Source organism: Dendropsophus ebraccatus, chromosome 9 (genome assembly GCF_027789765.1).
Source record: "Dendropsophus ebraccatus isolate aDenEbr1 chromosome 9, aDenEbr1.pat, whole genome shotgun sequence".
Lineage (NCBI taxonomy): Eukaryota > Metazoa > Chordata > Amphibia > Anura > Hylidae > Dendropsophus > Dendropsophus ebraccatus.
This window is the reverse complement of record NC_091462.1, coordinates 104,617,017-104,761,195: the sequence shown is the minus strand read 5'-3', so window position 1 is coordinate 104,761,195 and position 144,179 is coordinate 104,617,017. Positions and strand designations below refer to the sequence as shown.

The 144,179-nt window shown below is 45.3% G+C and overlaps 5 protein-coding genes across 12 annotated transcripts; 3 read left to right on the top strand and 2 right to left on the bottom strand.

Annotated features, from left to right (window-relative positions):
- The first annotated feature begins 10,533 nt into the window (after positions 1–10,533).
- On the top strand, positions 10,534–39,420 carry LOC138801396 (uncharacterized). 3 transcript variants are annotated; one of them, XM_069984183.1, is made up of 15 exons: positions 10,534–10,621; positions 12,654–12,818; positions 14,422–15,402; positions 16,828–17,041; positions 17,522–17,664; positions 17,847–17,954; positions 18,370–18,561; positions 19,628–20,157; positions 22,527–22,833; positions 24,749–24,959; positions 25,325–25,473; positions 26,483–26,596; positions 26,682–26,864; positions 29,749–29,842; positions 38,789–39,420. In XM_069984183.1, exons 3-15 carry the CDS (start codon positions 14,556–14,558, stop codon positions 38,850–38,852), a joined length of 3,156 nt encoding a protein of 1,051 aa, XP_069840284.1. In that variant the 5' UTR covers positions 10,534–10,621; positions 12,654–12,818; positions 14,422–14,555; the 3' UTR covers positions 38,853–39,420. The 3 variants fall into 3 exon arrangements, with proteins under 3 accessions (XP_069840284.1, XP_069840286.1, XP_069840285.1); XM_069984184.1 differs by having other exon boundaries at positions 10,551–10,621; positions 12,753–12,818; XM_069984185.1 differs by lacking the exon at positions 38,789–39,420 and having other exon boundaries at positions 29,749–29,846.
- A 2,156-nt stretch (positions 39,421–41,576) lies between these two features.
- LOC138801394 (uncharacterized) lies at positions 41,577–49,490 on the bottom strand. Of its 3 annotated transcripts, none has more exons than XM_069984180.1 (5): positions 49,153–49,490; positions 45,835–46,342; positions 45,545–45,726; positions 45,360–45,467; positions 41,577–43,726 (listed from the first exon to the last, which is right to left on the bottom strand). In XM_069984180.1, the coding sequence occupies exons 2-5, from the start codon at positions 46,292–46,294 to the stop codon at positions 43,433–43,435; spliced, it is 1,044 nt and encodes a 347-aa protein (XP_069840281.1). In that variant the 5' UTR covers positions 46,295–46,342; positions 49,153–49,490; the 3' UTR covers positions 41,577–43,432. The 3 variants fall into 3 exon arrangements, with proteins under 3 accessions (XP_069840281.1, XP_069840280.1, XP_069840278.1); XM_069984179.1 differs by lacking the exon at positions 49,153–49,490 and adding an exon at positions 49,055–49,140; XM_069984177.1 differs by lacking the exon at positions 49,153–49,490 and adding an exon at positions 48,922–49,024.
- RNPS1 (RNA binding protein with serine rich domain 1) lies at positions 49,084–58,448 on the top strand. Of its 2 annotated transcripts, none has more exons than XM_069984181.1 (7): positions 49,084–49,275; positions 52,411–52,566; positions 52,647–52,841; positions 53,360–53,462; positions 54,613–54,766; positions 55,318–55,462; positions 56,842–58,448. In XM_069984181.1, exons 1-7 carry the CDS (start codon positions 49,199–49,201, stop codon positions 56,939–56,941), a joined length of 930 nt encoding a protein of 309 aa, XP_069840282.1. In that variant the 5' UTR covers positions 49,084–49,198; the 3' UTR covers positions 56,942–58,448. The 2 variants fall into 2 exon arrangements, with proteins under 2 accessions (XP_069840282.1, XP_069840283.1); XM_069984182.1 differs by lacking the exon at positions 49,084–49,275 and adding an exon at positions 49,445–49,610.
- Positions 58,449–69,650: 11,202 nt separating this feature from the next.
- Positions 69,651–140,641, bottom strand: IFT140 (intraflagellar transport 140). Of its 3 annotated transcripts, none has more exons than XM_069984175.1 (30): positions 140,197–140,641; positions 136,418–136,585; positions 133,913–134,134; positions 131,144–131,265; positions 128,277–128,398; positions 127,473–127,648; positions 124,981–125,072; positions 123,434–123,540; positions 122,722–122,867; positions 122,098–122,301; positions 121,374–121,446; positions 118,600–118,691; positions 118,250–118,377; positions 117,847–117,964; positions 115,817–115,935; positions 115,080–115,242; positions 114,037–114,168; positions 107,069–107,271; positions 81,528–81,705; positions 79,018–79,208; positions 78,725–78,820; positions 77,824–77,956; positions 77,549–77,692; positions 76,538–76,666; positions 76,063–76,245; positions 73,875–74,081; positions 73,058–73,270; positions 72,553–72,719; positions 71,324–71,465; positions 69,651–70,479 (listed from the first exon to the last, which is right to left on the bottom strand). In XM_069984175.1, exons 2-30 carry the CDS (start codon positions 136,562–136,564, stop codon positions 70,279–70,281), a joined length of 4,350 nt encoding a protein of 1,449 aa, XP_069840276.1. In that variant the 5' UTR covers positions 136,565–136,585; positions 140,197–140,641; the 3' UTR covers positions 69,651–70,278. The 3 variants fall into 3 exon arrangements, with proteins under 3 accessions (XP_069840276.1, XP_069840275.1, XP_069840277.1); XM_069984174.1 differs by having other exon boundaries at positions 140,231–140,641; XM_069984176.1 differs by having other exon boundaries at positions 140,265–140,641.
- On the top strand, positions 87,307–104,762 carry TMEM204 (transmembrane protein 204). The gene is made up of 3 exons (XM_069982126.1): positions 87,307–88,156; positions 100,357–100,512; positions 104,000–104,762. The coding sequence occupies exons 1-3, from the start codon at positions 87,895–87,897 to the stop codon at positions 104,242–104,244; spliced, it is 663 nt and encodes a 220-aa protein (XP_069838227.1). The 5' UTR covers positions 87,307–87,894; the 3' UTR covers positions 104,245–104,762.
- Positions 140,642–144,179: the final 3,538 nt, after the last annotated feature.

Here is a 144,179-nt window from a genome sequence, read left to right as displayed (position 1 = left end):
TTGGTTGTGAAAGTTCTCTGGTGATGTAGGGTGAGCTTTACCAGGGTAAAATGATGTTGCATGAGCATTTAACTGTGGTTTGGTCTCTAAGGCTTGTGCTGGCTGTGGCTTGAGTTGCAGCTTGTCACCAAAGGTCACATTATTGTTGGCAGGAGTTGATGTGGTTTGCTGCATATATGTAATTGTGTTGTAGCCTTGAAGAGGCTCAGGCATATGGAGTTGAGAGGTCTCTGTGTTGAGAGTCAGTACAGTGTCTTTAGTAGGAGGTACAGTTGATGATTCTGTATCTTTACAAATGTTATGCTTTAGTACATATTCACTGGTGCGTTCAACTGGATCTTCTGGTTCTGCTGAGATAAGACAGTCCAAATTAGTGCTCTGTTCCATTGCTTGTTCAAGAACTTTCAATCTTGCAGTAGAAGCTGCTTCCTCCCCTTCCATTTGAAGAATCTTTATTTGTGAATCTGCCTCTGCTTGCTGAGCTACCATCTTAGCATGGTAAGCTGCTTTGCGTGCTTCTACCTCTGCTTGCTTTCTGGTAAAAGCACTTTGCGCTTTTTTTGCTTCAGCATCAGCGCGGGCTTCTATTAGCTTGTCACTTAATGTCGAATTTCTAGAGCGAGAGGATCTAGAGGACAGTGAAGTGCGCTTTGTTGAGGTGGATCTGTGAGATCTGGTCTCCTGCAGTTGAGTAACGCGGAGTTCTGCCTTAAACTTAGCATTTTGTACTTCAAGATCCCTTTGTTGATTCAGTGCATTGGTCCTTGTCAGTTCTTCTGAAGAATCCTCTTTATTAGAGTCCTGCAGGAAAGCTGAGTACTTTACAGACAGTCGCTGGTAACGTTCATATGCGACACATAGGCGATTTACAGAGTCTATTAATTCGGCTGGTTGATCATTACAGTGTGACAAAACTGACATACAGTGTGAGGTTCTGTCCCAGAGGTCTGACAGGTTTCTGGAGAACTCATCTGTAGTGGCTTCATAGTTTTCCCTGAGTTTCTGTGTGGGTTTTATTGTACGTTTGGTTTTTACACTCTGTTCAGTAATGTCTGCCGGATCTGCTCCCTGTGGGCCTGCCGGTTCAGTAGCATGAAGTGTCTGCATTGGTTCGGCAATAAGAAAGTGTTTAGAGCCTTGTCTAGACATTTTTTACTGTTATGCAAAAAATGGTACTGTCTCTTTAAGAAGACCAACAGCAGCTTAGACAGGTGAGGTAACACAGTTCAATGTAGAGGAACAGTTTTTTATCATTCACATGGAGTGCAGTAAGCTTGTGCGACAATGTGATTCAAGATGGTGGATGGTGCACTGAGCTTGATTGCAGATTAGGCACACACATATACACAGCAGGCTGGAGGAATTCTATGCATCTTTTGACTATTCTGACTCAGATTATTGTTGTAGTGATTTATCCCTTGTAAGACCTCTATGCCTGGCCTGTATAAGCAGATGTAACCACTGAGGACAATCCTTATCAGATAGCTGAACTCACCAACACTGTTTTCATCCAAAAGCTGGTTTATTCTGTACATCAAACAACAGGAATACAGCAGAATGAATGGATTTAGTATTATGCGGTCAAAAGATGATGCTTTCCTTAGCTTAGCATGCAGGATACAGGAGCCCTGTTACATGTGGTAGATGCAGGCAGCCATGATGCAGGAAAATACACCAAGAAGAAGCAGGAAGTGGTAATACATACACAGGAAATGGGTGGTGTATCCATAAAGGAACATGGAAACAAAACATACCAAGAACGACCACTAGGTGGCAGCAAATAACTAGTCATAGAAAGATCCATATACAATAATAAGAATATTAACTGTGTAACAGCATAGTACTGCCTTCCTGTCTCTTTCATAAATGGTGTGGCTACAGATGGTACTGCCTGTCTCTGTTCATAAATAATTTAGCTGGAGACTGTACTGTCTTTTTGTCTCTTTCATAAATGATGTGGACACAGATAGTGCTGCCTCCTGTCTGTCTCTGTAAATTATGCAAATACACTTTGCTTCTCCCTGTAAATAATGCAGGAAGATAGTACAGATAGTACTACCTCCATGTTTTCCCTGTAAATGATGTAGGAACATATAATACTGCCTCCATGTTTTCCATGTAAATGATGTACAAAAAGATAGTACCACCTCCCTGTTTTCCCTGTAAAGTATGTAGGCACAGATAGTACTTTCTTTCCCTATTAAATGATGTAGGTTTAGATACCTATGTGTGTGTTCTGTTGTCTGATAAATGTGATTTTTTCTGTGTTATAGGAGAGATCCGCCCCTGCTGCTGTTGAAAATATTATGGATGAAATAGGTAAGTTGGTCTTGATTGTGTAGGGGGAGGGGTCACTGTGGTGTAAATGGAGCTTATTCATATTCATCGTCTGTGTAATATACTTTTTCTTTTAATGCCCAAACATTGCACAAACATAAGTTTTCTGTTTGCTTCCAGTGAATACAAACAGTATTTGTTTACCTGCTTTATTTGAAACAGCGCCACTCTTGCCTATAGGCAGTGCCTGGTATTGCAGCTCACCACCATTCACATTAGATCATTGCCGTATGCTGTATCATGATGGATTCTGCCAGGGAATCAATTTATTATGTGTTTTCACAGCTATACGGAAACCAATATCTGTAGAGGACTGACATGTTCTTCTGTTTTCCTAGAACAAGCTGTGCAGGAGACTGTGGAACCAGACTACTATGCCAGACGTAGGCAAGAACGGGCAGCAGCGCGGGCAAGGCAATGGCAAGTAAAAAAATAAGAACCTGGTTGTTATCTTCCCATTAACACATATATGCTCAGCCAAAGTGAGCGTGCATGTGTATATGTATGATAAGCTTAAAGGGGTACTCTGAGCCAGCTTACTTCCTGAGTCCAAGCTGTGTTACCCTCCTCTTCAGACACAGCGTAGCGCAAGCAAACTTGTCTCCTTCTCCTGATTTGCTGCTCTTTCCCTCCAATTGCTGACAGCTCATTGTCTAGGTTACCGACCACCACCTCTAAAAGCAGTGGTCTGGCTTATGTATATATAGATATAGTGTATATATATATATTTATACAGGTGCAATGTTCATAAATGTCTATCTCTATATCTACCTCTATACATTTATGTTATAGCTATATATACACCAGACAGACCACTGCTGTTAGAGCAAAGTAGTGGTCGGTAACCTAGACAATGAGCTGTCAGCACTAGGAGGTAAGAATCAGCATATATGGAGAAGGAGGCAAGTTTGGTAAATTAAAGTATTAGCAAAAGGATTTAGTATAACTATATTAGCTGTGATGGAATACCCCTTTAAGAGTGCGGCTGTAGTACATGGAGAGAATAGTTTTATTCCTCAGAACTGATTGTATTTTCTTCAACAGGACTGAGACAGAGGGCATGTGAGGAGATCCACCCCCTGGTAAGTAGACAGTAGATCATTTTTTCTTTCACATCTCATAGACATAATAGTATGTAATATTAATACATGTGAATACATATAGAATAATACTAATCCACCTGCAGTATTCCTGCAGGGTCATTTGTTTCATCCCAGCTCAGCTGTATCCTTGGATGCTGTCCAATAGTAACAATTGGAGGTTCCTACAGGGAATGAGTTGGGTTTGGTCCTTAACTGTTCCAGAATAAGGCTATGTTCACACTATGATTTGCAACAACTGCCGTGATTACTACAGAACTTACGTAGTGCTACAGGCTAAGGGAATCCCGGCCGGAGTGTATACTATGCGTCGGGATCCTCTGCAAAAAAATGACATGTAATTTTTCTGCGGCTGCTATTCATTGAATAGCGGCTGCAGAAAACCTCTCAGTGCACACAATGGAGCGTGGGGCGGGGAATTCGAATGCGGCCGGGTCACGGAACGGCCGGTGTCTTACTACGTGGGAACATGGCCTAACTGTGGAATTCTTTAAAATTTCCCATCACTGGAACGAAGGGACCTAGGCTGACCCCTCAAAAACAGTCCCATAGCATTGTCCTCCCTCCACCAGACTACAGCTGGCACAATGTAGTCAGGCAGATTCTCCTGGCATCACCAAACCCAAACTCAGATGCCAAATAGAGAAGTGTTATTGGTCACTCCAGACAACACGTCTCCTCTGCTTGGCTTTACACCTCTCCATCTGACACCTGTGATTGTGCTTGGTGTGTAAGGTTTGCATGCAGATGCTCAGCCATGGACACCCATGTCATAAAGACACTGGAAGGGCTCAGTTTTGTGCTGATTTTATGTGAGATGATGTTTGGTCTCTGCAGTTATGGAGTCAGCAGTGTTGGTGACTTTTTACATTATGTTCCTCGGCCCTCGGTGACTCCGCTTTGTAACTTTACATCGTCTCCACTTTGTGGCTGAGCTGCTGTAGTTCCTTAAAGCGGTACTCTGGCCATGTAAAACTTAACAATTCACATTATCATAATGAATAGATCTCCTATTGTCTTCCATCCACATGATTGGTGGAGGCTCCATGTTGGACCATCACCAGTCAGCTAGTTATTTCCTCTCCCTAATTTCGTTACAACCCCTTTTAACACTGGGCACCAAATGGATAATCTATTTTACAATGAATACATGACAGTCATTGCCATCTTAACTTGTTATACCCTATCTTATGTATAGGGAATAACAAACTGATCACTGGGGATCTGACAGCCTAGATCCCCATCATACTTGAGAACGGGGATTCCAATGGCCCAAAAATTAATGGGGTGCTCAGTCTGCTTGAGCGGCCACCATGGCCTGAGATCTTTTTATTCTCTATAGGGCCGCCAAACGCTTCGGAGTGCTGAACTTGGAATGCAGTTTGAAAAAAATAGTCAAGATGGTGAATAAGGAGGTCATGTGACCCAGATGCAGTAATGAAATATGTGGCTACAGCAGAGCTGCGATAAAACAGATGACACAGCAGGAACAGTTGTAGAGACTGTCTATGGTATGGCCCCCCAAAAATGTGCGAGTGCTAGTGCCTACTTTTGTCCATATAGTGTAACTGCTGTGTAGGACAGGTTGCAGGAAGCTGCACCTCATAGGACTTCACTGAGACTCCAGTGTGAGTTGTGGGACAACAGTTCTAGGTCACTGCACACTTACATAGGATGCCTCATAGTGCTGTATTATAAGAATCTGCCCTCTCTATCCCTGGAAAGCCTGAGGTATGTTGGGAAGAAGAAGACAAGATGGCAGCCGGCCAGTATATGGCAGATGAGCTTAAACCGGTATACATAAGGACAATACTATTCTATAATAATAGTCTATGCTGCATTATAAAAAATGCAAACTATATGCAAAAAATATTTCAGCAGTTTATAATTAGCTATTAATATCTCAATATCATGTCTGCTGTGTAGATCCTTTTTCTGTCAAGTTCCTCTTGGTATCTAGACATTGTTCCTGCTCTTCCCTTATCTCATACAGAGTCTGCTGAGGAGTTTCCAAGAAGGAGCACCACATCCTGCCCGCCCCTGATGAATGAATGCAGACATCACAATCCTCACCTCTAAAAACGCGTGGTCACTGAAGTGTGCATACATGGATTGTACCTATGTGTAATGTGGATTAAAGGTTTCCTGTTGCATTGACTGGATTCTTGCATGGTTTATATTTATTTGCACAGAAGTTATCAGAGGTTACAGGGTTTGTCTTTTTTTCCAGAAACAGCGCCACTCTTGCATAGGGGACGTGTTGGGTATTGCAAATCTGACAATTTGATGGATCAAGTCTGTGATGCAATACCAGACACAGCCTATGGATAAAAGCGGTGCTGTTTCAGACATATTTTTTTTTTTTAACTTCTTTAAGATTTAGTTTTTAGGGAAGATTTGCAGCTCTTGTCTGCAGCTCTGTAGGTACAATACAAATTTCCTTAAAAAATGGGTTAGTAATAACCCTAATACAGATTTTTGCACCCGGCCCAACTACAGGTCTAATGGCCCAAACTGACAGACGTCTTATAGTCGGGTCAGGACTTGTGGCCATAATATTGATGCAAAATCTGAATTTTACTACTGTGAACTCAGTCCAAAGCTACTAACCTGAATTACCAAGTATTTTAGACCTGTAGTTGTTCTATGGTTAAGCAGCTTACAACTATAATCCAACATGGACCCATGGACGTGAGCGCACCCCTGGATGTAACTACATAGGCTTGAGAAATTTACGGCTTAATGCGGTGACTATGGACCTGATCGGTGAGACTCAATAAGGAAGGGCAAATATAGGAATCCTGACTAAAATGTGTCTAGTGTGAGTCAGGTACTACTACAGTGTATGGCCCAACCAATATGGAAGGGTCATAGCAGTGAAGGACTCCAAGAGTTGCCATATGATGCCATGTATAGCTCCCATGTCAAAGAACTGTCCTTTAAGAAACAAAGGAAGGATTGAGGTGGTCTTTTGGATGGGGGGGGGGGATCCATTTTGAGTTTTTGTTATTGAGCTCACCCCCTTTTTTCTAAACACCCCTGGTCATGATGAAAAATTGGAAACCTCCAGTGACTCTCTCATCTTGTGATATGGAAATGCGTTACACAAGTTCATGTCTATTTTTGGTTCTTCACAATAAACGACCTTTTACTTTATTTGTGGTTTATTCTTGTGTTATTGTGTAACTTCACTATAGACCTCACAGCCCTGTCTACTTTAGCTCTAGTGCTGACTCTCCTACTAGTGCTAATATGGTGTGCCGCTATATGGTTACAGACAGTGGTGAGCAGATTGGCTAAACTGCTCAGGTTCGGCAATGTTCTGGGAACCCAAATATTCGGCATTTTACTCCCAGCGGCTGGAGAAGTTGAATGCCACCCTTAAGAGTCCTGGAACACATGGACACAGCTATAGGCTAGGGGCTGTGTGGTAGTGTACCCCCAGTGTGGTGTTATATCGGAGGATCGGCAGGTCACTTGCTAGGTGGTCAGGTGTGACTCCACGCCGGATGTGGTTGGCCTTAGATACAGCCAGACCATGGAGGGTTATTTCGTGATGCCAGTGCCTGGTGGGCACACAGGTGTAATGGCACGCCTGCTTTTAGTTGACAAGGCCGGTTGTACCCTTTCTCCCCGTGGCCAGTGTCCTGCCGGGCTGCTTCTTGGTCCCTTGGGTTACAGTGATCACAGATGGCCAGAGTGTTATAGTGACCCTCCCGGACTATAGGAACCACCACCCACAGAAAGGGGAAGTGTCCCAAGGTTGCGGTGTGTGCTGTGTCAGTGGATAGTGAGAATTCACAGAGTCTCTTGAGTGTGCATAAGTTTGGTTTACTTAAAGTTTCAAATGTGCAGCAGGACATACAGAACGGTATGAAGTTTCTCTGGATAAAGCACTTGGTAACACACTTGACAATAGTTCTGGACAAATACTTGTCAATACAGCAACCTGATCTGTAGTAGAAGTGCAGTGTAGGATATAGTCATGCCGACTATATAGTGTGCTGAGTGATACGAAGAAGCACAGTAGCAGAGAGGAGGATGCCACGAGAGTCTCAAACCAGGTAGTACTATGCTCTGCCGGGATGTTGGAGGATGAGGTAGAATACTTAGAAGAAGAAAAAGAACACCTGTGCCCGTGTATTGACCTTAAATAGTCTTCACACCACCTTATGCCCACTAGACTCGGCTGAACCTTCCTAGAGGGTGACACAAGCCCCAGACCTTGTTACCTGTGATGAGCGGAATGCTGAGGATTTCCTGCCGACACCCGAGCTGCGAGATAGAGTTCATAGGCTTATTGAGATCAGTTCCTAGCTCTTTGGCTTTTGTGGATACTGTCCTGCTCTATGACTCTCCTTGTCCTTGGCATTGGTTGAGGTTGTCTCTGGCTTGTCCTCTCCTGAGAGGGGTTTAACAGTGTATAGTGCTGTGTAGCGTTACTAGTAAGAAAGCTGTTAGAGGTGTACTGTCTTGCATCCTTCCCATGCGGGGTTCTAGACTGATCTTCCTGTCTCCCACGTGACTACCCTCCCAGCGTAACTAATGTGTGCTGAGAGTGGGTAAAGAGTGCAACAGAAGAAATAAGAAGAGAGGTAATAGGAGAGAAGAAAACAAGACTCCCACTGGTCTACAGATTCAGGTGACACATAGAGAAACAATAACCCTTCACATCCTTCAGCTGTGCAGCTTCCAGATACGCATATACAATACAGTGACATCTAGTGGCGAAACTTTAGTACTACCTTCATCACCACACAAGTACAATAAGTACAGACTTTTGTGAGGGGTATATATTACTGTAACACCCGTGGTAGGATACCACATGCTGTATCCATGTTTTCCTGGGAGCTCTAGAGAGGTATTTAACTTCTCCAGTTCTCTATGTTAAACATCATTTTTTTTTTTTTTTTTGTGTTTTTTTCTAATTTTCTATTTTACTATGTTTTAAGATTTTAATACTGACATCTTGCAGTTTTCATTCTGGTCACTAGGCCCAAAGCTGAGCTGAGACTTCCAGTTCTGTACAGATCACTTTCCAGCAATGCCGTCCTTACGCCAGAGGGCGTAGCCCCATCCATCACGTGGCAAAACCCCCCCAATGACCATCAATGGGGTTGGCTGGGGGCGCATTGCCACGTTCTTATGATCATCAATGGAGGGGGCTGGATAGGTGCCTGGAGGGGCGGTAGCCACATCCCCAGTGTTCCTGCAGGATACATACGCTCATCCTCAGTGCCCTGTGCCCACTAGGGAGCTATCAGAAGGTTAGATTTGTATAACATATGGAACATACATATGAAATTTAAAAAATTGCAATCACAAAATAGAAACTGATCAGTAAAAAAGAACATGTTTCAGTATCACTTCAAAATTTCAAAATTTGTTGCATCATAAAAAGTAATTTACATCTATTTACTGGTATCTGTGCCAGGTGATTTCCTGCTTCCTAGCCAAGGTCCATGTGCCAGATCTGGTCCAAGCGAATTTGTGCTGTTGAGATCCACAATTTTTCCTAATTGTTGGTTTGCAAGAATTGTTGTCATGGGGGCACTGAGGCTGAGCAGCTGCAGGATTGTGGTATTCACCAGTAATTGCAAGCATGTAGAACCTTCAATCAATTAGACATGTTGTGTGAACCCATATTAATAGCCAATACTGAGATAGATGATTGATTTTTTTTCAGGAACGCTTTAACATTAAAAGGGGTGTGGCTTATTGTGGGTGTGGTATTGGTGGGGTGTGGCTTATCATGGGTGTGGGTTCAAAATTTTCCAGTTAGAATTTACAGTCAGAACAACACAAAAGGAGCATTACACACCCCAGTATTAGGTCCCCAGTATATTACACACCCCAGTATTAGGTCCCCAGTATATGACACACCCCAGTATTAGGTCCTCAGTATATGACACACCTCTGTTTAGGTCCCCAGTATATTACACACCCCAGTATTAGGTCCCCAGTATATTGCACACCCCACTCAGAGCAGGCTGAGACTCAGAGATAACATTCTAATGACTGACTGTACATACTAGTAGTTTGTACCCATGTGATGCAGCTGCACCCCATATCATCATAATACTACCCCCTTCATCCTACTGCTCCTCCATCATCATACTACTACCCCCTTCATCCCCCTGCCCCTCCATCATCATATTACTACCCCTTCATCATCCTCCTGCCCCTCCATCATCATACTACTACCCCCTTCATCCTCCTGCCCCTCCATCATCATATTACTACCCCTCTCAATCTCCTGCCCCTCCATCATCATACTACTTCCCCTTCATCCTCATAGTACTACCCCTCTCATCCTTCTGCCCCTCCATCATCATACTACTTCCCCCTTCATCCTCCTGCCCTTTTATGATCATAGTACTACCCCTCTCATCCTCCTGCCCCTCCATCATCATACTACTTCCCCCTTCATCCTCCTCCTGTCTCTTCATCATCATACCAGTACCCCCTTTAGCATCCTCTTGTCCCTTCTTCTGTATTTAAAAAAAACAAACAAAAGCTATACTTACCTCACCAGTATGGTTCCTCTAGTTCCCCAGGGACTCCTCTCCCTGCTCTGCATGAGTTACATCACTAGCGCTGGAAGGGGACGGGGCTTCCGGCGGCAGGGGTGGAGCTTCCCGGGACATGGTTTTGCCGCGGCTGTCTCCTCAGAATCAGGACAGTCCCGGCAAAACCGGGACTGTTGGCAACTATGATAGATAGATAGGAGATAGATAGATTAGATAGATTAGACAGACATACAGACAGACAGACAGACAGACAGACAGATAGATAGATAGATAGATTAGATATGAGATAGATAGAATAATACTTTTGTTTGCAGGGGAAGAGTAACTTATTGTCAGGCTCCATAGTTCTCGGCTAGAGGTCAGTAAGTAATGAAACAAAGGGTTAACCAGTCTCCCGTCAGCAGTGACCAACATCTGGTAGTGATCAGGCCTCTCTCTACCCCCATCCCTAATCCCTTCAGTGGGGAAGGATCCTAAAACAGATCTTGGTGTTTTACAGCAACGTGTACATTAAAGGTTTCGGATTTCAGAGAGAAGTTACACACTTTTTTCTATCCTGGGTTTCTGGGAATGAGAGGGGAGGAGAAGAGGAAGCTGGGAAGTGGCCTTCAGAAAAATTAGGGCAGACATGCGGTGGAGGAGACAGGATGCTCAGTAAGTTTCAGGGGGCCTGTAATACTAAATTAGTGGTGGGATTATAGAGATGAATCCTTTATGAATGCTCTATTAACCGGGACAGGCCTCTGCGCCATAAAGCCCACACTCCTCTCAGCTCATAGCACTTTGTCCCTGAGATCATCCATGTTATGTTCCGTCTGCCGTAAAATGTGTTTCCTGTGGTTCAGTGTGTCCAGAAGGGCAGGATAATAGCTTGTATTGTAAATGTCCATGTTTCTATCTGTCTAGCTTTAGCAATTCATTAGTTACTGTATATTGGGTTAGGAGAATGATGGATGACAACCAGAATAGGGGCCGTCACAGCCTGGAAAGACTGACAGCAAAGAATTGTGGAGCTCTATTTGTGGAAAAGTCACCGTATAGTTGCAGAACCAAAGGTGATGATGAAAGAATGGAGTAAAGTGAGTGTCACGCTTATTACCCATGGAGAACGCTAGATCGGAGATGGGGGTGAACCTCCATGTGGAGATGGGGCCTCCATGTGGACACCATACCCTGGTTATGTGGCTATATGGATAGATATGTACATGTGGTGCCCATACATAGTGTCATATAGTGTACACATACCTAGGCCAAACAGCAATGCTGTACACTGCTGCTGCCCAAACATACGCAGCAAAAGTAAAGCTTCACTTTAAAGGGCTTGAAGGGGTTGACCACTATATTGCCAATGTAAAGCAATATTTGCTTATGATGAATAGAGGCAGATTCTCTATTAAGCCCCATTTTCAGGGATCGGGGATACATTTTTCAGTTGGGAATGACCTTTAAATAATATGAACATAAAGTGCTCAAATAATACCATCATATAGTGCTCAAATAATACCAATATACACTGATCTAATAATACAAACATACAGTGCTCAAATAATACCATCATACAGTGCTCATATAATACCAACATACAGTGATCTAATAATACCCTTACCATCATACAGTGCTCAAATAATACCATTATACATTGCTTAACTATAACGATTATACAGTGCTTAAATAATACCAACATACAGTAATCTAATAATACCCTTATATAGTGCTCAAATAATACCATCATACAGTGCTTAAATAATTCCAAAATACAGTGATCTAATAATACATGTATATAGTGCTCAAATAATACCATTATACAGTGCTCAAATAATACTCAGAGATAAGCCGAAAACCTACCCCACCTCTCAGGTGGCGTAGGTTTTCTGCCGTGCGCACCGACGCACACGGTATTTATGAAGAGGCAGTACCCCTCTACATGAATCTCCGTAGCGCCGGAGATGCGGGGACATTTTTAAGTCCGGCGTAATAACCGTCAGACTTAATAAATGTCCCCCACAGTGCTCAAATAATACGATTATACAGTGCTTAAATATAACCAATATACAGTGCTCAAATAATACCAACATACAGTGCTCAAATATAAACATTATACAGTACTCAAATAATACCATCATACAGTGCTCAAATATTACCATCATACAGTGCTTAAATATAACCATTATACAGTACTCAAATAATACCATCATACAGTGTTCAAATAATACCATCATACTGTGCTCAAATATTACCAACATACAGTGCTAAAAAAAATTCCATCATACTGTGCTCAAATAATGCCAACATACAGTCAGCAATCTGCAGTTTAGGCCTGTACCCAGATATGTGCGACTACCCATAGTAAACCTTAAGATTCCAGCTGATACGGGTAAAATCACCAATGCAGCTGTATTGTGCAATAGTCTGCAGAGAATGTCACAGGACCCCAGGCAGGGCGGACAGGATGGGAAGTCATTCAGTCCCCGACACCATTACTTTCTCCAGTATCAGTGACCCTCACCCAGCATAGTGATAAGAGTGCCATCTTGTTATGTGGCAGAGGATCCCTAGACACCAGGGCCCGGTCACAACCGCTATCTGGGCGTCTCTTATAGCTTATGGTACATTAGAAGTAAATATCTTTTGTTACATTTTTCATAATGACACGGTGACTATTCAGTATATCCAAAATCCCTCCTAGTTGCTGAATCTCCTGTGAGTCACGCCACCATTGAGTCATCAGAGTGACGGCAGCCACATATAAACACTCGCTGATCATCATGTGTCTTTGTGTCTGAAGGGAGAGAAAACAGGACACATGTAACCACTTTCCGGAGATGTCAGGATCCAGGAGCAGCTGCATGTGGTTAGTATCCGGAGACGACTTTCTCGCTTCTTATTTTGTATATGTTGTTGCTTTTCCCTTCCTGTCAGCCTACAACTGGCACCCAAACCTTAAAGGGGTTATCCAGCGCTACAAAAACATGGCCACTTTCCCCCTACTGTTGTCTCCAGTTTGGGTGGGGTTTTGAAACTCAATTCCATTGAAGTAAATGGAGCTTAATTGCAAACTGCACCTGAACTGGAGACAACAGTAGGGGGAAAAGTGGCCATGTTTTTGTAGCGCTGGATAACCCCTTTAAAGCAGGGATAGGGAACCTTCAGCCCTCCAGGTGTTGCAAAACTACAATTCCCAACATGCTTGGACAGCCAAAGCGGAGCTTTGGCTGTCCAGGCATGATGGGAATTGTAGTTTTGCAACAGCTGGAGGGCTGAAGGTTCCCCATCCTTGCCTTAAAGGGAATCTGTCACTAGGTATATGATGCCTTAAATGAGGGCAGCCTATCACTAGGTTATACTACCCTGAGATAGGACAACATAAACCTACTGACAGATCACTTTAAAGCAGGGATGGGGAACCTTCGGCCCTCCAGCTGTTGTCAAACTACAATTTCCATTGCTAAAGCTTTGGCTGTCCAGGCATGATGGGAATTGTAGTTTTGCAACAGCTGGAGGGCTGCAGGTTCCCCATTCCTGCCTTAAATATATCAATGACCAATTACCTTGCTACTGGTTACCATTAAAGTGTACCTGTCATGATGGGCCGAGATCCACTGCTAGGCCAGAAGTTCTGGTCTCCATGGATACGGAGACGCAATGAGACTGTAATGCACATGGCCTCCATTGGATCCAAGGAGGGTTGTGCACGTTACTGTCTGACTGTGTGTAATATGGAGGGTGCTATAATGTGTCTTAAAGGGAACCAGTCAGCACCATTGTCCTGATGTGGTTCCCAGCAGCACTGCAGCTCGCGGAGCACTAATGGCTCTCTCTGCCCAGATGACTAGTTGCCTCCCGTCTCTCGGCCTCATGTGGTGTAATAAAACATCTTTTTCACCTTTATAAAGCTAATGCTATAGCCATGGCTGGTATGCTCAGCGAGCTGCACAGTAGCTCTATACTTTAAAGGGGTACTCCAGAGAATAAAAAATCCAAATCAACTGGTGTCAGAAAGTTATACAGATCTGTACTTTACTTCTATTTAAAAATCTCAATTCTTCCTGTACTTATCCGCTGCTGTATGTCCTACAGGAAGTGGTGTATTCTGTCCAATCTGACACAGTGCTCTCTGCTGCCACCTCTGTCCATGTCAGGAACTGTCCAGAGCAGTAGCAAATCACCATAGAAAACCTCTCCTGCTCTGGACAGTTCCTGACATGGACAGAGGCGGCAGCAGAGAGCGCTGTGTCAGACTGGAAAGAATACACCACTTCCTGCAGGACATACAGCAGCTACTAAGTACTGGAAGACTGGAGATTTTCAAATAGAAGTACTTTACAAATCTATATAAGTTGATTTGAAGATAATCTTTTTCCTTGGAGTACCCCTTTAGAATGACATTTTAGCTGTTACTTTAGGATTACATTTAGCTGTGACTTTTATACTGACAGATGATTTCTCCTTTTTAGACTTTTGACATGTTGAAATACTATACGCAATTGATAAGAGAAGACGTACATCTCCGGGCCATTGCCTCCTTGAGATCCTCCACACCCTATGATACATTCTCATTGAGGACTTGGTAGAGAGGTTAGGGGGAGATATGGCCTCTTCACGACTCACTGTAGTGTTGTTTCTTGGGATTTTCTTGGTCATCAAGTGTCAGAACCTTATTAAAAACTCCAAGGAGATGATCGTGGAAGGACGTCTCATCATCAATGAGGTGAACCCCGATAGCCCGGGCCATGACACAGCGGAATTCATTGAGCTTCATCATACTAGTGGACAGAACGTCTCTCTGGACGGCTTCACCCTGGTTCTCTACAACGGCAAAACCAACACTGCCTATAAAGTCTTCAACCTGACTGGATACACCACCGATAAGAAAGGCTTCTTCCTCATTGGGTCTTCCGGGGTTAAACCAGTTCCCAACATTATCTTGCCAACCAACACCATCCAGAATGGACCAGATGCCATAGCTCTTTATTACGGGAAGGGCCCGTATGATATGACAATGTACGTAACCCACGATGGGCTGGTGGATGCCCTGGTGCACAAGACAAAGAGCACTGACCAGGCCGAGGTTCTTGTCAATGTCCTGACGCCAGGAATGGAGGCCTTCTTGGAGGATGTCCATTACCAGATCTCCGATGAGTCCATTGGCCGATGCTTGGATATCAATGGACAGCTGACCTTCCAGCTGACACATCTGTCACCGGGCGGGGAGAATTACTGCAGCATGTCTCTGGTCATGCTGAACGAAGTCTCCTCTCCTTATACCGATGATTTATATGTAGAAATCCATGGGCCGTCCTCCACATTTCTCAACGGCCTGACCCTGGCTTTCATCAGTGCTATGGATCAGCTGGTCTATTATGCTACAGAAATTAAAGGACAGACGGACACCAATGGCTTGTTCCTGCTTGTAAGTGAAAAGCACGATAATCGAGGTAAGTGTGTTTGTCTATAAATCTGTACGTGACTTACGACTGGGATTGACTTCATTTGGAATCTCCATAAACTCCTCATTCAGTTATTTGTCTACCTATAGGTGACCATACACATTACATTAAAGTTGGACAAACCCACCGATTTTGGTGGTATTGGTCAAGCTTGTGTATGGTGGCCCCCGCCTCTTTTCTGACATGTAGGGTTGGAGAGTAGGGTCAGGAATATTAGATTTAAAAATGCCCAATGCTTTAGTTCTTGGGGAGATAAGCTGCAGGGAGTCTGGCAGTGGCTTTCAACCATCCTCTCGTTCAGAATACATGCATCCTCTGCCAGGCATACAGGGGATAAAGAGAGTTCAGCTGAGATCTAAATGTATGGCCAGTGTAAAGGGGTACTCTAGATGAAAAAAAAATGGGTTAAAATTAACTTTTGCCAGATAGTTATACAGATGTGTAAATGACTTCTATGTACAAATACTATTAATTTCTTTTTTTTTTTTTTAAAGCATTTATCTGAAAGAAATTGAGATTATTAAAAGGGTACTCCAGTCTGACACGGTGCTCTCTGCTGCCACCTCTGTCCAAATCAGGAACTGTCCAGAGCAGTAGCAAATCCCCATAGAAAACCTCTCCTGCTCTTTACAAATCTATATAGCTTTCTGACACCAGTTGATTTAAAAACAATTGGTTCTCATTCCTTAAAGTGAACCTGTCATTATAACTTTCAAAATAAAAATCAACAGTAGATGTGATATAAAGCAAGTTTTCAATAAACATTCATTATTTTTGTTGTTGTTATCATGCTGTTAAACAAAGCTGAACTTACCTGAAATCCAGGTCCAGTCTCCTGAAGGTAGCTATATAACAGCTGTACTTACTGTAACCAGGACCAGTCTCCTGAAGGCAGCTATATAACAGACATACTTACCAGACATCCAGGTCCAGTCTCCTGAAGGCAGCTATATAACAGACATACTTACCAGACATTCAGGTCCAGTCTCCTGAAGGCAGCTATATAACAGCTATACTTACCAGAAATCCAGGTCCAGTCTCCTGAAGGCAGATATATAACAGCTATACTTTCCTGTATCCAGATCCAGTCTCCTGAAGGCAGCTATATAACAGCTATACTTACCAGAAATCCAGGTCCAGTCTCCTGAAGGCAGCTATATAACAGCTATACTTACCAGAAATCCAGGTCCAGTCTCCTGAAAGCAGTTATATAACAGCTATACTTACCTGTATCCACATCCATGTCCAGTCTCCTGAAGGCTGCAATATAACAGACATACTTACCAGAAATCCAGGTCCAGTCTCCTGAAGGCAGATTTTGCCTTAGCTTGCTATTGACCTGTACGGTACCCCCAGAGGATTTGTTTTCTGTCTTTCATATGAAGTATAAATTATTTCTTTTTGACCATCCAGCTCAGCAGACACTGCCCGACAACGCCCGCTTGTTCATGAAGGGCGGCGGCGCAGTAGCGTTGTACTTGGGGAAGAGCAGCGAGGTCCTGCAGAACAAGAGGTACACCACAAGTGGCCTGATCAACGCTCTGGTATATGGTGACTACGAAGACATGGCGGCTCATCCTCTTCAGGATCTGACCATAGGGAATAACATCATCTACTGGCATACGTGGTAAGTGGGAAGACCAGGTGCCAATCATATAGGTTTTATTTCTTCATTTTATAGTAAAGGTGTAAAAATAAAATATTAGCACCTCAAAATAGTGTCCTAACATCTGACCTGCAAAGGATTAAAGGATCAGGATAGGCTATCAATATCTGATCGGTGGGGGTCTGACACCGTGAACAGAAACGGAAGCAGACAGCGCCGTACATTATGTAGTGGCCGTTCTGGGTACTGCAGCTAAGCTTCTATTGAAGTGAATGGGAGGTGTGCTGCAGTAACTCAGAGCGGCCACTATACAATGTATGGCGCTGTCAGCTCCAGCTCTGTTCACTCTACATGCGGATGTCCCAGCTCTGTCGAATAACTGATCGTCGAGGTTTGACTCCATCCAGTAGATACTGATGGCTTAGATATTGACCCCTTTAATAATTCACACTGCCCTTATGTAATAGTGCTGAAAATATATATTGTTTTTCTCACATCTAGGGATGTTAACATTTCTGCCAGCCTGTGCAATGAGGGTGAGGACCCCCTTTTTATACTTGGGGGTAGCACTCCAGGACAGCCGAATAATTGCCCCTCAGGATCGGCCTACCAAAGCCTGAGACTATGCTTTGAGATAACTACAGGTAAGAAAACACTCCATTTCCAACAAAGTCCATTTACAGTACATAGGCCTGATATTATTACTGTGGCTGAGCGGCAGTACCAGATACAACCTGAAGACAAGGGTGGCGCTGTTTCTGAATTTATATTCTTAGATTGTGCTGTCTATATTAATAGACTGGGCTGTTTCTTTATCTCAATGCAGATTGTTCTGAATGGGAGGGAGACCAAGTCTCCTCTAAGGTTCTCAATGCGGTGGTCAGGTCCTGGCAGTCTCTCTGCAAATGTCACGTATCGTCAAGCTTATTTACAGGTAAGTGGACAGGTGAATTGTTACTATACAGTAATGCAGGGATTGGGAACCTTTGGCCCTCCAGCTGTTGTAAAACTACAAGTCCCATCATACCTTGACAGCCAAAGCTTTAGCTTTGGCTGTCCAGGCATGATGGGAATTGTAGTTTTGCAACAGCTGGAGGGTTGAAGGCTCCCTTATCCCTGCATTGGGACATAGTAGGATCAGGGTATGTATAGTACCCCTATACTACACCATGTACTATGTGTGGGGGAGGTGACGTCTTAAAGGGACAGTACTATTACAGCAAATACCTTTTATTCATTGCACTATGAAGTTATACGATCGCCCCAATATTCTTTCTTTATTAAGGGTAGTGTCCTTCATCTGTCTATGGATATTACTACCTCTAACTGGTTTCTTTATCTTTATATAGATGCCAACCTTACTTGCCAGTCACACCAGTTAACTCTTCATGTCAGACCGAATTCTACATTATCACCTCAAAACGCTGAGCTTGACGTGGTCCTGCCCTTTCTATTAATGGGGAGAGTTATAACCGTGCAGAACAAGAACGCCACCTTCACCGTCTGCCCACAGCCTAGTGAGATGCCCTCCCCACCTCCAGGTAATAGACATTGGGTGGTTATTCTATGGATAGACTGGCCCAGCAGAGCCAGGGGTTATATGAAATACACCAAGGGATGACTGGTACAGCAAAGTATCAGGGGATCCGCCATTGGACCCAGGCTCTGCTGTAAGAGTGACACCACTAAAAAGAGTATTCCACTCAAACATAACTTTTGATATGTCGCTGCCCATGGTGAGACTAACAATTCCTTCCATACTTGTTATTATATATTTAGTCTCCTACCCCCAGTTCTGAGCTGCTGCTTTCTGCTGAAGACACAAAAATGAGCTTTTCTCTCTGTCTCCCCCTCTTCCTCCCTCCCTTCTGAGACAGCTGATGTAAACAAGTCCCTGACTGGCTTTATCTGCAATAATGTAGCTTCTTTGTAATGCTGGGAAGGTTAACCATAGTGAGTTCATCAGCAACTTGACCTCAGAATAACCCTCCCAGCATTACAAAGAAGCTACAATGTTGCAGATAAAGCCTACCAGGGACTTGTTTACGTCAGCTGTCTCAGAAGGGAGGGGGAGGAGGGGAGACAGAGAAAAAAGCTCACACACAGATTTTTGTGTCTTCAGCAGAAAGCAGCAGCTCTGAACTGGGGGAATGAGACTGAATTTATAATAACAAGTATGAAAGGAATTGTTAGTCTCACCATGGGCATCAACAAAAGTTCAACAAACAAAAAGCATCAACAAACAAAAGCATCAAAAGGTTTTTCAGAATCCTCCCTACCCCATGAGGCGAAATCTTGCAGGAAGCCCCAGACCGAAGAAGATTGACAGTCATCTTGTGTTTCTTCCATTTTCCAATAATTGCACCAACAGTTGTTGCCTTCTAAATAAGCTGCTTGCCTATTGTTCTGTAGCCCATCCCAGCCTTGTGCAGGTCTGCAATTTTTTCCCCCTTGTGTCCTTTGACAGGTCTTGGCCATGGTGGAGAGGTTGGAGTGTGATTGAGTGTGTGGACAGGTGTTTATTATGGACTCTGTAGATGTGTGTCATTGCACAACTCCGTCATCTTTTTAACTCTGGTTGGAACCTTATTTTTTCCATTTCTACAGCACAACCGACCAAGGCGTCTACAGTTCTTCTCATCAATGAAGTGAACCCCAATACCCCAGGATCGGCTGAAGATACTGAATTTGTGGAGCTTCACCACACAAGCAATAGCGCGGTCAGCCTGGCTGGTTACTGGCTCGTACTCTTCAATGGAAAGAACAATTTGGCATACAGCGTCCTTAACCTCAAGGGCCACTACACAGACAAGAATGGCTTCTTCCTGGTGGGCAGTGCCAAGATGACGCCAAAGCCTCATATTCTGTTACGTCCGAACACCATACAGAATGGGGCCGATGCTGTTGCGTTGTATTATCGTCCGGGAAAGGAATATTCCAACAACTCGCCCGTGACCTCAGATGGTCTGGTGGATGCCGTGGTCTACGTCTCACAAGCAAGAGATGACGCGTCTGGCCTTCTCAATGTGTTAACTCCCGGACAGCAGGCTATACGGGAAGATGAACGGTTTCTGGTGGAGGATGAGTCTTTGAGTCGTTGCCATGGGTTTACACCGTTGGACCATTCAAAGTTTAAGGTACAATCAAATACAAGTAATATAACATAGGTCTTGGGGCACATTGTTTTTTTGCATGAAAACCAGCAAAGAAAGCTATAACTATAGGGGCTGCAGAGGTAGTAGCTGCACTCCTGGTCCTTGTGGCTGAGAGGGTCCCATTGACTCTCTACTACGTAAGACCACATTAGTAGTATAAATTTCACATTGTAGGTGGGGGGCCCTGTTACCGATTTTTTCTTAGGGTCCAGAATACAAGTTATACCCTAAACGTTCTATAGACAGTGTTGGAAAGTGTTGAGTGGACCTACCAACGTGTTTGGGTTTGGCAACGTTCTCCGAAACATGAATGTTCTGCATCTGATTTGAAACCCGTGGGCTGCCATGAAAATATGGATACAACCTATGGCCGACTTCCAAGGGCGGCATCCAACTTCTGTAGCCGCAGGAAATCAGATGCAGAGCATTCAGGTTCGGAGAACGGTGCGAAACCAAAAGAGTTTAACACTAGTGTTGGACTGTTCAGCTTCCAATCCCGACCAGTGTAATTTGTGACATACACTCAATATATCACATGGGGGCTTTCCTTACAATGTTTATTGATGGTCTAACCCAGGGATGGGAAACGATGTGGCCAAAAAAATAAATCTCTTGTGACCAGAGGCAGAATCCTGCGTGCAGCCACAACAGTGACTGGCAGAGCAGAAAACTATAAGGCTATGTTCACACTACGTAAAAGTACGGTCGTTATTGCCATCGGCAACAACGCCCGTACTTTATGTGAAGTGGAACATAGCCTATTCTTCTATGGGATCCCGGCCGGAGCTTATACATATCGTATATGCTCCGGCCAGGATCCCGTGGGGCGCCGCAAGAAACTGATATGTCAGTTTTCTGCGGCCTCCTTGGTTGAACTTGATGGACATGTGTCTTTTTTCAACCGTATTAACTATGTAACTATGTAATTCTGTGAATTGCAGTCGTAGAGAACCCTGTCAGTTCACACAATGAAGCGAGCGGCTCCGGGGAGTACTGATGCGGGCACACGCTGATGCACCCGTATCAGAACACTACGGCCATAAAGATCATCCGGCCGGTACTGCAGTACCGGCCGGGTTGATCTGTGCAGAGACCGGCCGTTCCGTGACCTGGCCGGGATCACGGAACGGCTGGTCGTTCAAGTTGTGTGAACATAGCCTAACAGCGTATTAGGAGCCAGGACACAGGAGGCTCTTATCTTCCCTGTGCACCCCCGGGCCCCCTTCCTCCACCGGCCCCATAGCAACCTCCTTCCCTGCCTCTATGGTAGCTTCGCCACTGATTCCCATGTCTGGACAGCCAAAGCTTTAGCTGGAAATTGTAGTTTTGCAACAGCTGGAGGGCCGAAGGTTCCCCCATCCCTGGTCTAACGAAAGGATCAGTAGCTCATTGATGGGGTGGCGACACTCAGCGTCCAGTTGATCAGTTGACAGGCCCTGGCATGGATCTGGGCTATAGACAGTATATGGAGCCAGTAGCAGTTGACTTTGTTCATTGTTTACTGCAGCCAAATGTTTGCCTGGAAAATCCCTTTAAATGTCCCAAAGCAAGATTTAAAGACTACCATAAGATAGTCAAGTGCACCAAAGACTGCTGGGAAAGAAGTTTACAGATAGATTTCTAGACCCAATTGAGCTAAAAAGCCTCCCTAGACCCGGGTTTGGGCCCATAACCAGTTTATGAGGATCTTGGATACTTGGGGTCCAGTACTATAAGATATGAGGATCCAGAGTGATAGGATGATACCACTTAAAGGGGTATTTCATTTAAACATAACTTTTGATATGTTGCTGCCCATGATGAGATGGACAAGTCATTCCATACTTGTTATATATCAGTCTCCTTCCCCCAATTCTAAACTGCTGAAGATACAAAAATCTGTGTGTGAGTCTTTCTGTTTGTCCCCCCTCCTCCCCCCTCCTTTCTGAGACAGCGGATGTAAACAAGTCCCTGGAAGGCTTTAATTGCAACTATGTAGCTTTGTAATGCCAGGAGGGTTAATCTGAGGTCAGGTTGCTAATGAACTCACTGTGATTATCCCTCCTAGCATTACTCAGCTGTCTCAGAAGGGGGGGGGAGACAAAGAGAAAAGCTCACACACAGATTTTTGTGTCTTCAGCAGAAAGCAGCAGCTCAAAACTTGGGGAAGGAGACTGAATAGATAATAACAAGTATGGAAGGAATTGTTAGTCTCACCATGGGCAGCAACATATCAAAAGTTATGTTTGAGCGGAATAACCCTTTAAGGTCTAAGCTTCCGTATAACTGATTGCGATTGCCTTACAATGATTAAGTAGCACATATAAGGTGAAACAGTTACACAATGGGTGACATTCTGCCTTATATTCCAGATCACTAGGATCACACCTCTTATGAAGAATGACTGTGAAAACCTATTAACATCCACAGCTCCATTGGTTACCTCAAGCCTGTCAACAGTCTCCACTTATACCAGGACACCTTCCACTCCCATGATGCTTTTCATCAGTGAGGTGGGGGTGTTGCGGGGACATATGCCATACAGCTTTATTGAACTTAAGGGACCACCTGGAGCCCCAGTTCAGGACTACACATTGGTCTTCTATTCCAGTGATGGGAAGGTCTATCACACAATTGGTTTACAAGACAAGATCCCGGCTAATGGGTTGTATGTGATAGGTAAGTAGCTTTACATCTCCGCATTAGAAGACTAGGAGTGAAGGTTGTTCTTCAAGATGTAGGTTCTCCTCTGATGACCTGTCCTTACAAGAGCGAGGGTGGACAGATACAGGTTGAGGGGCTCTACGGGTATATTGGGGGGGTTGATAGAGACTATAACAACCCGCATATACACAGTATGAGTGCAGTCCACCGATGATGAACATTATAGAGGTATACAGTGTTACAGTGTCAGGTATTATATATTCTTGCTCCGCTGCACAGGGTCCTATTCTTAGCCCAGTATTGGCTGGCGGTCAGGGGACGAATCCAGAGGTATTCCATGTTGGCCTGTACTGTGATATCTGCCAGGACTGAAATGCTAACAAGTCAATGCTCCAAGTATTGGATCCGCATGAAGTAATTTGTCTTTAGAGTGCTGAGTTAAAGGAGAAGTCCGGAGAAAAAGTTTTGTATTGCCCCCAAAAGTTATACAAATCATCAATATACACTTATTACAGGAAATACTTATAAAGTGCTTTTTTCCCTGCACTTATTACTGCATCAAGGCTTCACTTCCTGGATAACATGGTGATGTCACTTCCTGGATAACATGGTGATGTCACTTCCTAGATAACATGGTGATGTCATTTCCTAAATAACACGGTGATGTCACTTCCTAGATAACACGGTGATGTCACTTCCTAGATAACATGGTGATGTCACTTCCTGGATAACATGGTGATGTCACTTCCTGGATAAAATGGTGTTCCGACTCCCAGAGCTGTGCGGGCTGTGGCTGCTGGAGAGGATGATGGCAGGGGGACACTGAGGGACACTGGAGGGACACTGAGCATCCCCCTGCTATCATCCTCTCCAGCAGCCACAGCCCACACAGCTCTGGGAGTCGGGTCGTGACATCACCATGTTATCCAGGAAGAGACATCACCATGTTATCCAGGAAGTGACATCACCATGTTTATCCAGGAAGTGACATCACCATGTTTATCCAGGAAGTGACATCACCATTTTATCCAGGAAGTGACATCACCATGTTTATCCAGGAAGTGACATCACCATGTTATCCAGGAAGAGACATCACCATGTTATCCAGGAAGTGAAGCCTTGATGCAGTAGTAAGTGCAGGGAAAAAAAGTACTTAATAAGCATTTCCCGTAATAAGTGTATATTGGGTATTTGTATAACTTTAATAAACTTTAATACTTTAATAAAAATTTTCGCCGGACTTCTACTTTAAAGGGCTGTTCCTAGGTAACTTTGATACATAATTAGGCTCAGGCTGCTGTAAAATAGAACAAAAGCCTATACTCATTTTCCCCGCTCCCCCACTGAAGGCCTCAGGACCCCTGCTGGAAGGCATTTTCCCCCAAGTTGTGATGACATCATAACTTGGGGGTAAATGCCTGTCCCGGCTGATGGACTTGGCGCTCAGCCAATCAGTGACTGGACCGGTGTCCCACCTTAGTCACTGATTGGCCAGTCCATCAGCCGGGTCGTGGCGTGTCAGCCCCAGATCCTGGAGCTCAGCAGGGGTCCCACGGTCGGTTCCACCGCTCACCACTGGCACAGGGAAAGGTTAGTTCTGATTAAATTCACTCCTGCCCCTGCCGGCTGCCAGATTTTAAAAATGGCCGGACTTTTCCTTTAACTATGAAGTTGCAAATTATTATTGGAGTTGGTGGCGTGTTTTACTACTGGACTTAGGCTACCTCTTGACTTTACTGGAGCCTTCCATGAAGTTAGATGGACTTTGTGGCCAGATACCCCTATTGCCTCTGCAGAGCACTGGGATGGAGTAATGGCAGCGGTCAGAAGGCCCCCGGAGGGTATAGCGTAGCCATGAACTGTAATATGTGCCGTGATCATGTGATCTGCTTATATGTCAAGTTCACTATTATATATATATATATTATAGACCAGCAGCTTCCTCGTATCTACCCACCATACCTTCTTACCCCGGAGGCCATGGCTCTCTACAGGGGGCGCCCTGAGTCATTTCCTGTCGGATCCTTCCTGTCTAAAACAGATATTATCGACGCCTTTATTTTATCATGGAACAATAGCTCAGGAACAGAAGTCCTAAGAGAACTGACGCAGAACATCGTCACCTTCTATGAAACCGATCTGTGAGTATCACCGGGGACCATGCCTGTACTATAAGGCTATGTTCACACAACGTAAAATAAAAGAAAAATATGGCCGTAATATTGAGGTTTAAATACAGCCGTATTTCCAATGTAATAATTCATGTTATAAATGTTGTAGTGCAGAGTGTGGTAGATGTTTTGTTACAGACTCTTGAGGTGCATCCATTTCAGAGGCTGTGGGAAACGTTCTGGCAGGGGGTGTTCTAGATGTGTCCGTTTTCGCTGGACAACCCCTTTAAATACGCTTTTTTAGTCTTGTAGTTCTTAGTATCAGCACCCTGTAAGATGTTGACTTATGTTTAACGGCAGTTGTTATACTCTAGGCCTTTCATATTTCCCTCCAGATTGGAGTCTGTGAGTCTCTGTACTCAGCCTGGCGGATCCTCGTCCTCACTTCTGGCTGTTCGGCACCCAAGCCCTGGTTCCGAAAATATCTGTCCCTCCGCTGTCACCGGCATACAGCTTGACCTTTGTGCGCAGGACTCCAGCATCGGTAACTGAAGACTGTCCTATAACAGTAGCTGCTGGATTCCGTCTATACAGCCTTAGGAATATGCCATTTTTTGCCCTGCTAAAAATTTATAAAAAGAGCAATATATATATATATATTTTTACTAATAAAGGGGTACTCTGGGCAAAGATGAAGATCAAGGGTGGGCGCTAGGTGGTGGTAACATAATGAAGGAGCTATACTTACCTGTCCCCATGCCCTAGCAGCACAGTGTCACTGCTCATAGTCGCCTGCTAGGCTTTAAAAGCTCCTTGTCATGTCACAGCCCCACTCAGAAAAATGCCTGCTCAGCCAATCAGTGATGGAGTGACATCTCTGCAGTCACTGATTGGCTGAGTGGGTGGTGCCTTAACGAAACAGGGAAATTTAGGAAACTGGCAGGTGATGCTGTGTCTGGAATGGGTAAGTATAGCTTCTTTATTACATTCTCACCAACCTCTGCCCACATTGGACTTTTTACCTTTGCCCAGAGTACCCCTTTAAGATTTGTGGAATTTAGTAAAATGCACTTAATTTTACAACCAGAAAATTTAGTGTCAGGCCCATTTATGGCCGAAGTATGGCCAATCCCCCACCCCTTGTAGTTTGTTTGGAGAGTGGTAGTGCTGCACAGGTCCTCACCACTTAAAGGGATATTCCACTTAAACATAACATAACCCCTTAGCTGCTGCATGGTCTGCTACTGTAGTATACATTGGTACAGCTGGGATAGAGTTGGGAAATCAAGGCAAGTGCCTCAGGTGCTGACTGCCAGGGGGTGGCAGGGTATGTAGATGACATCTCTGCCTACAGTTATGCAATTGGAACATTTATTGCCCAGTAATGGGTATAGACATTGTCACCCTGTTCCGAATCTGAATTCCGTACCATTCATGATACAGTTCCGTAGACAACCTGTATGTTCTATAGCACTGTCAGCATTGTCTCCATGTTAGTCCGAGGTGCTGAGGTGTCTCTGTATTGTGACATGACTTCTATCCTCTTCTCTCAGATTGCTCTGAATGGCAGACGGTGACGCAGAATACACTGGATAACCTGAAGATGGCGCTCAGCCAGTCCCTGCAGCTTCACTGTTCATGCACAGCCCCTCCGTCCTATATACAAGGTCACCAGACTTCTCATACATTATCTGATATATACATGTTTAGGGGCCCCATAATGCTGATGTCCGGCTCTCCTTCCTCTTGTAGATGTGAATGTTATCTGTAGCCAGGAGAGGCTCTCCGTCTCCGGTAATGTACTGAGTCTGACCAGTGACCAGGAACTCGTTCAGAGATGGAACACAGAGGTAGTCAGATATGGAGGCCATTTCACCCTGCAAGGCACCTCCATGGGCGCTATGACCGGGTGCCTTATGCTCAACAAGATGTCAGGTACATGACTGGAAAGGCCGACGTTTTCTGCTGCAGCTTGTATTCCAATACATTGCAATGGATATGTGTGGAAAATACACCAAATGTAGTCACTGATCGATTCCGTCTGGTCAACCAACACCTTAAAAAGGCTCTGTCAGTAGGTGTATGCCGTCCTATCTCAGGGTAGTATAAACTAGTGACCGAGAAGCTGAACAGGATGATGTATCACTTACATTGTTCTGTGCAGCTGATCCAGAGATCTCCTCCTGAATAACATGGACAATAAGTAGTCCTCTCCATTATGTGCATGAGCTCAGTGGTCCTGGATATTCATGAGAAGCTGAAAACTCCGCCCACCAGCTGCTGATTGGCAGTTATCTATCCATGCTGTGTATAGGCAGTAAGCTGTCAATCAGCAGCTGGAGGGCGGGGGGTGGAGTGCGGCAAGACTTCTATTCTCCTGCATATTAGGAGAACGGCTGAACAGAATGATGTAAGTAATAAACCGATCTGTTCAGTATTTCTGTCACTAGTTTAGGCTGCCCTCATTTAAAGTGGCCACAGAAACCTAGTGACAGATTCCCTTTTAGGAGTATATTAACCCCTTAACAATGTCAGTGTCATCACCTGGTGCCAGTTCCTTCCTGATGTTAGTTTTATATTCAAGATTATGAACTGGTGCTGTTTATTGTACTCACGGAACGGTGTCAGGAGCTCAGCTGTCATACACAGGCAGGCTGCCACCTCAATCCCCATGATCACAGTCAATGTCAGTCCCATGGGGTACTTAAGCAAAAAAAAAATTCTTTTAAATCAACTGGTGCCAGAGATTTGTAATATACTTCTATTTACCAATCTCCAGTCTTCCTGCTTTATGTCCTGCAGGAAGTGGTGTATTCTTTCCAGTCTGACACAGTGCTCTCTGCTGCCACCTCTGTCCATGACAGGAACTGTCCAGAGCAGGAGAGGTTTTCTATGGGGATTTGCTAGTGCTCTGGACAGTTCTGGACAGAGGTGGCAGCAGAGAGCGCTGTGTCAGACTGGAGAGAATACACTACTTTCTGCAGGACATACAGCAGCTGATAAGTGCTGGAAGATTTTTTAAATAGGAGTAAATTACAAATCTCTGGCACTTTGTGACACCAGTTAATTTAAAAGATTTTTTTTCTTTTATTATAATATCCAGAGTAATAAAAATGCTTGATTAGCATCATCTTATGTACAACTTAAAGGGCTGCTCCGATCATAACTTATAGACTGTACAGGGTGGCAGATCATGACACAGGGATGTTTCATTATTTTGCTCCGTCCCCTCCGACTCAGTATAACTCAGATAGGTATGGAGTGTTCCTTTAAATCATGTGTTCAATACATTTGGAGGGTCACATCGTTCTTTTCCATCTTGACCTTTAACGTGCCATGTCATCTTTTACTTGGCATGAGCCTTCAGCTCCTCAGCCTGCCAGATGAAGACATCCAATCCTTAGTTATTTATAGGGCATGGCGTCTGCCAGTGATGGCTGATAGCACCAGTATAGCCTTCTATAGTGCGGATGCCAGTCCATCTCTGTCTCTTATATTGTCACCAAATATCTGTGAGTCAAGGAGATTCGCAGTTTCTGATATATTAAAAAATTGTGTTTGCTGTCAATGAATTTAAGTTTAAGAGGATTAGAACTGTATATGTGTAATACTTCTCACAGCTGAGAGTTTGTTACCTTGTATCCAGTCAAGACAATGGGCTGTGAGCGGAATATACCATCAGCATCACAAGTCTCTGTCCTGTGCTGCAGTGTATCAGTGAGTGGTAAAAAGTATCCAAATGTAGTGTCTAGTCTGGAAATAATTGTACACATGTAGTGTCTAGTCTGGAAATAATTGTACAAATGTAGTGTCTAGTCTGGAAATAATTGTACACATGTAGTGTCTAGTCTGGAAATAATTGTACAAATGTAGTGTCTAGTCTGGAAATAATTGTACACATGTAGTGTCTAGTCTGGAAATAATTGTACACATGTAGTGTCTAGTCTGGAAATAATTGTACAAATGTAGTGTCTAGTCTGGAAATAATTGTACAAATGTAGTGTCTAGTCTGGAAATAATTGTACAAATGTAGTGTCTAGTCTTGAAATAATGTATTGACTTGTTTGGAAACAATTGTACAAAGTAGTGTCTAGTCTGGAAATAATTGTACAAATGTAGTGTCTAGTCTGGAAACAATTGTGCAACTGTAGTGTCTAGTCTTGAAATAATTGTACAAATGTACTGTATTGTCTGGTATGGAAACAATTGTACAAATTTAGTGTCTAGTCTGGAAACAATGTATTGTCTTTTTTGGAAACAATTGTACAAATGTAGTGTCTAGTCTGGAAACAATTGTACAAATGTAGCGTCTAGTCTGAAAACAATTGTACAAATGTATTGTCTAGTCTGAAAACTGTACAAATGTAGTGTCCAGTCTGGAAACAATTGTGCAACTGTAGTGTCTAGTCTGAAAACAATTGTACAAATGTATTGTCTTGTTTGGAAACAATTGTACAAATGTAGTGTCTAGTCTGAAAACTGTACAAATGTAGTGTCTAGTCTGGAAATAATTTTACAGTAGAATTGTCTTAGTTGCCTCTAGCAACCAATCAGATTCCACCTTTCATTTTCCAAAGAATCTTTGAGAAATGAAAGGTGGAATCTGATTGGTTGCTAGGGGCAACTGAGCCAGTTCTACTTTATACCGCTTTGCTAAATCACCCCTGCAGTGTCTAGTCTGAAAGAAATGTAATGTCTAGTCTGGGAAAAAAATGTAATGGAGCCTCTGATATTACTGGATACTGAAGAACCTTGTGCTTTTCCAGCACAGTTATGTCTTGTGGTGACGTAAGAATAACCTTGGGATATGTGTTTCCAGGATCCTTTAAAGCCTGGCATGTCTCCATCCTGGTGCTGCTGCTACTGCTCATGGTATGTGGAGTCATCGGATTCATCCTCTATCTACGGAAAAGGTAAGAGGATCCGCCACCCAGATCCGAAAATAATTGGGGGCACTGTCTCTTTAAGAAATTTTTCACATGGCGTAGAGGTGTGAAAAGTTTGGATCAGTCAGGGTCTGGGTGTTCAGCCCTCCTCCGATCTCCAGATGGAGCTGGGAAGCGTGTTCTCTCTCCAGCCCTGTGCACCTGAGTGAGATAGACTCCTAATGTAAGTCTATGGGGCTGCCATCTTGTATAATGGAAGAGGGAAGCGCTCAGCAGAAAAATTCTCTCTGCTCATTCTAGTGAATAGTCTATGGGGGACTAAAAATGCCCCCGCATCTCCGGCGCTACGGAGATTTATGTAGAGGCGGACTGCCTCTACATAAATACCGTGCGAGCCGGTGCGCATGGCTAAAAACCTACTCCAGCTGAGGACTGGAGTAGGTTTTCGGCGTATTTTTTTTTAAAAAAGAGATAAATCGCGCGGACTGAGTCCGCGCCCCCGTTGTAAAGAGACGATTTGCGAATATCTTATTCGCAAATCGGCCGTTTTACGAATAAAATATTCGCAAATCGTCTCTTTATGCCGAGAAAAAAAAATTGCCGGATGATACATGTCCCCCTATATGTTTTTTAAACTTACAGGGACCCTTTAAGTATCCCACTCCTCCCCCTCAGGTTATAACTACAGGGGTCCTGGAAGGAGAGATCTGGGCTGCTGTATGCAGGGTCCTTAAAGTGAAGATTGGGTTTAGTTCTGCCTGTGACCTGACTCTTCCTTACCGCCTCTGTACATTCTGTAGTTGCTTATGGAGCCTGCCATAAAGTGCCCACCTCCTGCTGCACTGTCTATACCGGAAGGGTGTGCCTCAAGTATGGCCGCCCCCATTACTAGCAGATTGTGGGGGCTGTGACCGCTAGGGTCCTCTGATCTCAAGAACGGAACTCCAGTCTCACATTAAACATTTCAATATTGTTTATTGAAGTATTTTTCAATTTTTTTTTTTTAAAACAAACATAAGTAAACAGAAAACACAAGAAATAGTATACTACATGTACACTGGGCATATATAAGTCGTTGCATACATAGAAACAAATATCAGTCGTTCAAAAAGCTCAGTGCACAATGTGAGAGCTACTAAGATCCATAATGGAAAAGGAGGCTAATAAAGGACAATGTACAGACACAGAACGGACAGAATAAAGATGTCACACAAGAAAATGGTAAGTATAAACAGTGCTAACCTGCTAGGAGCTGGGGTTTAAGAGATGACTAAGGGCCCTTTTACACGGGACCATTATTGTGCAAAAAATCGTTATATCGTTCGAATTTAAACGATAATCGTTCTGCGTAATTGCAGGCAACAATCGAAAAATTGTTCGTATGTCGTTGATTGTTGACTTAGATCTGAACCTATAATTATCATTAATCGTTCGTATCGTAATTCCACATTCGTTCGCTCATGTTCCGCATTTGTTCACTAATCGTTCAGTGTAATTGCACATTGTCCATTGTTTTGCTGGGATCAGAAGGAATAAACGATCATAGTAACGATCGTAACTAACGACTATCGTTCTGTGTAATATGGTGAATATGGTGATTGTTTATCGGTAAAAATCGCTCCGTGTAATAGGACCCTCAGACCATCATCCAAAGACCGGATAACTCATGATAAGTCTCCTTAAATAAGGGTATAAACCCACACACCGTATACGCAGCAAATACGCAGAAGATGTGATGCTGTGTTCAGTTATTTAGATCTAATCTGCTGCGTATTTGCTGCGTATCGCAGTAGTAAATACGCTGCATATATGGTGTGTGGGTTTATACCCTTTGGGCGTATACCCTTATTTACTGCTGCGATACGCAACAAATACGCAGCAGATTAGATCTAAATAACTGAACAGAGCATCAAATCTGCACCATCAAATCTGCTGCGTTATTGCTGCGTATACGGTGTGTGGGTTTGTACCCTAAGGGTACGTTCACACTTATCGGATCCGCAGCAGATTTCATTTAAATAACTGAACACAGCATGAAATCTGCACCATCAAATCTGCTGCAGATCTGCTGTGGATCCTGTAGGTGTGAACGCACCCTAAAGAATGGACAGTCGCATAGAGGATTTCCAAGTATAAGGAATACGTCGCTCTCTCAGAACCGCAGTTATCGGAGACAATGATTTTCGCCAGCGCATCGTGGCAGCGGAGAGATCCAAGTGTACCGATATCGTTTTCTACTGGGCAGGCATAGGTTCTCTCTCTTTGAGGACAGCTAGTAAAGCAGACTTGACATGCAAATAACGGACGTGTACTATAGTGTCCCTGGGTCTGTCACTTGGTATGTTCTTGTGTCTGGGGAGCCTACGCGCCGAATCCACCACCAGTTCTCTCCTGGTGCAGTCTGGAAGCAGAATCTTTAGAAATCGTTGCACATACCCTGGTAGGTCAGAGTCAGAAATATCCTCCGGTATGCCCCTTACTTTAATATTATTTAGCCTGGGGCGGTCCTCTAGGATTGTCAGAGTGCTCGATAACTGCTTATGTTCTGCCTCCAGGGCAAGGCAAGAGTCAGACAGAGAGGTGTAAGCGTCAGCTATTTCAGTCACTTTAGATTCCACGCGCTGAACCCGGGAGTCCACTGCGTCCACAGCCATCGTAACGTCAGCAAAGGCCACGCGGATATCCTCTAACATGGATTCTCTAAAAGCGAGAAGGATTGGTTTTAAAGAATCGGAAGTGATCGGGGTATCCTCGGAGGGTAGAGCGTCTAAGAAGTCCGTGCCCCGTGAAGAAGCAGTGTCAGGCGCAGGAGTGACAGGGTTAACAGGGACACGAGTTGGCGGCTTAGATCCCTGAGCCGGCTGCGGCTGGGGCTCGCAAGTCTCTTTCACTCCCCTTTGTTCTCCAGTTTGTCTGATGAAAGGAAGCACATGCGGAATCCTGGGCCGAGGACCGTCCATAGGCCGATAGGGAGCCCGACCCGTCGTGTTTGCAGTCGCTGTACCGGAGTAGCCTGTGTCGTTTGTTGCTGCGTAGTCGCCGCCATCTTTGTTAGTAGCAGATGCAGGAGAGGCTCTGAGGGAAGTCAGATACTGTAATGTGGGCACTTGTCTGTTCATTTTCTTCTGGGGAAAAGAGTCCAGACAATGAATCCAGCAGAGTGAATCCAAAAAGAGCAGGTTCAGGTGCTGTAAGTGGCAGAAACAGTCGCTGAGGCAGGAGCTCACAACACACACGTCCGCTCACAAGGGCTGCCAGCCACGCCTCCCCCCTCCTGTCTCCCATTAAAAGCTGACGCTTCATTAACTCTTTATGGGAGCTGCCAGAAACAGGCAAACACTACTCATCCGCTTCCATAGAAAACAAATGGAATGGCGTCCTACATAAACCATCTGCCTCTCCATCCTAAAGGGATACCGGCAGGCTCGGACTGGCCCACGGGGGAGCGGGGACAGGGCAGGCGATGGCCTAGGGCGCCATCTAGTGGTAAGTTACTGGGGGCGCAATTTCAATTTCTTTAAAAAAATAAATAAAAATCATTGACCTGCCAGGACCTACAGAGGCTCCGCCCCCTTCTTACCATGTGACCTCTTCCCTGTCTGACTGCTGGAGGCTGTACCGACTGCTGGGCTGCTGTCTGGTGAGTTCACTGACTGACTCTCATCATTCTTTAGGTGTAGGAAGGCTGGGAGAGCTGGGAATGCTGGGAGAGGGAGGTCACCTAGGTCACAGGGCTGCCCCATATAACACTGCCCCATATCCCTGCACTGCTCCTCTATACACAGCACTTCCCATATTGTTCCCAACCTGAGGGTCACCAGCTGCTCCAAAACTACGTCACAGCATGATAGGAGTTGTAGTCCTGCCACAGCTCGGGAGCCACAGGATGGTGAACTCTTATATTCTGTTTATTGTGTACAGGCTAATCCCCCTGACACCAGTGATTTACAGTCAGCGGGTACAGTATACATGGTCCTGTTACAGTCAGGGGGTACAGTATACATGGTCCTGTTACAGTCAGGGGGGTACAGTATACACGGTCCTGTTACAGTCAGCGGGTACAGTATACATGGTCCTGTTAGGGGGTACAGTATACATGGTCCTGTTACAGTCAGGGGGTACAGTATACACGGTCCTGTTATATTCAGGGGGTACAGTATACACGGTCCTGTTATATTCAGGGGGTACAGTATACATGGTCCTGTTACAGTCGGGGTACAGTATACATGGTCCTGTTACAGTCAGGGGGTACAGTATACACGGTCCTGTTATATTCAGGGGGTACAGTATACACGGTCCTGTTACAGTCAGGGGGTACAGTATACATGGTCCTGTTACAGTCAGGGGTACAGTATACATGGTCCTGTTACAGTCAGGGGGTACAGTATACACGGTCCTGTTACATTCAGGGGGTACAGTATACACGGTCCTGTTACAGTCAGTGGGTACAGTATACATGGTCCTGTTACAGTCAGGTGGTACAGTATACATGGTCCTGTTACAGTCGGGGTACAGTATACATGGTCCTGTTACAGTCAGGGGGTACAGTATACACGGTCCTGTTACAGTCAGTGGGTACAGTATACATGTCCTGTTACAGTCAGGGGGTACAGTATACATGGTCCTGTTACATGCAGCGGGTACAGTATACACCGTCCTGTTACAGTCAGGGGGTACAGTATACATGGTCCTGTTACAGTCAGGTGGTACAGTATACATGGTCCTGTTACAGTCAGGGGGTACAGTATACATGGTCCTGTTACAGTCAGTGGGTACAGTATACACCGTCCTGTTACAGTCAGGGGGTACAGTATACATGGTCCTGTTACAGTCAGGGGGTACAGTATACACGGTCCTGTTACAGTCAGTGGGTACAGTATACACGGTCCTGTTACAGTCAGGGGGTACAGTATACACGGTCCTGTTACAGTCAGGGGGTACAGTTTACACGGTCCTGTTACATTCAGGAGGTACAGTATACACGGTCCTGTTACATTCAGGGGGTACAGTATACACGGTCCTGTTACAGTCAGGGGGTACAGTATACACGGTCCTGTTACAGTCAGGGGGTACAGTTTACACGGTCCTGTTACATTCAGGAGGTACAGTATACACGGTCCTGTTACATTCAGGGGGTACAGTATACACGGTCCTGTTACAGTCAGGAGGTACAGTATACACGGTCCTGTTACATTCAGGAGGTACAGTATACACGGCCCTGTTACAGTCAGGGGGTACAGTATACATGTCCTGTTACAGTCAGGGGGTACAGTATACATGGTCCTGTTACAGTCAGGGGGTAAAGTATACATGGCCCTGTTACAGTCAGGGGGTACAGTATACACGGTCCTGTTACAGTCAGGGGGTACAGTATACATGGTCCTGTTACAGTCAGGGGGTACAGTATACATGGTCCTGTTACAGTCAGGGGGTACAGTATACACGGTCCTGTTACAGTCAGGGGGTACAGTATACACGGTCCTGTTACAGTCAGGGGGTACAGTATACACGGTCCTGTTACATGCAGCGGGTACAGTATACACGGTCCTGTTACATTCAGGAGGTACAGTATACACGGTCCTGTTACAGTCAGGGGGTACAGTATACACGGTCCTGTTACAGTCAGGGGGTACAGTTTACACGGTCCTGTTACATTCAGGAGGTACAGTATACACGGTCCTGTTACAGTCAGGGGGTACAGTATACACGGTCCTGTTACAGTCTGGGGGTACAGTATACACGGTCCTGTTACAGTCAGGAGGTACAGTATACACGGTCCTGTTACATTCAGGAGGTACAGTATACACGGCCCTGTTACAGTCAGGGGGTACAGTATACACGGTCCTGTTACAGTCAGGGGGTACAGTATACATGGTCCTGTTACAGTCAGGGGGTACAGTATACATGGTCCTGTTACAGTCAGGGGGTACAGTATACACGGTCCTGTTACAGTCAGGGGGTACAGTATACACGGTCCTGTTACATGCAGCGGGTACAGTATACACGGTCCTGTTACATTCAGGAGGTACAGTATACACGGTCCTGTTACAGTCAGGGGGTACAGTATACACGGTCCTGTTACAGTCTGGGGGTACAGTATACACGGTCCTGTTACAGTCAGGGTGTACAGTATACACGGTCCTGTTACAGTCAGGGGGTACAGTATACATGTCCTGTTACAGTCAGGGGGTACAGTATACACAGTCCTGTTACAGTCAGGGGGTACAGTATACACGGTCCTGTTACAGTCAGGGGGTACAGTATACACGGTCCTGTTACAGTCGGGGTACAGTATACACGGTCCTGTTACAGTCAGGGGGTACAGTTTACACGGTCCTGTTACATTCAGGAGGTACAGTATACATGTCCTGTTACAGTCAGGGGGTACAGTATACATGTCCTGTTACAGTCAGGGGGTACAGTATACACGGTCCTGTTACAGTCAGGGGGTACAGTATACACGGTCCTGTTACATGCAGCGGGTACAGTATACACGGTCCTGTTACAGTCAGGGGGTACAGTATACATGGTCCTGTTACAGTCAGGGGGTACAGTATACATGGTCCTGTTACAGTCAGGGGGTACAGTATACACGGTCCTGTTACAGTCAGGAGGTACAGTATACATGGTCCTGTTACATTCAGGAGGTACAGTATACATGGTCCTGTTACATTCAGGGGGTACAGTATACACGGTCCTGTTACAGTCAGGGGGTACAATATACATGGTCCTGTTACAGTCAGGTGGTACAGTATACATGGTCCTGTTACAGTCAGGGGGTACAGTATACACGGTCCTGTTACAGTCAGGGGGTACAGTATACACGGTCCTGTTACAGTCAGGGGGTACAGTATACATGGTCCTGTTACAGTCAGGGGGTACAGTATACATGTCCTGTTACAGTCAGGGGGTACAGTATACACAGTCCTGTTACAGTCAGGGGGTACAGTATACACGGTCCTGTTACAGTCAGGGGGTACAGTATACACGGTCCTGTTACATGCAGCGGGTACAGTATACATGGTCCTGTTACAGTCAGGGGGTACAGTATACATGGTCCTGTTACAGTCAGGGGGTACAGTATACACGGTCCTGTTATATTCAGGGGGTACAGTATACACGGTCCTGTTACAGTCAGGGGGTACAGTATACATGATCCTGTTACAGTCAGGGGGTAAAGTATACATGGTCCTGTTATATTCAGGGGGTACAGTATACATGGTGCTGTTATATTTAGGGGGTACAGTATACATACTGGACTTTCCCTTATAGTCTGCAGTGTGGTAATATTCTGCAGAGCCTGTGATGACCAAGTATCAGCCCCCACATACAGTATAGCCTCCTGGCTGTCCCCGCATAGTGTACAGTCTACACTGGGGGGGGGGCGCCATTTGCCTACTCTGCCTATGGCACCAAAACTCCTTGTCCCGGCCCTGCCAGGGGAATCCCCCGGTGGGCCCCTGAGCAGGAGGTCTGCATCCCTGTTTAGCAGCTTCAGGATGACATATAATCCCCCAGTTAGTTTCATGGGACTTCACCTTGCAAGAAACTTAAGTGGACGGCTGTGCTGTTTGCATAGAGCAGGGATGGGAAACCTTTGACCCTCCAGCAGTTGCAAAACTACAAATCCCATCATGCCTGGACAGCTCCTATACACTAGAACAGGGATGGGGAACCTTCGGCCTTTCAGCTGTTGCAAAACTACAACTCCCATCAGGCCTGGACAGCCTTCGGCTGTCCAGGCATGATGGGAATTGTAGTTTTGCAACAGCTGAAAGGCCAAGGGTCCCCATCCCTGACATAGAGTGTCTGACCGGTTACTAACAGTAAGCTAGCATTAGCCGGTCACATACACAGCACTGTGCAAAGTCAGTATAGTAATGTGAAAGGTTTGGCGCTGAGTAAATCTGGTGTATGTAGGGTGGGCCCCTAGAATAAAATATTCCCTGGTGGGCCCAAGGTACCCCAGTCCGACACTGGATACTGGGATCTCTGTTCTCGATATAACGGGGGGCCACAGTCTACAGATTCCCCTGCTATCAGCTAGTTATTCTGCCTTTTAATGTACAGTTATGCACAGCTATTTATAAGCTGAAAATTAGAGTAGTTTATAAAAATGATTATTGTGCAATGTTGCGGTTCAGGGAAGAAACAGAGTGCTGCACCTCACACCTATGGCTGATACTAGTGCCGCTAGGCTAAATAAAAAACACATCAGAATTTTGTGTATGAATTGATCAAGCCATACTGCCCCATGTACCTCGTGCAGCACTCTTTTTCTTCCCTGAACCGCATTTTGTTTCTCTCTTTTCTCCGTGTTTTGCACTCCTCCTGGTGAGACCCACATGACCGCAATTAGCAGGAGACACCTGAGTGCACATGGTTTTTATCCCTCCTGTTTTTTCCCATTCTGTTTGCTGCAGCTATGGTGAGCGCAATACCTCATCCAGACTTGTGCTGTTTGGGGGCGACCTTCTCCGCCAGGGGTGCTGGCCGGTTTCTGGTGTGTTGTTTTTGGGTCTGGTCCTGTGGCATGGGGGTCGCAGGGCCGTCCCAAGGCCCCCGTTCCCTGACTGTGCACGCCTGCGGGGTTGGTGGCCACTGACTGGCACAGTGTGGACTTAGTGTAGGGACCCATGTGTATCAGATACCGGCACGAGGTACATGGGGCAGTATGGCTTGATCAATTCATACACAAAATTCTGATGTGTTTTTTATTTAGCCTAGGGGCACTAGTATCAGCCATAGGTGTGAGGTGCAGCACTCTGTTTCTTCCCTGAACCGCATTGTGCAGTGTTGCACTATAATCATTTTCTCATCTTAACATTACAGCTATGCTTGAAGTCAATGGCTTTTTCCTAGAAAAAAAAAATATTAGCAATGACATTGGACCAGCACTCATAGCATAAAGTCTATTATGAAATCAGTGTTATGGTATAATAAAGTTTTAATACCCTCACATTTGTTCTTCAGGTCTCCTCAGAACTACACAACCATTGAAATGAATCCACATACAGAATTAACATCCGACTACTGATGTAAAGAACCTGGTCTATGGACGTGCAACTCATCTCAAGTTCGGCCATGTTTAGGATCACAGACAGGACTAACGTGGCCGGAGAATTTCTGATGTTTTTGAAACTCTTCCATCTTCCCGGTATAATAACACATATGCAACAATACAAACCAAACCAAATCAATGGAGCAGAGACTGTGCCGCTCCTTGGTCTGGGATTTACCTAATCCAAGACGATTGAACGTTGGGTACTATGATAACCTCTATAAAGTGAAGACGTCTGGATTACCATCACAATCGAGACGACTCGCCAAGGACTCTCGGACCCTCGGTTATAACAATGGATAAAATATACTGTAGTCACTTTAGTTGGGACTTATATCTCAAGAGCAGCCACCACGGCCCAAAGAAGACTCCTGCCATTAGATGACTCCGTATGTTGGATAGGTCCCATCCAATGAACTTGGCGATGGAGATTTACTCACCATAACTAGGGTTTAGATTTATTCCATTTTTTAAAGCAAGAGGACGTTAATTTTTTTGTACAGTTTTTGTTTTCCAAGAAAGTTAGTTTTAATAAAAAAATTTAAAAAAAATTGTAGGCATTGAAGGCGGCAAGAACCATGAGGTCGGGCATCAGCGTCCGTCACTGGTATGTTATGTTCATGGGAGCAATAGGATCAGTGGACTAACACTAATCTTGAATGAGTTATGTATTTTCTTATATCAGGGGTGGACTGCCCATCTGGCAATTCTAGCAAATGCCAGATGGGCTGGTGTTCTTTGTGGCCTGCTCTTAGCAGTGCAGCAGGCATCCTGTGTGTTCCGATCTTTCCCTGAAGTCTGGTTAGTGGCCTGCTCACTCTGCATAATGCTCTCTGCTGAAGAAATGTGAGCAGAGCTGGTGTGTGGTCCCTGGGACTTGTAGGAAACACCTAGCCCTCTTCCTTCTCCGTGTTACAGAGCTATGTTCCTCTAGATGCAATGCTGGGAATATCTTGGTACATATGCCACAATACAGCTCAGGTGTATTACAGACACATCATTATGCCCTTATTACAGCTGCACGTTCTGACCTGACAGCGGTGGGCTTGTGTGATGTCAGATGCCAGGGATGAATGATATCAGTGGCTGTCTGGGTAAGTGTGAGGGTCATGGTGGGTTGGGTGCCATATGGAATTACTTGCACCTTTCCAGTCTACGCTCCCTGATATACCCTATATTACATAGTACATACCTGGGTACTGCTCATCAGTGTCTGGAACCCCCTCCCCCTACCTCATTGTCATGGCTTCACTGGCCTCTAAACAACCCTTTAATTCCTTCCCAACATTTCGTGTAAGTGTATGGTGGAGGTAGCGGTGCAGTGACTGGTATAGGGCGAAGGTATCGGTGCAGTGACTGGTATAGGGCAAAGGTATCGGTGCAGTGACTGGTATAGGGCGAAGGTATCGGTGCAGTGACTGGTATAGGGTGATGGTATCGGTGCAGTGACTGGTAAAGGGCGAAGGTATCGGTGCAGTGACTGGTATAGGGGGAAAGTATCGGTGCAGTGACTGGTATAGGGGGAAAGTATCGGTGCAGTGACTGGTATAGGGTGATGGTATCGGTGCAGTGACTGGTATAGGGTGATGGTATCGGTGCAGTGACTGGTAAAGGGCGAAGGTATCGGTGCAGTGACTGCTAAAGGGCGAAGGTATCGGTGCAGTGGCTGGTATAGGGGGAAAGTATCGGTGCAGTGACTGGTATAGGGCGAAGGTATCGGTGCAGTGACTGGTATAGGGGGAAAGTATCGGTGCAGTGACTGGTATAGGGCAAAGGTATCGGTGCAGTGACTGGTATAGGGCAAAGGTATCGGTGCAGTGACTGGTATAGGGCAAAGGTATCGGTGGAGTGACTGGTATAGGGCAAAGGTATCGGTGCAGTGACTGGCATGGGGAGAAGGTATCGGTGCAGTTACTGGCACGGGAAGTAGGTATCAGTGAAGTGAATGGGATGGGGAGAAGGTATCAGTATAGTGACTGGCATGGGGTGGAGGTATCTGTGCAGTGACTGGGATGGGGAAGACATCTTGGTGTAGTGAAACCAAGAGGTACACTGCACCAAAGTAGCCACTGAGAGAAGCAGTTATCTCCTATGTGAGATATGTTTTGATACTAAACCAGTGCTGGGTTATTGGACTTTCCAGAGTTCTAGGTCTTCTTATGTTTATAGACGGCAGATCAAACAATAAGACAAGGTCAAACAACGGTTTAATAACTCTTCCAATCCTTGTACAGCGCTGTGTATACTGTGAGTTGTGGAGGTAAAGAGACGGTTATCAGACCATCACACTCAGTCTTATCTACAAATTATACGCTGGTTTTTATCTTTTACAAAATTTCTGATCCTCTTGTAAGGATTACAAAAAAGTAAGAAAGGAGGGTGTGATGTTACCTGAAGGGATCAACCTAGTCAATGGCTTATAAGAGAGAGGGAAGCATGCGGACTTCCTCATGGAGATGAGAAGTGTAAAAAAAAAAAACACACCAAAAAACATACTTTTCTGTAAATATTAAAAAATAAAATAAAACACCCAATTTCTGTATCTGGCAGCATCTCTGACCATGAGCGCTGTGAGAAGCTGCTGGGCCTAACAATGGTTTACATGGGGACTGTGGGGGAGATTTATCAAACTGGTGTAAAGTAGATTTGGCCTAGTTGCCCCTAGCAACCAATCAGATTCCACTTTTCATTTTTCAAAGATCCTGTGAGGAATGAAAGGTGGAATCTGATTGGTTGCTAGGGGCAACTGGGCCAGTTTCACTTCACACCATGTTTAATAATTCTCCCCTTGTGTCTTTAAAAAAACATCTGACATATTGGGGGACATTTATCAAACATGGTATGAAACTGGCTCAGTTGCCCCTAGCAACCAATCAGATTCAACTTTTCATTCTTTGATAAATAAAAAGTGGAATCTGATTGGTTGCTAGGGGCAACTGGGCCAAATCTACTTTACACCATGTTTGATAAATCTCCCCCATTGTGTAGTGAACCTGCAGCCCCTAGCTGTGGCAAAACTACAATTCCCATCATGCCCGGCACCAATCACAGGTTCCTCATCCCTTTTATAGAGACATGGAAAAGGTTTTTAGGACGTGTAGGGTAAACTTTAAAAAAAAAATGGTATCTGATTTATAATTTTACAAACTTCTCCACCGTTTGCATCAAAAGTTAAAAATCTCAATTCTGCTGGTTCTCTGCTCCTGGGCGCAGTGCATTGTGGGTGATTTTACAACCTGGAGCCGCTGCGGATGTCGGATTCCGCGACGGATTTTACGTTGCATTTCCGTAGTGTGCACATACCCTTATTGTGCAGCCACAAATGTTCCTGCAGCAGCCACTACAGGAGAAAGTCGGTATTACATGGCAGCCGCACAGATGAACCCCCGTCCATGGACAGTCCCTGCCACACAACACCTGTAGAGGCGCCCCCCGACCATGGGTAGAATTATCTGTGTATTCTGCCAGTTACCAGGGGTATAGATACTGAAGTGTAGACCATGCCATGTACTGGTGTTCCAATCATTGTTTGCTGAGTGTGTATTGTTAGATCTCTCCCATAGAGTATCAGCTACAAATAAGAGGGTCTACTAGTGCCCGCTGCCCCCCAATCAGCCTCCTCTGGGGTACCAAGGGGATGCTGACGTCTTCTTCATCTCTATCTACTGAAGGAAAGCACAGCAATACTGGGGGCAGCTCTACAGTGGAATGTATAAGAGCATAGCCACACATACAAGCATAGCCCCCTATATCACCCAGAGCCCCCTTATAAATGTACAGGACCCCCATAACACCCAGAGCACCCTATAACGCACAGGCCCCCCTTTAATGAACAAGGCCCCCCCTATAACGCACAGGGGCCCCTATAACATCCAGAGCCCCCATATAACGTTTAGGGCCCCATATAACACCCAGAGCCCCCTTATAACGCATAGAAGGGCCCCCTTACATAGCGCACAGGGACCCCCACCCCATAGAACGCACAGGGCTCCCCATATAACGCTTAGGGCCCCCCTATAACACCCAGAGCCCCCTTATAACGCATAGCAGGGTTCCCTTACATAGCGCACAGGGACCCCCACCCCATATAACGCACAGGGCTCCCCATATAACGCTTAGGGCCCCCTATAACACCCAGAGCCCCCTTATAACACATAGCAGGGCCCCCTTACATAGCGCACAGGGACCCCCACCCCATATAACGCTTAGGGCCCCTTATAACACCCAGAGCCCCCTTATAACGCATAGGAGGGCCCCCTTACATAGCGCACGGGGACCCCAACCCCATATAACGCTTAGGGCCCCCTATAACACCCAGAGCCCCCTTATAACGCATAGCAGGGCCCCCTTACATAGCGCACGGGGACCCCAACCCCATATAACGCTTAGGGCCCCCTATAACACCCAGAGCCCCCTTATAACGCATAGCAGGGCCCCCTCACATAGCGCACAGGGCTCCCCATATAACTCCTAGGGCCCCCTAGAACACCCAGAGCCCCCTTATAACGCACGGCAGGGCCCCCGGGCTATTGATATCTTCTCTCCCTGTATCTTCTTTACAAAAGTTCCATCTTGAAATGTCCGAAGTCGGGCAGCGGGGCCTCAGTCTCTTGGCCGTTGCTGAAGGGCAGGCAGGTCTGGGAGAGCTTTGCCCCCAGCTGCTGGATGTGGGAGAGCACCTCCTGGTGGTTGCACTGCCGCTGCCTCATCTGTTCCTGCTCCCAGCGGTTCTGCCGCTCTATCAGAGTCTGCATGACCTGTGTCAGTCTGTGGAGCTCCCCTCTAATGGAGTCCAGCTGCTCCGCACTTACTTCTGGCCTCGTCGCCGTCTGTGTGCTCACGTCCTTTAACTGGAGAGCGAAAACAGAGAGGGGAGTGAATACAGGAGACCTGTGGGGTCAGTATACAGGAGGTCATGTATCATAGGTGCTCTGGGACACCAGGGACAATAACATTGACAGGCTACACAGATATTATTATCATTATTATTATTATTATTATTAGCCCACCAGGACATCAGAGCGGTCAACACCACTAGACTCCCAGGACGCCATTACTGGACCACCAGGAAACATGGCACTGCTGACCAACTAGAGATCAAGAGTAATATTATCTTTGCTACCCAGGTTTGGTATTATAAACCCCACTAGACACCAGGGATGGTATATTAGACCCCACTAGACACCAGGGATGGTATTATAGACCCTACTAGACACCAGGGATGGTATATTAGACCCCACTAGACACCAGGGATGGTATTATAGACCCCACTAGACACCAGGGATGGTATATTAGATCCCACTAGACACCAGGGATGGTATTATAGACCCCACTAGACACCAGGGATGGTATTATAGACCCCACTAGACACCAGGGATGGTATTTTAGACCCCACTAGACACCGGGGATGGTAATTTTAAATCCAGTGGACATCAGGGATTGTAATATTGAACCTACTTTTAACCATTACATAGCATGGATAGTGTTAGTGACCCCACTAGACAGACACCTGGGATGGTATTTTCACCCCACTAGCCACCAGGGATATTTTTGTAACCCCACTAGCTACCTGGGATGGTATTTTCAACTCAACTAGACAGCAGGGACGGTATTATTGACCCCTAGACTTAGGTGAGGTATTAATAAATTATTAATTACCAGGGACAACCTATTAATCCCACTAACCATCAAAGACCATATTATTGGCACCACTAGACACCAGGGGTGGTATCACTGAACCCACTAGACACCAGGAATTATATTATAGACCAACTAGACACCAGAAGTGGTATTACTGACTCCATTAGACACTGTGTATTGTATTATAGACCCAGTGAGATACCAGGGAAGAGATTAGGGATGGTGCTATTGACCCCACTAAACACCAGAGATAGCAGTAGTGACCCCACTAAACACCAAGGATGGTACTATTGACCCAACTAAACACCAGGGATAGCAGTAGTGACCCCACTAGACACCAGGAATAACAGTAGTGGCCCCACTAGACACCAGGGATAGCAGTAGTGACCTCACTAGACACCAGGGATAGCAGTGGTCACCCCACTAGACACCAGGGATAGCAGTAGTGACCCCACTAGACACCAGGGATAGCAATAGTGACCCCACTAGACACCAGGGATAGCAGTAGTGACCCCACTAGACACCAGGGATAGCAGTAGTGACCCCACTAGACACCAGGGATAGCAGTAGTGACCCCACTAGACACCAGGGATAGCAGTAGTGACCCCACTAGACACCAGGGATAGCAGTAGTGACCCCACTAGACACCAGGGATAGCAGTAGTGACCCCACTAGACACCAGGGATAGCAATAGTGACCCCACTAGACACCAGGGATAGCAGTAGTGACCCCACTAGACACCAGGGATAGCAGTAGTGACCCCACTAGACACCAGGGATAGCAGTAGTGACCCCACTAGACACCAGGGATAGCAGTAGTGACCCCACTAGACACCAGGAATACCTGAGCGCTTGCTTTGGCCACCGGCCTCACCACCTGCTGCTGGCTTGTTACAGGTAGAGGATATTGTCCTCCCTGATTGGAGGGCTGGCCGCCATTCTGAAATATTACCTGAAAGGAAACCAGAGATAAGTTAGGACGCCCCCTCCTGTCTCTGGCTGTGTGGGGTAGGAGGAAGAGCACAGTACCTTCTTCTGTAGGGTGATGGCTTTGTCTACTAACTTCCTTGTGACGAGCAGCGCTGGGTTCCTGGGGATGGGCAGGGGGGTCCTTGCTCTCCCATTGAGGTGACTATGAGATGCTAGATACGTGGGGTTGGGGCGGGCCGCACTCAGCATGGGATGCTGGGTAGGACCGATAGTACCGGATCCTTGAAAAGCATATGAAAACTATATGTTAGTGTCATAGAGTACAAGGACCCCCCAATCAGGGGTCTCAAAATCTTGTAGACGTGACTGGATGAATTTCGGATACTCACGTGTGTCCTGCACGCTCTGTCCTGGAGGGACCGCCTGACCCTGAGGCACAGTTCTCGGAGCGCTGGTCGGCGGCTCCAGGGATGGATTTCCTTGAGAAAGTGAGGTCACGCTTACAATCTTTATCCCTTCCTCTTTGTCATCTTGGGGTTTGGTGTTGCTGGTGGATTGGTGGGCGGCGGGGGGCGGAGGAGGGGGCCGCCCATTCTTCTGCCCAGCATTGTCCTGCAGGAGGCTCCACAGCTGCGCCTGCTCCCAGGGCTGCCCCTTAGCAGGAAGGTTCTGGGCCGCTCCGGCGGATTTCTCAGGTTCAATGTTCTTACGTTTCAGGTAGAGGTAGATGGCCTGAGGCGTCACCTTGATGTTGTCCAGCTCCAGGACCTTCTTGATTTTACGGAAACTCAGACCGGCTTTCCGCAACACCACAATCCTGTGCTTGGCCTGATCATCCAGCCGTCCCATAACTGGAGGGGTCTAAGACTTCACAAAATGCTGGGAGGGTAAAGAATCCTGGAGGGAGGCAAGTATACTGTATATAAGGTGATGACAACCCTACAGTGCTAATACAGAGACCCCTCCTTCTAATACAGAGACCCCTCCTACTAATACAGAGACCCCTCCTACTAATACAGAGACCCCTCCTACTAATACAGAGACCCCTCCTTCTAATACAGAGACCCCTCCTACTAAAACAGGGAGCCCTCCTACTAATACAGGGAGCCCTCCTACTAATACAGGGAGCCCTCCTACTAATACAGAGACCCCTCCTTCTAATACAGAGACCCCTCCTACTAATACAGAGACCCCTCCTACTAATACAGAGACCCCTCCTACTAATACAGAGACCCCTCCTACTAATACAGAGACCCCTCCTACTAATACAGAGACTCCTCCTACTAATACAGGGAGCCCTCCTACTAATACAGGGAGCCCTCCTACTAATACAGAAACCCCTCCTTCTAATACAGAGACCCCTCCTACTAATACAGAGACCCCTCCTACTAATACAGAGACCCCTCCTCCTAATACACAGACATCAGGACACAGACCTCTCCTCCTCCTAATACACAGATATAAGGACACAGACCCCTCCTCCTAATACACAGACATCAGGACACAGACCTCTCCTCCTCCTAATACACAGACCCCTCCTCCTCCTAATACACAGACATCAGGACACAGACCTCTCCTCCTCCTAATACACAGACATCAGGACACAGACCCCTCCTCCTCCTCCTAATACACAGACATCAGGACACAGACCCCTCCTCCTCCTAATACACAGACATCAGGACACAGACCCCCTCCTCCTCCTAATACACAGACATCAGGACATAGACCCCCTCCTCCTCCTAATACACAGACATCAGGACACAGACCCCTCCTCCTCCTCATACACAGACATCAGGACACAGACCCCTCCTCCTCCTAATACACAGACATCAGGACACAGACCCCTCCTCCTCCTCATACACAGACATCAGGACACAGACCCCTCCTCCTCCTCCTAATACACAGACATCAGGGCACAGACCCCCTCCTCCTCCTAATACACAGACATCAGAACACAGACCCCCTCCTCCTCCTAATACACAGACATCAGGACACAGACTCCTCCTCCTCCTAATACACAGACATCAGGACACAGACCCCTCCTCCTAATACACAGACATCAGGACACAGACCCCTCCTCCTAATACACAGACATCAGGACACAGACCCCTCCTCCTCCTAATACACAGACATCAGGACACAGTCCCCTCCTCCTCCTAATACACAGACATCAGGACACAGACCCCTCCTCCTCCTCCTAATACACAGACATTAGGACACAGACCCCTCCTCCTCCTCCTAATACACAGACATCAGGACACAGACCCCTTCTCCTCCTAATACACAGACATCAGGACACAGACCCCTCCTCCTCCTAATACACAGACATCAGGACACAGACCTCTCCTCCTCCTCCTAATACACAGACATCAGGACACAGACCCCTTCTCCTCCTAATACACAGACATCAGGACACAGACCCCTCCTCCTCCTAATACACAGACATCAGGACACAGACCCCTCCTCCTCCTAATACACAGATATCAGGACACTAACCCCTCCTCCTCCTAATACACAGACATCAGGACACAGACCCCTCCTCCTCCTCCTAATACACAGACATCAGGACACAGACCCCTCCTCCTCCTCCTAATACACAGACCCCTCCTCCTCCTCCTCCTAATACACAGACATCAGGACACAGACCCCTCCTCCTCCTAATACACAGACACCAGGACACAGACCCCTCCTCCTAATACACAGACATCAGGACACAGACCCCTCCTCCTCCTAATACACAGACATCAGGACACAGACCCCTCCTCCTCCTAATACACAGACATCAGGACACAGACCCCTCCTCCTCCTAATACACAGATATCAGGACACTAACCCCTCCTCCTCCTAATACACAGACATCAGGACACAGACCCCTCCTCCTCCTCCTAATACACAGACATCAGGACACAGACCCCTCCTCCTCCTCCTAATACACAGACCCCTCCTCCTCCTCCTCCTAATACACAGACATCAGGACACAGACCCCTCCTCCTCCTAATACACAGACACCAGGACACAGACCCCTCCTCCTCCTCCTAATACACAGACATCAGGACACAGACCCCTCCTCCTCCTCCTCCTAATACACAGACATCAGGACACAGACCCCTCCTCCTCCTCCTAATACACAGACCCCTCCTCCTCCTCCTCCTAATACACAGACATCAGGACACAGACCCCTCCTCCTCCTAATACACAGACATCAGGACACAGACCCCTCCTCCTCCTCCTAATACACAGACATCAGGACACAGACCCCTCCTCCTCCTAATACACAGACATCAGGACACAGACCCCTCCTCCTCCTCCTAATACACAGATATAAGGACACAGACCCCTCCTCCTCCTCCTAATACACAGATATAAGGACACAGACCCCTCCTCCTCCTCCTAATACACAGATATAAGGACACAGGCCCCTCCTCCTGATGTTACAGTGGGCATGCTGGGCTGTGTAGTCCCCGCCGCATACACACCGTGTCACTGTGCGGGCTCCCGTCCCCTTCCGCAGCCATCTCCCTGTCTTTGTTTGTTTACATAGGGAGAAGGCATCAGTGAGGATTGCTGGGAGTGGGCGGGGACTAGAGGTGACGTTAACCCCTTACTCACTGAACTCTCCGATCATTTCACTTCAGAAAGGAGCCAGAGCCTCTTTCCCCTTTAACGCCTTACTCGCTGCACTGGAGGACACGCCCCCTTCCTCTCACCGTGTGACGTCATCCGTCGAGCGACCGGCGTTTTGTAGGCTGCAGGATGGCGGCGCCGCGTCACAACGAGCGCGACGGCTTATCGGAGCTCAGGAGGGAGAAGCAGAGAAAGTCCGGGAAAATGTAAGTAGCTCGTGCACAATCCGCGTCCATCCTGCGGGCCGGTTTCCGCCATGCCCCCGGGGAATCACGATGGTTGCTCCACTCACCATACACGTCGCCTGTGAGGGGGTATCCCCCCCGGATGTTGCGCCGTTTGTATGAGGTGTCGCTATGGCTGCGCTAGGCCTCAGCCTGTTAGACTGGGGGTAAAGATGGCGTCTCCCAGGGTCACCATTCCTAGTCAGAGGTGGCTGCTGGTGTCCACATACTGATACATTGTAACAGAAGCTCCGCTCTCCATTCACTGCTGTGCCATAGGGTGTATAAGTGATGGAGTTCCCCTTTAAGTGGCTCAGGTGACCGGGAGAGTTGTGCATGTAAATTCCCCCCTATAGATATATCGTGTAATGGCGGAATGGGGAAGATACTGCCTCCTGCTATGGGGAACTACAAGTCCCATCATGCCTGGAGCCCTTATACTGCTGCCTGTGTGTATCTTACTGGCAAGGCATGATGGGAAATGTAGTTCTGTGGGCTCCACACTGTGTCTCAGCCTAAGGGGTCACTGGCAGAGGGCTGTGAGGGGTCTTGTGCTTAAAGGGGATTCTCAGGGGATTCATAGGGAACCTTTGGCCCATCAGCTGTTGCAAAACTACAATTCCCATCATGCCTGGACAGCCTTCGGCTGTCCAGGCATGATGGGAATTGTAGTTTTGCAACTGTTGCTAAAATCTTTTTCTTTTAAATCAAAAAGTTATATAGATTTGTAATTTACTACTATTTACAAATCACCATTCTTCCAGTACTTACCAGCTGCTGTATGTCCTGCAGGAAGTGATGTATTCTTTCCAATCTGACACAGTGCTCTCTGCTGCCACCTCTGTCCATGTCAGGAGAGGTTTTCTATGGGGATTTGCTGCTGCTGCTCTGGACGGTTCCAGACATGGCAGCAGAGAGCACTATGTCAGACCATTTCCTGCAGGACATGCAGCAGCTGATAAGTACTGGAAGACTGGAGATTTTTTTTTTTTTATAGAAGTAAATTACAAACCTATAGAACTTTCAGACACGGGTTGATTTGGAAAAAAAAAATCTTTATTTTTGCCGGAGATTCCCTTGAAGGTTTCCCGTCCCTGGCTTAGCGAGTCTGGTCATTTGCAATTTACAGTAAAGTGAACCTTGCGTCTTTACAGCTCCCGCATATTACCCTCCCCCTCCCGTTCCTTTAGTATGGATATGTGTGTGTGATCCCTGCCGAGCAGTGGAGGATTCTGGGTATCTGTTCCCCCTTTGTCTGGGATGTTTTGTATACACTGTAGTGAATGCGTCATTTCCATATGATACAGTGAGGGGCGCTGGGTGTGTCTGCTCCAGGCTGCATTGTATATAGGTGAATATGACAACACTGCCTGGACAACCTCCCCCCCCCTCTATAGGTCACTAATATAGCTGATCAGTCGTCTAAAGAACAGAATATACGTTTACTTATTAAAGGAATACGTCAGCTAAACTAATTTCTTTCAACTCAACTGGTTTCAGGAAGTTATATAGATTTGTAATTAATTCTATTTAAAAATCTACAGTCTTCCTGTACTTGTCAGCTGCTGTATGTCCTGCAGGAAATGGTGTCTGACACAGTGCTCTCTGCTGCCACCTCTGTCCATGTTAGGAACTGTCCAGAGCAGGAGCAAATCCCCATAGAAAACCTCTCCTGATCTCCAGACTGAAGAGAATACACCACTTCCTGCAGGTCATACAGTAGCTGATAAGTACTGGAAGAGTGGAAATTTTAAAATAGAACTAAATTAGAAATCTATAGATAAAATGTTGTTTTAAAAAAGTAATTTCTAAAAAAAACAAACATATACACGGCGCTGTGTTTAGAAAAAAGCCCACTGTTATGCTGCTAAAGTGTAGCAAGGGATTCCGTGGTCCCTCCTACCCATATGCTGTACCCATACGCCATGAGTCGTGTGGTGACCGGCGCCCATGCTGTACCCATACGCCATGAGTCGTGTGGTGACCGGCGCCCATGCTGTACCCATATGCCATGAGTCGTGTGGTGACCGGCGCCCATGCTGTACCCATATGCCATGAGTAGTGTGGTGACCGGCGCCCATGCTGTACCCATATGCCATGAGTAGTGTGGTGACAGGCGCCCATGCTGTACCCATATGCCATGAGTAGTGTGGTGACAGGCGCCCATGCTGTACCCATATGCCATGAGTCGTGTGGTGACAGGCACCCATGCTGTACCCATATGCCATGAGTAGTGTGGTGACAGGCGCCCATGCTGTACCCATATGCCATGAGTCGTGTGGTGACAGGCGCCCATGCTGTACCCATATGCCATGAGTCGTGTGGTGACAGGCACCCATGCTGTACCCATATGCCATGAGTCGTGTGGTGACAGGCGCCCATGCTGTACCCATATGCCATGAGTCATGTGGTGACCGGCGCCCATGCTGTACCCATATGCCATGAGTCATGTGGTGACCGGCGCCCATGCTGTACCCATACGCCATGAGTCGTGTGGTGACAGGCGCCCATGCTGTACCCATACGCCATGAGTCGTGTGGTGACCGGCGCCCATGCTGTACCCATACGCCATGAGTCGTGTGGTGACAGGCGCCCATGCTGTACCCATACGCCATGAGTCGTGTGGTGACAGGCACCCATGCTGTACCCATATGCCATGAGTCGTGTGGTGACAGGCGCCCATGCTGTACCCATATGCCATGAGTCATGTGGTGACCGGCGCCCATGCTGTACCCATACGCCATGAGTCGTGTGGTGACCGGCGCCCATGCTGTACCCATACGCCATGAGTCGTGTGGTGACAGGCGCCCATGCTGTACCCATACGCCATGAGTCGTGTGGTGACCGGCGCCCATGCTGTACCCATACGCCATGAGTCGTGTGGTGAAAGGCGCCCATGCTGTACCCATACGTCATGAGTCGTGTGGTGACAGGCGCCCATGATGTACCCATACGCCATGAGTCGTGTGATGACAGGCGCCCATGCTGTACGCACACGCCATTGGTCGCTTAGTGGTTAAGTCTTATGGGACGGTGTAATAGTTATGGGGACACAGTCTAAGTGACATATATTATATTAGAATGTATTAACAATAGAAGCTTTTCTCGTGGTTCCAGGGCTCCCTCTCCAAGCAAACGTAAAGAGCGCTCTGAGGATCGGGCTAAGGAACGAGCCAAGGAGAAAGCCCCCAACAAAGAGGCCGGAGACAAAGACCGAGGCCGGGACAAGACCAGGAAGAGGCGCAGCGCCTCCAGTGGCAGCAGTAGCAGCAGGTAGGCGACAGCTGACACATGACTCCGCACCGCAGTGTCTGATGGGACTCTGTCACTGACTGATGTTCTTCCTCCTGCAGCCGCTCCAGATCCAGCTCCTCATCCAGCTCATCCTCCGGCTCCAGCTCCGGCTCCAGCTCAGGATCCAGTTCTTCATCTGCTTCAAGCCGGTCAGGGAGTTCCAGCTCATCACGAAGCTCCAGCTCCAGCAGCTCGTCCGGCTCTCCCAGTCCTTCCCGCCGTCGCCATGATAACCGAAGGCGCTCCAGATCTAAGTATGATCAGTCTATCTATCCCGTATATACCTGCCCCCAGTATTGGCTATTAGCTTAAAGTGTCACTGTTGTTAATTTTTTTTTTTTGCAGAAATGAATAGTCCAGGCGATTTTAAGAAACCTTGTAATTGGGTTTATTAGCCGAAAAATGCTTTTTTATCATGAGAAAGCAGTTTGACGCTCTCTGTTTAAAGAATTGACATGTCAGTGGGATTTTACGGTGGAATTTTGCCTATATTGCTCAGTGTGAACATACCCTTACTGATGAATACCACAATCCTGCTGCTGCTGGGCCTCAGGCCCCCATGGCAACACTTCCTGCTTATGTCAGTTCACATTCTGTCTATCACTGTTCGTACTAGTTCTATTATAGATTTTGATGGAGGCCGAGTAGTCTTGGTTGTCCCTGGTTTGTGGTGTTGTGCACCCATGGGGACACACACAACGCTTAGTGAAGCGCTCTTCCCTTCGTTTCTGGGAGACACAACTGAAACTATTTTTTCTCTTCATTTTCACAGATCAAAACAGCCAAAACGTGACGAAAAAGAGAGGAAGAGGAGGAGTCCAAGTCCGAAACCCACCAAAGTGCACATCGGGAGGCTGACCAGGAACGTCACCAAGGTGGGCTGAGATCACTTACCTCCTTATAGGACCCCCTCCTCCTCCTCCTATTCCAGTGTAGTTACTGTACAGCACCGCTCCTTATAGGACCCCCTCCTCCTATTCCAGTGTACTTACTGTACAGCACCGCTCCTTATAGGACCCCCTCCTCCTATTCCAGTGTACTTACTGTACAGCACCGCTCCTTATAGGACCCCCTCCTCCTATTCCAGTGTACTTACTGTACAGCACCGCTCCTTATAGGACCCCCTCCTCCTCCTATTCCAGTGTAGTTACTGTACAGCACCGCTCCTTATAGGACCCCCTCCTCCTATTCCAGTGTAGTTACTGTACAGCACCGCTCCTTATAGGACCCCCTCCTCCTATTCCAGTGTAGTTACTGTACAGCACCGCTCCTTATAGGACCCCCTCCTCCTCCTATTCCAGTGTAGTTACTGTACAGCACCGCTCCTTATAGGACCCCCTCCTCCTATTCCAGTGTAGTTACTGTACAGCACCGCTCCTTATAGGACCCCCTCCTCCTCCTCCTATTCCAGTGTAGTTACTGTACAGCACCGCTCCTTATAGGACCCCCTCCTCCTATTCCAGTGTAGTTACTGTACAGCACCGCTCCTTATAGGACCCCCTCCTCCTATTCCAGTGTAGTTACTGTACAGCACCGCTCCTTATAGGACCCCCTCCTCCTCCTCCTATTCCAGTGTAGTTACTGTACAGCACCGCTCCTTATAGGACCCCCTCCTCCTATTCCAGTGTAGTTACTGTACAGCACCGCTCCTTATAGGACCCCCTCCTCCTATTCCAGTGTCATTGAGAGAAAGTAGCACAGGCTATATATAATATATACCAGCACAGCCCCCTGCCCAGGGAGCGCACAGTGGTTAGTTGTACTGTAAGTGAGCGGTCTGGCTGCTGATCAGTGGTTGTGGATTTAGCTGCAGATCATTGGATTATCTGGCACAATAGAGTTTGTTTACAAATTTTATTGCAGATTTAGAGTTCCCCTTTAAAGTACATAGGAAAAATCGTCACCAATCTGCAGCATAAACTGAGATGCTGTAAACAATCCTCGCTTTACAGCGGATGCCGCTAATGTACCAGGCCGCACCGCTGATGGCTTTAGTTTATACTTTTCTATGTGCTGTTTTCCTAGGACCACATAATGGAGATCTTTTCTACCTATGGGAAGATCAAGATGATTGACATGCCCATAGACCGCCTGCACCCGCATCTCAACAAGGGCTACGCATATGTGGAATTCGAGGCTCCAGATGAGGCTGACAAGGCCCTGAAACACATGGACGGAGGTAACTGAGATGCAGAAATAGCGCCCCCCCCCCCGTCCTCAGGTTGTGTGTGGTATTACAATCCAGCTCCTTTCACGTCAGTGGAACTGAGCTGCAATACCACACACAAACTGAAGAGGGGAGAGGAGTGATGCTGTTTCTGGAAGAAAGCGGTTACGTTGTTCCCTTTTAATATTTATAGTGTGAGGCGGATCTGAAGCAGGGATGGGGAACCTTCGGCCTCTCAGCTGTTGTAAAACTACAATTCCAATCATGCTTTAACTTTGGCTGTCCAGGTATGATGGGAATTGTAGTTTTGAAACAGCTAAAGGGTCTGTGTATATCAGAATAGGGGAACCTGCAGCCCTCCATCTGTAACTACATTCCCATCATGCCTGGACAGCTAGTAGGGCTGCAGGTTCCCCCATTCCTGGTGTATATTGTCACAGTATAGATCTCGGGTGCTCGGTATTACACACACATTATAGATTCCATAAGGTTTGGAGGGTTTGTCCAGCGTGGCGTCACAGAAGCGTGCCTGGAACTGACCACTTGTTTTGTGTCCCTTTCAGGACAGATTGACGGCCAGGAGATCACCGCTTCAGCAGTGCTGACCCCTCGACCCATGCGGGTGGTGCCTCGAAGATTCAGCCCTCCGCGTAGGATGCTGCCCCCTCCCCCCATGTGGCGACGTTCTCCCCCGCGTATGAGGAGGAGGTAGTGCATATTCTGTTGTGTCAGCCTTGAACACTAAGCAGCTCTGTGTTCTCTGCACTCTCCTTTCTGAGATTTCTTCTTACAATTCAGCATCCCCTCCCCCCCAGTAACTTTACTGACCCCCAATCTAATGGCTCCAATAGCATCTTATGGCTTTGCCCTAACCACTGGATCTCTATGTAGCCTGCGCCTCCCGTGTGTTATCTCTTCTTGTTTCTCTACACTGATTCTTCATTGTCTCCCTATGTTCTGACTAGTATGGTCTTGGTTCCAGACTCGGGGATGGGGAACCTGCGGCCTTCCAGCCGTTGCAGAACTACAGTTCTCATCATGCCTGGATAGCTGAAGCTAAAGCAGGCATGATTGGAGTTGTAGTTTTGCAACAGTTGATAGACTGCAGGTTCCCCATCCCTGTTGTAAAGGAAATGCTCTGGCCAAATCTGATACTGTGGTAAGCTGAGGAGGCAGAGCATCAGAGACAACCATGTGTCTCCCCCTTAGGAACAGAAAACCGTATCAATTTGGCCATATAGGCTCAGTTATAGGCTCAGTTCACATGCCTCTGTTTGAAGTATATGATTTAGTATTCCCTAAAGTATACTTCTGCTGGAGGCTTCTGATGTATGCAACATATCGGCCTGGTATATGCCAAAAGAGCGCTCCCCCAGGAACAGGGTCACTCTTTCCTAGTGGCTGTGTCTGGTATTGCACATTGATTTTAAAGAGGTACTCCATGGTGAGACTAACAATTCCTTCCATACTTTTTAGTGATTCTATTCAGTCTATTCCTTCTATTCAGTCTGAGCTGCTGCTTTCTGCTGACACAAAAATCTGTGTGAGCTTTTCTTTTTTTTCCCTCCTCTTCCTCCCCCCTCCCTTCTGAGACAGCTGATGTAAACAAGTCCCTATCTGCAACTTTGTAATGCTGGGAGGGTTAATCATGGTTCATTAGCAACTTGACCTTATAGCCAGCATTACAAAGAATCTACAAAGTTGCAGATAGGGACTTGTTTACATTAGCTGTCTCAGAAGGGAGAGGAGATGGAGAAAACAAAAAGCTCACGTACAGTTTTTGTTTCTTCAGCAGAAAGCTGCAGCTCAGAACTGGGGGAAGGAGACTGAATAGATAATAAGTATGGAAGGAATTGTTAGTCTCACCATGGGCAACATATCGAAAGTTATATTTGAGTGGAATACCCCTTTAATTGGGTCCAAGTTATACTACTAGACTGATAGCGGACATGAGTGCTGCTGGTTCTAGATCTCCCATCTCCTTAATTTTTCTGGTCCTATACTACACCTTAAAGTACTGTCCACTTTTTTTGAAAAAAGGATATGAAGTATATGGTGTAGCAGGTAACACTCTCTTCCCTCCGCAGGTCCCGTTCCCCTCGTCGACGCTCCCCTGTCCGCCGCCGCTCTCGGTCCCCTGCACGCCGCCGTCACCGCAGCCGTTCCAGCTCAAACTCATCACGGTGAAACTCCATCTTCCCTCTTGTCACAACACCCCACCCACCAGGCCATCTCACACAAAAAAAGAGACCATGTTTATTGACAGTACAGCCACATCAAGGACTGTTATACGGGACAACACACAACGCAGCAGCCGCCGCCTGACCTTAAGAGGCTAGCTGGTCACATACGGCCATGAAGGACTTGATGTTGCAGAGCGTCACCATTTTGTAAGAATAAACAGAAAACGGAGTTGTCTTTTTTAGTATCTTCAAAAAAAATTTTTTTTTTTTTTTTCCCCATTTTCTATTGGCTGCCATCGATGATTCTCTTACCTTCCATGTTATATATTGTTTAGTCTGGTTTCACACACAGCAGGTTTGGATGCAGTTATTTTTGTGCCAAAGCCAGAAGTGGATCCAAAAGGAATGAGGAACGTAATGGAAGGACTTGTACTTCCTGTTGGATCCACTTTATATTTACTCTTCCTTTTAGATATACTTCTGGCTTTTGGGTAAAAAGCATCAAAAACTCTTGTTTGTTTTTTTTTTAAACGCTGTTAAAACCGCCTGTAGAAACCTGCTGTGTATCTGCATGAGCCGGATTGTTATAGACTGTTGGTATGGTGCGTCCCAGTAAGAACATTGCCCATTTATTGTGTTGGGCCCTAAAGGCTGGGATTGGGGTGGGAGTCAGTACACAGCCCAGGGCTCCTTGCAGAATTGGTAAAATTTATCAGATTATTCCTTCTCTCACAATCCTGACTCTATTACATTATGGGACTCTGGATCACAGGTGTCAAACTTGTATACCATCAGCTGGTCCAAAACTACAGCTTTAGCTTTGGCTGTCCAAGCATGATGGGAATTGTAGTTTTTTAACATCTGGAGGGCCTCAGTTTAACACCTGTGTTCTTGTTTATTCTCAGAGCTCAAATGTCAGGCTGTGCTGAGCTGTAGGATGCACGCCTCCTCCCTCTCTACCTTGATTGACATATAAGTGCTCTTCTTCCAGTATTGAGCTCTGTACATCATTCAGTCAAGGTGTGGGGGAGGCATGCATGCTTCTGCTCAGCACAGCCTCTTTGACACTTGAGCCTGATAAAATGTGCATATCTTTAAAGCGCTCATGTGAAACTGTGGAACCCCAACCCACAGAGGAAGCAGGAATCTATAAACTCATTTGGTCTTTGCTTTACACTGCTTGATGTAAGGAGGCTATAATGTAACGGCCTATATTACAGATATCTGGCCTTATCTGGCAGCCATGTTTTCACCCTGAATGATAATGAAGAGATCAGACAAGCTCCAATGTCCCGGAGCCTTTAGGGTGCAATGTTCTGCAGCCAGGAGCTGATAACTATTCCCTGTTGCGTTTTGTGTCCTGACCTTCTGATGGAGAATATATAGAACCTGTACAGATGACATTTGATTTTACATTCAATGTTTTATTTTTTATTTTGTAGTGTTTATTGTTTTTTTTTAATGTCTGTTCCGTATCTGTAAACTGAGGATTAAACAGACGATTTATGGTGCCGAAGTCTGAAATTTGTGTGATTCTGAATATGAATGTAGTGAATGATGGATGGGTGAACGGCTTGTGCCACCTGCTGGACACAGAGTGAACTGTAGCCAACCGGTCTGTATTTACAGATATAAGAAGAAGTTAGTGTGTGTGACTGTAATCGTGATATATGGAAGCGGTTACAATATCAGAGAATCCAAAAATACAGAGAACCCCCTGCACAGGCCGTATAAAACACAGTATATTTAGATATATATCAGATTATGATGTCCTGAGAATCGAAAGGCGTTTTTTATTGGACCATTAACTATACCGTCTTATATGGCCTGTGCAGAGGGTTCTCTGTATTTTTGGATTGTCTACTAATCTTATCTGTGTCCCCACTTTGGCATATGATGTGAGACTCTGGAGCTGAGTCCACTATCCTCTTTATTTACTCGGTGTCTTTTAAAGGATAATTCCGGTGACATTTTTTTTTAAAGTATTGTATTGACCCCCAAAAGTTATACAAATCACTGATATACATTTATTATAGGAAATGCACATAAAGTGCTTTTTTCCCTGCACCTACTACTGCATCAAGGCTTCACTTCCTGGATAACATGATGTCACTTCCTGGATAACACGGTGATGTCACTTCCTGGATAACATGGTGATGTCACGACCCAACTCCCAGAGCTGTGCGGGCTGTGGCTGCTGGGCACTGGAGGGACACTGAGCATCCCTCTGCCATCGTCCTCTCCAGCAGCCACAGCCCGCACAGCTCTGGGAGTCAGGGCGTGACATCACCATTTTATCCCGGAAGTGACATCACTACGTTATCCAGGAAGTGAAGCCTTGATGCAGTAGTAAGTGCAGGGAAAAAAGCAATTTATGTGCATTTCCCGTGATAAGTGTATATTGGGGATTTGTATAACTTTTGGGGGGGGGGGGGGGGGGGGCAATAGAATAGTTTAATAAAAAAATTTCGCCACACTTCTCCTTTAAGTGGTTGTGGCTGTGCACAACCTAACCAGGTGAGCTTGGACCATAGCCAAGTTACGCCATAGATCAGGAGTAGGGAACCTTGGCTCTCCAGTTGTTGAAAAACTACAACTCTCAACCTGCATGGACAGCTAAAGTGTTGGCTGTCCAGGCATGATGGGAGTTGTAGTTTTGCAAAAGCTAGAGAGCCAATGTTCCCTGCCATAGATGCATGTCTCCTAATAAGGGGCTCAACCTGTTTTTTTTTCTTCTTGTATCTTACAATATTAGAATGGATAAGTTTATTGTGTAAAGATATACAAGATGAGATATTGTTGGGCACCTCTAGCTTGGATATAAGATGAGATACGGTTGGGCACCTCTAGCTTGGATACAAGATGAGATACGGTTGGGTACCTCTGGCTTGGATACAAGATGAGATACGGTTGGACACCTCTAGCCTGGATACAAGATGAGATACGGTTGTACATGGAATATACAGGTTCTTTATGGCGTCACTGCTATACACTGACCACATATGTCACAGCTCGGCCTGCAGATCCTGCACCTCGTAGGTTGTGACGCTGCTCACCATAAATGCTGGATCGGTGATAGATCTGGTGACCGGGCAGACAGGGAAGTGATATAGTCTGGAGGAGACATTGCTGGAAACCCCTGTGTATGTGGTGACCATTATTCTGCATGCCATCAGACAACACATCTGTACCTATCACTGAGCTGTTAATGTCCCTTGTATCACTACTAGGGGTGACTGTCATATGTGATTGCTCCTGCATCATCACACCAGCAGGGGGCAGTGTGTCCTCCCCACATCACACCACAAGGGGGCAGTATGTCACTCCACAGCATAATGCAAAGCAGAACAGTGGTGTAAAATTGGAGGCATGAAATGAACAGGAGAGTTATTGGAGATTCTCACCTGATTCTCAGCGGCACAGCGTTAGAAGGCAGCAGGCTGATAAGTCGCTTCATTATTAGGGTACTATTACACCAAGTGATTTTTTGACCATTAATGATTAACGATAAACAATCTCAAACGATCGCTATTGCGAACAACCTGACATCGTTTGCCCAATTACACGGAACGATGATCGTTACTTACCATCGTTATTGTGTACGTTTCAGCTATGACTTATTACACTGAACGATTTGCGAAGGATCAAATGATAGAAATAGGCCCGAATTCTATTAAACGACCAACAATTTCTCATTGGTCGTTTAATCGTTGTCTGCTATTACACAAAACTATTGTCCCGTGTAAAACGGCCCTTACTGTAAAATTTCTATTCTTGACTATTGCTTAAGTGCACTTAACCAGAAAAACATGGCCGCTTTCTTCCAGAAACAGCACCTTTCCTCAGTCTGGGTGGGGTTTTGAAGCTCTGTTTCATTGAAGTGAATGGAGCTGAATTGTAATACCACACAACCTGGGGACAGGGGTTTAGCAAGAAAGTAGCTGTGTTTTTTGTAATCTTTAAAGGGGTTATCCAGCGCTACAAAAACATGGCCACTTTCTTTCAGAGACAGCCCTGCTTTTGTCTCCAGCTTGGGCGGGGTTTTGCTGCTCAGCTCATTGAAGTGAATGGACCTTAATTGCAAACTGCACCTGAACTCGATACAAGAGTCGTGCTGTCTCTGAAAGAAAGTGGCCATGTTTTTTTTTTTAGCACTGGATAACCCCTTTAAAGCGCTTCAAAAACATGACCACTTTTCCCCCTACTGTTGTCTCCAGTTCAGGTGCAGTTTGCAATTAAGCTCCATTTACTTCAATGGAACTGAGTTTCAAAACCCCACCCAAACTGCAGACAACAGTAAGGGGAAAGTGGCCATGTTTTTGTAGCGCTGGATAACCCCTTTAAGATTGACATACTCCCCTTAGAGACAGCAGCTTATACCTATGGGTCCTATGTCCCTCAATAAAGACTGCAATCCCCCTTCTGGATTATAAAGCCTGAATAGATGAACCAGAAACCAGAGCTTCAGTCATGGAGGTAACTGATAACATTCTCACCATCTGTTGCTACCAGTAGGGGGAGCTAATTGCATACAGGTTCATAAACCTCCTATTGTGACACATAGATGCACTTTATACATGGCAGGTGCCGGCTACTCTCTGAGATCACTCTGATGCTGGTTAACTGTCTAGATGCCACGGCCAATGGCGACCATGGCATTTAGGGAGTTATCTTACAGGTGCCAGTCCTGTCAGGGCTTATATCTGGTCCCCTGTGACGCAACACAATGCAGGGTGCCAATCAGTTGTCATGGCAGTCAGTGGCCTATGGTTGCCATATTGGATGTAGTATTAGAGCCTGCTGCAGACACACAGGTAAAGTAGATCCCTTATACAGTACACACAGTACACAAAAAAAAGTATGGAAAAAATGTAACCGCCATAAAAAAAATAAAAAACAATCCCTTTTAGGCTGGGTTCACACTGTTTTTTGCAGTCCGTTTCTTTTTCATCTGTTTTAAGCAAAAAGAGTTTATGTGCATCGGCTTGGATCAAGTGAGTGATGTCACTGCAGAGAGCCGCCCCAATATTCATTACGGGGGATGGACGAAAAAAAATTCTGCATGAACTGGTGTATTCTCTCCAGTCTGACACAGTGCTCCCTGCTGCCACCTCTGTCCATGTCAGGAACTGTCCAGAGCAGCAGCAATCCCTATAGAAATCCTCTCCTGATCTCCATACTAGAAATAATACCACTTCCTGCAGGACATACAGCAGCTGATAAGTACTGTAATACTTGAGATTTTTTAATAGAAGTACATGACAAATCCCTGGCACCAGTTAATTTGAAATAATTTTTTTTGCTGGAGTACCCTTTTAAACACAAAGCCCCCTTATTCCTCAGCCCCCGTAGGCGTGGCACACTGCAAGTGGACGTTCCTGACAACTTCTGGATAGATTTCGACTCCCATCATCCAGATATTATCAGAGCAATCTGCCGCTATACTAATGTACTGCTGTGTCTGTAGACTGTACGTTGTGGGTGCAGTACAGACACCACTGCAAATCACACCAAGTTCTTCCACCCCCAGAGAGGCAGAGATGAGTGGCAGCCATGTTTTTCCAGTCGGTAGGAAACCAAACTTCCCTTTTCATGTTGTTTGACTCAATTCTATATCCTGAACAAAAAGTACTGGGGAAGGAAAGAGGAACTGGCAGATGAGGAGTCACTCAGAGGACACACTATATAAAGCCAGGCTGATCCCATGCAAAAAAAAACATAAAAAGCTAAAAATACTCAGCGGGATCATCTTCTCACGACTCTGCGCACAGGGCGGCTCCTCCTGGCACACAGGCAAGTGGCACACCTTAGCTGCACTTCTGGTAAATTATTATTGGAGCTTAATGAACAGCAGATTGATAGGTGACATGGAGTTTCAGTGGTCGCCTGGGGGTGGTAGTCCTGACAGCCACAGCCTGGGGGTGGTAGTCCTGACAGCCACAGCCTGGGGGTGGTAGTCCTGACAGCCACAGCCTGGGAGTGGTAGTCCTGACAGCCACAGCCTGGGGGTGGTAGTCCTGACAGCCACAGCCTGGGGGTGGTAGTCCTGAAGAGCTGGAGTTTAGCTGTAGTAGTGCTCCCCAACCTGATTAGCTGAACAAGACTACAACTCCCAGCCTGGCCTGCCAACTCTCAGAGCATGGTGGGAGTTGTAGGTCGGTGAATGTGGTCCCAGCCATTAGACCACCACTTGTCAGAGTGTGGCACATCCTGGCACTATGGTAGCAATGTCTGCAGTGTGCAACCTACACCCATGACCCTCATGTTGTAGTACTGTATACACATTAAGGCTTTGTTCACACTATGTATATTTTGGTGCAACAACGGCCGTGCTTAATACGAAAATATACGTTACATAGCCTTCTATGGAATCCCGGCTGGAGTGTATACATATAGTATACGCTCCGGCTGGGATCCCCGGCGTCGTCGTAGAAAAAGGACATGCCAGTTCTCTGCGGCCGCTGTTCACTGAAAACCCTGTCAGTACACACAGTGGAGCGAGCGGCTCCGGCCGCACGCTCCATAGTGTGCAGTGGGGAGTTCTGATACGGGCGTGCACAGATGCGCCCGCATCAAAACTCTGCGGCGCTAGAGATCATCCGGCCGGTACAGCAGTCTCATATAGTCTCATGATCTTTACCGAGACCGTCCGTTCCGTGACCCGGCCGGTCTCATACAGTGTGTAAACATAGCCTAATGGAGTTCAGCTGTAATTCTAGACTATGGAGGAGTATGAAGGAAAGTGGTGCTGCTTCATTCACTGTTTACCAGCGCCCCCTGCTGGATCACCAGGCTGTCAGCGGGGAGGATGCAAGGTACCTGAGTGATGGACACCGATGGATCCACTACTGATGGCCAATCCGTTAGTGTACCTGAAATAAAGACTAGAGGGGTCCGGCTGTCGTACACTAGGCCAGTCATCGGTGTATGACCAATGTGATGTTCCCTCATGAAGGTCTTTTCGTGGCATTACCCAGTATCTGACTATCATTGTGTCAGCTAGAGCGGATATACACCTGCACACATTATTCCTCTATTTCTTCTCGTCTCTAAGAGGCTGGGTACAATGTCCTCTCCCGTTGGTATCGGGTTCCTTCCCGTCTCCACCAAATTTTCCCAGAAGTCTTCGCTCTGCTGGAGGAACAGTGGTGAAGAGGGGTCTCTCTTCCCCACATTTTGGAGCTGCCCTAAACTAGTTCCTATCTGGAAGGAGATATGGCGTATGGCCTCATGCTTCACAGCTCATTCTCTACCCTTTCCTCCACCTCTCTTCCTCGCTACCCCCCTTCTTTTCCCTCTGTCCTTCCTTCACTTTTTCTTTCTCTTTCCCTCCTGGTTTTACTTGTTTAAGCGTTACCTCACTCCTTGATTTGTTGGCACCCTAAGGGCCCTTTTACACAGAAAGATTATCTGACAGATTATCTGCCAAAGATTTGAAGCTAAAGCCAGGACTGGATTTGAAAAGAGGAGAAATCTCAGGCTTTCCTGTATGACCTGATCTCTCTTTATAGTCTGTTCCTGGTTTTGGCTTCAAATCTTTGGCAGATAATCTGTCAGATAATCTTTCTGTGTAAATGGGCCCTAAGGGTCCTATTACACTCGTTTACTGGCCCTATTAGGGTCCATTTACACAGAAAGATTATTTGACAGATTATCTGCCAAAGATTTGAAGCCAAAGCCAGTAATGGATTTGAAAAGAGGAGAAATCTCAGTCTTTCCTTTATGACCTGTTCCCTGTTTATAGTCCATTCCTGGCTTTGGCTTCAAATCTTTGGCAGATAATCTCTCTGTGTAAATGGACCCTTACACAGCCAATAATTGTTTAACAAGGCCTGCATGGACATCATTACCGATGTCCTTGCAGCCCTTGCTTAAACTCTTTACATTACCTATCCACGCTCCAGGGCTCCTCTTGCGGTCTGCTTCTACCTGGGTCCTGCACACTGCAGCTCTCAGCTAACAGGCCGCTCAGTCAATCACTGCCCGAGGCGGTCCCGGCCTGTCAGCTCAGAAAGGCCGTTCTGAAGCTGGAGCACGCGGGACCCAGGGAGAAGACAGCAAGAGGAGCTTGGATGCAGCATGTATATGTAATGTAGAGTTGGAAATCATCAGCCGCCAGTCGCGCACCGCTATTACACGTAGCGATGAACGGTTGGCGCCCGACAATTATAGGTCCAAACCTATATCAACGCTCAGCTGATGATCATTGTCATTGGCTGATTGTTGTGCCTATTACAAGGAGAGATAATCGTCCAGATAGGGCCGATTCGGCCAATCATCGTTCCGTGTAATAGAACCCTTATTCTTTAGTTATAGGGAGCTATGGTTCTGTCACTCAGTAGATCTGTAAAGAGCTTGTATTTTATGTGTTTCCTCACACTTTTGATCTGTGTTAAATGATGGAACTTTGCACTGTTAGGTGCCTGTTGTTTTTATATATATATAAAAAAAAAAAATGAATAAAAATTTAGAAAAAAGGACTCATGAAGAGAATACACGTCCACTCCTTCCTCCAGTCTTGCTCTGCACCATGATTGCCTCTGAGAGATGTGGTGTGAGGTCAATGGTTTCCCTGTAGCTGAATCAGGGCCGTTTTAATACATTGGTGGGCCCGGTGCACAGCCCTCAAGAGTGCCCCCCTTTCCCTTTCGGCACATTGTATAATGTACTGAATTTGCCCCCACACTGTATCAAGAGCCCCAATAGATACAGTAGTTACCTTATAACACTATTTCCACCATACAGTGATTACATATTACATAAAAACGGCACTAAACAAAACAGAAAGCCATCATCAATGATACCATTACATAATACCGCCACATCATGACCCCTAACACTACAACCCTATAACAGAGTGCAGTTACATCCAGTGACTCACAGGGGGCGTCTTCTCCGATCAGAGTCTGTCACCTTTTCTTTTTCTCTCCATCCAGCCTGGGCCACCTTGAAGTCTTCTCCTGGCTGTGAATCTTCTCTCCAGAATCTGCCAGACAAATATTTTAGGCTCCAACACATACAGTAGTTAGGTCCCTTGTACCCCAATACAGTAGTTACACCCCTCTGCACCCCTACATAGTTACACCCCTCTGTGCCTCCATAGTTTTAAGGTGTCCCTGTAGTATATAGACCCTCATATGCTCCTCCAGTTATATACAGCCCTCCTGTGCGCTCCCCCATTAGTATATAGCCCCCCTGTGCACTCTCCTCAGTAGTATATAGCCCCCCTGTGCTCTCCCACAATAGTATATAGCCCCCCTGTGCTCTCCCCCCAATATTATATAGCCCCCCTGTGCTCTCCCCAATAGTATATAGCCCCCCTGTGCTCTCCCCAATATATAGACTCCCTGTGCTCTCCCCCATAGTATATAGCCCCCTGTGCTCCCCAATAGTATATAGCCCCCTGTGCTCCCCAATATCATATAGCTCCCCTGTGCTCCCCCATAGTATATAGCTCCCCTGTGCTCCCCCATAGTATATAGCTCCCCAGTGCTCCCCCACAGTATATAGCTCCCCTGTGCTCTCCCATAGGATATAGCTCCCCTGTGCTCCCCAATAGTATATAGCCCCCTGTGCTCCCAATAGTATATAGCCCCCTGTGCTCCCCCATAGTATATAGCTCCCCTGTGCTCCCCCATAGTATATAAATCCCCTGTGCTCCCCAATAGTATATAGCTCCCCTGTGCTCCCCAATAGTATATAGCCCCCTGTGCTCCCCCATAGTATATAGCCCCCTGTGCTCCCCCATAGTATATAGCTTCCCCATAGTATATAGCTCTCCTGTGCTCCCCAATAGTATATAGCCCCCTGTGCTCCCCATAGTATATAGCCCCCTGTGCTCCCCATAGTATATAGCCCCCTGTGCTCCCCCATAGTATATAGCCCCCTGTGCTCCCCCATAGTATATAGCCCCCTGTGCTCCCCATAGTATATAGCTTCCCTGTGCTCCCCCATAGTATATAGCCCCCCTGTGCTCCCCCATAGTATATAGCCCCCCTGTGCTCCCCCATAGTATATAGCTCCCCTGTGCTCCCCAATAGTATATGTGCTCCCCCTCCCATATAACATTGAAAAAAAACAAACACTTTTACCCACCTAGGTCCACGCGTTCCTCTTATCTTCCCTCTTGTGGCCGCACTTCCTGCGGTCACAAGAGGCTGCACTCCCCTTACCCTCGCGCCGACGCTCCAGTGACGTCGGGCGCTAGAGGGAGAGTGCGGCCTCTTGTGACCGCAGGAAGTGCGGCCACAAGAGGGACTGACAGGGAGGGAGCCAATGGCTCTCTCTCTGTCAGTATCGCTGCCGCTGAAGCGCCGCAGCGGCAGCAGGCGGGCGGGGGCAGCGGCGGACGGGGGGGCCCTGCAGGGGGCGCCATGGAAGGGTAAGTAGATTACCCATCCATGTCGCTCCCCCCTGACAGGCTGGTGGCCGGAGCCCTGTGTGACCGCACTGGTCGCACATAGCAACGGCCGGCCTGCTCGGGGGGCCCCTTTAACCATTGGGCCCGCTGCACGTGCACCATGTGCCCTCTGGTTAAAGCGGCCCTGAGCTGAATGTCTGCCTCGTAGCCCAATGTTATGCAAGCGTCTTCTGTTCGATGCCCTAGATCATGGGTCTCCAAACTGCGGCCCTCCAGCTGTTACAAAACTACAACTCCCATAATGCCTGGACAACTAAAGCTTTGGATTTGGCTGTCCAGGCATGATGGGAAATGTAGTTTTGCAAAGGCTGGAGGGCGGCAGTTTGGAGACCCATGGCCTAGGCTTTCCTCACAGTACAGAATGGATCATTAGGATGCATTGTTGTAATCTGAGCACTTTTTTGCTAGGACCGGGGAGGAGGTGGCTGAGGGAAAAGACGTCCCCTCACCTCCCCGGTTCCAGCGGCAGGTCCCGCGTCGCGGCGCTCCGGTGCCCGGCCGCTTCCTGGTGTCTCACACGGTCTGAGACCTGATGTCTCAGGTCCGCTCAGCCACTCAGTGAAGGAGGCGGGATCCGTTTCAAGTGCGCTCAGATCCCGCCTCATTCACTGACTGGCTGAGCGGACCAGAGACGTATTGTCTCGGGCCCGCGTCAGACACCAGGAAGAGGCAGGGAACCGGGGATCGGAGCAACCCGACGTGGGACCCACCGCTGGAACCGGGGAGGTGAGTGGACGTCTTTTCCCTCAGCCACCTCCTCCCCGGTCCCAGCAAAAAAGTGAACCCCCCCCCCCCGCTGGAGTACCCCTTTAATAGGCAGAGGACAAGGAAATCTCTGCTTCACTGCTCTGATAACCCCTGACCGCTGTTCTCCGGCTGCTGCAATCAAGTAGGAAAATGTGCAGAGCTCCATCCAAAGGTCAGGGATCTAGTCTTCCTTTTTAGCTCTTTTTGTGTGTGTGTTGCAGCACGTAAGAGAACATTGGGTCACTCACACACTGCAGTACATCAGGGGTTAAGTAGAAGGTAGTCTGCTCCTGCTCCTACAGTATGTATTTTACCATAAGGGCTCCTAATGGGCCCTTATAGTTTAAATACAGTATACTGACAGAACAAGCAGCCATTGGCTCTCTGCTTTGCCAGTAACATAAATACATATACATATATATACATATATATATATATATATATATGCAGTGCTTTGTGTTGCGCAAAGAGGAGGGGGCCCCTTACAGTTTTTTTGCTATGGGGCACCATGAATCCTAGCTACCACCCTGATGAGGAACCTATATGGACTAATGCAGGAGTCTCCAAGGGTGCCCCTAGACGTAGTGAATTTTGCCACGTTACTGATACTGCCCCCAGTTTTTATTCCGCTTCACCTGTCCAACTGCAAAGGTTGTAATGGAAGCAATTCATGGTAAACACCTCTGGTGTCAAGCTGCGGCCTCCAGCTATTGCAGAACTACAAGTCCCACCACGCCTAGACAACCAAAGCTTAGGCTGTCCAAGTAGAATGGGAATTCTAGTCCTGTCTAGTACCCACATCAGTTTTCCCATTCCTATTGTATATGGCAGCTTAGTGCAGACAACACTGTACAGCAGGTAATAAAATCTTTTATATACACCTATATAGAAACGGACAATAAAAAATAATTTACTTCATATAGAAAAACACATTTCCCAGTTTCTCCTTTGTTGTGAATATATAAAAAGTAAGAGCAGGCCGGTGGTTGTGAGGACATGGGGGGACATGTTAGACATGGGGACACTACACTGACACAGACAGAAGCGGTCAGACTGTGGCGGCATGCTGGGTGGCAAGTGATTGGCATGCTCCTAGAATGATGTGGTTTTAACACAATATGGAATGTTACGTGTGCCATCTGCGCTTAGAGGGGTATTCCACAATTCCCTCTAAACTTGTTATTATCTATTCAGTCTCCTTCCCCCAGTTCTGAGTTGCTGCTTTCTGCTGAAGACACAAAAATCTGTGTGTGAGCTTTTCTGTCTCTCTCCCCCTTCCTTCTGAGAAAGCTGATGTAAACAAGTCCCTGGCAGGCTGTATCTGCAACATTGTAGCTTCTTTGTAATGCTGTGAGGGTTATTCTGAGGTCAAGTTGCTAATGAACTCACTGTGATTAATCCTCCCAGAATTACAAAGAAGCTACAATGTTGCAGATAAAGCCAGCCAGGGATTTGTTTACATCATCTGTCTCAAAAGGGAGGGGGGAGGAGGGGGGGACAGAGAGAAAAGCTCACACACAGATTTTTGTCTCTTCAGCAGAAAGCAGCAGCTGAGAACTGGGGGAAGGAGACTGAATAGATAATAACAAGTATGGAAGGAATTGTTAGTCTCACCATGGGCAGCAACATATCAAAAGTTATGTTTGAGTGGAATATCCCTTTAAAAGGAGATGTAGGCTTCTGCAATTATTTTTATTGCTGCAGTGTGTCTAAAATAAAAAAGGCAGCAACATTCCTACCATATTGTACAGCTTCTATACAGACCTATGTGTCTCTATGGTAACAGACTACAAGTAAATCCTGGGTAGTCTGACCCTGCAGTTGTGTTGGACTGGGTTCATACTATATTAAGCAGTGTCCAGCAGGCTCTGTTTAATACAAGTAACAAGATAGCTGCTTTAGGACAATAAGCAAATCCTTTGCAAAAGTCTACATCCCCTCCAATATGATATAACTGCACACCCTGGTGCTTTATGATACCTTCTTTTCTTTACACACCAGTATATCCTTAGCCAGGTCAGACTTGTTCCTTACAGGTCAGTGCTGTCATGTGTTGTGTGTTTCAGGGTAGGCAGCAGCTCTGGGACAGCTGCTGCCAAGGCCGCCAGTGTTTCTGAGGATATGTATCCTATGTGGTGACAGTGAGGGAAAATATAGGAATCTGTGGTAAAGAGTTAATTGTCATAATCTAGGTCAGGCGCTTCTTCAACCTCCTCGCTATCTTCTACACTGTTGTGCCGCACGTGCTCGGTAGACTGGTGTGTGAGTGGGATGGAGAGGGCCCGATATACGGCCTCCACAGTGCTCTGTGACACGTAGTAGCTGAGATTGACAGACGGCATCTTGGATCTCATTTCTTCTAGGCACCGATATGCCTGGTGAGAAAGCAAGAGTTAAAGGGAATGAGTCACCTAGAATTTATTTTACTGATTACAGTCAGATACGCAAACGTGTTTTTTTTTCTAATATGTTTCTATTTTCTTTTTTTTTTGTTATGGGGCGGCCATATTGCCTGAGCTGTTTTTAACAGCATTTAGTGACATGCTTTAAAGCAAGACTCATGGACATAGATGACAATAGACAGACTCTGTCCCCTTGAGATGAATGTAAAACATAACAGAGTGCTCTGTGACCTGTAAAGAGGTCATCTCACAGGGAGCTGCTATTGTTGTATTGTTGTATTTACAGCAGCCTCCTCTTATCACTACAGAAACAACAGGAAGTCTCAGCTTAGTTTTAGCCCCAGTGATGAGAATGAAAACTACAAGATCTCAGGATTATTATATAATATAGATAGCAAAAATGGAAAATTTGAAAATAAAGCACCAAAAATTCTTTAAAAATATGTATACCCATAAAAATTTGATTTAAACAATAGGTCATTGTCTCCTGAGGAACAGTGTTAGGCTGGCTTTACAATTCAAAGAGCTGTCAGCCAAACGCCAGCTACAGTATCTCTTCAGCCTCCCAGCTCAGCATACATTCAATGTATGAGGGCCAGAAAGGGTCCCTTTATCGGCAGGCAGGAATGCTCAGTGATCAGAATCGGCCATGTAAACCCAGCGATCAGCGGACAAACAGGAAGTATCTTGATTGTCGGCTGATCACATCTCTTGTGCAGCCAATCAACATTTACACATAATTTACATAATATACATAAATTACAGACACCATCCTGACAAACGTCATGTCTCGTGATATACCAGTGTAGTACCATACCTTCTGAAAGTCTTCCTGCTGTGTGTAATGTTCCACCAGGAACCCGTATACATCGCCAATGCGGACAGCACCCTCTAAATCTGGTTCCTCTAGGAGCAGCTCGCACTGTCTGATGGCTTCCTGCTTGTCTGTGGAGTATGCCCTGAGACAAGCACAAATACGCAGGGTCAGGGTAAAGGACCAGTGATACAGAACAGGAGTATGTATTATTTTCATGGGTATAGTGGCGGCTGCACTGTACAGCATTGCTATATAGTCAGCTGTATAGATGGCAAACTGTGTCATTTGGCCAATGTTTGGTTTTAAGGGTTTTGTCCAGCGAAAATCTGTTTCTTTCAAATCAACTGGTGTCAGAAAGTTATATAGATTTGTAATTTACTTCTTTTTAAAAATCTCCAGTCTTTATTTGTATTTGAAGATGAATACAAATGTACAACACGTATACAATGTCAATGTCCCATATATTTCTCCTTTTTGTTATTGGACAATGTAAATGCTCCTATTTACAATGCAATGAGAATGTGAATAAAAAGTTATCTGATTTAAAAAAATAAAATAAAATCTCTTGTTTTTCAGTACTTATCAGCTGCTGCTCGTCCTGCAGGAAGTGGTGTTTTCTTTTCAGTCTGACACAGTGCTCTCTGCTGCCACCACTGTACATGTTAGGAACTGTTTAGAGCAGCAGCAAATCCCCATAGAAAACCTTTCCTGCTCTGGACAGTTCCTGCCATGGACAGAGGTGGCAGCAGAGAGCACTGAAAAGAAAACAACATTTCCTGCAGGACATACAGCAGCTGATAAGTACTGGAAGATTGGAGATTTTTAAATAGAAGTAAATTACATATCTATATAACTTTCTGAAACCTGATGATTTGAAAGAAAAAGATTTTTGCTGCAGTACCCCTTTAATCTTGCACCATATTGAATAGTGCACATAATTTGATTCACCATAGTATGGTTATGCGTATACTATATACGTATACACCAACAGATGTTTCTGTACAGGGAACCAGCAACATTAGCTGCATAGAATGGTTACTATTCTTACTATTTTAGGGCATGACCTAGAAATGAGATAAGAGGGGGTAGGCACTAGGACCTTCTCCAGTCCAAAGAATAGGTAGTAGTCAGCGCTGACCATCATAGAAAGAGAGGCCATGCATACACTAAAATGAATGGGAAAGAGATTTCTTGATCTTGTTCAGTGTGTCTCAGCCCTGGCACATTACCTACGCGACTGGATAAACCTCTTGACCAGAGTAATTTTATTCTGCATATCAGACAGTCGTCTTTCTTGCTCCTCCGGGCTGCGCATTTTGGCCTTAGACAAAGACTTGTAGGCCTCGGTCAGTGCTCCCATGGCCTTCTCGTAATTCTGATATTCATCTATCTCCACCTAAGACAGAGGAAAGGTCAGGAAAAAAAAGAGGAAGCTGTGTCTCATGAACAAGTCCCACATGGAGCAATGGAGCTGACTGTTCCGCAGGTAACCACAAGTGGGCATATGCCAACCCACAACCATTTCCAACAAGGACAACAAGTCACAGCAAATTTAGCAGATCAACAGGATCTGCTTCAAAACTGGCTAGATGAAGGCAGCTGTACCTGCTGAAACCTTGCTATCGTATGCCGGTAGACTTTCAATAAAGCCCATTTGAAGCAGATCCTGTTGATCCGCTGAACCTGCTGCCACTTGGTGTCCTTTATGTAAAAGTTCCCATAGGGATCACTCACCTGAGCGCAGGCGTCATAGAAACCAGCCAGAAGATCGAGAGCTCTTCCCTTGGTGTAGAAGTTGATAATGTTGTTAACAATATGGGGATCTTGCCTCCAATCGAGAGACTGCAGGTAGTTGGCCGCCATTATGTAGATTTCCTTTTGTCGGGACACTCCAGCAAAGAACACAATCTTCTCGGTGTCACCTGACTTCAATAAAGATCTCATGGCCTAGTTAAAAAACGAAGATGGTAAGTCACAAGAGTAAGATCTGACCTCCGCCCACTCTCTCTGCCCTACATGAGGAATCCTTATTTGCCTAATTAATAGGCTCTATACCGGGGGTAGGGAACCTTGGCTCTCCAGATGTTGCAAAACTACAACTCCCATCATGCCTGGACAGCCAAGGATATAAGCTCTATACTATGCTGATATAGGTGCTATACTATGCTGATATAGGCTCTATACTATACTGATATAGGTGCTATACTATACTGATATAGGCGCTATACTATACTGATATAGGTGCTATACTATGCTGATATAGGCGCTATACTATACTGATATAGGTGCTATACTATACTGATATAGGTGCTATACTATACTGATATAGGTGCTATACTATACTGATATAGGTGCTATACTATACTGATATAGGCTCTATACTATACTGATATAGGCTCTATACTATACTGATATAGGTGCTATACTATACTGATATAGGTGCTATACTATACTGATATAGGCGGTATACTATGCTGATATAGGTGCTCTACTATACTGATATAGGCTCTATACTATACTGATATAGGTGCTATACTATAATACATCTTACCTTGACCTTGTTTCCAGCCTGAGTGTATTTCTTGGTTGCGAGGTGATAATTCCCTTGTCGCATGCAGCAGTCAGCGATTCGTTCGAGCAGTTCCCGTCTGGCTTCCTCACTCAGCTCCTTGGAGTTTTTGGATACCGTCATCTTTTCCGCCATGTCCTCAGTGATAATAAGATTCTGCTCCAGGCACAGTTGCAGGGCGTCATAGTACTGCAGGACAGATAAACACCAGAGATTGGAACATGAAATAAACACACATGGCGGCCACATCATCCAATGTAATATTCATGGTGGGGGGCAAATCCAGTAATTTACCCATTAATGGTTTTCCCATTCCCAGAGGTCTGACCTCCCTTAGAGTCTGAGGATAAAGACGCCGCAATGCTGATTTATTTAAATAGAGACATGTTTTAGGTTCCCTGCATAGATGCTGCTGTACAGGCTGCAGAACTGGACGAGCGTTGTTTACCCTTCCTTCTCAGGATCAGCAGGGTCCCAGAGGGTTGGACCACCACTGACCATAAAGTAAGGATACAATGTAGTGATCTGCCATCAATTTATGAGATAGGGGTAGTTCTTTAAAATGTTATTGTTAATGTGTTAGTTTTTAAAGTGACAGTAACAAAAAGGATAATAATCAACTTATACTTAATGGTCCATGTATCTATGCAACCGCAGTGCCACTGGTCTCTTGTATGCCCCCTTTCCTGTGATGTCACAGCCCGACAGGATATGGCTGCTCAGCCTATCAATGAAAAATGCGGGACACCTCTACAGTCCCTGATTGCCCGGGACTACCCCTTGAAGCATTACAAAACAATTGTTTTTACCTTCCTTCAGGCTCCTCCTCCTCATGTCTCCAACCACTGCAGTATAGCGGTTCTCCTAACGGATAACCCCAAACACCTTATTAGGAAGGGGTCTCCTGCTCTGAAGGACTTCGTGGTGCCTGGCGTTATAGTCACTGTCTGGGTGGCCACCTGCATCTTCCTCCTTTCTGTTCCAACTGTAACTGATGTTCTTAAGGGTGTAAACCCACACACCGTATATGCAGCGTATTTACTGCTGCGATACGCAGCAAACTCGCAGCAGATTAGATCTAAATAACTGAACACAGCATCAAATCTGTACCAACAAATCTGCTGTGTATTTGTTGTGTATCTGCTGCGTATACGGTGTGTGGGTTTATACCCTAAAAGGGTTTTCTCATTTACCAACTTTAATCTGTGCTGTAGGTTCTGCCCCCTCAGTGACGTCATCGACAATTAGGCTCCACCCCCTCTGCAGCATCATTGGAATGGGCCAACCTAGGGGCCTAGGCCTGCGCCCCTCTGTAACGACTGGATCAGAGGGGACGGGGCCTAGGCCTCTATGTCAGCCTATTCAGATGGCATAGTGCAGGGATTAGGATTAGACTATGGAGGGGGCGGGGATATGGGGCACGGCAACAGTGAAGCTTCGTCCATACAGCACTGTCCGCCAACAAAAACATGCATTTTTGACAGGGTAAGACCACCAGAAAATGCTTTATACGGTAAGATATAAAATGTCCAGAATATAAGCTTAAAGTGACATTGTCACCCCCTTTGTGCATTCTGACTTCTCTACTCAGGTGTAAAGGGTAAATTTAGCGTTTTTCATACCTTATTTCATATCATACGTCATGGTGCTTGTTCAAGTAAAAAGTGTCCTTTTATCAACTGCAGATTGTATTAAGTGGGCGTGGCCTTGCGGCATTAGCGCCACTTAGACCTTTTGGCCAGCCTGTTCCAATGGCCGGCGTGGGGGTGGGGCAAACTGTGGCGTTGTGGGCGGGGCTAAGTGGTGCTAATGCCCGCCCACTTAACACAATCTGCAGTTAATAAAAGATGACTTTTTACTTGAACAAGCACCATGACGTATGATATAAAATAAGGTATAAAAACCGCTATATTTACCCTTTACACCTGTGTAGAGATGTCAGAATGCAAAAAGGAGGTCACAGTGTCACTTTAAAGTGACTCTGTACCCACAATCTGCCCCCCCCCCCACCAAACCGCTTGTACCTTCAGATGGCTGCTTATAATCCAAGATCTGTACCGAAGGTACAAGTGGTTTGGGGGGGTCAGATTGTGGGTACAGAGTCACTTTAAGAATGGTGCTGAGAACTCGTATATGGAAAGGGGGGGACAATATCACTTTAACAATTTACCTTTTTAGCCGCTAGCAGTAGTTCCACAGCCTTCTCAAATTGGTTGTGCTGGATGAAGAAATCAGAGCAGCGAGCAAGGAGGGCTGGGTCCGACTTCTCATCTAGGTCTTCGGCTATTAGCTGAAGGGCACCAAACTGTTCAGTGGCGAACGCCAACTCCAACGCCTTGGACAGATGACCTGACTAGAAGGAAAAAGTGACCGAGGAAAAAGTGAAAAACTTTCTTAGTCTTTAAAATGACATAATACCCATTTAGTATGTATATGTGTACTTTTGAACATAATAATAAAATCTGTCTTCGGTGAGCTCCTATGCTCCCCATAATGGTGGTTACAGGCAGACAGAATGTTATCATTTTGTACTGTAAAGTGAATCAGCACACAAATGTAAGATAATAAGTACACCTCAATATAGAATAACAGAATAACTAGTGTTGTAATAACACCAAATGCTTCCTAAGCAGCCTTCCTCTTACCTTGTGGTAAAGCATGACCGCTCGGTCCATTTGCTCTCCTCTCTCTTCATAATACCGAGCTGCATCCATCATGTCCTCTGGGGTGCTCAACAACGCCAGGTTCATGAGTTGGTCGTCCAGGTTATTTTCCTGTATGGAAATGAGTATCTGAGTCATATCTGATATCTCTTAGATCTCCATCAGAAGAAGCATCTCCATGTTATTATCCAATACAGCAGCCCCCGGCCACCCAGAGAATCACAAAGTGGCTCAATTTAACTGAATAGGATCTGTTGTAGTATCCTATTCAGAGAAAGGGGGACACAGAGCTAGATAAGTACAGAGTTACCAAAGGTTGGAACCCCTCCAATCGTAAACTTATGGAAAATCCTTGAGATGGGAATACCTCTTAAGGACGGAGCCAATTTTCGTTTTTGCATTTTCGCCTTTTCCTCCTTGTGCTTAAAAGGCCATAACAGTTGCTTTTTTTCACCTAGAAACCCACATGAGCCCTTATTTTTTGAGCCACTAATTGTACTTTGCAATGACAGACTTAATTTTTGGATAAAATATGCTGCGAAACCAGAAAAAAATTATGTGCGCGGTGAAACTGAAAAATAAATTCTTTTTCTTTCATCTCATAGATGATCATAGAGATCAGTGTAGCTGTATAACACAGCACCAATCCATGAGATGCTCCATGCTCTATTGCTTTGGTCTGCTGCAGGCCAATACAATAGAATACCAAGCCGGGATCAGCGTCATTACGTCGCTGAGGCCCGGCCCGGTAAGATGAAGAGATGTGCCTCATCTCCCTTCACCCATCCCCTCTCCATTAGAGAACAATGAAGATGGGGGAGAGAGCTTCAAACTGCTTTTTCATGATAAAAATGAATTTTTCAGCTAATAAACCCAATGACAAAGTTTCTTAAAATCGCCTGTACTATTGATTTCTGCAAAAAGAAAAAATGTAAACGACAGTGACACTTTAAGGTTCATTGAACAGTGTGGTAATAAAATATATGTATCTACCTTGCAAAGCCTGATGGCGTTATTATAAGCTTGAGCTCTGGTATAGAAATGCACCGCCTGTTTTACATCCCCTTGGCTCTCGTACTGTCGTGCCAGGTGGTACGAGGCTGCCAAGTTACCAGTCTCATTGGCAATTTCTGCAGCCTAGAAAAGAAAAAAAAAAAGGAGTGGTTGGAGATAACCTGTGTATAAGAAACAGTGTAGTAAGTTCTGAATAGGAAGAGGAAACTACACACATTACAGACATACATATATACATTGCTGTAGTCTCATACCTTCTGAATGTTGCGCAGGAAGCAATGCACTCGCACCAGGGACAGGTAGTCTTGTGCCAGCTCATAATACTTAAGGGCATTATCCAGTTCTGACTGACTCTCCAGGTACTGAGCCCACCATTTCCACAGAATTCTGTAGGAGGACAACAAAAAACCCACTCAGTTATATGTAAGGGATCATCTTTGTTTTTGTGTGAATCCGGCCGGCATTAGTGGCAGATGATAATTTATAACCCATGTGAAATCCCAGGAGTAGTGGATGCAAATACTGAAGAAAAGCAGAAAGTAGAATTCATTAAAACATCTTTAAAGGGGAACTATCAGCAGGTTAGCCAAGGATGATGGGGTGTCTCTTACCTTCATCCTCGGGGCCATTCCGGTGAAGTTTTAATGTAGTGCGCTGTCCCGTGAGGCCGTTTACCTCCTGGCCAGGCGGCTACACTGATAATCATTAGAAGGGGCCAGCCAGATAGGAGCCGATCTTTGCTCTAAACTGCTTCACGGGACAGAGCACTTAAAACTGCACAGGAAGAGACTTACCTTCATCCTCAGCTCCCAGTCTTAGATTTGTCTAACTGCTGATAGTTTCCCCAATGGATGACACCTGTCTCTCCAGCACATCCCACAAACGATTGATCAGATTGAGATTTGGGGAATCTGAAGGCCGAGTCACCCCTTCATCTCTTTGTCCTGAACAATGTCTGCAGTGTGGCCCCCGGGGCATTAGCCGTTGCCTTTAGGGGGTCCTGCTACCATGATGGGGGTAATTTGGAGTATACTATGGTTAGCTAGGTGGTATGTAACATCCACACGATGCTAGCTCCTCATCTACTACTGATGCACCCTAAGACCTGTCTAGTCCATGTTTCTGACATGTCCTCTGCACAGATGATAATCTTACTTGTCTTTCTTGTTATTGATGTAGGTCTCCAGGGTCTGTGGGTTTTCCAGGAGCATTCTAGGAACCTCAAACCGGTGGGTGTCTGACTTCTCATAACTATGGAATACAAAAAGAAGGGAAATGTCTGTCAGATCTGCAGCTCGGCCTTATAACTAATACAACCATAGGTCACTTATATGGGGATACATATATAAGCGTTCAGCTCCTCTTTATTTCTGCTGGTATAAACTCAGAAGCTGCTCTAGCACTGCTCAGGCTTTCCATTAACCCCAGCATATCCCCAGTGCACTTACTAGCTGAGTGATACATTGTGCTCTCCCATAGCTTCCAGGTGCTTTGCATAGTGATAATAGGTGGTTCTCAGGTGGACTCGGTCATGGTTCTCTGCCGTCTCAATAGCCTTCTGCCATTGGCCCCATGCCTGGTACAGCTTATTCAGAAGATCGTAGCGTTTGCAAGTTTTATATAGCTGCTCTGCGTCCTCCTGCAGGAGAGAACAGACACTGTACATGCAGTAGGGTTGCATGAAGCATTGTTTTTTTTCCATAGGATTTCGATATCAAGATTTGATACAGACGTAACCAGCTCCAGAGGTACCGTCTACTCTGCGCAGTTCGCTGTAGAGCTGTGTACGTGGCATACACATCAACAGTCACTTACAAAGCAGTTTCTATGGCACCTTACACTACCGGTGTAGAGCACCATGATAGCGCCATACAGTACGATACAGGAGGAGTCAAGACTCACAAAGCAGTAAGCCAGGGATGATTTATGCAATGTTAGTACATTCCCTGGACTGACCCAGTGACTATATAAACAGCAGTGACTATATGAAAAGAATGTAACTTTAGGGTACAAACCCACACACCGTAAATGCAGCAAATACGCAGCAGATTTGATGGTGCAGATTTGATGCTGTGTTCAGTTAGTTAGATCTAATCTGCTGCGTATTTGCTGCGTATCACAGCAGTAAATACGCTGTGTATACGGTGTGTGTGTTTATACCCTAAATGTATTGGTAAAAGACTGTTTTGGTATCAAGATTCATGATACTACAATATCGAAGTTCATGATAACTCTAAGGGTGGTATTACACGAAGCGATTTTTTTCAATTAACGATTAACGATAAACGATCTCCAACGATCGCAATAGCGGTTGCCTAATAATCGTTCGTTTTACTACACGGAAAGATTATCGGTTGAATTGGAGCAACAAAGTTCAAGAACACTCCCCTTTCAATTTGCGAATGAACAGGGAACGACTATACGACATCTTATTCAAACGAACGATGTGCGAACGATGTGTAAAAGACAAACGATAAAAATAGATCCAAAACCTATTAAACGACGAACGATTAACGTTCGTCGTTTAATCGTTGTCTACTATTACACTTAAAGATAATCGTTCAAATACGACCGATTGAACGATTATTCGAACGATAATCGCTTCGTGTAATACCACCTTAAGGGTACAAACACACACAGCAGATACGCAGCAGATACGCAGCAGATTTGATACTGTGTTCAGTTATTTAGATCTAATCTGCTGCGTATCTGCTGCGTATCGCAGCAGTAAATACGCAGCGTATAAGCCTTGTGTGTTTGTACCCTCAGGCTGCATTCACATGTTCCGTGAGGATGCCTGTAAGGGACTCTCCCACGCCCGGGCAGCATCTGTAATTAGATGCTGAGAGCGGGGGAACTGTACAGATATGCGCCGCGCTGTAATGACAGAGCCACACAGCTGATTTATTACAGAGCGGCGCATATCTGAACAGTTCCCCTGCTCCTGGCATCTTATCACAGATGCTGCTCGGGCGGGGGGCAAGTCCATTACAGGCATTCCACGTCGCGGAACACGGAACGTGTGAATGCAGCCTAAAATGCAGACTAGAACCAACCATCCATATATGATCTTTGGATACCTAAAACAACTGACTCAGCAATAGAGATAAACAAACCTCAAGCACGCTCAGGTTTGTCAGAACCTGAGCGTGCAGCATTTGATTACCGGTGACTGAAGAAGTTAGATGCAGAGTTGTCTGGAAAGCATGGAGGCAGCCATAGATCATAGGTTGTATCCATGTTTTCCAGGACTCCCTAGGGCTGCATCCAACTGCTTCTGACAAACCCAAGTGTGCTCGAGGTTCGCTCATCTCTACTCAGTAACAGTGGTGAGATCCATACAGTACTTTCATCTCAGCCAAGAAACCTGCGGTGACCTTTAGTATAGCTTAAAGGGGTACTCCAGCGAAAATCTTTTTCCCACTAATTGAAACACATTACAAAGTTATATAACTCTGTAATATGCTTCAATCACCTATCTGCCCCCCTTCCCTATCTTTTCCCCCCCTCAATCCCCCACCAGGAAGTGAAGTAAAATCATTCTTACCTAATGACTATTGACCCCAGGCTGTCCTGTGGAAGCCATTTTGTGACAATGACATAATCAAGAGGGAGGCGGGACTAAGGCCTGTTAAGCCAGCCTCCCTTTGTCTGATAACTCTGATTGGCTGAACAAGCTGTAAGCCATCAGTTGTACAGAGTCAGTTAGACACCACAGAAGACAAAGTGCATCATGGGAAAGCCCAAACCATGGAGCAAAGAAAAAATGAAGACACCAACTGGAGCTTCAGGGACCTGCAAACAGCGGGAAATTCAAATGGAGACAGACTCAGGAGGGATGGTAAGTTGGAAAACTATGTTTATGATCGTTTTTTTTTATCCGCGCTGGAGTACCCCTTTAAGTTTTGGTCTGTGCTGGCATGTTCACCAAACATTCAACCCAATGACATTAACCCACCAGCATCCCAAGCTGTATGGCCAACATGGCCACTCTGGCTTCTATCTCAGGCTCTTGTTCTGCCTCCCGCAGTGCTTTGGCACCCCTGGCATGGCCCATTTTTCCCAGGCACACTTTGGCGACATCCAGTCTTCTTGTCTTGACGCACATACGGGCCATGTTTTCCCAGACTGTTTCACTACAAAAAAAATGGAAAAAGTAGTTATTTGAAAGTGATCACATGACATGAAGATGGGCAAGAAGTGGCTGCCATTACCAGGCTCAGGAATGGCAAATCCAAGCAGTGATACATCCCTCCTCACAATACACTAAGCCATAATATATATATAATGTTGGTTGTCTTCCAGAAACAGGATACAGCATACATGTTAATGTATACTGATAAATGTGCAGTAACGCCATGGAGAGTAGAGAAAGTTCACTGGTGGAGAGATATCTGTTGACCTTTCAGTCTTGGCATGGCCTCATAGTTATGTCTATGTGTGTGATGTTTATTAGATGGAGTGATGAGTGTTTATGGACGGGTCATGTCATGCAGCACAAACACGGCTCAACACGAGAACACGTACACAGACTCCCTTCCCATCAGTAAACACCTTCCTATTCCCACCATGCTGGAGCAGGAGGATTTCCTGTTACTAAACCGAGAGGAGAGTGCCCCGGCTGGTGAGAACCACTGGTCCTAAATGACAGGAGGAGGAGTAGTGCGGGATACATGGGAGGTCAGAGGGATACGGATTAATATGAAGGTATATCAGGAAACAGATAAAGGTGATAGGTTTCTCATTAACAAGATCAGATCAATATGGCTGCTTTCCTCCAGATACAGCGCTGTCCATAGACTGGTATTAGTGCTACGCCCGATTGAGTTTAATGGAATGTTCACATAGGGCGGATACACTGCAGATATTACAAGCAAAAATTCATCAACGTAATACGGTACCAGCAAAGTGAATGTAATTTTAAAGAGACTCTGTCACCAGATTTATACAGCCCTATCTAAGTATAGCATAAACTAGTGACAATCAGTAGTCCTCTCCATTATGTGCATGAGCCCAGTAGTTCTGGATATTCATGAGAAGCAGAAAACCCCGCCCACCAGCTGCTGATTGGCAGTTATCTATCCATGCTGTGTATAGGCAGCAACTGTCAATCAGCAGCTGGAGGTGGGGGGAGGGTTGTGGCAAGAATCCTAGTCTCCTGCATATTAGGAGAACGGTTGACCAAAATGATGTAAGTAATACACCGATCTGTTCAGCATTCATATCACTAGTTTATGCTGCTCTCATTTTTCAGCATAAACCTAGTGACAGATTCCCTTTAAGACTTGATTTCTGCAGGAAAATCTTTAGCACTAAATCGGCATGATCTACTGCAAGTTTATCCCCCACTTCTGAATCTATCCAAATGGTGCTTAACCGCCAATTGAAGGACTTCGGAGACATTATAAGTAAGGGACATCTGTGGCACACTGAAGACTTTGGCTTGGTCGTTGCCAATGGTCACCAAGCACCCAATTTCAGATGCTTGTAGATATACCCATTAGAGGCAGCCTTATGCAACTGGAACCATGTTCACATGCAGTGGCAATGCCCCCATGAGTTTGGTGGTAAATGGCGGCATCATTTTGTTTGCATGTGGTTGTGCTAATAAACCGCACCTGCAACTTTCACTGCTGCCTTTGGCATGTCTAAATAAAGTTCACAAAGACATGGGGTAACCCCTGAATGAAACAATAGTAACAAATGAAATAAGATTTCCCTCCTCCTTCTGGATGTCAGCACATCCCTGATGACAGAAGGATCCATCAGTACGTAGAGGAATACTTGCTGATGGTATTCTCCATGTTGATAGGAAACCAAATGAATCGATTCTGTTATCTATGCTAAAAGTAGTACACAAGTGTGGTGTCACTAATTCTTTATAGGGACGTGCGGCTTTTTAACTCCTTCACAATCTCATCCGAGAGTGTGTGGCACGGAGAGGATAAGGTGTGTACCCGGCTCTTCCTCTGGACACTCATCACATCAGTGGCTCCAGCCGAGCAGCTCATGAGAACATTTTCCTGCTAATAGAGTGACGCAGCTATAAGGTGGGGCCCATCCCTGTGGGTGAGAGGTACGTGACTGCTCAGAGGGGATCAGGGAAGGGGTGGAACAGTCCTCTAAGAAGTCCTCATTCTATCTGCTCACTGGTGATGACATTTATTAATGCCATAATAAAATCCCACAAGCCATGCTATAAACAGTCACTATCTAGATTATCGGATGCCAGATTATAGGACACTGTTTGTTGCTTGAACGTTGTGCAGAAAGAAAGAACTATGAAGTTATATAGAAGAAAAAAGTTCCATATTTCAGAGGATGTCTCTTCTCCTTTTCCTGTAGGACTATATTGTCTGTCCTTGTGGGATCACTGAGTTCTCTTTAGCGCCCCCTACTGAGCTTGTTCCTAACTGCTGAAAATCATTCAAATATTTCAACAAGATGATTCCTCGGTTGTTTTTTTTTTTTTTAATCGTATTAAATGATACCATGGGAATGAAGTCCGCTGCTGGTTCTGAGGTACTTCTTAGTACACAGATTCTCTATAGAAAGATAAATAAGGACTTCATGGCCTTCAGTGAAGATTTGTTTCTGCAGCAGATGGAGGTTTCTAGGAATCTCATCTGCTTTACTGCTGCTGTAAATGTTTGCTGATTTCCTGCAAAGAAATGTAGCATGCAGAATCTGCAGAGAATCCGTCAGATATGGCAAGACTGCTTGTTGGCCTGTGCTTATTTGAAGAGCTAGTGTGCGTCCCTCTTCTTCATCCTCTGGCAATGTCCTGGCACCCTGCCTCACGTAGGTGCTTCTCCATTTCAGCTTTTAGAGTTCTGACCCGGCTTTCCCTGACTATTCTTCTCATTGTGACCATTGGGACTTTCTGCCTGTTACCTGTGATGACCAAACTCTGCCTGTCCTGACCTAATACTTACTACCCATAATAAGTGACCTCTGCCTGCCCTGTCCTACAGCCTACTACTTATAGTGATCAAAATCTGCCTGACCTGACCTACAGCCTACTACTTATAATGATCAAACTCTGCCTGCCCTGACCTACAGCCTACTACTTATAATGATCAAACTCTGCCTGCCCTGACCTACAGCCTACTACTTATAATGATCAAACTCTGCCTGCCCTGACCTACAGCCTACTACTTATAATGATCAAACTCTGCCTGCCCTGACCTACAGCCTACTACTTATAGTGATCAAACTCTGCCTGCCCTGACCTACAGCCTACTACTTATAATGATCAAACTCTGCCTGCCCTGACCTACAGCCTACTACTTATAATGATCAAACTCTGCCTGCCCTGACCTACAGCCTACTACTTATAATGATCAAACTCTGCCTGCCCTGACCTACAGCCTACTACTTATAATGATCAAACTCTGCCTGCCCTGACCTACTGCTTACTACCTATGAGTGAACTCTGCCTGCCCTGACCTACTGTTTACTACCCATAATAAGTGACCTCTGCCTGTCCTGACCTAATACTTACTACCCATAATAAGTGACCTCTGCCTGCCCTGACCGAATACTTACTACCCATAATAAGTGACCTCTGCCTTCCCTAACCTACTGCTTACTACTTATAATAAGTGACCTCTGCCTGCCCTGACCTACAGCCTACTACTTATAATGAGTTCCCTCTGCCTGCCCTGACCTACTGTTTACTAACTATAATGAGTGACCTCTGGCTGCCATGACTTGCGGCCTGCTACTTCTGACAACTTATAGTACTGCCTGCCCTGACTCATGACATCCAGACTCTGCTTGCCTCCAGGCTACAGTAAATGGCAGCGGTGACAACCCCTGCTTATATCGTCAGTCACAGAAAGACAAGGGTTCCTGGATGTTAGCTAGCGTGAGAAGGCGGATCTGGTAAAGTGGAGCTTAGTGTGGCAATGACCATGGATATTGCCAGGGGACATATTGCAGTGTAGCAGGTAAGTGTACAGCTTTGGCCTGTAGGCTGGAGGCCAAAGACTGAGGGACATTGTCTGGATGGTGCAGGGTAAGAGAGTATCTGCTGAGAGGTGGAATGACCACAGTAGCTGGCTGCTCTGAGGCCTACTGCAAGGCTTTTCCTTTGAGTAGAGTAGTGGGTATAAGAGTACTACTGTCTGATTTGTGTAAAAGCTCTGGAGGACAGTAGCTTCACAGAAAACCACAGTGACATGGTAGAGAAAGCTGACAAATGATTTAGAGTAACCTGACTTTGTGAGGCCCTAGGCAACTTCATCTTCCTCTGTCTGCCCCTTCTCTTTATATCTGCACCAAATTTAATCTACATCTGACTGGGAACAACCCACATCTTCTGACACACTCCTTGATGTATTTCCAACTTGAAGCAATTGTATAATCCTCCCCACTATTTCAATTAACTGCTTTCTTTTTGGGGCCGTGGTTTCTTAAAGGGGTTCTCCGGCAAAAATCTTTTTCTTTCAAATCAACTGGTTTCAGAAAAATCTCACGTGTTCCTATACTTATCAGCTGCCTTATGTCCTGCAGGAAGTCGTATATTCTTCCCAGTCTGACACGGTGCTCTCTGCTGCCACCTCTGTCCATGTCAGGAACTGTCTAGAGCAGTAGCAAATCCCCATAGAAAAACTTTCCTGCTCTGGACAGTTCCTGACATGGGCAGAGGTGGCAGCAGAGAGCACTGTGTCAGACTGGGAACAATACACCACTTCCTGCAAGACATAAAGCAGCTGATAAGTACTGGAAGGCTTGAGAGTTTTAAATAGAAGTAAATTACAAATCTATATAACTTTCTGAAACCAGTTGATTTGAAAGAAACAGATTTTAGCTGGAGAACCCCTTTAAGAAGCCAAGTCCGCAGCTCAATAAGGTCCGTAAGAGCTTCCCCTTCTACCCATCATAAATCAATCCAATGTTTATGCCTTAGCGTTGTAATGTGTTTCTGTGGTTTTTGTGCTACTACATGGGCACTGACCATTTTTGCTGTCATATTAATTTACAATCTTAGACCAGTTCTGGGATTGGTGTTAGACACGCCGACTACACAGCCATGAGCGATCCCGAAAAGGTTTCTGCTACTAGATCTGGAAAAACTTACGACATTCACCATTTCCTTGAGGAATGTTTTAGAAGCCAGAAAGTGCAGCTATTAGGCATTGCTGCGTATCACGTCCGTGATTTGTGCATCTGCTGTGAAGTAATAAAGCTGGGTGACAATCTGCAGGGATTCCATCTTGTTTAAAAGATTTACTGGTGGATGTTTCTTGTAGCGTTTAAAGGGGGAAATTCCTGAAATCTTAAAGTTCGGCTTTGATTGCAAAAAAAAAAAAAAAAAAATTACCCGGAGAGGTCTGGTCACGGTTCCTGTCTATTTAGATGAGATGAACTGAACATTTGAGAGTAATTCTTTCCTTATGACTTTGAGGGGAGGAGGATTGAGCCGTTTCTACCCTTCCAGCTGGGCCTCTTATAAGATGCATAGAATTATAATGGAGGGGGAAGGGGTATAAGGTTTTAGACGGGGAGATTTGCCTTCCAGGAAATGCATCCTGCTTTGAGGTTCTTTGCCGAATATCTATCTATCGACACCCAGAGCCTGACCAAAACTCTCCAACCAGGAGGGGAGATGCTGGGAGGAGGAAAGGGGGGGTGGGAAATACAGCGACAAAAAAACAACCATTTCCTCTGCTCCGAGAGAGACAGTTAGGAAACAAATTAACAAAATCCCATGCCAAAAATATATATATCCGTAAAACAAAAACTTCCTATCAGCTGCTGCCTCCCCGTCCCCTTGCTTGGCTCGCACACACACGCTACTGAGCTCACACTGAGCGTTCATCCTCCGCCAGCTGCAGGGAGAAACTCCGCTTTCTGCTCTCTGACTTCACTTTCTCCATTGATTTTTATTCGGCTTCAATATGGAAACCATTGCCCCTCTGCTTCTTGAGTGACTTCTGCTTGACGCCCACCTTGGTTGTGAGTGGACCGAGAGGAGCCACATCTGGAACACATCTGTCTTCTTTGAGCGTGGGAAGGCGAGAGTCTGATTTCCACCATTCGTGGGGGCTCTCTGCTCGGTGGGGTCCAGACGGGAATGCTGTTGCCTCTCCGAGTGCAGGAGGTGGGGGTTGCCTTGCAGGAGTGTGGATAGAAACTTCTTGGGATTCCTCGCTTCACATCTCCCTTTCATGGGACTGCCAAGCCGGCCTGCCTGGCTGTGCCATTTCTGGGGGGCTTCTACCTCTCAAAATGAGCGGAGATGTCCTCTAGCTGCTCCTGACCCTGTGCGGTGCGGCGGGGCTTGTCCCGTTTAAGTGGAAGTCCGGTGGCAACAGGCAATGGGCATGCAGAGACTCGTGGCTGCGGCTGTGGCGGTAGCATTGGTATCGCTTATTCTTAACAATGTGGCTGCCTTCACCCCAAACTGGGTATACCAAACAATGGAGGAAGGACGCAAGCGCAGCGTTGGTCTCTGGAAGATGTGCTTGTATGGTAGAGGAACTAGCACCAAGCCAGGGCAAGGAGATGAAAGGGTGTGCCAAACTATTGGTTGGGGGTCCGAGCCATCTGGCTTGCAAGAATCCCGGAACACGGTCAAGTGTAAGTATGAGTGTAGATATCCTTCCATCTCTCCTGTCTCACCACTACTATCACTGAGTAATACTTGTCACTGTGCATAGGATGCAATCCATGGGCCGTACACCAATATGTCTCTGCAAACGTGTGGACTTCAGTCTTGTACAGTACTTGTAAGAATGGGAAAATTAATGTATAGTTGGTTAGACTGGAAGCAATATCTTATGTCTATGGTCGGTTCATCCTTCAGCAATAAACTAAGAGACATTGTGCAGTGATGAACAGGTGCTGATCGGTTTTTCCTACATGTCAAGCTTAAAGAGGTAGATCAGCGAAAAAAAATTCTTTCAGATGCACTGGTGCCAGAAAGTGTCAGAGATTTGTAATTTACTTTCTATTAGAAAGAATCTCCAGTCTTCCAGTAATTATCAGCTGCTGTATGTCCTGCAGGATGTGGTGTATTCTTTCCAGTCTGACACAGTGCTCTCTGCTGCCACCTCTGTCCATGTCAGGAACTGTCCAGAGCTGTAGCAAATCCCATAGAAAACCTCTACTGCTCTCCAGACTGGAAAAAATACACCACTTCCTGCAGGACATACAGCAGCTGATAAGTACATTAAATTACAAATCTCTGGCACAAGTTCATTTGAAAGAATTTTTTTCTTTTGCTGAACCACCCCTTTAAGTATATGTCAAACACCAAACATCCTGGTAACAGACTTGCACTCGGGCTTCAGATATCAAGAAGTATTGTAATGCTCTATATAAGGGACCATCATTCAGGTTTAGGTAAAACGTTTCACTCTGATTTCTGCATTCCCCTAAATAAAAAAATTCCTGGATGGTTGTAGGACTGCAGTGTAGAGATGTGTTTTACAATCGGAGGGCCAGGATTGTGCACCAAGTGATGGGTAGGACTTCCTTAAAGGGGTTGTCCAGCAAAAATCTTTTTCTTTTAAATCAACTGATATCAGAAAGTTATACAGATTTGTAATTTACTTCTATTAAAAAATCTCCAGTGTTCCCATACTTATTAGCTGCTGTATGTCATGCAGTAAATGTTGTTTTATTTTCAGTCTGACACAGTACTCTCTGCTGACATCTCTGGCCGAAACAGGAACTCTCTGGTTTTCTATGAATCCCCATAGAAAACCTTTCCTGCTCTGGACAGTTCCTGTCTCGGCCAGAGATGTCAGCAGAGAGCACTGTGTCACACTGAAAATAAAATATTTCCTGCATGACCTACAGCAGCTAATAAGTATGGGAAGACTTGAGATTTTTTTTATAGAAGGAACTTAAAAATCTATATAACTTTCTGACACCAGTTGATTTGAAAGAAAAAGATTTTTACTTAACAACCCCTTTAATCACGGACATCTAATGACACAGTCACCTGGCCATTGGGCGACTGTCTACACAGCCAACATCCCTTCTTTATCAGTCGGTTTTCCACGAGTGTATTACATGTGCATATCTGGGTCTGTATAAAGATGCAAGCCCTGTCCTAGCTGTGGATCCGATGACACCGGCTCAGTTCGGGTCATCAGATCCACAATCGGGCAATCGTGCACCCGCAAACATAACCTGATCACATACAAAGAAAGAGAGGCTACATACAGAGGCTAGATAGGTACCATGTGAGGTCCCAAAGGGTGCGTGTCCATATTCTCCTCTTCATTACAAAATACCTCTAGCATTGCAACATGGAAAGCTATGCAGTATTTTGGCACTATGTTGTATTAGGGAAATCTCCTTTCCTACAAGTACTGCTCATAGACGAGAAGGCGATACCTTACAGAGAGCCCGTGTAATGTCAATGGTCCAACAGCGTAATGAAACAAACTAGGGCTGCGTTCACACACCTTTACCCAAAGCAATGGAAAAACTCACAATACATACGTCGAAGTAGCCATAGAGTGGTGCTCCCCCGATTAAGAGATGGCATGTGCCAACATGCAGGCTATACTTTTTTATACAGTCGGGCAACACCATAACAAGCCTACTGTGTGTATAGTTGAGGCCAATGTCTCCTGCTGGTAGCTACCAGCCATCACCTGTAACTTGTAGAGGAACCTGTCAGTTCAAGTGTTCAGCAGCGCCACCACAGGGGCAATGAAGTATTACACTTTGTGATGTACAGATGTGCTAGGCCCTCTCAGACCTGATATACTCCGTGTAGTGTCTTTCTTCTCTGGTTTATGGATGGGGGTGGTGAATAACCCCCCCCCCCCCCCCCCAAATCACTGAGAAAATTATATTAAAATAGGGTTTATTATGTGAAGAGTGGGTCTTACCCATAAAGGGGTACTCCGGGCTGGAGTTATTTTTAGGGTACGGTGGGGGAAGGGGTGGATAAAGAGCTGCCGGTCACTTACCTCCCCGGTTCCAGTGCTGAGTCCCGGATTCTGCCGCCCTGTTTTCCCGTCCGGCCGTCGCTTCCTGGTCTGAGCTGTGGCTTGAGCGGTCGAGGCGGGACTCCGCTTTGACCGCTGAATGGCTGAGTTGCCTTGAGATGTCACGTCTCAAGCCGCAGCTCAGACCAGGAATCAGCGGACGGACGGGAGAACAGGGCAGCGCAATTCGGGACCCGGTGATGGAACCGGGGAGGTAAGTGACCGGCGGCCTCTATTTCCACCCCTTCCCAGGCCATTCCCTAAAAATAACCCTTTGCCCGAAGTACCCCTTTAAGCACAACTACATTACACAGCTTTTATCTTTGTCTCCCCCTCCCTTCTGGGACAGCTGATGTAAACAAGTCCCTGGCAGGCTTTATCTGCAACTATGTAGCTTCTTTGTAATGCTGGGAGGGTTATTCTGAGGTCAAGTTGCTGTGATTAACCCTTCCATCATTACAAAGAAGCTATAATGTTGCAGATAAAGCTTGCCAGGGACTTGGTTACATCAGCCATCTCAGAAGGGAGGGGAAGGAGGAGGGGGAGACAGAGAAAAAAAGCTCACACACAAAATTTTGTGTCTTCAGCAGAAAGCAGCAACTCAGAACTGGGGGAAGGAGACTGAATAGATAAGAACACGTATGGAAGGGATTGTTGGTCTCACCATGGGCAGCAACATATCAAAAGTTATGTCTGAGTGGAGTACCCCTCCAAAAGGGGCTGTCCAGTTAAGAAGTCCCATTTTCATATACCTTGTTAGGCAATTTTAGGAAACTAGAAGGACCTGCTGGTTATGATTCTCTCTCATTAAAGCACAAATACGCTGCACATGGGTCTCTCACACTGGTGTGCAAAATAGAGGGCCTGTGAACCTCCAATAGTACTCCACAATAGAAAAATAGCACACACCATAAATTCTTATGAACTTTTCTTTATCCACAATATTTTAGGATAAACATGCACAAAGGTATATCACCCAACACTCGTGCTCATCGTCTTCAGATGCTGTGTGAGAGACAAACAAAGTCCTTTAAGGCTCCATCAGAGCTCTGTCATCCTCATGGAAGTGATCGGCGTTGCGGAGGCAGACGCCGGATTCTGCGACGTTTCGTGGAATGGATCCACTTTGTCAAGCATCACGTGATCAGCCCACCACCAATATAAAAAGGCTAGGAAGTATCGCGAGACTTCCTAGACTACGGACACAAAAAGATACAATAAGATATAATTAGATACATCGTCTGAACATGAATATTATGTATATACCAAGTTAAATGGTCACAAGGTGATCCCCCTAAATAAAGTATCCAAGTGTCCGCTAAGCTAGTGAAGCTGCAAAAGGCGCACTGCAGCCGCATGTTTCAGTGCAAAAAACGCTACAAAAACGCACTGAATCCGCATACTTCATTCAGACCTCCCGGATTCAGCGTACCAAGATGCTGAATCCAGAATGTCTCTTTCTGCAGTAATTTTTTCTTAATCTGCATCTCATTCTCACCCTCTATCCCCCAAGGTGCACAAGAGTCTCGAAACACCTCCGGGACGTCCTATCGTGTCGGGTGTTGATTCCATCTTCCACCCGGCAGCGGTTTATGTAGACAGTTTTTTACAGAAAAAAGTCAAAAACCTCCCCAATTGCTTAAAAGACACTACTCAATTTTTGGAGATCATTAAAGATGTTGATGTTAAGGATGTTCAATGGTTTTGTACCATGGACATAAAAAGCTTATACACCAACATCCCATGCGGCGAGGCGATGACAGTTGTGAGAGAACTGCTGTCCCTTGACGCCGATCTCAGTAATGAAAAAATTGGGTTTATCATGTCCTTATTGGACGTGATACTCACCAAGAATTACTTTAGATTTGGAGATGACTACTACTTGCAGCTGCAGGGGACTTCGATGGGGTCCCCTGTGGCTCCAAGTGTAGCAAACATCTTCATGTCCCATTTTGAGACCACCTTCATACACCGTCATCCACATAGCCAATTTGTCCATGTGTGGCTTAGATATGTGGACGACGTGTGTATGTTATGGCGTGGTAACAAGGAAACACTTGAGGAGTTTGTCGCCTACCTCAATTCATGCCATCCTCTCATTGAATTCTCCCTGGAAAGCCATGAAAGTTGTGTTCACTATCTGGATGTAGAACTACACCGTAATGAACAAAATAAAATTACTACTACCCTGTTCTCCAAACCCACTGATAAAAACAACATGTTGCTTAGAAGTAGCTGCCATGCCCCTCAGACATTTAATGGTATCCCTAAGGGACAACTTATACGGGCTAAGAGAATTTGTAGTACAGAAGATGAGTACAACAAAAATAAAGATAAGATAGTGGCTAAATTTCAACAAAGGGGTTACAAAAGGGAAGAATTAGTGAAAGCAGAAGAAGAAGTGAAAAAATTATCCAGAGAGGATGTCATGAAAAGACAGAACAAGACTAAGGATGACCGACTTCTGTTTATCTCCACCTACGACAACCATGCTAAATTGGTGCAAAAAACCATCACCAAACATTGGGACATGTTGCGTCTTGAGCCTAAATTTGGCCGGCTTTTCCAGCATGCCCCAAGGATTGTGTATAAGAAGGGTAAAACCCTGGCCAACCAGCTGGTTAGGGCCGACATAGGGAAGAAAAAACCTAGCAGACAAACTTTTATCAGAGCTGCTAAAAAAGGTACTTTTCCCTGCCATAAGTGTCAGCACTGTAATTCTATCATTAGGGGTAATACAGTGAACCATCCTTCCAAAGGACATCCTATTGATGTCAAAGGATGGTTCTCTTGTAATTCCAAACAGGTCATATACCTTCTCAAGTGCCCATGCGGGCTTGCTTACGTTGGCCAAACATCCAGAATGGTCAAGATCAGATTGGGTGAACACAAATCAGCGATTAGACGATGTATATTAAATAAAGGTACCATACCAGAAAATGAATTTGGAGAAACTGGCGTAGCCCGCCATTTCGTCACATGTCGACACCAGGTTAGCGATTTACGTTGGATGGTGTTAGAAGAGATAGAGGGTGAGAATGAGATGCAGATTAAGAAAAAATTACTGCAGAAAGAGACATTCTGGATTCAGCGTCTTGGTACGCTGAATCCGGGAGGTCTGAATGAAGTATGCGGATTCAGTGCGTTTTTGTAGCGTTTTTTGCACTGAAACATGCGGCTGCAGTGCGCCTTTTGCAGCTTCACTAGCTTAGCGGACACTTGGATACTTTATTTAGGGGGATCACCTTGTGACCATTTAACTTGGTATATACATAATATCCATGTTCAGACGATGTATCTAATTATATCTTATTGTATCTTTTTGTGTCCGTAGTCTAGGAAGTCTCGCGATACTTCCTAGCCTTTTTATATTGGTGGTGGGCTGATCACGTGATGCTTGACAAAGTGGATCCATTCCACGAAACGTCGCAGAATCCGGCGTCTGCCTCCGCAACGCCGATCACTTCCATGAGGATGACAGAGCTCTGATGGAGCCTTAAAGGACTTTGTTTGTCTCTCACACAGCATCTGAAGACGATGAGCACGAGTGTTGGGTGATATACCTTTGTGCATGTTTATCCTAAAATATTGTGGATAAAGAAAAGTTCATAAGAATTTATGGTGTGTGCTATTTTTCTATTATGATTCTCTCTCTGAATAAAATCTCTTGTTCTAGAAGGCCTGGCCTGGCATGTATTACACAGACGACTGATTTACATAGGCACTGCGCAATGCTCTGTTTTCTCTGTGGTGGCGCTGCAGAGAAACTGAACACTCAGGCACCTTGCACATGACCGTAATATATGGTCTGCATACTGTCCACAATTGCGTACAGTATTAGACCTACTGTATTCTATGGGTCAGTGCACATGATCATAAGTCCACAGTTAATGCACTTGTTTGGAGCCTTTTCCTGCCGACAATCTTCTATGTTTCTAAGAAATGCATAGGTCCACTCAAACATAACTTTTGATATATTGCTACCCATGGCGAGACTAACGATTCCTTCCATACTAGTTATTATCTATTCAGCCTCCTTCCCCCAGTTCTCAGCTGCTGCTTTCTGCAGAACAAAACACACCAATCACTGAACTTAGGGAGATCAGTGAAAAAATCCAATGAAGTACTCATTTAAGAGTCTTCACTGATTGCCCCCCAACAAAATTTGAATATGCAAAGAAGGGGTCTGTGGAGCCTCAGTTGCGAGTCTCAAAACACGGGAATAGCCAGATATCCCTCGCTCTCTCTGGAGAAAGGGATATCTGGCTATTCCCGTGTTTTGAGACTCGCAACTGAGGCTCCACGGACCCCTTCTCTTCTTTCTGCTAAAGAAACAAAAATCTGTGTGTGATCCTTTCTCTCTGTCTCCGCCTCCCCCCTCCCTTCTGAGACGGCTGTCCCTGACAGGCTTTACCTGCAACATTGTAGCTTCTTTGTAATGCTGGGAGGGATAATTACACTGAGTTCATCAGCAACTTGACCTCAGAATAACCCTCCCAGCATCACAAAGAAGCTACAATGTTGCAGATAAAGCCTGCCAGGGACTTGTTTACATCAGCCGTCTCAGAAGGGAGGGGGGAGGCGGAGACAGAGAGAAAAGCTCAAACACAGATTTTTGTGTTTTCAGCAGAAAGCAGCAACTGAGAACTGGGGGAAGGAGACTTAATAGATAATAACAAGTATGGAAGGAATTGTTAGTCTCACCATGGGCAGCAACATATCAAAAGTTATGTTTGAGTGGATTATTTTAATCTATTATCCTGGGAATATTCTGCACATACATTTTCGTAACAAGAACCAGAGATTTGCAATAGGACCTGCTCAAAAAAAAAAAAAAAAAGTAAGAAGCCTTCAAAGATTCTATCTGGAAGCTGGAGTTTTCTTGTATGTCCAAGAATGAAGCCATTCTAAGGCCTATCCCCCTATCCCTCTGTGTAATAGGGGTAAGGATATTAACCTCTTCCGTCAGTGACAGCAGACAGAGCTGTAATGGGAGGCTGTCCTCACCAGCATGGAAGGGGTTACACAGAAAGTGCACAGCATGCATTAGGTCACTAGTAATAAAACATTCATCATTCCCTTTCCTTCCCCCCTCTGCGCTCCCCCAAAGGTCAAATACCACATGTAGAAAGCAGCAAGTAGAACAGTGTGCAGCTTTGTAAAGCGCAGGTTACAGGATAGTGCCTGCCGCCCGAGCCAAGTCCATTCTCTAACAACCCACTGTAGTCTATATGGCCGCCCTGTATTATACTGTGTGCGAGCTGCAGTCACCCCACTGCCACTAATAGGGCTGTCCTATTCTCATCTATGGTTATTCTACAATACAGAGTGATGAGAGAACTTGCTGAAAGTTCGGGTTTGCTCATCATCATGCAAGATCGGAGCGGCCTAAATGGGGGCCCCAATTGTCTATGCTGCAGGACTGTGGTTAGGAGGAGGATGAACGGAGCGGTGATCAGGCATGTGCTCTGTAGCTTTACTCAGAGGACTTGGCACTGACGTTCTTGGCTCCGGATTGTGCCCAGCTATTCTCAGCAGTGCCAAAGACTGAATGTATTGGCAGGGCTCCAATACTCGACCAATGCGTCACTGAAGCTCTGCCTAACTACAGTATAACAACCTGTGGAGATCGGTGGAGGCTGCAGAGGTCCGACCCCCCCCCCCCCACCACCAATCATCAGCTATCTGGTGGATGTATGCTCAGTGCTTCTAAATAATGTCATGTATGTATACAGTGACTCCACCAGCAGAATAGTGAGTACAGCTCTGGAGTATAACACAGGATGTAACTCAGGATCAGTAATGTATGTACACAGTGACTCCACCAGCAGAATAGTGAGTACAGCTCTGGAGTATAACACAGGATGTAACTCAGGATCAGTAATGTAATGTATGTACGCAGTGACCCCACCAGCAGAATAGTGAGTACAGCTCTGGAGTATAACACAGGATGTAACTCAGGATCAGTACAGGATAAGTAATGTAATGTATGTACACAGTGACCCCACCAGCAGAACTGTGAGTGCAGCTCTGCAGTATAATTGTAATAATCAGTATCAGTGTATCAGAAGACCTGCACGTGGTACATGAGGCAATATGGTTTGGCCAAATTATATACTAACTTCTGATGTTGGTTTTAAATGTAGCTGAATAAGCTTTCGTGTCAGCCATGGGTGCGATGTGCAGCCATTTCTGTCTTTTTGGCTTGTGCATATAATTGTAATAATAATACTGTAACTGTAACTCAGGATCAGTACAGGATAAGTAATGCTTAACAGGATATCCAGAACCACATGTGCAGGATACAGAACAGCGTGTGCAATTCACACAAAGGCTATGCAGTGTAATAATGAGATGCTTATCGACATATAGAAGTTTTTAATAGTGGAGGTTACCATAGCAGAATGCCATAACATTCATACACAACAGCAGCGAGGAGACACTAACATCTACTGTGGCTGCAGCCAGACATTATATAATCCCTGTTCTGGCACCTACTACATAACACGGCTCCACGTGTGTCTATAATCACAGAAAACTTACATTACATTTGGATCAGAAGAAAAATTCTGCTATGGAACCATAATCCACTACGATCCCCAGTAAAATATATTTATACAATGTAACTAAATAATTTAGCTTAAACGGAGTTACATAAGGCATTGTTTTCCAACCAGGCCCAAAGCTAAACTCAATATAATGCTGGTTATAAGCAGTGCACTATGGGAATTACTCTGTCAGGTCACACAGGTCACATGTCTGACTTCTACTGTTGTCTCTTACCAGCAACGACTGACAGAATTTTAACATCTGGAACAAACAAAAAAGGACAAAAATACAAACACAACAGAAAAACACAAAGCCCATAGCCCTGGAATGGCCAGAGACCTTTATTAGCCATCAACCAAACCCTAATGCCCCTATTCCACGAGTCGTTTGGAAGAGCAAACGAGCGCTATTAGCGCTCGTTTGCTCCTCGTTCCCCGCTCGCTGCCGCCGCTATTCAACGCGGGTGAGTGCGGGAGGGGCTGCTCGGAGGATCGCTGATCGTCCGGGCAGCCCATAGGATATAGCAGCATCTGCTGCCGACGCTCCTATTCAACGGAGCAACGGCAGCAGATCGCTGCTATACCAGTCGCTTGTTTTTCAACATGTTGAAAAACAAGCGACTGCAACGATCAGCCGACATGAACGATGTCGGCTGATCGTTGCACTCTATTCCACGGGACTAATATCGTTCGTAGCGGCCGATATCGGCTGAATACGAACGATATTGCTCCTTTAAACGACCCGTGGAATAGGGGCTTTACTTAGCTGACAGCTACTTCCCTGAACCTACACACACGCTTGTCTCAGAGACTGGAATAGGAGCCATTTAAAAAAGGTAGCATAGTCCATAGCCCTATACTGCTCAGGAGGCTGTCCCTGTTCTGCTGTTTCCCCACCCCTTCAGATTCTCACTGAGTAATGGGATCTCAGTGGTGGGTGAGGTTATAGATGAGGTGTTACAGCTTGCCTGCCAACAGAGGAGACAGAGATCATGTGACCTGGGTCTCAGAAGGGAGGGGGAGGGCAGAGGAAGGAGACAGAGTGGACCAGGAAGTAGGGATTTTCTGCAGCTTCAGGGTGTGAGTCAGGAGCCGCTGCAGACAAACGGACCAATTCATGTATAAGAAACCTATTATAAACAAGTTTAAATTATGGGTGGAGACTGAGATTAAATGTTCCTTAAGTGGAGTACCCCTTTAATGCTTGCTCATTCACCAGCTGACTAATCACCGCCCCTTTCACATAAGACAATTATCAGGAATAAGCACTCCTTGGGATGTTCACTTGCCCCATAGTCGACCCGTGTAAGGGCCCTATTCCACCGGACGATTATCGTTCGCATAATCGTTAACGATTATCGATCTCAAACGACCGCTATTGCGAAAGACCTGAAAACATTCACTCATTTCCATGGAACGATAATTGTTACTTATGATCGTATTTGCGATCGTTTTTTTTTTGCTATTTCTTCGCTATTGCATTCGTATCTACTGCGAGCGACGTCTTATTCAATGCGAACGATTTGTGAACGTTTTGCGAACGAGCAACAATAAAAATAGGTCCAGGTCTTATAAAGCGATCAACGATTTCTCGGTCGGTCATTAATTGTTAACTGCATTTCAACCGAACGATTATCGTTCAGATTCGAACGATTTAACGATAATCTGAACGATAGTCGTCCGGTGAAATAGGACCCTAAACCTTTAGTATTGGTTCCTTCAAGGACAACATACTTATTCCATCCCTTCCCCAATGTCTGCCTAAACTAAATGGGCATCAGATGGTCATCCAGTCCCATTGAAGTTGAAGGGTTCAATCAATGTCTCAAAACAGTAGAGCATTACTTCCCCAATCTCCATGCTGATGACATGCGTGGAGGGGGCTGGCTGTGTGGTTCAGTTCACTCACTTTGCCTCAGCCATAAGGATATGTGCACACTGAGGAATAGGTGAGGAATACTGTAGGTGAGGAATTGAAGAGGAATCCGCTCTTATTTCAGCTTGAAATTCATCCCGTAAAATGAGAACAGAGCAATTTCCTATAGTGTTCAATGAGATTTCCGTTCTGTTGTTCACACTGCAGAATTTCCAAACAGAATTTTCTGCCGCTGATCTGCTTTCTGCCCAAAGAATTGACATGTCACTTCTTTGGCCCCGTTCATACTGAACAAGAACGGCGGAATTCCGTGGCAGAGCTCTGTGTCCTGCTCAGTGTCCTGCTTTGAGTGAAGGAGAGGGCACGCGCTCCTCCGCAGCCGCTGCTCTGCGCTCGAAAAAGTGACATGTCAGTTCTTTGAGCAGAGAGGGGAGGGGAGGAGGTGGAGGCGCGCGCCCTCTCATTCACTCTAACCAGACGCCGTTCTTGCTCAGTGTGAACAGGGCCATAGGGCGGATTCTGCTAGAGGAATCTTAGAGAAGTCAATGGGGGCTTAAATTCTGCTTGAGCTTAATAGGTGATGAATTTCAAGCAGAAATCTTTCCTCTACAATTCCTCAGTGTGCACATACCCAAAGGCTATGTTCACACGTTGCAAAAGTGGAGAAAGGAGGCGCTGAGAGAGGAGGCGCGTGAGCCTCCAATAGACTGTCATTATGACAGTGAGGCTGGAGGCATTCCACCACGGAATTCAGCCACTTTTGCTACGTGTGAACGTAGCCTAACAGAGATAGAACTGAGCCACACAGCCTGTCCCCTTCAAACACATCACTGACACCAAGAAAGTGGAGCAGAGCTGACAGGGGTCTGGAGCTGTGCTGGTGATCAGGAGAATGATTTTTATTTTCTTTCAAATCAGCTGGTGCCAGAAAGTGCCAGAGATTTGTAATTTATGTCTGAAGTCTTCCAGTATTCATCAGCTGCTGTATGTCCTGCAGGAAGTGGTATTTCTTTCCAGTCTGTAGAGCAGGAGAGGTTTTATTCATATAAGAATGCACTCAGCTCCCTCTAGTGGTGGCTGCAGGCAGCTACAAATACTACATTTTATTGTATGGCTATACACAAGCCCCAATTTATTTCGAATTTATTTAAGTATATTGTTTCTAGGCCAAATAATTTTGGTGATGGAATATCCCTTTAAACATAAAGGTGGTTACATCTCTCCATTCATCTTGCCTCCTAAAGATACTATTTTCGTCCCCCTGACTCTGAAATGCTTCTTTGTAGAAATTTCTGTTTCTCTAAATTAAGAATATTGTGTAAATGCAAGATGGGTGTAGTGATGTAAGATGGTTGCAGTGACGTAAGATGGGTGTAGTGACATGATGTTTCCTGTCTCCCCGTACAGTGCAGTTTGACATGATGAGGGCCTGCAATCTGATTGCTACGGTTGCTTTGACTGCCGGGCAGCTCATCTTCCTCATGGGTCTGGTGGAGCTTCCCATTATCACCCAGGACTCTCAGTGGTGGGAAGAAGCCATAGCTGCCGTTTTTCAACTTGCAAGTAAGTATGATGTAAAAATAGTGACTTTTATGTTTATGGCAATGTAGAGTATCATTCATATAGTAGATACTATTAATTGTAATTTAGCCATGAGGTAACAAGCAGGGTTGCAGCAATAGAAGCCAATGAGCGACAGCTGCAGTGAAATATTTGAAGCTACCTGGGCCGTGAGGGTTAAGGGCTCTGACTTTGACACACTCGCAGCAGGGTCCCATTGAAGTGAATGGGCAGGTATCCACAGTGGATTTTGCTGAAAACACGAAGCATAAAATCCGCTGCGGATGCGGTACGTGTGAACATACCCTAAGGCTTAGTGTAGGAGGCAGCCGTATCTCCAAAGGAGGGCATCAGAGCTTCCGTCATCATGGAAAACCACATACCCGATAAAAGAGGTTCTGATGTCTTCCTAGCTGGGTGATGTATGACTACACTGCATTATTTAGATGACATATGATGGCACCATTTATACTTTTAAAGGGAAATAACACAATTTGAGTAGAGACAACTGTAGACCCTTCAGGAAGACCATGACTAGTCGGACCCCTTCCCAGAAAGGTACAAGGAATGGGCAGGATCAGAAGACGTGGAACATTGTTCTGCACAGATCTGCAGCAGAAAGGATCGTTGCACGTTGCTAAAAAGGAGGAGATGCTCTTTTCTGGGGACATCACACCTCAAAATGTAGCAATAATTTGGAGAAGGCCCTTTGAAGAACGTGACTTGGCACCACTGGGATGGGTTCGGCTCGGTGATACCAGTGCTGCCCTAATGCTCGTGTAGATGAATAGAAGTGACTCCGGTATCTAGTGGACAGTGAATGAGATGAGACAAGCCAGTGTGGATGTCATATTCAGGAGTCACATACTTATGTCATGTAGGATGTGCTATTGACCTCATGTTGGTGTCAGGTATCATCTAGTTTGTTCTTCTTAAAGTAGTCCTCCAGACAAAAATTATCCTTTTCAAATCAACTGATGTCAGAAAGTTATATAGATTTGTAAATGACTTCTACTTAAAAATCTCCAGTCTTCCAGTACTTATAAGCTGCTGTATGTCCTGCAGGAAGTGGTGTATTGTTTCCAGTCTGACACAGTGCTCTCTGCTGCCACCTCTGTCCATGTCAGGAACTGTCCAGAGCAGCAGCAAATGTCAATAAAAAACCTTTGCTGCACTGGACAGTTCCTGACATGGACAGAGGTGGCAGCAGAGAGCCCTGTGTCAGACTGGAAACAATACACCACTTCCTGCAGGACATACAGCAGCTGATAAGTACTGGAAGACTGGACATTTTTAAATATAGGTAATTTACAAATCGATATAACTTTCTGACACCAGTTAATAAACATAAGAAATCTCTGGAGTTCCCCTTTAATGTCTGCAGTATTGTCACATATCTGAACATATACAGGACATACAAAGGCAGAATAAACAAGAACATGATGTTCCGCTCCAATGCCATGACATAAAACCCATGAACACCTGCAGTGCTATCACAGGCCTGGTAGTTTATACAATCCAGTATTTTCCATTATCTCACTATGGCATGCTGCGGGACTGCCCCTTTAAGCTGCTTCCTCGACAATTTTTCTCTTCCAAAACCCCCCTTTGGATTTTTCATGTCCCGAGCTTTCAAGGCCCAGTTTGCATAACAGGTAGTAACAGGCATTTCCTCCTCCTGTGAGGGGACATCCTGGCGCCCTTCAGTCTCTGTCCCTTCGCCCAGTGTTCAGCGCAGACTGCAGCACAAAAAAAGGAAGCTCGGGGCAGGCTATATATAGCGGCGGGGAGTGTGCATGCTGCTGTGTGCCATGAGAGACAAAATAACAACACGCTCAGCTTCCTTCCCATTTACAACAGGCAGGACGACCGCGGCAAAGAAAGCTGCTGACCCGTGTTACTACAGGTGGGCATCCAGACAGTGAGGCATGAAATGCGCAGTGCGGCTGGCATCTACAAGGACTCTTTATACAGCACAGAGGAAACATGCAGAATGAACTAAACATATCATTCTGTGCAAGACAACTCCATTCTAGTGGCAGGAATACAACAAGTGCTTCTCAAAGGCGTCCATAGCTTTTTAGTTATACAGGTTGGGTTTATTAAGCAAATATGCCATTATCTGCATTCAAAAAGACTTTCCCCGGGTCCCCCCCCCCCCCACTCCTCTCTCTCATTCACTGCTCATTATCAGGAAATCTTGACTCTTTTACATCAGTCGGGCCCTGTGTAATCTATGGAGAGGGAAGGGGGGAGGAGGGAGACTAGTCTCAAGCAGAGAGCAGAGAACAAAGGATTACACAGTGGGAGCTCTATGAAAGCCGGTATTCAGAGGTCAGAGAGGTCAGTGCTGACTTCAGAGGAGATAGCTTGGTGATGTAGCTGTAAATTAACTCTTTGTTGTCATGTTTTGCTGCCTCATCTCCCTCCACCCCTCCCCTTTCTAAAGAAAACCATGAAGACAGGGGGGAGAGCTTCAACCTGCTTTTTCATGATAAAAATGCATTTTTCAGCTAATTATCCCAAGTGCAAAGTTTCTTAAAATCGCATGTACTATTGATTTCTGTATATAAAAAAAAAAATTAAACGACAGTGAGACTTTAAATCAGGAATCTGCCCAATAGACATATTCTGTCTTAACCCAATATCAACGATTTTATCAAAAATGTGTAGCTGGAGTTGGAGCTGCAGGCCGAATTAAAGGAGAAGTCGGGCAACATTTTTTTTTTTTTTTTTTTGTATTGTATTGCCCCCCAAAAGTTACACTTATTACGGGAAATATAAAGTGCTTTTTTCCCTGCACTTACTACTGCATCAAGGCTTCACTTCCTGGATAACATGATGATGTCACTTCCTGGATAACATGATGATGTCACTTCCTGGATAACATGGTGATGTCACTTCCTGGATAACATGATGATGTCACTTCCTGAATAACATGATGATGTCACTTCCTGGATAACATGATGATGTCACTTCCTGGATAACATGGTGATGTCACTTCCTGGATAACAAGGTGATGTCACTTCCTGGATAACATGGTGATGTCACTTCTTGGATAAAATGGTGATGTCATGACCCGACTCCCAGAGCTGTGCGGGCTGTGGCTGCTGGAAAGGATGATGGCCGATGGATGCCCAGTGTTGGCTCTGTCTTCTTCCTGGTCTCCCTGCCGCAGCTCTCCCCTAGCTTGGGTACTTTTTCCCCGGTGTGTATTTACCCGTAATAAGTGTATATTGGTGATTTGTATAACTTCTGGGAGACAATACAATACTTTAATAAAAAAAAAAAAAAAGAATTTTGGGCAACTAACGTAAAAGTGGAATTACCCTCTAAAATCTTTAGTGTGTTCCTGTCATATTGGAAAATGATTTCCTCTCCAACTCACTGCAATAATTCTATTGAGCCATCCAGAGAGGCTGCAAGCTAGGAAGTAAAGTCTTCTGTACTAACCTCTAACTCTTATGGTGTTGCTTTCATTCTGTTTCAGGTTTTGTCCTGGTCATAGGTCTGGTGACCTTCTACCGAATCGGACCCCACACAGCCCTATCCTGGTCCTGCTATTTAGATATTGGTGCTTGCCTTCTGGCAACACTGGCAGCTGCTCTCCTGATCTGGAACATTCTCAACCGACGGGAGGACTGTATGGCGCCCCGGGTCATAGTCATCAGCCGAACACTCACTGATCGCTTCCGCAGAGGCCTGGACAACGATTATGTTGAATCTCCCTGCTAGTAAAGGCCTGGAGAGAAGACGCCTACTCCTCCTATTATACATAGACCAATATCTTCCTCAACTGGCAAGAAGAAAGCGGTGTAAATCCATAGGTATTAAAGGCATACATATGTATCACACCATTTATTCCCATACAGAGGGCCTCTTCTATTACTATTGATGGACCTCTCACAATGTGTATGGCTACAATACGGAGAACACACCATGGTTGTACATCCCTGCGAGAAGGTGGCTTGGTGGAGCTTACATGAGGCCATAAAGCTTCACAATCCTTCCACCAGTGCAACACGCCACTTTTTTTCCCCCAAGGACCAAAGTGCTCGGGATTCGTCCTCTACAAAAACAGACTAAACCGAAGCCAATTCTCCATATGGTGCATTCAAGGATCTGCATACCGAGCAAAGAGGGATTTGACAGTGACCACTTTTATATCCTATTAATGTATGAGAATAACCAATAGCAGCATATCTTTATGTCTTGTTATTTATCACCATTCGCGTTAGAAGTAAAAAAAAAAAAAAAAATTGCATTGAACTTTTTGTTTGGTACAAATGTATATAGACCAACAGCCACCAATATACCATAGCTTAGAAATACAAGGTGTATGTTACTGGGATCTTAAGGTTCCTTTTTCCATCAGTAATGATGTTCCCAGTTACCCAATAATTGGTCCATGTAAAGGCACCCATACACTTTCAATTATTTGGCCATCAGTTACCTCTCCCATCTGCCGCCTGTCCTCTCCATCAGCAAGGCCTAGTGGTCCTGTGTTTTCTATGGAGTGGAGAAGTTTATCTCTCCCAGAACAATGGGGTTGGACTTTAAAGGGGTTATCCAGTGTTACAAAAACATGGCCACTTTCTTCCAGAGACAGCCCCGCTCTTGTCTCCAGCTTGGGCGGGGTTTTGCTGTTCAGTTCCACTGAAGTGAATGGAGCTTAATTGCAAACCGCACCTGAACTCGAGACAAGAGTCGTGTTGTCTCTGAAAGAAAGTGGCCATGTTTTTGTAGCGCTGGATAACCCCTTTAATTTTCAATCTATCACCGCCAACATCATCTGTGGGGGGAAATCATTCGGGAGAGACTTATACTGATGGCAGGTATGGCTGACGAAAGTGTATGGGGACCCTAAAAGAGAAAGAGTAAACGCTTGTTTGTTGGCCAATTTAATAGTTTGTGCATAAATATATATATATAATTACACATCTCTGTCTAAACAGGGGATGTGCAGCTGACAACAATGCATTTAAATGGCCATGCATTCGTTCCAGCAATTGTTCATGCTGCCTGGCCTTGTATAGGCTCTACAAAAACAAGCACCAATTTCCCTGTAAAAGGGCTCTTCGTCTTCCAAAGTAATGGAGGGGCGGTCACACATGTGCACTGCTGCTCCATTTTACTGCCTATAGCAAGGGTAGGGAACCTTGGCCCTCCAGCTGTTGCAAAACAACAACTCCCATTATACCTGGACAGCCAAAGCTAAAGCTTTGGCTGTCCAGGCATGATAGGAGTTGTAGTTTTGCAACAGCTGGAGAGCCAAGGTTCCCTACCACTGGTCTATAGGAATGAAAAGGATAGTCAAGTGAACTGCTGGGTCATTTCCTGTGGATAGGGGATGTGTTCTTGAAGGGATTCTGTGGTGGTGAGCTGCGTGCCATTAGTCTGACATTTAAGACCCCCAGCCAAACTGCCTATGTATCTGGGGGAAGCTGTGGCCATTCAGACATTCCCACTACAGCTATGAATGAATGTTCATGTAATACGCCCTGGGAGTAATACGTTGGAGTCCAACAATGGCCGCAATGACAATCAGCAGGGAAGATCTAATGGTGTAGATAGGAAGATGTCCGATAGCAGGCTGCTAAGCCACTTACTACCACAGTCCTGTAGTATCCTGGATGTCGCTCTCTCCTTCCCTCATTACCATATTCTTCTCCAGATCCTCAATACAGGCCAAATCTACTTCCTTTTCAACTCATCATTTACTGAGCACTTCCTAAGTGGTGTGAAAATGTCTCTATAAAAGAAACAACTCGCACCGTAGTGTGGACTTCCTTTTGAAGTCACAGCTTGAGTGAATTTCCTTCTGTCAGGCGAGTGAAGCGTCAGTCTCCTAAACAATTGCCGACCTCAGCAAAAAAGGGGTCCGAGGCCATTTCCCTTTAAATTTAATAGCAACATTTCCATTCAAGAGACGTCCATGTCGATACAACCCGAGCAATATATCTAAAAGGAAATTCAGCAGCTCCCCCCAAAAAATTAAGGACATATAGCTAGGATATGCCATCAATGTACAATCACTAGGGATAGGACCGCTGGGATTTTTAGAATCTTCCTTTTTAGGGTAGCTTCACACGTACCGCATCGCTGCAGATTTTCTGCTGCGGATCCGCAGCAAATTTGACTAAATGAATGAACACAGCATCAAATCTGCTGCGGATCTGCAGCAGATTTGACAGTGAGGATTTAATGCTGTGTTAATTCATTTAGTCAGATCATTTAGACAGGACGTGTGAAGCTACCCTAAAAGGGGTTGTTCACCCAAACTTTTTTTCTTTCAAATCAACTGGTGCCAGGGATTTGTAATTTCCTTCTATTAAGAAATCTCAAGTCTTCCAGTACTTATCAGCTGCTGCATGTCCTGCAGGAAGAGGTGTATTCTTTCCAGTCTGACACAGTGCTCTCTGCTGCCACCTCTGTCCAGAACAGTAGCAAATCCCCATAGAAAACCTCTCCTGCTCATAATTCCCTATTGACTGGTGGGTATCTATAGAAAAAACACTATAAATTTTCCATGTATATAGATGCATACTGTTCCTCCTACCTCTTTATGAGCTTGATTGACTTAAAGGCTTCGTCCATGTCTCCAACAGTGAGGTAGAAGCTGAAGTTCAGCAGAGCATCTCGTGTTGCCTTCTCACAGTCCTCCAGACCAATGAAGTCTCGCAGTGGCTTCTTGGCCACCATATGGGGGATCTGTGGTGTGCCCACTTCTGTACTTTCAGGTTTGTCTTCATCCTCACCAGGCTGTGAATGTTCAAGGCAGAAGAAACATTTAGTTTGATATATTAAAACAGAGGACAGAATACAGTCAGAATTTCCATCTCAAAGTGTAGTTAAAGGGGTTGTTCACCAAAAATGGTGCCAGAAAAAGCCAGAGATTTGTAATTTACTTCTACTTAAAAATCTCCAGCCTTCCAGTACTTACCAGCTGCTGCATTTCCTGCAGGAAGTGGTGTATTCTTTCCTGTCTGGAGAGCAGGAGAGGTTTTCTATTGAGATTTGCTACTGCTTAGGACAGTTCCTGACATGGACAGAGGCGGCAGCAGAGAGCATTGTGTCAGACTGGGAAGAATAAACAACTTCCTACAGGACATACAGCAGCTGATAAGTATAGGAATACTTGAGACTTTTTAATAGAAGTGTATTTAAAATCTCTTGCACTTTCTGGCACCGGTTTATTTCAAGGAAAAGTATTTTGAACAAGCCCTTAAAAGGGTGAATCTTGAAAGGAATGTCCAGTAAAAATCTTTTTCTTTTAAATGAACTGATATCAGAAAGTTATACAGATTTGTAATTTACTTCTATTAAAATAAAAATCTCCAGTGTTCCCATACTTATTAGCTGCTGTATGTCATGCAGGAAATGTTTTATTTTCAGTCTGACACAGAGCTCTCTGCTGCCACCTCTGGCCGAGACAGGAACTCTGTCTCGGTTTTATATGAATCCCCATAGAAAACCTCTCCTGCTCTGGACAGTTCCTGTCTCGGCCAGAGATGTCAGCAGAGAGCACTGTGTCAGACTGAAAATAAAACATTTCCTGCATGACATACAGCAGCTAATAAGTATGGGAAGACTTGAGATTTTTTAATAGACGTAAATTACAAATCTATATAACTTTCTGACACCAGTTGATTTGAAAGAAAAAGTTTTTCACTGGATAACCTCTTCAAAGTGTCCCTGTCACTTTAAAACGTCTGCCATGTCATAGAAATGTGAAATGTTTTCATCATAGAAACGGGAGAAGTGCAAAGTTAAGTGCTTCACTGCCTGGCTTGCCGCAGGAAATGGTCTCCATTGTAAGGCTGGGTTCACACTACGTTTTTGCAATCCGTTTTTTTAATCTGCTTTTTGCAAAAAAAACGGATGGAAAAAACAGATGCAAGTGTCTGCATCCGTTTTGATCCTTTTTTTCATTGAATTCCATTATTTAAAAAAACGTACATAAACCTACATAAAAACGTACATAAGAACGTAGTCGACCTCATTTTTGTGTCCGTTAAAAAAAACTGATCCGTTTTGATCTTTTTTTTATAATGGAATTCAATGGAAAAACAGATAAAAACGGATGCACATAACACATGCATCCTTTTTTTATTTTAAAAAAAAACGGATGAAAAAAAATGATTGCAAAAATGTAGTGTGAACCCAGCCTAAGTCTCTGGAGAGCGCCCCCTAAAGTGTAATGGAAGTCGCAACAAGTCGTGGAGCGAAGCACTTCTCATGGCTCTAATGATTGACGGAACAAAACTTCTGACGTGTCTCTAAGAAATGCTGCGTTTACACGTGCGAATTTGCGTGATAACTATCGAATTCGAATGATAATCGTACGTATAAACGCAGCGAACGATCAAACAACGAACGAGAAATCGTTCATTTTGATCTTTCAACATGTTATCAAATCGTCGTTCATCGTTCGCAAAAAATTTGCAGATCATTCCGTGTGAACAGTCGTTCGCCGATTTAACCAATGTGTGAGATTGGCTTATGGATCGCAAAACGAATTTTCCGTACGATATATCGTACCGTATAAACGCTGATCGTTATGAAAAAAAAAAATCGTTACTCCGACATCGTTAATCGTACGATCGGGCCAATTATCGTTTCGTGTAAACGCACCATAAGAAACAGGTATCAATCTGCAGTCCCACAGCTGTTGCAAAACTACAATTTCTGGACTGTTAAAGCTTAGGCCGTCCGAGCATGATGGGAATTGTAGTTCTGCAACAGCTGGGGTGGCGCAAGTTTGACACCCCTGCTCTAGGACATGTAAAAAGTTTTTTTTCACCGTCTTTTTTTAAGTGAAAGTGCCAATTTTTAGTGATTAATGTACAAAGTGTAGTTACCTACTCATATGGAAGTATAAATGTGGGAGCAGCATGTCCCTAATCCACTGCCTGAGACTCACTGACTGTATTCATCTGGTTTCAATCACTTATTTCTTGTGCCTGTCATTGGGGGACACAGCACCAGTGGGTATAGGCTACTGCCACTAGGAGGCGACACTAGACAGAAGAAGAAGTGACTCCGCCTGGCAGGCTATACCCCTCCTACAGGCACCAGGCTAACTCAGTTTTAGTCTAGTGTCCGTAGGAGGTAGACACAGGTGCCATGCACCTCCATTTTTTTATTTTAGTTTTATTTCTTTCTCTTTTCTTTTAGGTTATCAGGGGGACCGTCGGCGTGGGCTGCCACATCAGACGCAGTTCCCCCTGAGGGTGCATGGAAAGTTTCTTTTCCCTGCGCCGGTCACCCGTCCCCCAACGCCCGCTCCCTGCGGCAGGATACCGGTCCCCCACAAAGGTGCGAGGTGACCGAAGGGGTGACCCTGCGCGCACCTGAAGACGCCGGACAGGTGAGTATTCCTGTCCTTAGCCTTCCTTGGGAATCTGGGGGGGGGTCATCCTTCCAGGGCACCTAGTTGCCCCCCTTTTCCCTGCCTCTCTCCCCCCTGTCTCTCTCCCTCCCTGCCTCTCTTGCCTCTCTCCCTCCCTGCCTCCCTCTCAGAGGCCCTGGGCAAGATGGTCTGTGCGGGCCTCTTTCTTCAGGGAGAGGGGGTGGAAGGAGTCTCTGGAGCTCCTGCACGCAGGCAGCAGCTCTATAGGGGCGACCGGGTAGTTTACCGGGCTCTTCTCCCTTCCTTTCTGCTGGCGGCCGCGTTCTTCAGCGCTCCGCGCCGCCGTCTCGCTGCCGCCGGCCTGCCCATAAATTTAGCCCCCGGCTTCTGCCGGAGCTAGGCCGCATCGGCGCACACGAGTGACGTCACGGGGGCGGAGCGCCCGCCCGTTTTCGGCCCTTCCCGCCGCTGGCTTGTCTCTTATTGGCTACTCCTGTAGCCCCCACCTGCTCCTTCCTGTGCCCCCTCCCTTCCTCCTCTCGTCTCTGCAGCGCAGCAGCTTGTGGCCACCTGCTGTTCTCTTTTAGAGCCCTGGGATCTTAATTTAGTCCTCGAGGTTCTACAAGGTCCTCCCTTTGAGCCTCTTCGTGAGGTGTCTCTTTGTTTCCTTTCTTGGAAAGTCGCCTTCCTGGTGGCGATTACCTCCATCCGTAGGGTGTCTGAACTGGCAGCGCTCTCTTGTCGCTCCCCTTATCTGGTCCTTCACGAGGACAAGGTGGTGCTTCGTCCTCTTCCTTCCTTCCTGCCGAAGGTCGTGTCTGCATTCCACCTTAATGAGGACATCATTCTCCCCTCTTTTTGCCCTGCGCCCTCCCATCCTAGTGAACGGTCCCTGCATTGTTTGGACCTTGTCCGGGCCATACGGATCTACTTGTCCGTCACTGCTTCCTTTCGCCGCTCGGATTCCTTGTTCGTGGTCCCGTCGGGTCCGCGCAAGGGACTGGCGGCTTCCAAGACCACCATTGGGCGTTGGATCAGGGCAGCCATCGCAGAGGCCTACCGCGTTCGTGGCAGGGCTCCTCCCTTTCGGGTCACCGCTCATTCTACTCGGGCTGTGGGGGCCTCTTGGGCGGTCCGCCATCAGGCTTCAGTGTCCCAGGTCTGCAAGGCCGCCACCTGGTCTTCAGTACACACTTTTTCAAAGTTTTATCAGGTCCATATCCTGGCTTCCTCTGACGCCAGTCTGGGCCGCAAGGTTCTGCAGGCCGCTGTGCGTTAGGCAGGCCGCATGGGGATTGTAATCTTCTTTCCCCACCCTCTGGGACTGCTTTTGTACGTCCCACTGGTGCTGTGTCCCCCAATGACAGGCACAAGAAAAGAGGATTTTTTTGTACTCACCGTAAAATCCCTTTCTTGTGGCTTCATTGGGGGACACAGCTCCCACCCTGTTTGAGGTTGTGCTCCCGGGGCTTGTTCTGTTCTTGGGGTTTTCGTTCCCGGGACCAGTCTGTTTTTTGTTACTATTTTCTACTGCTTGTGACTAAACTGAGTTAGCCTGGTGCCTGTAGGAGGGGTATAGCCTGCCAGGCGGAGTCACTTCTTCTTCTGTCTAGTGTCGCCTCCTAGTGGCAGTAGCCTATACCCACTGGTGCTGTGTCCCCCAATGAAGCCACAAGAAAGGGATTTTACGGTGAGTACAAAAAAATCCTCTTATTCCAGACTGTTTCTATTTCTATCCATTTCCATTGTTCTCCCTCGTCCCGTCCTAGCAGGTCATTACAATAGGCAGCAAAGGGCATCATACAAGACCATCTATGTACTGTATGATGTAGCTTTGTCTTTACATTGCATCCTGTAGCGCAGCGTGTCGCCATCTAGCTAAACCTCACACACACACACACACATACAGTAGAAGAAGCCAGATGAGAAAAAGCTGGGGCACTCATATACTTACAACAGGCTGATACACACAGCCTCTCCGGAACAACAACTGAAGGCAAATGGCACAAAAAAAAAAAATACAAAAGGAAATTAAATATGAGACACAAAGCAAAAATACCTGCACAAAATACATGAAGGAAAATAACAAGAGCAGCAAACAGACATGAAACAGAAGACACGGAAACACACAAAAAGAACTGCAGGGCTTTTTGGTTTTGGCATATGGGGCTGGTTCTATGGAAAACTCCATGGGTTTTGTGATGTTTTTAACTGGGCTTTTATGTATTTTTTGCAGCCAGGTGTTACTCTGAAGTCAGCAGTGCAACACAATGCACCACAGACAATGTGTTATTCCTTATTATTTTTTCAGAGTCTAGTAAGCTCCAGGAATGATGTCTAGTTTCTAGTGTTTTTCCTATAGGCCTCTTTCTCTATTAAAAATGTCTGAAAAACTGCTGTTATAGAATGACATTGTATAAAACAATAACATAGTTTTTAAGGCTTAAAAAAGCCATACGTCCATTTGGTTCAGTCGATCTCCCTATAGTGTTGACCCAAAGGAAGGCAAAAAAACATTAGGAAGAAGACAATTTTCCTCATTTTAGGGAAAAAATTCAATCAGAATAAATCCTGGGATCAACAACCTAGTGGGAAGATCCATAGTCTCGCTGCTCTTACAGTAAAGAATCTATAGAGTCCCAGAGTCTCACTGCTCTTACAGTAAAGAATTTATAGCGTTCTATAGTCTGACTGCTCTTACAGTAAAGAATTTATAGCGTTCTATAGTCTGACTGCTCTTACAGTAAAGAATCTATAGTGAGCTCCATAGTCTTACTGCTCTTACAGTAAAGAATCTATACAAGGCTCCATAGTCTCACTGTGATTAAAGTAAAGAATCCCTTTCTGTGCTGGTGTGGAAACCTCCTTGTTATAGACACAGTCCTAATAGGACTAATAAGAGAGATCTTTATATTGCTCCCTGATATATTATATATAGTTATTAGGTCATTCCTCAGACATCTTTTCTTCTAAGCGAAATCCCCCTCACTGTGATAATCTTACTGGGCGCTATAGTCCTTCCATTCCATGTATTACTCTGGTTGCTGTCTCTGAACCCTCTCCGGTGTTTGATACTCAGATTTCCCCAAGTGCAGACCCTTACATCCATCAGTATTAGCTCATCTGCCACTTTTCAGCCCAAACCTCCCACCTATCAGATCCCTGTGTGACAATTTACTGTTCTCTATTCTATTAATCTTTACATATCTGCACAAATGGACAATTTACAGTGCAATCCCACTACAAGGTCATATTAAAGAGAATAGGGCCCAAAACTGACCCCCATGTATCCAACTTGTGACAAAGACCCCCCTCCAATACTGCCCCCTGTGGTGACCCACTAGTAACAGTGACCCAGTCAGAGTATGTTTCCTCTATACCCACTTTCTGTAGGAAAACGTACTGTATCAGGGCCATCTTGATATGAGCAAACATATCACTGAGGAGTCTGTGACGCATTTGCACTGGACATATATCATTGGAAAGGACGGGAAACGGTTTATGTGCAATGCTTACAAAGCTATTATCTGACAACCTATAGTTTATTACTTGGTCCCATAACTTACTATTTAGAAGGGGTTATCCACAGAATAAGACCTACCACCTATCCACAGTGTCTGATTGATGGGGGCCCAACCGCTGGGATCTCTACCAATCCATGTGAACAGAGCAGTGATCAAGCACAAGCTAATAGGTGATTCTTATTACTCTTGTAATAACCCCTTCAAGTTGGGTCTCTGAGGCTTTGTTTCTGTTGTAACATTACGTAGATGTAGATGCCATTGTATTGAAGTAGTGTTGTAAAAATTTCTGAAATGCTGAAGCATATCGCCACCTAGCTACATATTAGCAGAATGCAAAAGAAACTGAAGGCAACATAACCCACAATGCAGTGTCCCACAAAGAGGCATTGTGTCACTCATACGGTATAAAAAAAAATCCACTGATATGTCCTTACATGCAGCACAATGATACTGCACGAACTGAAAAGTAGCTAAAGTAAAAATGGAGAGTTTTATTTGTCTTTATATAGATCTATTACTTCCATGTGCCTTGTATTAATATGAACTAATAAAATACAGCTTTCTATTATTTTAAGCTGGAGAACTATTCCAAACTTGCATAGGCCATAAAGCCCAGGATAGAAGTGGTCGTCTATTTTTCCGCTCACTCACCTTTCTTGTGAAATAATAATGTGGGACCTCGATACCGAGCAGAGACTGGAAAGAGGTGGGTCGTGGGAAGCTTTCCTGAAGTAGCAGGCCATGCTCCTGGGTGCTGAAGAATGACATAACCAGCACATCTTCCTGCAAGGAAAACCATCTGAGCTGTTAATCCAAGGTCTAAATCACTGGCCCAGGTCAATGTCACATGAGAAAAAATGGGTATTCTTATTTTAAAAAGTTATCCCTAATTCTCAACTATCTGTAAACTGCTGAGGCCCCCATGATCTCTGGGGACCCCAGCCTTCTGCTAGAATTAAAGTGTACCTGTCGTGAGGCGCTGCTGCTGGATCAGCAAGAATTCCATGCTGCCAGTTAGTTATCCCCTATCCTGTAAATAAGGGATTACTTCTTAAAGCGACTCTGTACCCACAATCTGACCCCCCATAACCGCAGATAGCTGCTTTTAATCCAAGATCTGTCCTGGAGTCCGTTCAGCAGGTGATGCAGTTAATGTCCTAAAAAACAACTTTTAAACTTGCAGCCCTGTGTCAAATTGGCGTGGCCTAGAGTACCCATGCCCTAGGATGGCGACGCCCATCCGACCCTCTTCACCATTTTTCCTATGCATCACCTGTTAGAACACTGCACAGGTGCCTTAACAATCCAGCTCATGTGCAATGCTCACGTAGGTGATGAATAGGAGAAATTGATCCAGGGGCATTCCTAATGATGAGGAGGGCAGGGAGGAGGGACGGAGGTGTCCTAGGGCAGAGGTGTCGCTTTAAGATGGGCATACCCCCTTTTAAGGAAAGTTAAGCTGCAGTAACCCAGCACTACACAATGTATAGGGCAGTCTGCCACCATCTCTGTTCACAGTGTCAGCTCCTGGATGGATCCTGAGGGTAGGCCATCACAAAAAGAGGGTGATGCATTGATTTGGCAATGCTTTCCCCTCTCTATGAAGGTTATACCCCTGCCATGCCTTTATTAAATGGGAATAACCCTCTAAGCTTGCCACTTTTACTATTAAATTCCAAAACTGAAATCATCACCTTTCCATGAGGAACTTCTACAAGCTGGTTGTGTTTTGGCGATGGATGCACTGAATTTGGGATGGCCAGCATCGCCTCACATACTAGTAGCCGTGGTTCACTTTGGTCCCAGAAGTGACTGATTGGGATGCGGTCGAGGAGTTTTGTATTCTCTGGAAGGTTCCTGTTGATAAGAAAAAAAAAACTCCAGCAGGTTACAATATTCTTGGATCATCTACTGTGGTATATGACAAGTGTTTCCAAAAATTAACATAGAGATTATTTAGCCCATGGCTGGGGAACCTTCAGCCCTCCAGCTGTTGCAAAACTACAATTACCATCATGCCTGGACAGCCAAAGCTTTAGCTTTGGCTGTCCAGGCATGATGGAAATTGTAGTTTTGCAACAGCTGGAAAGCTGAAGGTTCCCCATCCCTGTTTTAGCCCATAACAGATGGACACAAGAGTTGCTAAGCTTCTCTGTGCCAGGAAAGAGAAGGCTCAAGTGGCTCGATTTATTCCTGTACTTGCAGCCTAGTCACAGTATTACAGAGCAATGGAGTTTTTCCTCCCAATCTAGTTAAATGTCACCACACTCAATGTGTGTATCCACTATTCTGACACTTGACATTTCTCTAGCCCCAGCAATGAATCTTTACCCCTCTGGTAATCCTCATACTGACACCCAGGGGAAATCTGACACTATGTGAAGCGGGAGTTGACAAGAGAACAACACATATCCCTCTCTGCATTTCTTACGAGTCCATGTTGGATGTAAAATCTTGCTGATCAGCTTGGCCGTTCCAGAAGTCGTAGAATGAAATGGTATCCAGGTCAACATCGTAAAAGTACATTTTGGAGTCTAGGTGACCGTCAGTCTGAAGGAAGAGGTATTACAGGGTTAAATGAGATGGGATAAAACAAGATTAATGCTGCACTGAAATAATAAACAGAACTAATGCCGCGTTTACACAGAGCGATAATTCGCACGATCGATCGTTTAACGATTTTGAAGCAACTATTTGGTTTTTATAAGGATCAGCGTTTAGACAAATAAATTGTTAGAAAATACGTAAGAAAAATCGTTATTGCGATCGTTTATAAGATCGCTTAAGCCCATCTTTTACATAGGGTAAATCGGTGAAAGACTCTTTACACGAAGCGATCTGTGAATTTTCAGCGAACGACAATTTAAGAACATGTTGAAAGATCAAAATGAACGATTTCTCACTCGTCATTTGATCGTTTGCTGTGTTTACACAGTACGATTATCACTCAAATGCGATCGTTTATGTGAAAATTCGAACGATAATCGTTCCGTGTAAACGCAGCAAAAAGAGAGGCCATTAAAGGGGTTGACCAGGCTTAGAAAAACATGGCCGCTTTGTTCCAGAAACAGGATATTTCTGTATTGGTCACATTACACATGTTGTGTGCCATCTAGTGGTGTCAAAAGCCCTTCAGACCCAGGGATGAAATTTTATACTAAATCTATTGCAAAACTTTAGAGCTAAGCTATACATAAAGCAAAGTTATTAAACAGTAGGCAGAAACATGAGAACAGGTCAGCAGCAATGCAAAGTATTTACAAAAAAAGCAATGTTTCTGTAAATTCTATAGACCACAATACTAAAAACCCTAGAGATTTATTTGATGCTGATTTCACAAATGGCGTTTTTTGTGCCTAAACCAGATGTGGTTTGAACAGGAAAGAGAAGTACACGTCTGGCATTTGTATTTTCCATCTCATTCGAATCCACTTCTGGCTTTGGCCCCCAAAACTGCAGTGTGTAATTCCAGTATAATAGGTTAAAAACTAGGAGAGCTTAAAGTGTTACTGCTCTTTAAACAAAAAAAAATCTTTTGGTAAAAGTTTGGCAAAAGCTTATATGGGGGATGCAAGCTGAAAGCCCCATTGATCACTAGAATGTTTGTCGTCCTGGTGTTTCCTTGCAGCAGGAGATATTGGCTCATTGGAATAGTAGATACTCCAGAACTTAGGCCCCCACCAAGCAAAGCTTTTGACATGTCTCTGTAACAAGTCAAAAGTTTCTTTAACACTGTAAAATACCAGAATGTAATGGCAACTTAAAGGGTACTGTAAAGATTTTTTTTTTTTAAATACACTGCTTTAAAGCGGAACTTTGCAACTGGTGTCAGAAAGTTATATTGATTTGTAATTTACTTCTATTTAAAAATCTCAAGTCTTTCCATATTTATCAGCTGCTGTCCTGCAGGAAGTGGTGTATTCTAGTGCTCTCTGCTGCCACCTCTGTCCATGTCAGGAACTATCCAGAGCAGGAGAGGGTTTTCTATGGGGATTTGTTCCTGCTCTGCACAGTACTCTCAGATTATGAGACATCTGAATATGGCCATCTATTAAAAAACTTGATCTTTAAAAGGGGGTAGTCTCATTTGATGAAAAATCTTGATATTAAAAGGGGTATGTCTCATTTCATGAACTAATGACATATATTTACATTATGCCATAACTTAATGACTTCTGGGATCTGCACCACTTCTGAGTATGAAGGGACTCCTGACACCACAGCCCTTTTACAGTGAAAACCTGGCCACTTGTTGTTTACTGATGGTCCAAAGTGAAAAAGCTACGCAACTGATGCAGAGCTGTAGCTCCTTCATTCTCAGTTATGACACATTTTAATGATATATCATCACTTCATGCAAGTCTGCTGTAAGGCCGATGTTCCCGTGCATCAGTGTAATTGCAGATCCCATTCGGTAGATTTCATGTTTGACTGTGCAAGTTTTAACCAAAGCAATCTTACCCTATTGGCGAGGATGCTGACTTTACTGCCATTGGCATTGCACCTGATAGACACAATGCTACCAAGTCCTGGCACCAGCTCAGAGAGGTTCTTACAATTGCTGTGGGCTTTGGCCTCCCTTCAGACAAATGAAAAAAAAAAATGTCAGGACAATCACAGGGCAGTAATATGAGAATGGGGACGTGATGAAGAGAACATTTGGCTGGGTATTTGTATTGTCTCTGGGCAAGTTATGTATACACACATTCACTGTGTGCCAGCTCCTGCCCTCTGCTTCCCACTCTGCTAGATAAGTGACTGTATATATTTGGATCTGTTACATTGGCAGCAGCGACAAGATCATTGATATCGGGGCTATTAGAAGAAGATGGAGAGGATTATTCTTCCAAAGCATATACCGTACCTCCTGGAGAGGTCAAAAAGCTTGAAGTGGGCGGCATCTGTGGCGACCACTAGGAAAGTACCGCATATGTCCAGCATACACGGGTTTCCCTCTGACACAGAGAATGGGAGCAGCTGCTTCACAGTCCCCTGGAAAATAAGAGAGACAGATTAACATCAATGGGAATGAAAAGGACTGTAGTTTACTGGCTGATATAGTAGAAGGCTACGAATAAAGGAAACTGTAAAAAAAAAAATTATATATTATATACACACACACAGAAATGGGGTAGCTCAATAATCTTTAAATATATATCTATTTGCAAAAAAAAATTAAATTTTTCCTTCTAAGGGAGTCAGTATGGTACTTACTTGCAATGTACGAATCTGGACTCTGCTAGGCTCTACAGTGTAGATGTTTTCCTCATGGACGGCCAACACAGGAGACTCACTGGCAAAGGAACCTAAACATAGAAGGATCATTATGCAATACATTAACATCACTTGCGTGGATCGGTTATTAAGCAAAAGCATCATAGCAGGCAATCTGTCAGTGTGTGTCCCTCCCATGTTATTTATTTTTCTTTCATCATTTTTCCATTTTAGAAAAAGCTACAAGCTGGACTATTGGATATAATAGCTAGACTACAGTGGAAAAGTGTATATAATAATATCTACTTGTATTTTGGGGTAACATAAGAGCTTACGGACTAGGAGGACTGGGGGGGGGTACAGAAGAGGCAATAAGTGCTTTATTTGCCGACGGTCCAGCCATTGTATATAGAATCAGAAAGTGCCTATGAGTGTTGGGTAAGCCGGTCACACGGCCAATGTCTGAGTACAGGTAGCACAGGGGAAGTCTGGAGCAGGAATCTATACCTCAGTGTAAGAATCCCACATATAATGGCAGGAAATTAGTGTAAAGTATATTCAAGACCTCAGAATGTTTCAGGGTGTAGCACTTTGTAGCATCCACAAGCAAATGGGGTAAGCGTAGCATCAGCTCCCTTTCCATTTTAGGCCCTTTTTGTCACTTTTTATTTAGTTTGGTTAATACTAACTAAGGCTATGTTCAGACTATGTAAGAGACCGGCCGTTCCGTGACTTGGCCAGGTCATGGAACAGGCAGTCTCATTAAAGATCATCCTGGCTGGTACTACAGTACCGGCCGGATGATCTTTAGCGCCGCAGAGCTCTGATGCGGGCGCATCCAAGCGCGCCTGCATTAGAACTCCCCACTGCACAGTATGGAGCGAGCGGTTGGAGCCGCTCGCTTCACAGTGTGCACTGACAGGGTTTTCTGCGGTCGCTATTCAATGAATAGTTCTTTGCAGCGCCGCTAGGGATCCCTGCCGGAGTGTATATTATGTGTATACACTGCGGTCGGGATTCCATAGGCGGCAACGGCACGTATATTCTCATATTAATCATGGCCGTTGTTGCAATCAGCAACAACGTCCGTAGTTATACGAAAATACACTTTGTGTGAACATAACCTAAAACACTATAAAACTAAAATCAACTGAGCAGTGTCTAAAAAAGTCAAACAATACCCAAGAGCAAGTGATACAGCTGCCATAGGCATCAGACAACCAATGCACATTGTTATTGGTCCCCGCTCCAGACCTGCACCAAACAGCAGACCATTTTTTCCTGGACCTGCCTGTTCTGATCTTTCCAATGGGATCCCCTCGCTTCTACATATATTCCCCAGCTAGATAGCTGTCATGTGTAACAATAGGTTCATAAATGTTTAGTTCTATGACTGCAGTTTTCAGTATTAGGCATTACTACATCTCCTAACACATCATTCCAGCAAGAGGATTCTTTAGATTGTGAATCTGTGGGTTAAATCTGTGCCCAAGGTTTCAGTCCACCCTAGCAAAACCACATCATTCATCACTTTCCCTACACCCTACAGAAAAGTTAGGCCTGTCACAGATCACTGCTTGTAAGAATTACGTTAAATGCCAAGATAGCGGTAATGATTTATACTATACATTAATGGTATGACAGGTGGATATAGTTGACTCCACAACATTGTATACGCTTTGCTTAGTAAAACTATGAACCAAAAAAAGTACAAAGCAGCAGGTGAAAGGATTGCATCACCATCAAATGTGTCTAATGTGACATCAAAAGCCATAGGGGCAACGATTGAAAATGTATAGGATACCCTGATGCCTTCCCTGGTAACCAGAAATTCAGAGTATAGGGAAACTGCCCTGACAGCCCTGCCTTAGCTACAAACTTGGGTAGTTTTATGCAGTGCAGCACTGTGCCTAGGAGGGGTGAATTCACACACAGATTTGTTGCAGAAATTTCTGCACCTGTCCCATTCATCTGAATAGGAGTTGTAGAAATCCAAAACTTCCAAAGCAACCCTATCTGTCGCAGAAATATATGCAACAAGCCTGGTGTCGTGAATGCACCCTTAGGCTATGTTCACACACTAGCGCTTTGCGGCCATTTTTTGATAATTATGTCTGCAAATAATGACCATGATCATTTTTTGCTGCCGTAATTATCAAAAGATGGCCGTCTTCTAGCATCAAAATAACGTCCGTCCATCCAAAAAGACGGAAAACAAACATTGTGTGAACATAGCCCAAGGGTCCTCTTACATTACCTGATTTCTCAGGGAGGCTTTAAAGTGACACTGTCACCCCCTTTGTGCATTCTGACATCTCTACACAGGTGTAAAGGGTAAATTTAGCTCAAGTAAATTTAGTTCAAGTAAAAAGTGTCCTTTTATCAACTGCAGATTGTATTAAGTGGGCGTGGCCTCGCGGCATTATCGCCACTTAGCCCCGCCCACAACTGCACCATCGACCCCCGCCCCCTTGACACCCATTGGTTCCAATGTTCCAATGGCCGGCGATGGGGCGGGGCCAACTGTGACATTGTGGGCGGGGCTAAGTGGTGCTAATGCTACGAGGCCCCGCCCACTTAGCACAATCTGCACTTGATAAAAGATGACTTTTTACTTGAACAAGCACCATGACATATGATATAAAATAGGGTATGAAAACTGCTAAATTTACCCTTTACACCTGTGTAGAGATGTCAGAATGCAAAAAGGAGGTGACAGTGTCACTTTAACTCTGTTTGTCAGAATTCAGGAAGGATGAGGCTGACACATATACCTGTATTCCTGAGGGTTGGTCCGCCAAGTTCGTATACTGTCACCATTTTGCCATTCCATACTGCAACAGAATCCTAAAAATTATAGGCAGAAATATTACCCTGCACCATTTGTCAAAAACACTAAAGAATGGGTCAAAAGATCAACAAAAAGAACAACCAGCATCACATTAGTAGCTTGAAAAATCTTTGTTTCTCCCGCTGTAGTTGAGCTTCAACTCCCAGCATTCCACAACTTTATTCGATGAGAGGATTAAAAAGCATACAGTTAGGGCCCTATTCCAACGGACGATTATCGTTCAGATTATCGTTAAATCGTTCAAATATAAACGATAATCGTTTGGTTGAAATGCAGTTAACGATTAATGACCGAACGAGAAATCGTTGATCACTTTATAAGACCTGGACCTATTTTTATCGTTGCTCGTTCGCAAAACGTTTGCAAATCCTTCGCATTGAATAAGACATAATTCGGTCATTCACAATAGATACGAACGCAATAGCGAATAAATAGTGAAGAAAAACGATCACAATTACGATCATAAGTAACGATTATCGTTCCATGGAAATGAGTGAACGTTTTCAGGTCTTTCGCAATAGCGGTCGTTTGAGATTGTTAATCGTTAACGATTATGCAAACGATAATCGTCCGGTGGAATAGGGCCCTAAAGCTACAGTATAAGAACCAAAGTGCTGACATCATGTACTGCCACATAGTTTACTTACCTTAGTGACAAAGACCCCTTTTATGTACATGTCAGTCTTCAAGCTGTGTCTGGCTCCGGTGTTGAAGTAGGTCAGACTAAGCTGGGAAGGAGCCACCTGAATTGCTGCAACTTGTTGATGGAAATGGGAGGACATGACATGCTCACTGAGGATCAGCACCGAGCTGAGGTTGTTCACAGCTAACAGATTCTTAGACGATCCCCACTGTATAAAGACAAAGGAAAATATCAGCAACAGATCAGCAAGGGAGGAGATACTGAGGACAAGGAAACCATTGGTGAGAAGTCATAATAATATATATATATATATATATATACACCATTATGTACTAGTATGTCAACAAACCCATTGAATGTAGGTTACCTGATATAAAAGCCCTATTACTTGCATCACATAACAGAACAGAGGCCGTGTGTAAAGACTATGCATGCAAGAATGGGAATCATCACAGTGAGCCCTGTGCAGAGGTTGAGCCAGCAAAGCATGCTGGGATACTTTTGAATGCAGCTCTGAAGTATAATAATAAGGACTGTAACTCTTATATAAAAAATGTAAAATGAGTAAACGTATTGTGTAAAATTACCAGCTATAGGTGGTACATGAGGCTGCACCTAAATCACTCACTTTAATCTGTGTGATGTTGCCTTCCAATTCTGTAGGTGTGTTCAGCTTCCAAGCATCTTTTCCTTCTGTCCTCAAGGCCTTCCGTCCATCAGGCACTTTGCTCCACATAGCCACCTTGCCCTTACTGGTGCCAGCTGCTAGAATTGCTGCAGCACATGAAGATATATAGTTGGTTATGCCTATTCCATAATGGCTAAATATAATAATATGTAAAGAAACTATAGAGAATAAGTTAAATAAAAAGTATATAGTCATAGTTAAAGAGGTTTTCCGAGCAAAGGTAAAAAGTCCAGGGCCGGCAGGGGGTGGTAGGAACTTAATAAAGGAGATATACCTACCCGTCCCTGTGCCCCACTGCTCCCAGTCACCTGCCAGGCTCCTGAATTTCCAGGCTTCCTGTTTCATCACAGCATGACAGGAAATACCCACTTAGCTAGTCAGTGACTGAAGAGATGTCAGCCCGTCACTGACTGGCTGAGCAGGCATTTTTGAGGAGCTTCAGGAGCCTGACAGGTGACTGAGTGGTGATGCTGCGCTCCAGGGGGGGGGGGGATAGGTAAGTATAGCTTCTTTATGGTGTTCCCACCACCCCCTGCTCACCCTGCATTTTTATCTTTGCCTGGAGTACCCCTTTAAGTGGGGGCTGTGTTAACTGCTGATATATTAGTTCTGAATAACAAGAAGGATTTACAACATAAAAGGGCTGCGATACCTTTGGCAGAACAGTAAGAAAGACAATTTATAGTTTCTTCTGCTTCAAATCCTAATTGTTCATCCAGGAACAGCACATAATTGTCTTCTCGCTCCAGATCCCAAAACCTGGAAAAAAAAAGGACATCATTATGTTTGTTCCTTGCACTGAAGTAATGAGCATAAACAACCGGAGCAGAGTAAAGCCTGCAATGGCTCCAAGAATAAAGGGACCTCCTTAAAGGGGATATCTAGGTTTAGAAAGACACCACCACTCTTTGGGTGAGGGTATTGCAGCTCAGATCTAACATAGTAAATGTAGTCGAATTGTAATACCACACACAACCCGAGTGGTCAGGGTGCTGTTTTTGTGAGTGAGTACTGTGCTTTTTTTAATCCTGGATAACTCCTTTAAAGTGATACTGTCACCCCCCTTTCTGGATGAGGACTCCTCTACACAGCTGTGAAGCCTACATTCTGCAGTTTTCATAACTTATTTTATCATAGCTTTCTTGGTGCTTGGTCCAGTAAAAAATGCTATCTTTCCTTGGTGGATTGTGCCACCTGGGCGAGGCTTCACGGCCGCTGTGCCTTTTTACCCCACCCCTAAGTGATGTCATCACTGTCTAGGCCACACCACCTTAAGGCCATTGAAATGGGCCACCCTAGAGGTGGTGGGGCCTAGACAACGATGACATCACAAAGTGGTGGGGCCTACAATGCCGATGTGAGCAGGGTGAAGTGCCACAGCGGCCGTGAAGCCCCGTCTAGGTGGCACAATCCACCAAGGATAAAAAGCATTTTTCCCTGATCCAAGCACCAAGAAATCTATAATAAAGTAAGGTATGAGAAAGGAGTTGTCTGGGCAAAACTATTTCCTCAAAAGCTGGGAGTTGAATAAAAGTAGTAAACATACTGTTCTCCCCATCTCCAGTCCTTTGCAGCTGCTGCGCAGACGTTTTCAATCCCCCATAGGTCTCAACTGCTTCCGGGTTGTGTGCCATCCCATCCCCACAAAACCTGGTCAGCCAATCGGTGGCCACAGTGACAGAGTGACATGCTGGCTGAGCAGGCAGGTTCTGTGGGGCTGGGCATACAAGACAGAAGAAGCAAAGACCAGAGGAGGAGCAGGGGTGTCAGCGCAGAAGCTGTGGGGGACCGAAGGAGCGGAGTATGGTGTATGTTTATAATTTTCATACAACCGCCAGGTTTGAAGAAATTTTGTGTTTTGCCCAGACAGCTCCTTTGATGATTTAAGCAGACACCAGTTGTTCAGTAACACCAAATCTTGAGACCCAAATTGCAGCCGCCACATGTGGACAAAACCGCAATCACTGGCCTCTGTGGTCACAACCATGGAAGGTGCATAGTATTTGTGATGTCACTTCCACTGGGCAGTCCAGAGAGTACATTTCATGTCATGGGGTAATTTGGCCAGAAAAGCCCTGTAATGTAACACACAGCTCAGATGTAACAGGCTGCATAGAACATGCTCTATTAACATGCATTGTGTGCTTGATAAAAAAAAAAATCAAATATCAAATGCAGGATAATAAGAGGATAATGTACCTGATGACGCTCTCCCCGGTTGCTGTAACCAATAAGGTGTTATTCACACAGATAATGTCCATGGTTTTACTAATCCTTCCAGTCAGCTTCACCTGTTCAATAAAATCAGATTATTCATTTAGTTACTGAACTAGAAGACAGCAGCGATCATCCCTATCCTCTGTGTTGTTCATCCACTCACAGTGCTTAAGGCTGAGTTCACACTGCATTAGGCACTCCCATATCGCAATGTAAAAACAGTCCAACAGCACTTACAGTAAAGTCCAATGTAGTAGACGGTGGCGGATGTGCACAGGAAAGCCACAATCCCTGGTGTGAGTGATGTTCACAGGGTAGCAAAAGAAAATTTATTGTGCAAATTTATTGACTATAAAGCACAGAATACAGCAACGTGCTTGAAAAAGACCAATAAATGGTTAAAACATTGCTGTATTCTGTGCTTTATATGCAAAGCATTTGTGGTTTGGACACTACACCTATGGATACTGTTTGATCTTCTTTTTTTGTTACACTGCAATAGGCAGTGTCTGCAAGACTTATATGCCGGTGGGGGCATTCTTATTGTATACATTGAGTCTCATACTAAAAAAAATATATATATACATACATACATACATATATATAAAACGTGCAGCTATTCCACCCAGCAAATTCTGACAGATATGTCCAGAATAATGGCCAACACACTATTGGCCTCTGCTGGGTTTATAGGGTGGAGCTTTCCCAGTGTTCACTTTAAATGGACCCTGTTTAACACAGTGTAACCCATTCCCAGGCATCAAGCCAAAGTTCCCACTAGCCCCATCCCCTTTTCCCCTGCTGAATTCACTAAGAGGCGGCCGGCGTACCAAATCTACATTTGCTTCCAGCAGGTGTAGATTTGGATCATGATTTACGCCAGCGAGCAGGTATAAATCATGATAAATGAGCCCACACCTCCTCCCCACCGCGCTCCCCACTCACCCATCAGGCAAGCAGGGGATAAGGCAGGAGTACGCCAGAGAGAAGGATGTAGTATGGCTTTTAAAAAGGTATTGCAACCTTAGACACTGTGATATGCCATAAATGTCTGAAAGTTGCAGGTCCCACCTTGGCATGGCTTGGCTGTTTCTATAACAGAAGTAGCCATGCACATGTAAGGTCTACCTGGCATTCACATGCAGCAGAAACGTCCTATGCAGATTAAAGAGCATGCTGGGGATTTTAGAATCCATGGCCGAAATGCTGCTGGTTTCCGTGGTGGGTTTCCACCATTCAATGTACAGAAGTGAAATCCTGATGAATTCAAAGTGTCATCTTAATATGGATTTTTACACCAAATCTGCAAATACTGGAGATGTAAGGCCGTCCTGCAATACTTGCAGCTGAGGCACCTCTTACATGCACAGTTTGGGAATGGTGGGGTGGTAATTTCTTCACATCCGCATATCGGTGTGATCATATCCCAAAGCCCTGGGGGACTAATCTCCTTATTATATTCACATCTTATCTGTCTCAAAGCATCTAATACCCCGCTTCCAACTGTAGAAAGGTGGACAGAATATATTCCCGCTATGTCAGACGAGTCTTATGAAACTATGTTGAGCTCTCACACTCTTGTATCCTCCTCAGTCAATAACTGACTTACTCAATTGTATATAATATACCAGAGCTACTTGAACCCTGTTCGTCTGCATAGGATGGGCAGGATCCCTTCCCCCTCCTGCCCTAAATGTCTATATAAATCCACCAGGTTCTGGCACATGATTTGGGATTGTCCTCATTTGCAGACCTACTGGAGGGAGGTGGTGACAGTGCTTACCAAAATGTGCCCCCTGCAGGTGCCTCTGGATCCCACATTCTGTTTATTTGGAGTAATATGTGAGGAGGTGTGCACCCATCACACATCTATCTTCCTGAGGGAAACCCTCTTTCTTGCTCGAAAGGCCATAGCCCTTCGGTGGATTGACAGGGGCCCCCTACTGTTGATATGTGGATTGCACTTGTTAATACTGTAATATCATATAAACACATCATTTACAAGCATCGTAAGTGCCCCGCCAAATTTGGGAAAATCTGGGACGTGTGGTGCCACTCACCCCGAACCTTGATATCAGCTCAGGACGTCCCTACTCTTACCTAAATTATGCACATGGGTCTTGGGGAAACACCTTCTCACTCTTATTTATTTATGGCCTCTCACTTTACTACCTGATTACTAGCAATATCTGGAATGCCTTAAATGACATTTCCCTTTGTTAATATATTTCTTCCCTGTGTCTCACCACCGATTGTGATGTTGCGTGGTTTTATGTTTCGACTCTGCATTGTAGATATTTGTCTCTACTTTTGTTACTAGACATGCCACTCTGTTTATGATGTCTGTATCTCATGCCATACACATTAATAAAAGCCGTCCTGCAAGAGTCACCCACTATGGTAACAGAAAGAGGAACAGCGATGTACAAGAAGTCTCATGACAGGCAAGCAGCACACTGGCAGTCACTTCCTACCTTGGATAGCTCCTCAGCGTCTCCTTCTGGACTCACAAAAAATTGTGACAGCAGCAAATTCTCGGTCACCACCACTAATATGGCTTTCTTCTCCAGGAAGAGAAGCCTCCTTGCAGGACTGTCCATTACGATGATCTGGCTGCTCTTTGCCTGTTCATTCACCCAGTGTATGGAGCCTGACACACACACACAAAAAAAAATTACATATCAATACTAATCATATCATAAACCCAAAATGCATTTTTCTGGTTGAACTTTAAAGCGTACTTTTCATTATATAAAAAACTTTTGACATGTCACAGAGACATAAAAAGCAAAAAATGGTCAGCACTCCAATAACACTGTTCACACTGTGCAGGCTGCACCCCGCTGTGGCCTATACACAGAAAGAAACAGAAAAAATGCTAATACCATTATTCTTTAGGTCAGTCCACAACCATATTCAGGTTTACACAGATTCTCTAATGTTATAAATATTTTTTTTATGAAATCCTTTTTTTTTTCTCAATTAATTATTAATAAAATGGGCCTATTGTGACGCTTATAACAGTTTTATTTTTTCACCTACAGGGCTATGGGGCATCATTTTTTCCGCCATGATCTCAAGTTTTTATTAATACCATACTTGTGTAGCTCGGATGTTTTGATCACTTTTTATAATTTTTTTTTAATATATAATGTAACAAAAAAAATCGGTAATCAGCGCACTTTTTTTGCTCTTTTGTCAGCTAGGAAGCTACCCGTCCCCTGTCATGAGTGGGATGGCACAGCACCCTTAGTAATGACTACATTACTGCCACGTACCATCTCCTGTGCTCAGGAAGAAGCTGAACTCCAGCTGGGCAGCTGCCTTCATTTTCCAATTAAACATATCCAAAGCCTTCTCATCTCCGCTCACCGCAGCTTTAGCCAGCTGTGCCATATCTCTATAAAAAACATAGGAGCAATATAACATACGACCAATGCATAAGAAATGCTAAAAAAAAAAAAAAAAAAAAAAAAATCGGCTTTGTTCCTAGCAGCCGGTCACATGACTTCTTGGGTTTTAAACCTGCTAAGGGGAAAAACAGAAAATCAAATGAGACCAAAAATTGTATGGCTAAATGCTGTGATTTCAGTGTCAACCCATGTGGAGTGCGGGACACCAAAGGTAACCATACAATGTTATATAACATCATGATACTTCTGTAGCTTCCTGTATAAGGGAAACATCTGCTGCTAGCCACAGGTTGGTCCCATAGGGAATAATGAAATCGGTCATGTAAACCTGAGCTTCAGTCATGGCTGGAAGTGGATCACACAACAAGGGTCCCTTCATTTGTATCTTCCTCTGCTAAACCCAAGTCAATTTCCCATAGTGCTATGGCTGTGTTCACATACGACCTCTGAAATATTTCGCCTGCAGACATATACATTAGGCATTCCCAATTTATGGCTAGGATATGCCAGCACCTTACGATCAGTGGGGGTCTGATTTACAGGGCTGTATAGCGCTGTGCTGCAGCCTATAGTTGTGTATTCCTGTATATCAGCACTGCCGGCCATCCAGCTATACAGGGGGCTTCTCCCATTCATCTGTAAAGCGCTTTGCTGCAGCCCATAGCTGTGTATTCCTATATATCAGCACTGCCGGCCATCCAGCTATACAGGGGGCTTCTCCCATTCATCTGTATAGCGCTGTGCTGCAGCCCATAGCTGTGTATTTCTGTATATCAGCACTGCTGGCCATCCAGCTATACAGGGGGCTGCTCCCATTCATCTGTATAGCGCTGTGCTGCAGCCTATAGTTGTGTATTCCTGTATATCAGCACTGCCGGCCATCCAGCTATACAGGGGGCTTCTCCCATTCATCTGTAAAGCGCTTTGCTGCAGCCCATAGCTGTGTATTCCTATATATCAGCACTGCCGGCCATCTAGCTATACAGGGGGCTTCTCCCATTCATCTGTATAGCGCTGTGCTGCAGCCCATAGCTGTGTATTTCTGTATATCAGCACTGCTGGCCATCCAGCTATACAGGGGGCTGCTCCCATTCATCTGTATAGCGCTGTGCTGCAGCCCATAGCTGTGTATTTCTGTATATCAGCACTGCTGGCCATCCAGCTATACAGGGGGCTGCTCCCATTCATCTGTATAGAGCTGTGCTGCAGTTCCTAGATCAGTAGGTGATTGGCTGCCGCTGAGCAGGGGAAAGCTGTGATGAGACTGTATCACTGCGGTCTCTTAATATTCAGAACTGGCAGGGGTCCCAAAGGTCAGACCCCCGTGGCGTATCCTAACAGTATGGCATTGATTAATAAGATGTGCATACCCCTTTAACAAGTTCTGTTGTAGTGATAAATTCCAGAGCAGAGAATACAGTATCCAGCACCTTCAGTATGTATGCCAATAGGGCACCTTACAATATATGTTATATATAACAACCCAGCAGTATTTGCTTTTGATCCATTTTTCAGTCATTCTTCAGATTTTTAGGGGCCATAATAAAGCAGTTATACAGCAGAAAAAAAAAGAGCTTTAAAGGGGTTATCCGGCACTACAAAAACATGGCCAATTTTCCCCCCTACTGTGGTCTCTAGTTCAGGTGCAGTTTGCAATTAAGCTCCATTTACTTCAATGGAACTGAGTTTCAAAACCCCATCCAAACTGGAGACAACAGTAGGGGGAAAGTGGCCATGTTTTTGTAGCGCTGGATAACCCCTTTAAAGGGGTTATCCAGCGCTACAAAAACATGGCCACTTTCTTCCAGAGACAGCACCACTCTAGTCTCCAGTTTGGGTGGAGTTTTGTAATTCAGTACTATTGAAGTGAATGGAGCTTAATTGCAAACCCCACCTGAACTGGAGACAACAGTGGTGCTGTCTCTGAAACACATTGGCCATGTTTTTGTAGCACATACACAAGGTTGGATACAGCACAATCGATATATAACATACATCTGTGTCTTTCTGCTTTAGTACATAGCTGAACAGTGTCACCTAGGTGGAGCTTCACAGCTATCGGGCCCCCTCTCCCCAGCAAAGTTGGTGCCGTAGTCTCTGCAACCCCCTACCCAACCCAGTGACGGTGCACTAAAGGCTGCTCATACTGCAGCAGAGCTTTCCTATGTTCTATATAGGAAGGGGAGGATTGCTGCGACTTATCTCTCAGAGAATAAATAGATTGGGCAGCGAATTCCCATTACAGACGACCCCAGGAGAGGCCTATACACTCTTTACTGAAAGCAGAACCCAAAACGAGAGACTGGGAACAGCCAACCAATGTATAGAGTGTATGCAGACCTTTAGAATGCCTAGTCTAAACTAAAAGTGGCCATAAACATTACAAAAATGTAGATTGAGGCGTTCACACGTCGTAAGAGACCGGCCGGGTATACAGCCCGTGCACTGACCATATATTGTGGACGAGTGAATGGCCCTAAAGTCCATCAAGCATCTAAGTTTTACCTGATGAATGATCACTTTGGTTGAAATCGCTCTGTGCATTTTCTATCAATTACTTTTACACTGTAAATTGTTCCAGAATCTGGAAGGCCAATCCATGGAAAACCCATGTCTGGCTCTACCATTTAACAAGGTTGATGATAGAAGGATACAGCCATGTACAACAGGAAACGAGAAAAGGTTTGCAGGCTATATACTGATATACTGGAGGCTTGGAGATTAGCACTTACTCCTCTGGAGCCAATGGCTTGAAAAGGCAATGAGTCAAAGGCTTGTGGTAGTCCAGCTTCAGTAATGGCGCTCCCTGTACTCTCCCTCGCTGGTCCAGCCGCCACATAACAAGCAGGCCATTCTATACAAAGAAAAAATATATATAAATATATATATTACAAGAGAACTTTTATTACCAACAACTTTTTACATTCTTGCAGGAATATTGCCCTAAGGGCTTTTACAGTTTTGCCAAAATAAAAAGTTATATAATTTTCCAATATCAGTTCTTTACAGTATGATTTTTTTTAAATAATTAAAGCCAGATCCCAAAATCAGTTTTTTTCTAAACTCTTTATATTTTCATTGCATTTTCTTGCCTGAGCTGCTCTTAACAGCAGAGATCTGCTTCTCAGCAAGCTCCACGGATAGACACAACAGACTGGCTCAGACCCTTATCCTACAATGGGTATATCTGGGCATGCTCTGTGACCTGTCAAATGGTCATTTCTTAAGCCTTATTCAAACGTCCCTTAAAGTTGTCCATAACTGCGGGTCTGTAATCATGGTTAAACTTAGAGCACATTGATTTATTTAAGGTTATTTACGAAGTCTGGTTTAATTTTGATCCGTAATCCGTTCAGTACAAAAAGACATGTCCTAGTGCGGATTGTGATTGCGGTACGGATTACCAATAGAAGTCTATGGGATCCATATTTTTTACAGACATCACATCTGTGAGGTCCGTAAAAAACACGGGTCAAATCTAAGCAAATGAATACTGTTCACATTTTACGGAAACAGATGCAAATACGGATGATTTTCCACGGATCGCGAAGAGAAAAATAGCGCAAGTTTTTTTAGCCTTGGGGAAGGCCGAGCAATAAATGTGTATTGTGAATGGTGTCTTATCTCTATACTGGTGTTGTCTTTCAATGTACTCATGTATGTGATGATAAGATGGACACTGCTGGAAAGGGATCTCTACAGAACAAGGCAGGCTAGTGGGGGCAGGAAAATAATGAAGACCTGAAGTCCCCTGTCCTTATGCCCTAACCTGTCCTAACTGGTTGTCAGCTTTAGCTACATCACGTACCCGGCTCCACCAGCTGAAACGTCCCCGGATCAGCAATCACCTGCTCAGCCAGTCAGTGACTGGGGCGTGTCCCGTCCAAGTCACTGATTGGCTGGGCGAGCAATCACTCAGCCGGGGACGGGGACGGATGAGTTCAGGTCTTTATTATTTTCCTGCCCCCACTAGCCTGCCTGCAGTTTATATCCTTCCATGGGACGTCTCCTTTAAGCCAGGTGGCTGAAAACTGCAAGACTTATTATTTTATAATATAGATAGTAAAATATAAGGGGGGGGGGGGGAATCACCAAAAATTCTTAAAAAAATGTTTTTACTATATAAATGATATTTAAATCAATTCACTTTCCAATCTGCTGACATTGTTAGGGCGACCATACACCTTCACTACCTCCTGTCCTCTACATACACGTGAACATTCTGCACAGCCAAAATGTTCCTGTGTTCTCTAAGGGGAGGAGTAAGCCGCAGCCAGACAGCAGTGGCTTACCTCCCCAATTATAAAATGAATTTCCATGAAGCCTGACCCCTATCTCCACTCGGGAGGCCCCAATACACTTTACAGTGACATCAGGGCAAGGAGAAATATGGCACCTTTCATCTGTCAGTGCTTCCATACTGTAAAAATGCTTTTATTCTCTGGTGCAAAGAGTCATAGAGGCGTTTCCACACCCCTGAAGTGCTGTGGACTGTAACATCTCCTCACTCCCCCACCCATCTCAATCCACGCTTGACTGATTTTTAGGAAGAAGCTGAGCTCTGATTCCAAATCTTACAACTGTAGACAGTGCTGAGCTCTGACTGTCAGTCAAGCAGGGACAGGGATGGGAGGAGGAGTTACAGCCCTCAGCACATTCAGGGCTTGGGAACGTCTCTTTGACACTTTGCAAAAGAGAACAAAAGCATTTTTTCTACAGATATACATAAGGTACCACGTGTCTTCTTGACATAACAGCATCTAACAGCGTCAGCAGTTTGGAACATGAATTACAACTGGCAGATTGACTTTAAACAATGATGACAAAATGGGAGGCGCCTTTTCTCTAACGTACGCCCTGCTTGTCTAATGGGTGGGCAGGGCGGTGTGCGGCAAGGCGGGGAGGAGGTGTGGTCACCTCCAGCGGCTGATTCATTGTGATTAACATCTGCTAGCAGGCATAAATCATGGCAAACATCTTCGCCTTCTCTGGAGATGTGCCTCTTAGTAAATCTTGCTGGGTGCATGGGGGGCAGGGTACAGGTACTTGATAAATTCCCCCCATTTCGCTTAAAGGTGGACTGTCAGCTAGAAACTGACATCCCAAACTGCTTACGAGGCGACATAGCTATGCAAGTAGCAAGACTATCCATATCTTTATTGTTGTTATCTGAGGCTGCTATGCTTTTATAACAGGTCTGAAGTGTCATGGAGGTGTGGCCAGGACATGTCAGTGGCCACGCCTCTGTGACTCTTCAGAGCTGTATTAAAAAGCTTTTTTTTTAAACTAGAAAAAAGCTATGGATAGTCTCGCTACTAACATAGCTATAGCTGCCTCATAAGCAGTTTGGGGCATCTTTTCTAGCTTACAGTCTCCCTTTAGGGTTCTCCGGCACTTTTGCCTTCTACGCTGCTCTAATCCATCAATGAGAAGGCGCCAACCTATTAATAAAAACATTCTTCTGCTGTTTAGCGTATCTCCACAAAACTTGCGATACTCACCAGGTCTCCAGAAATGAGCCGGTTGTTGTTACTGCTCCACTCCAGCAATGTGATCTCCGCACTGTGTGTTGATGGTACGTCATGATGTTCTTTGTCTGGCTCATTTAGAACAAAGACTTCTCCCATTGCCAAGCCCACTGCAAGCAACTTTTTTGTTGGATGCCAGCTTAAGAGAGTTGGCTGGTAGGATCTTTCAACATGCGAACTATTAACATGGTCACCCTATAACAGAATAAGCGACAACAAAAATGATACTGAAGCAAATACCTAGCATGAAGATTTAGGCTATGTTCAGATGCTGTATGAGACCAGCCGTTCCGTAACCCGATCGGGTCACGGAACGGCCGGTCTCAGAAAAGATCATTCCGGCCGGCACTGCAGTACCGGCAGGATGATCTTTAGCGCCGCTGAGTTCTGATGTGGGCGCATCCATATGCGCTGGCATCAGCACTCTCCACTGCACACAATGGAGCGTGTGGCCGGAGCACTGACAGGATTTTCTGTGGACACAGAAAACTGACATGTCAGTTTCTCGCAGCGCCGCTAGGGATCCTGGACGGAGTGTATACCATTTGTATACACTCCGGCCGGGATTTCCTCAGCCTGCAGCACAAGGTAAGTTCCATACTAATCACGGTCAGTGCAAAATTGCCCGTGATTACCGTGGAACTTAAGTTGTGTGAACATAGCCTTACACTGCAAAAGTGACTGATGTAAACTAAACCCAAAATCTTTGAACAATGTCTGTCTGTGACCAATCACCGCTATTAAATAGCATAAGACTGAGGAGAACATATGAATGCAGGTTTTACCTAATGGTGGGTCAGGCTCTGATCCTTCATAGTGATGAGCGAACTTGCCGAAAGTTTAAGTTTGGCAACTTTTGTCCGAACCCAAACGCTCAGCATCTGACACTGGAGAAATTGGATGCAGCCCTAGAGAGTACTGGATACAGCCATAGGCTATATTCAGACTACATATCAGACCGGCCCGGGTCACGGAACGGCCAGTTTCAGAAAAGATCATCCCGGCCGGATGATCTTTAGCGCCGCAGAGTTCTGATGCAGGCGCATCAGAACGCCCCACAACACACAATGGAGCTCGCTCCATAGTGTGCACTGACAGGTTCTCTGCGGCCGCTATTCAATGAATAGTGGCCACAGAAAACTGGCATGTCCGTTTTCTACGGCGCCGCTAGGGATCACGGCCTGAGTGTATACTATGTATATACACTCCAGCCAGGATCCCTTCAGCCTGCAGCACTACGTAAGTTCCTTGTAAATCACAGCCGTTGGAACAATGGCCGTGATTTCCACGGAACTTACGTAGTGTGAAAATAGCCACAGGCTGTATCCTTTTTTTGCTGACAGTCCTAGGGCTGCATCCAACTTCTCCAGTGTCAGATGCTGAGCTTTCGGGTTCAGACAAAGTTTGCCAAAACCGAACTTACTGCAAGTTCGCTAATCACTACTCATAACTTACTTCCAGCCCTCTTTAATCCAAAAAAAAAGAAAACATTTCGATCAAGTTACAATCTATACAGGTCTCCACCTTCTTTGTGTTTCTCATCCCTTAAGGGTACCTATCATTTGAACAAGCTTCTCACATATCATAGCAACAGGTCAGAGTCTGAGTGCTGAGACCCCTGCTGATCTTTAGAATGAAGGGGCAGACACGCTCAGCAGCACACACTCTGCCTCTTCATCTTCGTCTCACTGCTAAAAAAATCAGTAGACAGGACTTTAATGGAGCCCTATGGAACTGATAGTAATTGCTGTACCCAAAGTTCCATAAGGCTGCATTATATTTCCTTTACCAGTGAGACGGAGATGATGTTATTCTTATGATCGTCGGGGGTCTTATGACGTGTCGCTACGACATGTCAGAGGTTTCAATGATAGGTACTCTTTAAGGCTTTATTCCCACGTTCCGTGTAAAGTCCATAAATACAGAGGATGTGCTACAGAACGGAGTTCCCCACATCACCATGCATTATTATGCCAGGAGTTATGAACTCTGCTCCGTAGCACAATGTGTATATTTACAAACCACACATGGAACATGAGAGGCTATGTTCACACGTAGTATGAGACCGGCCGTTTCGTGACCTGGCCAGGTCACAGAGCGGCCGGTCTCAGAAAACATTATCCCGGACGGTACTGCAGTACCGTCCAGATGATCTCTAGTGCCGCTAAGTTGTGATGCGGGCGTATTCGTGCGTGCCCGCATCAGAACTCTACACTGCACACTATGAAGTGAGTGGCCGGAGCTGCACGCTCCATAGTGTGCACTGACAGTGTTTTCTGCCGTTTTCTGACATGTCAGTTTTCTACAGCGCCGCTAGGGATCCCGGACGGAGTGTATGCTCTGTGTATACACTCCGGCCGGGATTCCCTAAGCCTGCAGCAAAACGTATATTCCGTACCAATTGTTCCAATGGCCGTGATTAGTACAGAACTTACGTTGTGTGAGCATGGTCTAGTTCTGGAATACAACAACACTTACTAGTTCACTATAGACGTCGACACAACCACCAGAAGTTGGGCTGACTGAACCCACGGCCAACAAAGTATGAAGATTATGCCAGGAGATGATAGATGGCGATGCTGCAAGATTCGGAGTTTCTATACGATGATCGAAATATACGGCCATTGCTCTTCGTGCCTCTGAGACCTGTGTGGTACACAAGACATTTGTGTTATCAGCATTGCGATTGGGCTACAGGAATACAGAAGATTAGTAATGTTTTCTTACCGTAATAGTCTTTTTGTTGCCTACATCAACCAATCCCAGCTCATCTCACATATTGCTTTGTTATAATGAAAGCTGAGCTGTGATTGGTTGTCACTTAAAACAGAGAGAATCTTACTATACAGAGGGATAAATCTCGCCCTATGTTCTGTGACTTTGTTTAACAAAAGCTGCTTAAAGTGGCCGCAACACCTGTGCAATGCCCAACCATGTAGACGCTCCACCGGAAATAGGGGTCGGAAATAATGGAAAATCATTGCCTGACACCTTTGATATCAAAGAGATAAGTCGCTGCCGGAGCTGTCTGGCTACAGCTTACCCCTCCCCGAAGAGAACACAGGAACAATAGGTCACCATTCTTCAAACAACCCAGAGACTTGACGTTCAGATTCATGAGGCCAAACAAACATGGACGCATGCATTATCTCTATGCTTCAACATAATGGCGTGCATTCTCCCTGTACTGTGACATCACTGTGTATTATCCCTGTACTGTGACATCACTGTGTGTATTATCCCTGTACTGTGACATCACTGTGTGTAGTATCCCTGTACTGTGACATCACTGTGTATTATCCCTGTACTGTGACATCACTGTGTGTATTATCCCTGTACTGTGACATCACTGTGTGTAGTATCCCTGTGCTGTGACATCAATGTGTGTATTATCCCTGAACTGTGACATCACTGTGTATTATCCCTGTACTGTGACATCACTGTGTGTATTATCCCTGTACTGTGACATCACTGTGTATAATTCCTGTACTGTGACATCGCTGTGTGTATTATCCTTGTACTGTGACATCACTGTGTAGTATCCCTATACTGTGACATCACTGTGTAGTATCCCTGTACTGTGACATCACTGTGTATTATCCCTGTACTGTGACATCACTGTGTGTATTATCCCTGTACTGTGACATCACTGTGTGTAGTATCCCTGTGCTGTGACATCAATGTGTGTATTATCCCTGTACTGTGACATCACTGTGTATTATCCCTGTACTGTGACATCACTGTGTGTATTATCCCTGTACTGTGACATCACTGTGTATTATTCCTGTACTGTGACATCGCTGTGTGTATTATCTTTGTACTGTGACATCACTGTGTAGTATCCCTGTACTGTGACATCACTGTGTGTATTATCCCTGTACTGTGACATCACTGTGTGTATTATCCCTGTACTGTGACATCACTGTGTGTATTATCCCTATACTGTGACATCACGGTGTGTATTATCCCTGTACTGTGACATAACTGTGTATTATCCCTGTACTGTGACATAACTGTGTAGTATCCCTGTACTGTGACATCACTGTGTGTATTATCCCTGTACTGTGACATCACTGTGTGTATTATCCCTGTACTGTGACATCACTGTGTGTATTATCCCTATACTGTGACATCACGGTGTGTATTATCCCTGTACTGTGACATAACTGTGTATTATCCCTGTACTGTGACATAACTGTGTATTATCCCTGTACTGTGACATAACTGTGTATTATCCCTGTACTGTGACATCACTGTGTATTATCCCTGTACTGTGACATCACTGTGTGTATTATCCCTGTACTGTGACATCACTTTGTATTATCCCTGTACTGTGACATCACTGTGTGTATTATCCCTGTACTGTGACATCACTGTGTGTATTATCCCTGTACTGTGACATCACTGTGTATTATCCCTGTACTGTGACATCACTGTGTGTATTATCCCTGTACTGTGACATCACTGTGTGTATTATCCCTGTACTGTGACATCACTGTGTGTATTATCCCTGTACTGTGACATCACTGTGTATTATCCCTGTACTGTGACATCACTGTGCATATTATCCCTGTACTGTGACATCACTGTGCGTATTATCCCTGTACTGTGACATCACTGTGCCAATTATCCCTGTACTGTGACATCACTGTGTGTATTATCCCCCCTGTACTGTGACATCACTGTGTGTATTATCCCTGTACTGTGACATCACTGTGTATTATCCCTGTACTGTGACATCACTGTGTGTACTATCCCTGTACTGTGACATCACTGTGTGTATTATCCCTGTACTGTGACATCACTGTGTGTATTATCCCTGTACTGTGACATCACTGTGTATTATCCCTGTACTGTGACATCACTGTGTATTATCCTTGTACTGTGATATCACTGTGTATTATCCCTGTACTGTGACATCACTGTGTATTGTCCCTGTACTGTGACATCACTGTGTGTATTATCCCCCCTGTACTGTGACATCACTGTGTATTATCCCTGTACTGTGACATCACTGTGTGTATTATTCCTGTACTGTGACATCACTGTGTGTATTATTCCTGTACTGTGACATCACTCTGTGTACTATCCCTGTACTGTGACATCACTGTGCACTCTCCCTGTACTGTGACATCACTGTGTGTATTATCCCTGTACTGTGACATCACTGTGCATATTATCCCTGTACTGTGACATCACTGTGCGTATTATCCCTGTACTGTGACATCACTGTGCGTATTATCCCTGTACTGTGACATCACTGTGTGTATTATCCCCCCTGTACTGTGACATCACTGTGTGTATTATCCCTGTACTGTGACATCACTGTGTATTATCCCTGAACTGTGACATCACTGTGTGTACTATCCCTGTACTGTGACATCACTGTGTGTATTATCCCTGTACTGTGACATCACTGTGTGTATTATCCCTGTACTGTGACATCACTGTGTATTATCCCTGTACTGTGACATCACTGTGTATTATCCTTGTACTGTGATATCACTGTGTATTATCCCTGTACTGTGACATCACTGTGTATTATCCCTGTACTGTGACATCACTGTGTGTATTATCCCCCCTGTACTGTGACATCACTGTGTATTATCCCTGTACTGTGACATCACTGTGTGTATTATCCCTGTACTGTGACATCACTGTGTGTATTATTCCTGTACTGTGACATCACTGTGTGTATTATTCCTGTACTGTGACATCACTCTGTGTACTATCCCTGTACTGTGACATCACTGTGCACTCTCCCTGTACTGTGACATCACTGTGTGTATTATCCCTGTACTGTGACATCACTGTGTATTATCCCTGTACTGTGACATCACTGTGTGTATTATCCCTGTACTGTGACATCACTGTGTGTATTATCTCTGTACTGTGACATCACTGTGTGTATTATCCCTGTACTGTGACATCACTCTGTGTACTATCCCTGTACTGTGACATCACTGGGTGTATTATCCCTGTACTGTGACATCACTGTGTATTATCCCTGTACTGTGACATCACTGTGTGTATTATCTCTGTTCTGTGACATCACTGTGTGTATTATCCCTGTACTGTGACGTCACATATTGGGCCCCCAGTGCACGTTTGGCTATAGGGCCCCTATGATACATGATACACCCGGCATCCTATGATCCTATGGGTAAGTGGCGCTGAGGTGATAGTAAAGCCCATAAATGGCCGTCCATGTCTGTATAGTAGCCCGCTATGTCCTGAGGGGACGCGCTCATACATACCCGTCTATACAGCAGCCCTGAGCCCCGTACACACCGTCTCCCCGTCCCTCATGCGGTATACTTCTCACCCTCAGGCCTCCTCCCCGCTTTCCTCCGTTCTCCCGTTAGGCTTGAACTCCAGTACCAGGCCGCTTCGCTTTCCCGTTACCCTGACAACGGGTCAGAGAGCCACGTGCTCAGAACCTTCCAATCATCGCGGTGCGTTACCATAGCTCCGCCCATCCCTAGAAGTGATTGCTCTGAATGAACGTCCTATGGGCTCTCGTAGGTTTCTGTTATTCTAACCTGGTCACGTGATTTCACTCCCATATTGCCTGGTTCTAGCTGCCTTCTTTATTCTTCCTCATGTGCTGTATTGTGCCAGGGGCTTGGAGAATAACAGGAACCTGCCCTTTAACCACTTCATGACCTGGGCATGTTTAACCCTTAAACATACATGATTTTCAATAAAAAAAAAATAGTCCTCATTCATTGTTTCACTAAGCCTTCCATGGCTATTGCCAATATATAGGGCATGGCCGTGGGCTTACACTTCTCCCATGTCCCCCCAATACATCAGTGATGGCCATGTTTTTGTAGTACTGGATAACCCCTTTAAGAGGGAAAGGTTTTCTGTGTAGTTATTGCTCTGGACAGTTCTTGTCATGGACAGAGGTGGCAGCAGAGAGAGCACTGTGTCAGACTGGAAAGAATACACCCCTTCCTGCAGGACATACAGCAGCTCATAAGTACTGGGAGACTTCAGATTCTAACAGGGGTACTTTAGAAAAAAAAATGGTGTCAGAAAGTTATATAGATTTGTAATTTACTTCTGTTTAAAAATCTCCCGTCTTCCAGTACTTATCAGCTGCTGTTTGTCCTTTATATTTTTTTCCAGTCTGACACACTGCTTTCTGCTGACACCTCTGTCCATGTCAGGAACTGTCCAGAGCAGGATAGGTTTACTATGGGGATTTGCTACTGCTCTGACATGGATGGAGAGCACTGTGTCTCTCACTTCCTGCAGGACATACAGCAGCTGATAAGTACTGGAAGACTGGAGATTTTAAAATAGAAGTAATTACAACACTGTATAACTGACACTAGTTGATTCAAATACCTTTTTTTCCTCAGCAGGCACCTGATGGTTAGGGAAGAGGGGCTAGTGAAAGCATGTGGCACTCCCTGCACTTCAGTTATAACCCCCTGCCAGGTCCAATCAGGAATGGCCGCCTCCTGCAGTAGCCAAGCCCAGGTTGTATTGTCAGGAGCTTTCCATCAGCCCCCATGGTGCAGCTGGTTTGTCTGCCCTACCTTCTCTTTGGTTATACTCTGTGTTGTTGTTATTTACTTAGTCACAGCTGGCAGAGTAATACCTGCTGGAAGGGGGGGTGGGGATGTATAGTGGAGTCTGTCATGGCATAACGCTTACAATCCCTTTCTAGAGTTCGGCACTAAGGGTGCGTGCACACTACGGAATCCGTGCATATTACCCGCGGCGGATTTCATCGCTCGTACCCGCATGCGGCAGCGCGCATCTCTGCCCGTGCTATAGACACTATTCTATGCAAGGGCGGATTCCACATACTGCCGAAAGAATTAACATGTCAGTTCTTTCGGCGGAATGCGGAATCCGCCCGTGCATAGAATAGTGTCTATGGCATGGGCGGAGATGCGTGCCGCCGTGTACAGGTACAAGCGACAGAATCCACTGCGGGTCAAATGTGCAGATTCCGTAGTGTGCACTCACCCTAAGGGGGAGATTTAGCAAACATGGTGTAAACTGAAACTGGCTCAGTCGCCCCTAGCAACCAATCAGATTCCACCTCTCATTCCTCACAGACGCTTTGGAAAATGAAAGGTGGAATCTGATTGGTTGCTAGGGGCAACTGAGCCAGTTTCACTTTACACCATGTTTGATAAATCTCCCCCTAAGTGTCCATTACGGTTACACTAATGGCGCTATATACAAGTAAATAAAGCTATGGCCGATCACCACCCAGCAATGGAAAATGTTCTGTCGCTGAGCTTTATTACTGGTGGAGGCCGATGCAGCAGTAAGCTGTCTGTTGTTTGGGGTATATATGCTGTCACAGGTTGCTGCCAGAAATCAGGGCACAGCTGCTGTTGTGATGTAGCACAACAGTCCTGAGCAGCACAGAGACGCAGAGGATTGCTCCTTGCCATCACAGAGGTGGTCGGGATGCTGAAAGCAGCCAAAGCAGGAATGGAAGCTGTGCTTAGGAAGACTGAACTTTGCATTTGTTATTCCTGGTAATCCACATTCACATTCCAAACTGATGACGCTTTTAGGTCAAAGAGACACATGGTACCTTTCATTCATCCAGCTGTGCATCTAAGAATGCTCATATTATATAATAGTAAGAGTCAAAGAGGCTTCCCCAAACTCCTGAAATCCAGCAAGCTGTAACACCTCCTTACTTCCCCTCCCATTCCTGACCCTGCTTGGGACTCTGCTTCCAGGGGTCATAAAAGCAGGGAGGGGGAGAGATGAGGCATTCCAGCTTGCTGCACATCAGGAGTTTGGAATGGATTGTTTGGCCCCATTCACATTACGGAATTCTCCGCATGGACTCGGCGCCGACTCCTGCCTTCTATCAGTTACAGTAGGAGGGCGTGCGTGCCTCCGCTCTTCACGCCTTTCCGTTCAAAGAATTGACATTTCAATTGTTTAAAGGGAACCAATCAGCCCAATGGGGCTGATATGGTTCCCTGAACCGCTGCATACAGCTCCTGCAGCAGCCACGGCACGTACTGGCTGCAGCAGTAGCTGTATACCTGAAAAAAAAGGACTTTAATCCCCTGGGCTCGTGACAGGCAGTGGCGGAGAGGTAGTCATCTGGGCGTCTCCCTACCTATGTCTAGTCACCACTCTCTTCCTGTCAGCGCGCTCGGATGGATGATTGACAGGCAGAGAGGCCAGTAAAGGACCTCTCGGCCTGTCATTCATCCTCTCCGAGAGCACTGTGACTAGATAAGGGCGGGGAGCCGGGTATACAGCTACTGCTGCAGCCGTGGACGGTACGTGCCGTGGCTGCTGCTGGAGCTGTATACAGTGGTTCAGGGAACCATATCAGCCCGATTTGGGCTGATTGGTTGCCTTTAAACAGAGAGGTAACTCATAGAAGGCAAAAGTCGGCACCGAGTCTGTGCGGAGGGGTTCCGCCTGGAATCTTGGCGCAGATTCCATAGTGTGAATGGGGCCTTATACCAGAGAATAAAAGCATGTCCCTACATCCTGGAGGCACAGCTGGATATATTAAAGGTGACAAGTGTCTCCTTGACCTAACAGCTATCTAAAGGGCCTTTTACATGGGCCAATTATCGTGCAATAAATAGTTCAAATTTAAAGGATTTTCACCTGGTGTAAATGTGGTAACAATCAAACAATGAACGAAAATGTGTTCCTATGTCATTGACGACATTTTTGGAGCTGTGACCTCAAAATCATTGTTAAAGGAGAAGTCCGGTGAAAATGTTATTAAAGTATTGTATTGCCCCCCAAAAGTTATACAAATCCCCAATACACACTTATTACAGGAAATGCTTATAAAGTGCTTTTTTCCCTGCACTTACTACTGCATCAAGGCTTCACTTCCTGGATAACATGGTGATGTCACTTCCTGGATAACATGGTGATGTCACTTCCTGGATAACACACCCTATGTTGTTCAGCGACTACAATACAGACAACAAGTCAATGGTTATTACTATAGGACGACACAGAATAAAGCCATGTGGCTATATAACTATAGATTCCATATATATATATATATATATATATATATATATATATATATATATATCAAAAATATACTGCAGCACACCTCAATAGCAATTGAAAAAAGTGGTTTATTTATATATATAGTCTGTAGTCTATATATATATATATATAGTCTGTAGAGTCCTCCTATGACAGGAGTTGCTGGGACTTGTAGTACCAACAGACTCCCCTCCAGCTATCAGACTATCAGTTTCTACAT

What these genes read in the sequence shown, in the direction of transcription:
- LOC138801396 (XM_069984183.1), top strand. Translation starts at nt 14,556, where the DNA reads ATGGCCTCTTCACGACTCACTGTAGTGTTGTTTCTTGGGATTTTCTTG. An exon ending in GATGCCCTCCCCACCTCCAG is followed by an intron (nt 18,562 to 19,627) that starts GTAATAGACATT and finishes CCATTTCTACAG; the next exon opens with CACAACCGACCAAGGCGTCT. An exon ending in ATCCTCTATCTACGGAAAAG is followed by an intron (nt 29,843 to 38,788) that starts GTAAGAGGATCC and finishes TTTGTTCTTCAG; the next exon opens with GTCTCCTCAGAACTACACAA.
- LOC138801394 (XM_069984180.1), bottom strand. Translation starts at nt 46,294, where the DNA reads ATGGGACGGCTGGATGATCAGGCCAAGCACAGGATTGTGGTGTTGCGG. An exon ending in CCATCACCCTACAGAAGAAG is followed by an intron (nt 45,468 to 45,544) that starts GTACTGTGCTCT and finishes GTTTCCTTTCAG; the next exon opens with GTAATATTTCAGAATGGCGG. An exon ending in TGGCCAAAGCAAGCGCTCAG is followed by an intron (nt 43,727 to 45,359) that starts GTATTCCTGGTG and finishes TTCGCTCTCCAG; the next exon opens with TTAAAGGACGTGAGCACACA.
- RNPS1 (XM_069984181.1), top strand. Translation starts at nt 49,199, where the DNA reads ATGGCGGCGCCGCGTCACAACGAGCGCGACGGCTTATCGGAGCTCAGG. An exon ending in CAGAGAAAGTCCGGGAAAAT is followed by an intron (nt 49,276 to 52,410) that starts GTAAGTAGCTCG and finishes TCGTGGTTCCAG; the next exon opens with GGCTCCCTCTCCAAGCAAAC. An exon ending in CCTGAAACACATGGACGGAG is followed by an intron (nt 54,767 to 55,317) that starts GTAACTGAGATG and finishes TGTCCCTTTCAG; the next exon opens with GACAGATTGACGGCCAGGAG.
- TMEM204 (XM_069982126.1), top strand. Translation starts at nt 87,895, where the DNA reads ATGGGCATGCAGAGACTCGTGGCTGCGGCTGTGGCGGTAGCATTGGTA. An exon ending in ATCCCGGAACACGGTCAAGT is followed by an intron (nt 88,157 to 100,356) that starts GTAAGTATGAGT and finishes CTCCCCGTACAG; the next exon opens with TGCAGTTTGACATGATGAGG. An exon ending in TGCCGTTTTTCAACTTGCAA is followed by an intron (nt 100,513 to 103,999) that starts GTAAGTATGATG and finishes ATTCTGTTTCAG; the next exon opens with GTTTTGTCCTGGTCATAGGT.
- IFT140 (XM_069984174.1), bottom strand. An exon ending in TCCAGATTCGTACATTGCAA is followed by an intron (nt 118,378 to 118,599) that starts GTAAGTACCATA and finishes CTTATTTTCCAG; the next exon opens with GGGACTGTGAAGCAGCTGCT. An exon ending in TCTATGACGCCTGCGCTCAG is followed by an intron (nt 72,720 to 73,057) that starts GTGAGTGATCCC and finishes CCTCTGTCTTAG; the next exon opens with GTGGAGATAGATGAATATCA.